At 43.3% G+C, this 140,521-nt stretch overlaps 2 protein-coding genes across 12 annotated transcripts; one reads left to right on the top strand and one right to left on the bottom strand.

Moving 5' to 3' along the window:
* The first annotated feature begins 20,670 nt into the window (after nt 1-20,670).
* On the top strand, nt 20,671-54,095 carry GDI2 (GDP dissociation inhibitor 2). Its single transcript, XM_027073341.2, has 11 exons — nt 20,671-20,975; nt 29,107-29,214; nt 32,146-32,245; nt 35,633-35,767; nt 43,516-43,714; nt 43,950-44,081; nt 49,969-50,068; nt 51,228-51,399; nt 52,653-52,797; nt 52,998-53,052; nt 53,145-54,095. The coding sequence occupies exons 1-11, from the start codon at nt 20,931-20,933 to the stop codon at nt 53,289-53,291; spliced, it is 1,338 nt and encodes a 445-aa protein (XP_026929142.1). The 5' UTR covers nt 20,671-20,930; the 3' UTR covers nt 53,292-54,095.
* An 815-nt stretch (nt 54,096-54,910) lies between these two features.
* Nucleotides 54,911-133,992, bottom strand: TASOR2 (transcription activation suppressor family member 2). Of its 11 annotated transcripts, XM_027073330.2 has the most exons (25): nt 116,697-123,674; nt 115,926-116,655; nt 113,549-113,682; nt 107,432-107,577; nt 107,055-107,150; nt 105,929-106,001; nt 101,710-101,801; nt 99,704-99,841; nt 99,433-99,557; nt 99,334-99,353; nt 99,142-99,241; nt 97,329-97,429; nt 96,544-96,647; nt 89,590-89,662; nt 89,428-89,490; nt 83,364-84,080; nt 79,990-80,232; nt 75,216-76,092; nt 73,142-73,571; nt 66,760-70,608; nt 60,616-60,741; nt 59,708-59,861; nt 58,751-58,856; nt 56,578-56,759; nt 54,911-56,099 (listed from the first exon to the last, which is right to left on the bottom strand). In XM_027073330.2, the coding sequence occupies exons 2-25, from the start codon at nt 116,024-116,026 to the stop codon at nt 55,981-55,983; spliced, it is 8,169 nt and encodes a 2,722-aa protein (XP_026929131.1). In that variant the 5' UTR covers nt 116,027-116,655; nt 116,697-123,674; the 3' UTR covers nt 54,911-55,980. The 11 variants fall into 11 exon arrangements, with proteins under 11 accessions (XP_026929131.1, XP_053081185.1, XP_026929138.1 ...); XM_053225210.1 differs by lacking the exons at nt 115,926-116,655; nt 116,697-123,674 and adding an exon at nt 123,757-126,880; XM_027073337.2 differs by lacking the exons at nt 115,926-116,655; nt 116,697-123,674 and adding an exon at nt 123,882-126,880.
* Nucleotides 133,993-140,521: the final 6,529 nt, after the last annotated feature.

Genomic DNA, 140,521 nt, shown 5'->3' with positions numbered 1-140,521 from the left:
TGTTTTGGGGTTTTTTTTAACGTTTATTTATTTTTGAGACAGAGACAGAGCATGAACGGGGGAGGGTCAGAGAGAGAGGGAGACAGAATCTGAAACAGTCTCCAGGCTCTGAGCAGTCAGCACAGAGCCCGACGCGGGGCTCGAACTCACGGACCGCGAGATCGTGACCTGAGCCGAAGTCGGACGCTTAACCGACTGAGCCCCCCCAGGCGCCCCTGCGTGGGAGGACTTTGAACGAATGGAGCACCACGCAGGTGGGATGGTGTTAGAGAAGCCGGAGTGGTCTGGGTGGGGCATCACAAGAGGGGGTCCCCAAACCCAGGGAGGAAATCCCAGAAATAAAGGGGGGGCGAGGGGCTCTGAGGACAGTGGCTGAATCACGGCTGCGTTATGTCCCACGAAGGCGACCGCAGTGGAGCAAAACCTTCCAGGGAATGCGTGCCAGTAATTCCGGGATCTGCACATTCCATTAGGTTCTGTCGGATCCTCTGTCAGTCACCAGGGATTTCCAGGGAAGCTTGGGACAAGGCCCATGTAGGGGCCTGGACACTCGGTAAACCTAAACGTGAGGCCCGGAGTGACCAGTGGCCCCCGTGCCCGTGTCCCCACTCTGCGGGCGCAGACCTGAGGGGACACTGTTGCCCACAGCCTCTCGGGCCCACAAGGAGGTGTTCTGTGAAATGGAAAGAGAGCTCCCTGCCTTGCAGGCCAGCAATTCACCCCCAAAGGAAAATGTGCTTTGTGACCGCTCCGTCCACACCACAAGGACAGCATTGTTGCTGGCCTCCAGGGACGCTGTGCGGGCCGCCCTGATCAGGCAGGGAACATGCAGTCCTTTGATAATCGCCCTTTGTCCCGGCCTCCGAATGAGAGTAACAAACACTAAGAGCAGCTGTAGCAAACACAGCCGAGACTCCAGGTCTGATCCTGAAATGCAGACCCAACTTTACAGTGAGACGCGCCGGCCTCCTTGTAAAGTAAGAGGAGACGGGAACTTTGGGCCCCTCTGTGCAGCTGTGCTTATGGAGGAAACCGATCCCTGGAGAAAGTCTGTCCCCGGCAAGGCTGTCCTGACTCCTCCATTTCCTTGGTCACCCCTCCTCCTCCGGACAGCCTCGGCACACGTTTTACGGAGTTTACGTACAACTTCACAGGGCTTTTTGTTTTGTTTTTATCCAGGAGACGGTCACATCACAAAATTAACCATTTTAATCCCTGAGCAATTCCAGGGCGCCTGGGTGGCTCAGTCAGTTAAGCATCTGAGTTCAGCTCAGGTCATGATCTCATGGTTCGTGAGTTCGATCTCCGGGTCGGGCTCTGTGCTGACAGCTCAGATTCTGGAGCCTGCTTCAGAAGCTGTGTCTCCCTCTCTCTCTGCCCCTCCCCCACTCATGCTCTGTCTCTCTTTCTCTCTCTCAAAAATAAATAAACATAAAAAATATTTAAAAATTATGGGAATGCAAGCTGGTGCAGCCACTCTGGAAAAAAGTGTGGAGGTTCCTCAAAAAATTAAAAATAGAACTACCCTACGACCCAGCAATTGCACTACTAGGCATTTATCCAAGGGACACGGGTGTGCTGTTTCGAGGGGACACATGCACCCCCATGTTTATAGCAGCGCTATCGACAACAGCCAAAGTATGGAAAGAGCCCAAATGTCTATCGATGGATGAATGGATAAAGAAGATGTGGTATATATATTCAATGGAATATTACTGGGCAACCAAAAAGAATGAAATCTTGCCATTTGCAACTACACAGATGGAAATGGAGGGTATTATGCTAAGTCAGTCAGAGAAAGACAAAAATCATATGACTTCACTCCTATGAGGACTTTAAGAGACAAAACAGATGAACATAAGGGAAGGGAAACAAAAATAATATAAAAACAGAGAGGGGGACAAAACAGAAGAGACTTGTAAATATGGAGAACAAACTGAGGGTTACTGGAGGGGTTGTGGGAGGGGGGCTGGGCTGAATGGGTAGGGGGCACTAAGGAATCTACTCCTGAAATCACTGTTGCACTATATGCTAATTTGGATGTAAATTTTAAAAAATAAAACAAGTTAAAAAAAAGAGAGACTCATGGAGAATAAACAGAGGGTTACTGGAGGGGGTGTGGGAGGGGGGACGGGCTAAATGGGTAAGGGGCATTAAAGAATCTACTCCTGAAATCATTGTTGCAGTATATGCTAACTAATTTGGATGTAAATTAATAATAAGAAGATAAAATAAAATAATATTTAAAAATTAAAAATAATAATAAAGTGAACAATTCCATGGCATTTAGTGCATTCACGTTATTGTACAGCCACCACGTCTCTCTAGTTGCCAAACCCGTTTGTCGTCCCAGAATAAAACCCCCGTGAGCACTTGCTCCCTCTCTCCTCTCCCAGCAGCCCCTGGCGGCCACTCATCTGCTTTCTGTCCCCGTGGATTTACCTGTTCTTGATGTTTCGTATAAGTGAAACCACCACACAATTTATGACCTTTGACGTATGACGTCTTTTGCTTAGTGTAAAGTTCCAGAGCACGTATCGGAACTTCCTTCCTTCCATGGCTGCATATTTCATGGTGTGTACGCACCACACTTTGTCTATCCATTCATCTGCTGATGGACATTTGGGTTGTTTCCAGTTGGCTATGGGGGGTAATGCTGCTCTAAACATCGCTGTACAAATATCTGTTTGAGTCCCTGCCTGCAATGCTGGGTTGTATATCCAGGAGCAGAGTTGCATCTCCGGAGGAGTGTCTGTTCATGTTGTTTGCCCATTTTTTGACTGAGTTTAACTCTTTTTGCTATCGAGCTGTAAGCATTCTTCACACATCCTGGATGAGTTCATCTGTTTTGTTTTGTTTTTAAGATTTTATTTTTAAGCCATCCCTATACCCAACGTGGGGCTCGAACTCACGATCTCAAGAGTTGCACGCTCTGCTGACTAAGCCGGCTAAGTGCCCCGAGTTTCATCTGTTTTTATTATTGCTCTTAACACACTCCTGTCCCTTACGTGTTTGCCCCCTGTACTGAACGGAGGGCTCCTTAAGAGGAGGGCCTGTGCCTCCAAATACAAAAACAAAACACCTCTAGTCCCTGGGCCTAGAACAGGTGCTTGGCCCAGAGTGACTTTATTAGCATGCACTACATGATTTGCGGAATGAACTAGTCATTAGGTGGTCCTATGACACAAACATGACTCATCCTTAGTGTTCAGTTTATCCTCTTCTGTGTGCCCCGGAGACGTGGCACTTGGGCTTTTCCACCATGGTAGAAAGGCAGCTCGATGTAGAGTACAGGGGCTCAAAGCCGTGCTGGGCGCAGGTGTTTGCCTGATCAGCATCCCTTCCCTTTTTTCAGGCAACAGAAACTCTCCTTCCAGTAGGAACTGACTCCATGCGGTCAAGGTAGGGCCACTGCCCACCCAAGGACAGTCACAGGCCAGGCCTGGGTAATCAGAGGACCCCACCCCTTTTTGCCTGATGTGTTTACTGATAGGCAGGCTAGGAATCCAAAGCCCTGTCCAGGTTACCACAGAAGAAGCCCTTTCCTCTGGGGTGACTGGCCTGGTCATGAACTGTGGGGGCCATGAAGCCTGTCCAGTATCTGGAGAAAAGGACAGATTTCTCCCTCCCTTTCCCCGACCCCAGCCAGTGACATTATTTCAGCCTCTGGATCAGCCATGCTGAAAGCCGACACTTTTAAATTATGTGACACAAAACACTCTCTTCTTTGTTTTTTTTTTTAATTTTTAAAAATGCTCTATTTATTTTTGAGAGAGAGACAGAGTGTGGGCAGGAGAGGGACAGAGAGAGAGGAAGACACAGAATCTGAAGCAGGCTCCTGGCTCTGAGCTGTCAGCACAGAGCCCGACACAGGGCTCAAACCCATGAACCATGAGATCATGACCTGAGCCGAAATCGGACATCTAACCACTGAACCACCCAGGCGCCCCTCTCTTCCTTGTTTAAGATAGTTTGAGTTAGGTTTCTATCATTTGCCACAGAAAAGCCAAAGGAGCCTAGATTTGAGTGTCAAATAGAACTTTGTTTGAATCCCAGCTTTGCTGTTTACTGATGAGGTAGGTACTCGGTGGTAAGGCTTTAACCTCTCAAGCCTCCAGTCTCTTTGTTTCTAATGTGGGGGTGATGGTAAAGCCCACCTCGTGGGACTGTCATGGAGAGACCGGGTCCCTGCAGGGTGGGCCTTGCGGAAAGCAGTCTGGCCGCTGTCAGCACGGATGCGCCCAGCAACTCCTGCCATGCTCCCCGGACGCCCTGCCCTCCTCCTGTGTGATGTGCATCTCATTTTCCATTGCTTGCTCAGCGCCCGTCTTTCATGCTAGACTGGACCCCAGGAGGCAGGGGCCTCAGCTGCCGTGTGCACCGCTCTACCGAGTTCCCACTGCAGCCACTCAGTATTTCCAGAACAATCGGCTTTCCCACTAATTGACGAAATGACCTTAGCAAATTGCTCACTTGCACTGAAGGCAAATCTCTAGCGGCCCTGTCTGTCCAGAAGGCGGTCACACTAGATAACAGAGGATCTAAAATCCAGTTAGTCTGTGTGATGTGCATCAACTCGACTGGGCTTAGGGGCCCCCAGATTACTGATCCAACATTATTCCTGGGGGTATGTGCAGGTGGATCTGGAAGAGAAGAACATCTAAATCAATGGCCCTCCCCAGTACATCGTCCCATCCACTGAGGGCCTGAGTAGAAGAAAAAGGCAGAGGGATAAATTTGCTCTCTGCTTGAGCTGGGTATCTGTCTCCTCTGCTCTCAGACATCTGTGCCCCTGCTTCCTGGGCCTCAGACCCAGACCAAATGACACCCCTGCCTTTGCTGGCCTCCAACCTGCAGAAGACAGGTCATGGGGCTTCTCATGGGGCCGCCATAACTGTGTGAGCCACTTCCTGTAATAAATCTTCTCTTCTATGTATCTCTAGATATCCTGTTCATTCTGTTCTGTGGAGAATCCTGACAAATAGAATCTGTTTCCTTCCCATATCTCACATTCTTCTTCTTTTTTTTAATGTTTATTTATTTTTGAAAGAGAGGCAGAGCATGAGCGGGGGAGGGGCAGAGAGAGAAGGAGACACAGAATCCGAAGCAGGGTTCAGGCTCTGAGCTGTCAGTACAGATCCGATGTGGGGCTCGAACCCATGAACCGCGAGATCATGACCTGAGCCGAGGTCAGATGCTCAACCGACTGAGTACCCCAGGCGCCCCCTCACATCATATTCTATGGCAATTTACCAGTTACCTGTCCTGCACATACATGCTTGTCCCAAATCCCTCCTGAGAGAAATGATCAGTCTCCTAGGAGGTGTGAATAATTCCTAAGTTAACTCCCTTTCCTGGGAGTCTCCTGTGGTTGCCCTCACTCACCTACCTGGAGGAGGTCCCCGTCTTCCTGGGGAATCCTTCGTCCTTTGAAGTTCGTTCATCCATTCATCTGCCACCCACACATGATTGCTTAGTGCCCAGGGTGGACCAGGCCCGGGGGGGGCGGGGCAGGTGTGAGGGGTGTCAGGGACCTGAGAGCAGAGCCCAGCCCTCCCCACTTACAGATCCCAAACCCGAAGATTCTTACACTGTTCTGGTCTTCACGGAGAGAGAGCTGCTCCTAGAATGAAGGCAGGTCCCCTCTGGCTTCCAGATGCTGTGGAAAGTGCACACCCAGCTGAAGCCTGTGTAATCTGTTTGTGAGAAGGCCTGATGGCTATCAGAATGTGACTGCTCTGGGAGAGGTTTCCCCTGACCCGCTGCCACCAGTCACATCCATGCTAAATAAAAGGACAAGAAGGACAGCAGACTAGTGGGTGGGGACCGGGTCCATTTGGACTCTTCCTTTTATCTGATGTCTTCTGCACAAAAGCCCAGGAAATGACTTTAGGTCCCTCCTCTCTCTGAAACCTCAACCCGCACCTCCCCCCGCCCCACGCCTCTGCACTTTCATGGTGAAACGTAGCCATTCCTTCCTGGCTCCATACTGCTTCCCCGCTGAGCACCTAAGGGACGCGGCACCTTTGGGTGGAGACTCCAAACTGGCCAGAGGGGGAATCTGACTGCCTTCCTGGGTCAGGTCCGGGCCCATCCAGGTGCAGTCAGTCCTCAGAGGGTACAGGGGCAGTGGGAGGGCAGGGGAGCTGTGCACCGGGGAGGGCAGGGGGCATGCTGAGTCCTGAAGGTGTCTACTCTTTCAGCTGAACTTGTGGGGTTCTGCCCTGGCCTCTGTGGGACACGGGAGTGGCATCAGACAGAGCTGGGCACCTCTATCTACTTTGTTAGGGGTTAGGGTTTTTTTAAGTTGCTTTGATTCTCTTAATGTTATATTTTTCTTATTTAAAAAACTTTTTTTTAATGTTTATTTAGTTTTGAGAGAGAGGGAGAGACAGAGTCCAAGCAGGGGAGGAGTGGAGAGAGAGACCGAAGCAGGGTCCAGGCTCTGAGCTATCAGCACAGAGCCCGACGTGGGGCTCGAACTCACTACTCGTGAGATCATGACCCGAGCCGAGGTCGGACACCTAACCGAGTGAGCCACCAAGCGCCCCTACATTTTTCTTATTAACCTCAAAACTTGCTCTACTGGAGGATTAGCGCTGTCCTGGAGGTCTAGAAAGAGTTGAAAAGTGTATCTAAGTGGGGATTAGCAAAATCCTTGCTGGGCAACTCCACCCCCTTCCTTTCCAATTCAAGCAGGATGAGGGGGGCCGATGTACAGAGGCGGGCCCTGCGAGGAATACAGCTTACACCTCAAGGCACTTTAAACCACATCAAGAAACAAACGGTCAACACTATCAGGCAGCGAGGGGGTTCCTTGGGCCACCGAAGTCACAGCCGGCCATAGCTATGTCAGGCTGCTGGTCTGGCCCCTGGACACAGAGGGGAGGGGTCAGCTGGTAGAAAGTGACAAGAGGCAGGGAGAGGGTACCCCATGGCCAGCGTTCAGCGGGCCACCTGCTCAGCCCTCTCTTGCTTCATATGTTAGCTGTTATCTGGCTGCACGCTTTGCCCACTCTAAAAAAATTTTTTTGACATTTATTTATTTTTTGAGAGACAGAGCATGAGCTGGGGAGGGGACAGAGAGAGAAGGGGAGTCACAGATTCCAAAACAGGCTCCAGGCTGTCAGCACAGGGCCCGACGCGGGGCTCGAACTCACAAACCACGAGATCATGACCTGAGCTGAGGTTGGACGCTTAACCAACTGAGCCACCCAGGCACCCCATGCTTTGCCCACTCTAAACAAATGGTTTAAGTGGGGACTTCCAGCTTTTTCCTTTTTTTAAATGTTAATTATTTATTTGAGAGAAAGAGAGAGAGGGAGAGGCAGAGAAAGAGTGAGAGGACGAATCCCAGGCAGGCTCCACGCTGTCAGGACGCAGCCGGGCGCAGGGCTGGATCCCACAGACTGTGAGATCGTGACCTGAGCCATGATCCAGAGTCGGACGCCTACCCGACTGAGCCACCCAGGGGCCCCACTGCCAGCAGTTTCTAATGTTGGCTCCTCCATGGTCTGGAGCTGGGGGCCTGGCACACACTAGGCCGATCAGAGCCTTTTCCTGCACCTGCCTTCGGAGGGCAGAGACGTGACGAAGTCTGGCTTCTCTCTGGTGTGAGGGTTCCTCTGCCTGGAGCCCCTACGAGGCCAGCGGGGAGCCAGAGCCTCTGGTGGAACCCCAGATCCAGTAGGTTCCTGGGTCTCTGGGCTGCTTCTCCATTACTGGCTTGGTTACATGAACCAGTGAGTCCTCTGCCCCAGACTGGAGCGCAGAGGGGGCTCCGTGGGCTGGTGGCTCCTCCGGGAGTATCTTGGTGCTGGCACCTGTGGAAGGCGGGGTGGGGAAGCAGCACTGGGTGCAAGAGAAGCCGCAGTCCCCTGGAGGTCTGGAAAGCTGGAGCGGTCCTTCTGAGTCACAGTCAGGGCGGGAGAGAGGGCAGGTCGTGGTGCCCCTGGAGGACCGGTCCCTGGATGCAGGCCTGGGAAGGGCACGGCCTTGGGCAAGGTGGCCCTGCAGCTGACACAGCCCTCAAGCTGCAGCCGGTGGGACCCCCAGCATTTTGGGTAGTGGGTCATTCATTCTTGAACGGGAACTAGGCGATGACTCATAACATTCACCTATTTCCCCTTTTCCCTAAGCTACTTTGAATCGCATTTTCTTACAAGAGACCCGACCTTTCAGAGGGAAGATTGTTCCTTGTGGCTAGAAGAGTCATGTTGTTTCACACCAGCATGCATGGAAAAGCATTAGGGGACCACAAGGACAAGAAACACTCCGAAGAGAGAGGAGAAGAAAGCCACGTTGTGGGAGCTGATGTGATCCCAGCCTGGCCTTGAACAAGGGGGCCCTTATGCAGGGAACCTAATGAGGCCAGAAACTGTTTGGACCACGAAGAAACTTTAGATTCTGTGGCCCAACCTTCTCATTTTTAGGGATGAAGAAAACCAAGACCCAGAGTGAGTAGGATTCCTGATACCTAGGTTGGCGCTGTGTGTTAGTTTCCTAGGGCTGGCTCAACGAACGGCCACAAACTACAAATTTATTCCCTCACAGCCCTTTTTTTTTTTTAATGTTTATTTATTTTGAGAGAGAAAGCGCACAGGGGAGGGGCAGAGAGAGAAAGAGAGAGAGAGAGAGAGAGAGAGAATCCCAAGGAGACTCCGTGCTGTCAGCGCAGAGCTCGATGTGGGGCTCAAACCCACGAACTGTGAGATCATGACCTGAGCTGAAACCACGAGTCAGACACTTAACTGATTGAGCGGCCCAGGTGCCGCAAATTTATTCTGGAGGGCAGAGGTCTGAAATCCAGGTGTCCATGGTGCCACACGCCCTGCAAAGGCTTTAGGGGAGGGTCCTCCCCTGCCACTTGCAGCTTCTGGGGGCTCCAGCATTCGTTGGCTTGGGGCCCCGGTGGCTGCCTCCATGGTCACATGGCTCCTCCCCGTGTGTCTGTCTCAGTTGTCCCTCAGTGGTTCTCTTACAAGGATACTGGTCATTGGATATATATCCAAGATGATCCCATCTCAAAATCCTTAACTTGCTTATACCTGCAAAGACCTCTTTGCAAATAAGGTCACATTGACAGGTTCCAGGGGTAAGTAAGGACATGGGGCTTGGGGGGGCACCATTCAACTGACTACATGTTTGTTGGGGGTAAACCCTTGTCCTGCTGTGAATGAAGTGCTTGGCCAAGGGGCGCCTGGGTGGCTTGGTCGGTTGAGCGTCCAAACCTTTGTTTCAGCTCAGGCCACGATCTCACAGTTTGTGGGATCAAGCCCCATGTCGGGCTCTGCACTGACAGCGTGGAGCCTGCTTGGGATTCTCTCCCTCCCCCCATCTCTGCCCCTCCCCCGTTTGTGTGATGCACATGCACTCTCTCTCTCAAAATAAACATTTAAAAAAAGAAAGAGTGAAGTAGATCTATACATGCAGAAAAGAAATAATCTGTAAAATACATTGTTAAGTAAAAAAAGGAGAGGAATAAGTGTGTTGCCATTTGCATTACGTGTGTGTTTTGTGTGTGTTGTGTGTGTGTGTGTGTAATATTTCTGGAAGGATGCACGAGAAAGTGAGATCGGAGGTCTGCATGGAAGGAACATGTGCTGTTTTCCACAGTAAACTCCTAAGTATCATTTGACTTTTTCTTCTCTTACCGGGCGTGTCATGTTGAAATCAAACATCGAGTAATACAGGTACGTGATATTGGCTTTTCTTAAAAATTGTCTGTTTAAGGGTGAGATCTGCAGCGTCCGTCTCCTAACGCTCTAGAATTGTGGGCTCTAGGTCACGAGTCTGCGTCACGGGATTCCTCTCCTGCCCACCAGACCCAGCCACAGACTCTGGGCAGGCCAGCCTCACGCGTCACGTGACGGGAGGGAAGGTCCTTGCACACTCAGGTACCCCCCACGGGAGAGGAAGTGCTGAGTGACCCCCGTGTGCAAATAAAGCTGTTGGACCAAGGTGCTAATTCTTGGGCTGTTTCCTGGAAAGGCTCATAGGTGACAGGTGTGCCCCTCAAACCCACATCCCAGGGCACTGCCACTCTACACCTTGAGGATTTTTTTGGGCATCGGAGTCAGCAAAATCCCCGGCGAGGCAACAGAGCCCTGAGCGGCCCGCCAGCGGATAGCGCTGGGACACCAGGGCGGGCCAGGCGGACAAGTTCACGTGCATGGGGAAGAATAGTAGAAAAGCTCTCTTTATAGAGAGGGGACATACGAAAGTGAATGCCCCTAATCTTATTTATTTATTTTTAATAGAGAGAGAGCACGAGCAGGGGAGGAACAGAGAGAGTGGGAGAGAGAGCATCCCAAGCAGGCTCCGTGCCATCAGCACAGAGCCCGACAAGGGGCTCGATCTCGCGAACCGCAGGATTATGACCTGAGCCCAAGAGTCGGATGCTTAACCGACTGAGCCACCCAGGCGCCCGAGACTGACAACCTTATGACAAAGCTCATGTGAGTGAGGAGATGGCGAGAATCAAGTGGCTACAGCCTAGGTTTGCAGACGGATGCAGACAGGTTGTTTCTGTTTCCACCGAAGACGAGAGGTGCAGTTGTTGCCAGACGTTCACCCAAGCAGCCAGGGACATGCCTGTGGTCTTAGAGAACCAGAGCTGTCAGGTCCAGACCTGTCCCTGCCTGATGCCCACATCGGTCACCGGGAGCAAGGAGCTGGTACTGACGAGGGGAGACTCCCTGCACCTCAGTGTTCTTATCTGCTAGGTGCCCTTTGGATTCCTTTGAGTTTTTCAAAGTGAAAATGCTCTCTTTTCTCTTTTCTTTTTAAAAATTTTTAATGTTTATTTTTGAGAGAGAGAGACAGAGCATAAGTAGGGGAGGGGCAGAGGGAGACACACACACACACACACACACACACACACACACAGAATCTGAAGCAGACTCCAGGCTCTGAGCTGTCAGCACAGAGCCTGATGTGGGGCTCAGACTCACAAACCATGAGATCACGACCTGAACCAAAGTCAAACGTTTAACTGACTGAGCCACCCAGACACCCCGACACTCCTATTTTATTTTCTTAAAATAAGATTCTATCCCAGAGCATTTCTTTAAAACAAAAAAAAAAAATTTAAAGTAATTTCTATAGCCAACACGGGTCTTGAACTCCAAACCTTGAGATCAAAAGTCACACGTTCTGCTCACTGGTCCAGCCAGTTGCCCCCTTTTGGTTGTTTTTTTTTTTAAATATACTTTATTTTGGGGGCACCTGGGTGACTCAGTCGGTTGAGCATCTGACTCTTGATTTGGACTCAGGTCATAATCTCGGTTCGTGAGTTCAAACCCTGCATCGGGCTTTGTGCTGACAGCATGGAGCCTGCTTGGGATCCTCCCTCTCCCTCTCTCTCTCTGTCAGTGCCGTTTGTGGCTTGAACCCATGAACTGCAAGATCATGACCTGAGCTCCAATCCAGAGTCGGACCCTTAACCGACTGAGCCACCCAGGCACCCCAGTAATATACTTTATTTTTTAGAGCAATTGTAGGTCCACAGCACAATTGAGATGAAGGCCCGGAGAGTTCCCATCAGCCCCTGCTTCCCCACCATCAGCACCCCACACCAGAATCCCATTTGTTTGCAGGTGGCGTGATTCTCTTCCTGGCGAGCCAGAGTCAGGGCTTTTCTGACTCAACCTGTCCACAGTCAACCACCTGCCTCTTGGTGGGGGATGGGGGGTTGGCAGTAGAAGGGGATTCAGGAAACCACTACTCCTTGTATGCACTTTCAACCAGTTCTGTGCTTCCCGGCCTGGCCTTGGAGGCACCTGTCCTCCTAACTCCTGGACTTTTCTGGAGTCCCCTGGCTTGAATGAGTTTGCTTCTTAATGCCTTGCCTCTCTATATAGGCCCTGACGTCTCAGCTTTCTTTGGCCTGTCAGGTCATAGATTTGACCATCTGCTTTCTGTCTTTTCTGCCCTCTTTGAACTCAAAGGGTTATACCCTTTTTATTCTGTTAATGCCATTTTAGCAGACCTTGGGGAGGGAACGAAGGTAAAGGCCTGCGCTCAATCTGCACTCAATTATCTCAAGTTTCATCTCTTATTATTGTGCCCCCACCCCACCCCTATCCTCTAACGAATGCCATGGCAACTCAGCTTCCACTCGTGTCGTAAGTCTATCTGCACGGTGTCTGACCTTGTAAAAGTGCATGACAGTGGTATAGATTAGAAATCTCATTCCCCCGTCTCCACTATTTTCAGCCTCCTCCACTTTGCTGCATTGCGATGTAATCCTTCTGATTGCTGCTGGGGGTTACCTCCAACTCACTGCTACCGTGTACTAGAATTTCATGAATACTTCAGCTGCTTCTTACATGCCAGGAAATTTCTTTTTGATGCATACCCAGGAAGAGAGAGCTGGGACATAGGATTTGCACATGTTAGAGACAGTAAATACTGCCAGGTTTCTCTCCACGAGGGCTATGGCAGTGAAACCCTCCCAGAGACCTTACCACCTTAATTGTGACACTCCCAAAGGAGGGCATAATGGTCAGCATTTCTCAAACTTATATGACCCTGGGATTCTTCCCTTGAAAAACACCTCGAGTCTTCAGTGTGGTGCAGAATGTGCTGGGAAATGCTGATATAGATTAAGCAGCACTGGAAAAGCAGCACCCTGTTTTGGGAGACGGGCAGAGATGAAAAGCTATAAATCTACCTTATTTCCTTATTTTTAACCTAACAGAGTCATTCTATATAAACTTCACTGCTTAGTGAATTCTTCTTTGCCAGCTAATGCAAGAACTTGTTTTTCTGCTGTCTGAGAAAAGACAAGATGTTCTTCCCAATACTTTGTTATTTATTTTGGGGGCCATGGATAACTGAGTTTCAGTGGTCAAAACTGTGGCTATTCTAGTAAACCATGGGCATGTGTTCACAAATTGCTGGTAAGAAGTCCAAGACTAACCCTCGATTCTGACAGGCAGATAGCCCCACACTGGCATAAAGAAGAGAATTGAGGGATGCCTGGGTGGCTCAGTTGGTTAAGCATCCAACTTCGGCTCAGGTCATAATCTTGCAGTTCGTGAGTTCAAGCCCCACATCGGGCTCTCTGCTGTCAATGCAGAGCCCGCTTTGGATCCTCTGTCCCCTTCTCTTTGCCCTTTCCCTGCTTGTACTTTCTCTCTCTCTCTCTCTGTCTCAAAAATAAACTTAAAAAAACTCAGATATTAAAAAAATAAAAAATAATGAAGAGAATTGATTTAAAAACTTCAAAATTAGAAACAGTAATTAGATATCAAGGGTAAAATGGCCATGCCAAAGTAGAATTATACTATCACAACTCATAAATCAATCTGGAGTTAAAATGTGCAAACAGGACCCGATCTACTTAGCTCACCAAGGCCTAGCCCAGTGCTTGGCACAGAGGAGACACAATAAATAATTGTTGAAGAGAACCAAAAAAAAAATCAGATGTTTTTATTTCAAAAGCCTTATAATGGAAGATTTGGGGTTAAAATTTTAAAGGGATGGAGATATTACAAATATATCTCAGAAAATTTTCTCCTAAATCACCAATGACTATAGTCCATAAAGTCAGGGTAGAGCACCTCACTTCTAGGGTTAAGGAAACATACGGCACACCTACTAGAGCATGAGTTCATCCCTCTTTTCTGGGAACTGGCCACCGTCCCCATGGTTGTGGACTCCTGGTAGCCATATCTCTGCCATGTGACTCTATGTCTTTAGTTGATTGGATCAAGTTGGACACAACACCTCAACCTGGGCCAGTTGGATTCTGTCTCTGGAAATTTGATATCGTGTTAAGAAAACCTGGATAGTCTAGTCCAACAGTTTCACCCTAGGTGATTTTTGCGCCCCCCGTCCCAGGGACCTTGGGATTGTCTGCAGACGTTTTGATTGTCACAGCGGGGGCCAGGGAGAGGTTGGGTATTATTGGCATCTAGTGTGGAGAGGCCAGGGATGCTGCCGAATGTTCTGTAGTGCACAGAACTGGCCCCACCACAAAGAATGATCTGGCCGACAATGTGAGCATGAGGCTGAGGAGCCCTGCTCTGTTGTGAGCATCTGAATAGACGTGGCGTAACTCAGTTGAATGGGGCTGACAGCCATCATCCACCATCCACGTCCAAGGAAAGCAGACGGTGCCCACCTGCAAAGAGAGAAAATAATGAAGTCGTACAGAGAGGAGCTGAGTGTAGAGACAGTTTTCTGGTTCCTGACTTCCAGTTCCTTCCACACCGACTATACTTTTGCTCTTCATCCTTCTAATAAATCCCCCCTCTATACTTGAGATACCCTGACGTGGTTTTTGTTACTTGAAACCGAAGTTTATTTAAGCTAATACAAAAAACATTCCAGTGAATGATTTTAAAGTGACTTAAGAAACGTTAAGGCTTGGGCAGCTTAGAGAGCATTCTCGTCTAGGAGGGAACAAATAAATCATGATTTCAGTCAGTCGTCATTGTTTTTCCTCGACAGCCAGGCTGTTTTCCCACAACTTCTCTGCAGTTAGAGGCCAGAGTAAGTTGAAGCTTTTTGAAGAGCAAAGGGGATCTAGAACATGCTTGCACTACTCTTAGGAAGTTTTTTGGAAATTGGGACACCTGACTCACCTGCTTGGCCACTACACCTGAAACCCCACCCTGTTCCACCAACCCAACTCCTCTGCATTCCAGAGAGTTGCCACTAATTACACTTGCTAATGATTTCTATTTTGCATATTATGTTGTGTTGTTAGGCTCATCACCAGTCTTGGTACTGATTTCATTTCTCTATACACAGAAATTCAGTAAAAGTTATGATGTAAGGTAAGCCATTGAAAGGGTCTCTGATACTCAGTTTCTTCCTGGAAGTCATATTGTTCTTTATCCAAGTCTTGGGAACATTGTGAATTCATTCCTTTTCCATACACAGAACTTCCTTTTTTTTTTTTTTTAAAGTTTATTATTATTATAATTTTTTTTTTTTTGAGAGAGAGAGAGACAGAGAGAAAGACAGAGAGAGAGAGAGAGCACAAGCAGGGGAGAGGCAGAGGGAGAGAGAGATTCCAAGCAGGCTCTGCAGAGCCCCACACGGGCTCGATCCCCCCAACCATGAAATCATGACCTGAGCTAAAATCAAAAGCCAGACACTCAACCTACTGAGCCACCCAGGCGCCCCTGCAGTGAGAATTCTTACGAGCAGAAGAAAGCAGGCAGGTTCAAGTAGAAGAGTAGGGGAAGAATGTCTCAGACAAAGGGAAAAGCATGTCTCGATGGAAAGGAACTTGATGGGTTCATGAAACAGAAAATGTTTGGAGCAGCTCAGCCAGTCATCTGTCTATTGGCCCTCAGCTCCATTCCTGCTTTTCTCTGTATTGCAGGAGCTGAGTCAGCAAATGACACTTCCCAGAGCCCTCTGCCAACCGGCTTCCGGTGAGTTCTGCCAGTGGAAAATGCTGGTGGAAGACTGGGGGCAGGAGCAGCCATGTTCCCTTGCTGTTGGTAGCACCTCCGGCTGTGGCCCCAGTAGCGGCCCGTGGGTGGGGACTCCTGGGCTCCGGCGGCGGTAGAGGCTCTGGCAGAGGCGGTGATGGTGGTCTGTCAGCCTGAGAGCACAGTGGACTTGAAGGCTGGGTAACACCATTTTCCCTCTTGCTCCAGACTTTCAGGCTGTTTCTAACTTCTGGGTAACTTTCTCCTTTTTGCCTCTCCAGCCATTTCCAGTTTTGAAACCAGTTCCCTATATTGTATTGCCTCTATTTAAAATACCTAGAGTGTGGGTGCCTGGGTGGCTCAGTCGGTCAGGCATCTGACTCTTGGTTTGGGCTCGGGTCACGATCTCAGGGTTTGTGAGTTGGAGCCCCACCTTGGGCTCCGCACTGATGGTGTGGAGGCTGCTTAGGATTCTTTCTCTCTGCCCCTCTCACGCACTTTCTCCCTCAAAATAAATAAACAAACTTAAAAACAAACAAACAAGCAAATAAAATACCTAGAGTGGTTGCTGTTTTTCTGACGGAACGCCGACTAATACAGCAGTGAATTGGAAGCAACCGTTAGGGGCAGAGGAGCGTTGTGGAGAGAGGTTTGGTTGGTTAGGTAATTGAGGGCCAGATCATTTAAGCTCATCTTTGGAAATGACCAGTGTTTGGACTTTTTATTCCAAGAGCAGTGGAGGCCTTGGAAAGATTTTAAAGACATGATCAGCTTGGTCACTTTGGATTTTTTAGAAAAATTTTTCATGTTTATTTTTGAAAGAGAGACAGAGGGTGAGTGGGGGAGGGGCAAAGGAGGGGCAGAGAGAGAGAGAGAGAGAGAGAGACAGAATCCGAAGCAGGCTCCAGGTTCTGGAGCTGTCAGCACAGAGCCCGACACGGGGCTTGAACTCCTGAAGCACGAGATCATGACCTGAGCCGAAGTCAGATGCTCAACCGACGGAGCCACCCAGGCACCACCCCCAGTCACTTTAGATTTTGATGAAGTTCACTTGGATTAGACTATAGAGAACAAGCTTGAGACACCTGTACTGAAGGCCAGGTGTCCAATTAAGAAAGCTTTTGCACTTATCTAAGGAGTTAACTTGACAGTGGGCTCAACATGGGGCTGGATCTCACAGCCATGAGATCATGACCTGAGCCAAAATCAAGAGTCCGACACTTAACTGACTGAGCCACCCAGGCATCCGTATAGCTCCTTCCGTTGAATTTGGGTGTGCTCTGTAACTGCTTTGATGAGTAGAATATGGCAGAAGGGATGCTGCGCCAGTTCCTGGGTCCAGGCCTTAAGAGACCGGCAGCTTCCATTTCTTGTTTCTTGGGATGTATACCCTTGGAAGACAACTACCATACTTTGAGACGTGCAAACCGAGTGGAGGGGACACACATACATAGCTGCTGTCGTTGACAGCCCCAGCTCAGCACCCAGCTGACAGCCATCATCAGCTGTGAGCCACGGGAGTGCGCCATGTTGGATGTCCAGTCTAGTCGAGTTTTCAGATGATGTAAACCCCCTGGTTTACAACTGCATCATAGACCCAAGCAATTCCCACACATCTGAACCTGTTCAACCCCCGGAACCGTTAAGAGATAATAATACCTTAAGTCACTAGTTTTTTGTTTGTTTGTTTTTTAAAGCCACTAAGCTTTGGGGTGGTTCGTTACACAGCAAAACAAAATCGGAATAGATGTGGAAGGAGAGAAAGAAGACAGAAGCAAGGATGAGATCTAGAATTCTGGTTTGGACCCAGGGTGGAGCCAGTCACTACTAAACTGGAGATTGGGAGCAGACTGCAGTTTGTGGGTGTGGGTAAATGAATGCAGCATAAACTAGGAAATACTTATTTGGGGGATCTAATTAAAAATTTCCCCCAGATATCCTATTATGTTTTATCTTTAGCATTAGCTATCCAGATTTTAAACAGATTTATATTGTATAGATCTCTAGCTTTAAGAGCCTGTAAAGTATTAATTTTAGTATCTTCTGCAATAAGAAAAGCTGCCCTTGTCAAAAGTTATCAAAAGGAGCTGGTACTATTTCATCACATTTAGTCCTTGTTGATCTAGGGATTAACTTCCAGGTGTCTTATTCATTCATCAAATATTTACTCATCATCTGTCAGGCACGATGGCATCATTATGGACTTTACATTCTGATTAGCAGGCAGACAAGAAACAAGTAAAGGATATAATTAGCAATTTGATAGAAATCAACGAAAGAAATAAGCAGGGTGCTTTTAGAGAATGAAATTTGAGGAGAAAGCTACTTTAGACAAGGTGGTCAGGGAAGATTTTCATGTAGAAACTTAAGGAAGCGGAAAGAACCAGCTGTGAAGAAGCATATGTTGGAGGGGAAGTGTGGCTTGGTAGTTATGGGACCCACAAGAGCGCAGAGGCCCTTGGGTGGTTAAAGCTTGGCCAGATTCTAGGAACTGAAAGACTAGTGTGTTTGGAGTGTAGTGAACAAGAAGCACACAAGATGAAGTTGGAGAGATATACGGAGGTGAGATTACACAATACCTTTTAGGCCATAGCAAGGGGTTTGCATTTTATTCTAGACGCAAAAGGTAGGCAGAAGCACGAACAGGATCCGATTCACATTTCAGGAAGATAATGGTTACCACAGACAGAAGGGAAACTGGTTGAGAAACTGGTACAGGGGTTCAGGACAGAAAGATGTCCGGGACTGGGGTTCGTTCTGCTATCTTCCTTGGACTCAGTCTCTCCCTCTGTAAAGCGCGGGCGGGGGCTTAGTGCAAACAGATCAGCGACGATTCCCAAGCACCCGGCTCTAAATTACAATCACACTGAACTCTTGCTTTGTACAAAGACTTAAATACCTTTACGAGGGATGGTATTTTCCACTGCTCTCCACAAGTCACCCACTTCCCCCAAACCTAAGTTTCACTCTTTTAGGAATACACTGAACCATTTAGTGGCTTTCAAGCCGCTTCACCGTAAACAGTATTTGTTGTCTACCAAGTTCCTTGGCAACTGGAATAGATGAGGTTGAAGATCCTAGAGCAGGCACAGAATTCGGATTTAATCCAGTTGTTTTTGGTTTTTTGTCTGTTTTGTTGTTTTTTATTTTTTGTTTTTGTTTTTGGGTTTTTGTGTGTGTGTGTGTGTCCTTCCACAAACTAAACTTCAGTGTAAGGGATCGGATTGAAAAGCCTCATTAGCCTTAAATTCAGATCCCTTATCCAACGCTTTGGAGTTTCTCATTAACTTCATCTGAATATTGATAAATTACCCTTTACTTAAAACATGGTAACATAATTCAGCAGATACGCTCAAAAGCCTCTTCAACATTCAGAGGTTGATGGCAATACAGGAATACATGAAAAAGGCTCTTTATTATTTTTGTTTTTTACTTTTTATAATTTTTTTTTTAAGTAGGCTCCACCCCCAGTGTGGGGCCCAAACTCATACCCCAGAGATCAAGAGTTGCATGCTCCAGTGACTGAGCTAGGCAGGTGCCCCAAAGATTTTTTTTTTTTTTAAGTATTCTCTAAGCCCAACATGGGGCTCAAACTCATTACTCCTAGATCAAGAGTCACATGCTTTACTGATTGAACCAGCCTGGACTCGTTACTGCTAGTTTTTAAAAATGGGTCAATATTTCATGTCAGTTAAAAAATGTAGGTAATGTTGTAAAAGTAGCCAGAGAGATCCCTTCCCCCTCCTATCTTCTCCCACCGTGTGAGGACAAAGCGAAAAGACAACTAGAACCAGGAAGCAGGCCCTCAGACACACCTTGATCTTTTACTTGGTAGCCTACACAACTCTGAGAAGTAAATTTCTGTTGTTTATAAGCATGTGCATATACACGTGCACATACTTGGAGAGGAACAGGAGGACCTTCTTAAAACATGCTTAGCTACCAGAAAAGTCAGTTACACCCACTGGCACATAATGGGGTCAGTAATCAACTCTGCACTTGGTTTTTGTCTACTTATAGAAATTCATTCGGTTGCTAATGGATACAAATCCAATTAAGGTACAATTTAAACTGTCCAGCACCCCCCAAAGGTGCACTGTCTGGTAGAACACTTAAAACTTTTTCTGGGGCGAAGAAACATTGTACAATACTGTTACATTATCTCCGGAATCTGAATGATTTAAGTATGAAGGAAGTTCCGTCCACCAAGATTCTCTTTGAATAGCTCTTATCCAGCGGTGCTTGGGAGTAAATCTAGAAGGAAACGCCAACTCTTTCGTCTGAGTATGCAGACTTATCCCAGGCTGAAAACACAGGCTGCCAAAGGCTTTAGGGAAATCGCTTGTCTACACTGCCCCATAGGGTGTACCCTCTTTGGTTGAGAACACAAGCCTCTCCTTACACCTGTCTCCATACCCAAAGCTGGAGATTCCAGTGGGAATCCTAAAACAGTTGGGGGTGAAGGAAGGAGTGCATACACTGGTCAGTTACAATTTCTATAGCCGGCTTGAGCTACAGCTCTCAGGCCTGCTTCCCAAACCTGGACTTCCCCTATATTTACGCTAAGCGTTTTCTTTCTTAAAAAATTGTTGTTGTTGTTTTTTCCCCTTCCCTTAAATTTCCTCAGGCCGCACAGGCAAGACATAGGGCGGGAAGTAAGGAAACACGAGTGATTTCTGAGCTGCTTAAAACACCTCGGGTCCTCTTTCATTGAGAAAAACGAGGCAGGACAAAAAGGAAAACAAAGCAAGTTGCCACTGGCCGAGGTAGGCGCAGCCGCACGAGCACTCGGGGCCGAGGCCTGCACGACGCTCGGCCCGCGGTGCGTAGCCAGCCGGTGGCAGGGCGGGAGAGCGGGGCCCCCGGCCGGCCCCGGCGCACGTGGCCGACTCAGGCTCAAAGTCCAAGGGCGGCGGGAGGTCTCGGGGCCCTGGGCACGCCTCGGCTCCCACACCACTGCGGGAGCAACGAACCGGACCGCCGCTCTCCGACCGCCGGCACGCTCCCAGCCGTACGACCTCAAGGGCCCAGGCGCGGGAACCCCCTCCGCCCCCTCCGTCCCCTCCGTCCCCTCCGTCCCCTCCGCCCCCAACCACGGTGGCAGCGGGCCGGGCGGAAGACCGGAACCGCTAAAGGCACAGCCCGCCCTCTTCTCGCGAGACGTGAGAGAGGAAGAAAGTTGGTCGGGCGACGGAATGCAGCCAATGAGAGGGTGGGAAGGCTGTGATCGACGGCCCTCCGAGCGCCTTCCCTAAGCCCCGCCCCGGCTGCGGAGGCCCCAGTCGCCGCCCGCCTTCCCCTCCCTTCCCCGTCTTCCCTCCCCTCCCTGCCCCGCTCTTCTCTTCCCGTCTGAGGTGGCGGCCGGCGTCCCTCCTCTCCAGCTCCGTTTCGCCTCTAGCCCTGGCTTCCCGTTTTTGTCGGGCCCCGAGACCGGTCTGAGCGCTCCCCCTGTCGCTTCAGGGTGGTCGAGTAGCCCCGGGCCCCTCGAGTCCTTGCGCTTTCTCCCTTCCTGGGCTTCGGTGCTCGTCCTCCCCCGCCATGAATGAGGAGTACGACGTGATCGTGCTGGGCACCGGCCTGACGGTGAGTTCCGGGCGGCGGGCCTCGCGCCCCCTCTCCCCACCCCTCCCTGCCGCCCGCGCCGCCGCACGAGGCCCGGGCCCACCCCGCCCGGCCGCGCCGCCTTCTGCCCGGGCCGGCCTCCCAGCGGGGCCTGCGTCTCGCACGCCGTCCTTGTGCACACGGTCTTTGGTCGTCGTTGGGGGCCTTGCTCTGCAGGGCGTTGGGGCGGGTGGCGACGGGTGCGTCCCCACGAGTCCGGGCCTGCGGCAGTGCCCAGCTGCTCGGGCTCGCGGCCCTAAACGTGAATCGAGAGACCGGAGATGGAAAACCCGGTCCAGCTGGAAAAGGACAGTTTTTCCGCTTTGCTCGGCGGGGGGGAAGCCCGATTGGGGATCGGTACTCGTCCACCTCCTTTATGGCTTGCTGGCCTCTCCCGATTGGAAACGGAAAAGCACCAGGCAGAGTGGGGGAGGGCGGAGGCCACTCTTGCGTTTCCTACTTAGACTTCAGCCGCTACTACTCATCCGTCTTTGCCTGCCAGAGCTAGGCAGAAGATTTTGTGACAGGTCCTTGGACAGTCGCTGTTTTGTGCTGGATACAGTTCGGTTAACTTAGGTTTGGGGAGAAAAATTAGCCTTTTATCTCCGCGCCCATTTCAAACGAGAGGCATTATGCCTTCCTTCTCACCACCCTCCCAGCTCACTTTTTGAGCATCTGTAGAGTTGGAAATGAGTTTGCTCAAAACTTGTCTATCGAATGCTTTCTCAGCTGACCTTTGCCACCTTTTCCTTTTGTTCGGTCTGTTCCCTGCCTCCATTGTCGCTTCTCGGGGCTTTTCCCTAAGAAATGGATTGGTGATGGATTGATGGCTGTAGAGGCCAAGTTCTCTACTACTGGCCGGTCGAGACCCACGTGTGACTGGCTGAGAAGCAGCACCAAATAGCTGAGACCACTGACCTAGGAAACTACCGGGTGGTTTTGAACGTGCGGGATTCGGTTGAATTTCTTTCCAGGTGGTGAGTTGGCCAACTGTAGGATGCCTAAATGAACAGGCCCACCTGCTGTTAATGTTTCTTCAGTTAATATTTTTAAAGTGTCTGATTTTAAAGTGTCCAAGCTGTGCGGCTGTTTTTCTTCAGTGAATGTTTTTAAAGCGTCTGATTGGGATTCCAAGCTGAGCTCTGTGGTCTGTGGAGGATTTTGCCCATGGGGATGGGGACCGTTGCTGCCGGCATGTTGTAAGAGCCCGTTCTGTTTTCCTGCGGTTATTGCTGCTCTTTCAGATTTGCTCTTGATTAGGTCCGTTGGACGTGGACGAACGAGTGCAAATCCACCTTGCAGGTTTCTACATGCCTGGTTTGGAAGCAGCAGTTTGTGTCAGAGATAGCAGAGTCGTACTGGATAACGACCCAGTGGAGATGATGCATTTTAAGTATTCATTTGGGTTGGGGCGCCTGGGTGGCTCAGTCGGTTGAGCGGCCGACTCGGGCTCAGGTCATGATCTCGCAGTTTGTGAGTACGAGCCCCGCATCGGGCTCTGTGCTGACAGTTCGGCCTGCTTCGGATTTTGTGTCTCCCTCTCTCTCTCTCTCTCAAAAATAAATAAACATGAAAAAAACATTAAAAAAATGTAAACATTCATTTGGGTCGATTGTGGTCTTTTTGATGAGTGGTAGATTCATGCCTAACTAGAAATCAGACCAATTTCTGCCCTCACTGTACAGCTGTGATAGCTTTAATCCCTGTGAGCCTTCTTACATTGTTTTCTCGGATGTTCTTTGAGAATTCTCTCCATTCAGAGCATCCACGCTCCTTGATGGGAGCGGCGGTGGCAGGATGATTTGACCATGGTAAATCTTGCATCCTTTTTTCTAGTGACACCAGGACTGCTCAAAGTGAGATGAGACCACCAAAGTTAAAAACCCTGGAATCACGCTTGGCCGAGTATTTGGAGTGAACATACCAGTTAATTTTCTTAATTTTTGGCTTCTACTAAATATTTAGTACCCGAGGCTTAAGAACCTGCAAACAGGCATACGCAATCAACTATGGGTACCACATATCGCAGGAGGGCAGTGTGTCAAGTACTTTTAGTGCTGTGAACTTGTTACTTTTAAAGAAAGTGTCCGGAGTTTGTTGCCTAGTGTTGGCACTGTTTTGTGTCAGTTGTTCCTTCTAAAATGAAGGTCATAGTGATCCACAGATGTTGCTGGTAACTTTAATAAATAAGACACAAAATGTATACCTTAGAACAAAATCATTCTGTGTCTAGGAGAAAGGGAATATTCCATATAATTGAATTTTCTGAGGAATTGAGGATTGATTCTCCCTTTAAAGAAAGAACCACAACTTTCTGATAAAAGCTGCTCCAAATGACATCACAACTTGTTTACCAAACTAAGGAACATGATTTACTTGATAACTAAGATTTCACACCCTGAGGATTAAGCACTGTGTCATGCCGTGACATGATGAAGCTGCTGAGACACCTGGTAAGCTTTGGCCCTCCTTACTAAATAGTCGCTGACTGCTTGCCTTTGTGAGTGAGTGAGTGCTTCAGTCTGCTTTTCATGTGCTTCCTCCTCCCTTACTTTGCTATTAAGGTGACCTTTACTTTTCTTTGATGGCAGCTTGTGTAGACCTCATCTGACCACCTGAGATGCTGCTTCTAATTGACTTTGGGTTTGGCAGTGAATTCTTGAATTTTCTTAAAAATAGTATATAAAAGGGTAACTAGTTCCACAGCTGTTGGTGCCTCGAGGAGGTATTTGTGTTGTTTTGTTCTACATAATAATTCTGGTAGAGGGTCATGAATAGAAACGTACTCTAGTGATACTTAACCAGTATTCTTAGTATTCTATATTTAGAAATTATTTTACATCCCAGATGTAATTTCTCCTTTTTTCTTTATTAAAATTTTGTGATTTAAAAGAGGAGTTTTTATATCTTATTTAAACATCTTAAATTGCTTCTCAGATTTGCTCTTTGAAAATCCTTGCCATTGCTCTGAGTTTTGTTCACAAAGGACTTTCTATTCACTGCAGTAGCAATCATTGGGCCAATATGTACAAATGTCTTATTTTTGGAAGGTATAAATGTTTTGCAGTCTGTATTTTAAATCCGTTTCAAGCATACTGGCCCAATAGAACAGAAATAAAATCAGATGCATTTCAGCATCTAGAGGTAGTAGTGAGATACTTGGTTTGAAAAACCACTAAGTAAATATTTTGGCTCACATAGATGATAATCGACATTTACCTCTATCTTTCTTCTCCTTGTACCTGATTAAAGACCCCTTTTTTTTTTAAAAGATTTTTTTTTTAATGTTTATTTATTTTTGGAAGAGATAGAGACAGAGCATAAGCGGGGGAGGGGCAGAGAGAGAGAGAGACCCAGAATCCAATGCAGGCTCCAGGCTCCGAGCTGTCAGCACAGAGCCCAATGACCCACAAACTGTGAGGTCATGACCTGAGCTGAAGTCGGAGGCTTACCTGACTGAGCCACCCAGGCGCCCCGAAGACTCTTAATGGAGTAATGTTTTCCCCGATTTCAGTTATTTAAACTGTGACTGTTGTGATCAGTTACAGGCAATAAAGAGGTAAACGCACTTTCTGTAAACAAATAGCTTCTCATAGAGGACGGTAACTGTAGGGGTTGCTATGAGAAAGTACTAAGAGCTGTAATAGAGCTACACGTGGGAATTCAGACAGGGGAATCAGGAAAACCTTCATAAAGAAGGAAGTATGTAAGCTGACTTTTTAAAATATTGGTAGGCTTTGAGCAGGAGGAATGATTTTCTAGGCAGAGTGAGCAGAGTGAGCAGGATAGGTTGCTAGTAAGAACAGGATGTATGGAAGGAATAGGAAGTTTATTTTGCCTCAAACAGAAGGTATGAAGAGGCAGATTGGGAAATAAGGTTGGAAAGAAGGCCTGTTGGTAAAAAAGGTTGAATGTACTAGGCTAAGAAATTTGAACTTCATCTTTTTAAGCAGTGGGAGAGGATTTTGAGCAGGAAACATAATTAGAGCCAATTTCAAGAAAAATTATCTTCTGACAGCATTTAATGAGATGCATTTAAGGGACAGACATTTAAAGGAACATTCTGCTGAAAACTTTTTTTTGTTATTGCTGTAAAGCATATATCATTGAGATTAGTGAATTCAGAAATGTTCAAGTTAACATTTTCTTCATATTTCTAGGTAAGTGGGTTTCAAAAGGGACTTTTCTTTAGTATCGGTTTTTAGGTACCTGTTTTCCTAATCATTTTTGTGTGCGTTTACTTTCTGTTTGGTGTTTTTTGCTGTAGTTTTGTTTTTCCTGTAACAACTGTAACAAGCGATGCCTTTAAAGGTAGTCATTATCAGCTCTTTGGACTTTAGTGAATCTTCAAATTATTGAGCCCTTTATTTTAGGCCTCCACCTTTAGTGCTTGCTTTAGAGCCATGGTCCAGTGAGTGGATCATGCTTATTTGCAGGGGAGCATGAGAAGTTATATATAGAAGACATGCAACATGCAGATTTGCTTGCTGTATTTTTGCTTCCAAAAGTTGAACTCTGAAGTCTGCCTTTGTTGGCTGGAAATAGGACTATTTAGTCTTCCTCTATCTGTGCCCTAACCTGTTTTTGAGATAGTAAGTTTTATTTTACTTTCATGTATTATGTTGAGGCGTATATGTTAGTGCTGCTTTGGATTTTGTGTTTTGAACAAGTGAGTTGCTTTTGGTAATATTAGGGTTGGAAAATGTCTTCAGTTCTGTTTATCAAGACATCGTTAAGAAACTGAAAAGGCAAGCCACAGAATGGAAGAAGATGTTTGCAATATATATAACTAATAAAGCACTTTTATCCAGAATATGAAAGGAACTTTTATATAGCAGTAAGAAGAAGCCCGTTTTTAAAAAGGGCAAATAATTTGAGTAGGTACTTATCAAAAGAAGATACTAATTATCAGTTAAACTATAAAAAAGTGCCCAACCTCATTAGTTGTCAGGAAATGCAAATTAAACCACATCCTAAGTAGAAGGGCTAAAATTAAAAAGACACAAGTGTGTTGGGCAAGGATTTGAAACAACAGCAACTTGCACACACTGCTGACAAAAGTGTACGTTAGTACAATCACTTTGGAAAGCTGTTTGGGAGTATCTCCTGAAGTTGAACACAATTGTGCTTTCCTTGATATGTATCCAACAAATTCATAATAAAAACACGTTGAGAATATTTGTAATGGTCAAAAACTGGAACCGTCCAGATGCCCATCAACTGAAGTCTCTACAGCTCTGTTACCCAAACCGTGGTCCTTGGACCAACTGCTTCTGCAACACCTGAGGGCTTGCTAGAAGTGCGGAAGGCTAGGCCTCACGCTGGATATGCCGAAGCAACACCTGTAGGCCAGCATGATCCTCGGTTTTGTTTTGTCGAAGTAGGCTCTAAGCCCGGCGTGGGGCTCGAACTCAGTGACCCCGTGACCTAGAGTTCATGCTCTACCAGCCAGGCACCCCTGCCTAGCGTGATCCCCAGTTGATTCTCACCTTTGTTAGAGTTTGGAGCGGCGGTGCTTTCATAACCGTTCTTGAAACTGGTCCTGGACCAGCCTCATTAGTGGTCTCTCAGCCTGGTGAGAAAGGCACGCTCCCAGCCTGGTGAGAAAGCCCCAACCCAGTTCTGGGGATGGAAGCCCCACAATCTGTTTTAACAAGCCCTCCAAGTGATGTGGACGCAGAGTGAAGTCTGAGAACCTGCTTAGAATTGACGTTTCTCAGCCCTTCGCGGGTGATGCTACATGGGAAGCACACGCTGAGATCCATCCACTGCTTGCAGGGTTAGACCTTCTGTAAAGGTCCAGATAGTGAATCTTTTAGGTTATGCCGGCTATGCAGTCTCTGTCACAACCACGGTTCTACTGTGGGACCATGAAACCTGCCGTGGACACTATGTAAATGAATCGGAATGGGTGTTTCCCAGTAAATCTTTATGAAAACCGCGTGCAAGCCGGACTTGGCTCTTGTACCTTGGGGACTCTGCTCTGTGGCAGTGAGAATAAGTGAATTTCAAGAACACACAAAACATGGGTGAATCTTGTAAACATAATGTTGGATAAAAGGTGTATATACAAAAAAAAGGTATACTGCATGATTCCATTTATTCTGAGTTTAAAAACCAGCAGAACAAATCTTTGCTCTTAGAAATCATGAGAAGGGGTGTGGGGGGTGTGGTTGTGACCGGAACAGGGCATGAAGTGGCCTTCTGGAGGGAGCACTCATAGTGTTTTGGTTCTTGATCTAAATAAGAAATGATACACCCTCGTAAAGTGAAATTTGAACCTGATAAGAACTTAAAACCTTTCAAAAATACTAAAATGAATAGATAATATTATGGAATAAAATTTGAAATACTTAAGAATTTTTAAAATAAGGTATCAGAGTCAGACTTCTAGGGGAGTGAGATTGTTCTCTGCTATGTAGGGTCTTTGGGGTAATTTTGAAAAGCCCTAGGATTTGTGATGATACATGGAATTTCCTTTTTCTTTTTAAAAGATAAAGCCCTGATCACCAAAACCATGCTACAGGTTTTGAGTGAATGTGTATCCCATCTCTGGGTTTCTTCTCATTAATTCATTAATCATATTTTTCTTTAATTTTTTCCTTTTCCCCCTCCATCTTGATATGGTGTATCTTAGTATATTCATGTTTCATTTACCTTTTTCTTGAGAGTAGTCGTTTATAATTCTCTATTTGTTGCCACTTACTAGTGCTTGTTCTGGATGCTTCCTTTAGGGCTCTGGTTCTCAAACTCTTTGACTTTGGGATCTTTTTACACTGAAAAATTAAGGACCCTGAAGAGTTTTGTTTATAGTGGTTATGTTTATCAATATTTATCATTAGAAATCAACACTGAGAAATTTAAAAAATTTGTATTAATTCACTTAAAGATAGTAATGATAAACCCATTATGTGTTAACATGAATAAGTTTTATGAAGTATGACTGTATCTTCCAAAACAAAAACATTGTGAGAAGAGTATTATTGTTTTACATTTTCTGCACATCTCTTTAATGTGGAGAATGTCTAGTTTTAATGTCTGGCTTGAAAGCTGAATTTTCACCTGCTTTGGTGTTCAGACTTTTGTCAGATACCAGTTGAAGTATCTGAAGAAAATCAAGCCTAGTAACAGATGTGCAGTGGGAACAGGGACGAGTATTCTAATAGCCTTCCACATGGTTGTGGATATTCTTTGATTTATACCAAAATATTAGTGGCAGGTTTTTGTTTTTTTTTTAAATATTTGTTGTAGTATGAAATCTGAAACCACATCTGACATATATCTAGGTCTGAGTAATAGTTTATTGGTCAGTTGTTCTTTCAAATAAAAATGATGATCCATGAGGGGTGCCCGTGTGGCTCAGTCTGTTCAGCATCCAGCTCTTGATCTCCACTCAGGTCATGGTTCGTGAGATTGAGCCCTGTGTTGGGCTCTGCACTGATGGTCTGGAGCCTGCTTGGGATTCTCTCTTGTCTCTCTCTGCCTCTCCCCAACTTGTACGGGCACTGTCTCAAAATAAATTAAAAAAAAAGATGACCCATGAACAAAGAAGTGGTTAGTTCAGCATACACATCAGTTGCACAAATGGTTTTCCTTGAGCCAGAGTTACCTTATGTGGACTTCCCATTTTGTCACACAGTATTAAAATAAAATGGTGGGCATTCAAGGGTGTATACTTAACAGGTAATTTTTTTTTTTTCCAACAAAGGTAATTTTAATGCTTCGTCAAGGACATGTTTGAGTAAGCCAGCCTTTTTTAAAAACTGAGTACCTGGTGGTGGCGAATATAATGAGTAGTGCAGAGTGGGGCTACTGTCCTAATTGTTCTGTCTGCCGTTGGTCTTGGACCATTGGTGCTAATGCTAGCACAGTGGACAAATAGTGAATAATGTCTTAGTGTTATGAAAATAGTTCTAACCTTGAGGCCCACGGGGGTCCACAGACCACTCTTGGAACCCTGGTCACTTTGGGCTTTGTCCTTAAGTCATATATTGTACATACTAAGTATTAATTACTGAAAGAATGTTTAATGAGGGGCTTTAAAAAAAAGGTAATGTTCAAAACGTGCTGTAATGCTTTACTTCTTTTGAAGATATTTATGCTTTTCCTGTAGGAATGCATCCTGTCAGGTATAATGTCAGTGAACGGAAAGAAAGTTCTTCACATGGATAGAAACCCATATTATGGAGGAGAGAGTGCATCTATAACACCTCTGGAAGATGTAAGTATTAAGTTACTTGTGCCTTTCATTCTTCGAATCTTTGACTTGTGAATCTCAATTTCACTCCTTATAGATAGGTTTAATTTTGTTTTATTAAATAGATTATCTGTAACCTATTTTTTCAAAAGGGGCTGCTAGTTTAGGGCTTGTAGAAATTTAAGTTGTGACCTTTCCTGCCACCTTGGAGCAGTTACCCGTTATCTCTTGAAGCTAAAGGTATAGACTCCTGATGGATATCTGATATATGCCAAGCACAGTCCAGTGTTTTCCACTTGGTTTTATGTATTCTCCTAGTTACTTGAAGAGGTATTTTTATCCTCCGTTTTCAGGTGACAAAATAGTCTGTGTTGTTACAACTCCAGAGAAGGGCTGGGAACCTAGGTTATATGACTCCAAAGGTGTAGTCCCTTTTGCTCTACTACTGCCCTGCTTCCTATTTTTCTAGAGCATGGGCACAGGAAGCATTTCCAAAGTGTGTTTTACTAAAAAAAAAAAAAAATCGTGAGAGCAGATGCCTCAAGGGTGAGGAAAGGCAGAGTGATGTAGTGTGGAGGTGCCCACAAGGGCCCCTGATCACTGTGTAGTGTTTTATTTCTTAATCTGAGTGTTTTAAAAATGGATATTCATTTCATTATTGTTTTTTAATTTGTACCTATGTGTTTTAATCAACTCTTCTATTTTTGCTTCTTCTCATGACAAATAATATTTAAATATTTAAAGCACACACAAAAAGTGTTTTACTAACTTTTTGTCTGTGAGGTTTGTTCAACATCCACACGCATGGATATGAGCTGTACTGTATTTTATAGGAGATCTATAGACATCACCAATTACTTTAAATAATGACTGATAAAATAGACTTCATATTTTTATCAAAAATTTTTTCTGTATTCAGGCCTACAGAAAAGTTGAAAGAATAATAACAATGGATCAACCTTCCATCTGGATTTAGCGGCTGACATTTTTCAATATTTGCTTTGTCTTTTTTTGTTACTGGGTTGAGTCCTTAGAAGTAATAGACATCATGATACTCGACCTGAATCTTTTAGCATTCACTGGCTAAGAATAACATTCTCCTATGTAATCATGGTATCATTCGTTATCATGTTTAAGAAAATTAACCGTAATATCCAGATCATACTCAAATTGCCCACTGATGCTAAGAATGTCTTATATTGTGTATGGTGGTGGTTTTTGTTTGTTTGTTTGTTTGTTTTAAATGTTTATTTTTGAGAGAGAGCACGTGTGTGCGAATGAGTCAGGGAGAGGCAGAGAGAGGGAGACCGAGAATTTGAAGCAAGCTCTGCACTGTGTGTACAGAGTCCGACTCGGGGCTCAAACTCAAGAACCATGAGACCGTGACCTGAGCCGAAGTCGGACTCTTAACTGACTGAGCCACCCAGGCATCCCCCCGCCCCTCTTTTTTTTTGAACCAGTTTAAACATTGCCTTTGGTGTGGTTTCTCTTTATTCTCTTAATCTACAAAAGTCTCCTCACTTGTTTTTCCCTTTTGAAAAGTTCAAGCTAGTTTATAATAAGAAAGCATTGCTGTGTACCTCATATTGCATCATATCAGAGGCACATAATGTCTAGATTTCCCCACTGTTCATGATGCTAAGTTTGACCCTAGTTAAGGTGATGGCCACCACATCTCTCCATTGAGAATAATCCGTAGAGTGATACGTTGGCACCATTCCTTCTACACTTAGTACGTTTATTAATCTTCAATAAGATGAGCAAGCTGCCTTTTTTCTCCCCCAGTGAATATACTCAAGGACTTGGGGATTTTTATGAGTAAATATATACCAACTTTGTCTATTCACTTCCACATTAACAATAAAATCCATGAGTTCAAATGAATATTCCCAAATTTTAGACTGAAAGCTTCTTTCTTTTCTTTTCTTTTCTTTTCTTTTCTTTTCTTTTCTTTTCTTTTCTTTTCTTTTCTTTTTTCTTTTCTCCTCTTTCTTTCTTTCTTTCTTTCTTATGTTTATTTTTGAGAGAGAGAGAGAGTGCAAACAGGGGAGGGGCAGAGAGAGAGGGAGACACAGAATCCCAAGCAGGCTCCCGGCTCCGAGCTGTTTGCACAGAGCCCAACGCGGGGCTAGAACTCACGAACTGCGAGATCATGACCTAACCGGAAGTCGGATGCTTAATTGACTGAGCCACCCAGGTGCCCTTGAAAGCTGCTTTTTATCTAGATCTCCTACTCAACTCACTTATATACATTATAAATTAACTGGAACTAACTTTGTCTTGTTTGATTTGAAGAATCCAGAATTTAGTTTTAACTCCTTACATCACTACAGAAGCAAAAATAAGCCTTTTCGGGCGCCTGGGTGGCACCAGTTGAGCATCCGACTTCAGCTCAGGTCATGATCTCACGGTTTGTGGGTTTGAGCCCCACGTTAGCCCTCTCTCTGCCCCTCCCCTACTTGTGTGCGCGTATGCGTGCGCTCTCTCAAAAATAAACAGTAAAGAAAAAGTAAGCCTTTTGTTAGCCTTTTATTCAGGAGAGAATGAGTTTAAGTGATTGCTACAGGAGCACCTGGGTGACTCAGTCTCATGGTTTGTGAGTTCGAGCTCAGAGCCTGCTTCAGATCCTCTCTCTCTCTGCCCCTCCCCTGCTCGTGCATGCACTCTCTCAAAAATAAATAAACATTTAAAAAAAGATTTCTACAAATAAGGGGTATATCTACAGAGCTATGTGTCATTGACAAGTTGTTTTGTATTATTACTTTCCTGCTAGTAAGAAATACCCCTGTAATATTTATCGTTCCTTAGTTTAGTAATATATTTATTTTAGATGTGTATTGGAACTTCTCTAAAAATTTTATCTGATAAAAAATGACATGCCCTTGTTACATTGAATAGTTGCATAGCATAATGAAAATTTTATTACATTATGGGTAATTTTTGTTTTGGTTTTAGTTATACAAGAGATTTAAAATACCAGGAGCACCACCAGCGTCAATGGGGAGAGGAAGAGACTGGAATGTTGACTTAATTCCTAAGTTCCTTATGGCCAATGGTAAAGAATTCTAACTGAAATTTATGCCATTGAATCTGGTTTAAAAGTAGAAACTAACTCTTGACAGAGAGTATTATTCCAGGTATGTGAAAATAGATTTCGTTGAATGGCAACAGTTTGGTGAGTATAATATGGTCCATTAGAGGCATCTATCTGGAGTCCATAAAAATGGAGGGGGAGGGTGACTCCTTTGTAGTTGGTTCTGGAGGCGCAAACTTAGGATGTGGCACAGACTCTTCTTAAGGGGCTTTGGTGATGGTCTTAGATAACTGGGCCTTCAGAAACAGGGTTTTTTCTAGTTTGGAGGCTTTTAAAACTTTTTTCTCCACATATTTTCTCATTTTTAATTAGAAGGGCAAAATTGCTATGATATTAGTGCCTTTTTCTGAAATGACATCAAAAAACCAAGTTGTTGGTGTGAAGTCTACGGCCCATGTATAAAAGTCTGAGCCACCCTTTCCCTTTTTTGGTGTTTTATTTATTTTTTTTGGTTTTGAATTTATATTCTACAGTTCTTTGCTTTCATTCTTTTTAAGCCCCCCCCACCCCCAACGCCCAAGTAATCTCTACTCCCAGCATGGGGTTGAACCCACAACCCTAAGATCAAGAGTCACACATTCAGGAACACCTGGGTGGCTGAGTCAGTTAAGCATCCGACTTGGGCTCCAGTCATGATCTGGCAGCTTGTGGGTTCGAGCCCCACATGGGGCTCTGTGCTGACAGCTCAGAGCCTGGAGCCTGCTTCAGATTCTGTCTCCCTCTCTCTGCCCCTCCCCTGCTCACACTCTGTCTCTCAAAAATGAATAAGTGTTTAAAAAAAAAAAAGTCACTCTACCGACTGAGCCAGCCAGGTGCCCCTATAGTTTCTTTTAATGGAAAGATCTTTGAATTTTCTCTGAAATTTAAAGTTACCTTTTTGAAATTCTTTTGAAGTAAATTATAAGCACATTACATAAGTAATGAAATCATTTTATTAAAATTAGAAAACACAGATAAGCAGAAAGGAAGTAAAATTTATATAACCAGAATCTCACCATCTAGAATTATGGTGAATATTTTGGTATATGACTTGCCAGGCTGTGTGTGTGTGTTGAACCTCACTGTACAGCCCTAGAAGTGTGGGGATCAAGGCAGTAACTTCTTAAGGCTTTGATTTTCTATTGCCCACTGTGACTCTCACCAGAAGACTGTGAGGCTGCACCTTTCCTAGTACCTTTATCAGTAGTAAATATTAACTCATTTTAATTTTTGTCACTTTGTCATACCAAAAGGCAAAATAATGGATTTTTAAAAAGTATCTGAGAGTAAAATGATTTCTAGATGTTTATTGGCTTATATATATATTTTTTTAAGTTTATTTTTTTAAAGAGAGAGTGCACACATGCACGCACATCACGGGGCAGGGCAGAGAGAGAGAGGGAGAGAATATCCCAAGCAGGTTCCGTGCTGTCAGTGTGGAGCCCGACATGGGGCTCGATCCCACAAATCAGGAGATCGTGACCTGAGCCAAAATCAGGAGTCTGAAGCTTAACCTTAGGCTGAGCCACCCAGGACCCCTGGCTTTCATAGTCTTTAGTGAATTGGCCAGCCTTATGCTTTGTATATTTTTCTTTTGAGGTTTTAAAATATTTCCTTATTGATATGAAAGAGCTCTTTATAAAGGCTATTGAATAAATACTCTTTTAATGAATGTTGAAGATATCTTTTCTGGTTTGTGATTGGCTTTATATGTAATTGTGTTATAGTTTTCTTTCATACACAAGCTTTTAATTTTCATGTAGTTATATAGGTTGATCTTCTTTTTATTCTTTTTGATTTGGAAGGGTATGTTTAAAATTTTTCTCTTTACCTCAGGGTTAACAAATACTGATATTTGCTATCACTGGTTTTATAGTTTTATTTTTTCACTGTGTAAGTAAATTCACCTATTTTATAAGTTAATTTACCTGTTATCCTGTTTGAGATTAAGCCTCTTTACTTTTTTTATTATTCAGTAATCTCTACACCCAATGTGGGGCTCAAATTTGTGACCCTGAGATCAAAAGTCTCATGCTCTGCTAACTGAGCCAGCCAGGCGCCCTTTCTGGTATCCTGTTTGAGATCTAGAGTTTGAGATTTATTTTTTTATTTTTATTAAAAAAATTTTTTTTAATGTTTGTTTTTGACAGAGATCATGAGCGGGGGAGGGGCAGTGAGAGAGAGAGGGAGACACAGAATCCGAAGCAGGCTCCAGGCTCCGAGCCGTCAGCACAGAGCCCGACGTAGGGCTTGAACTCACAGATGGTGAGATCATGACCTGAGCCGAAGTCGGACGCTCAACCGACTGAGCCACCCAGTTGCCCTGAGATTTATTTTTTTAAATGATTATTCAGGGGGCCCTGGGTCACTCAGTTGGTTAAGCGTCTGACTTCGGCTCAAGTCATGATTTCACAGTCTGTGAGTTCGAGCCCTGCGTCGGGCTCTGTGCTGATGGCTAGGAGCCTGGAGCCTGCTTCGGATTCTGTGTCTCCCTCTCTCTCTGCCCCTCCCCTGCTCATGCTCGCTTGCTTGCTCTCTCTCTCTCTCAAAAACAAATAAACATTTAAAAAAATCTTTAAAATGGTTATTTATTTGTCCCTCAATACCATTTATCTTTTCCACTTTTATTTGAACTTTTATAATATATTACATTTTTATATATGGGTCTCTTTTTTCCCCTCTGATTTGTGGGTTAATTAATATAACTGTACAATTTAATATTTGCTGCATAAAGCTGAAACTTTGTTTTTTGTTTTCAAAAAAAATTCTTTTGATTGTCCTAGTGTTTTTATCCTTTCAAATGAGCTTTAAAATAATTTGGCTTCTCAAAGAAGTTTGCTGTTTTTAGTATACCTAAATTTCTTTTGTTTATAGACAGGTAATATTTCAAATTGTATGCCTGGTTTATTCTTTATCTGAAACTAATGTTCATCTTATACAAATTGAATAATACAAACTGAATGGCACAAATTCTTGAAAAATTTTCCCTATTAGTTGCGTCTCTTTAAAACATAATAAGAATTTAAGGAAACTCAGACCTATTTGCAGTAGTACTCTAATTCTAAACTTCATACCTACCTCTAATAATTATTAATACAGATTTTACAAAAGCAAGTTGATAAAGTTATTAATCTTGAAGTTGTAACATTAAAAAAGATAGTTCTAAATATGCTAAGCAACAGGTATGCGTTCTGATTGTCCCATGTGGAATGTGGCATTGGAGACTTTTTTGGGCAGGAGTTATTGGACAATGTTAAGAAAAAACTAGGAGGCCATCAGTACAAGCCAACAATAAATGTACTTTTATTCCTGCTAGTTTTTGGAGGCAGTAAGATTTAAGTTACGGTTGGAATTGTGGGACTTTTCTAGGTCAGCTGGTGAAGATGCTGCTTTATACAGAGGTCACCCGCTATCTGGATTTCAAAGTGACTGAAGGGAGCTTTGTCTATAAGGGAGGAAAAATCTACAAGGTTCCTTCCACCGAAGCAGAAGCCCTGGCATCTAGTAAGTAATTTTATTTTATTTGCTCAGAATAATGAGATTTTACAATAGAAGGGAATCTTAGAGATCAAATGTAACGTCCCCTGTTCTGACACCCATCCACTCACTCGTCCAGTCAGCAGTGTTTGCTGGATGTGCGTTAAGTGCCACACACTGTTTGGGGCAGTTGCTGGATCATCAGTGAAGAGGACGTTCAAAAACCCTGCCTTTGGAAGCTCAGAGAGAGTTGAAGTGACTGTGCGTCCCATGGAGCTTGTGGCCTGTGTAGGTTCCCAGTGCTTGTTTCGTAGGAGTAGTTCGGAAGAGCTGGTGTTTTTCTGAGTGTTTCCTGTGCGCTGGGCTCTGTGCTAAACACTTCACGTTCCTTTTCTTATTTGGAAGAATCTTCTAGATGAGGGAACTCAGACCTGAGGTCAAGCAGGTAAGCAGCAGGATTAGGAAGGAAACTCTAGAGGAATCTAGAGCCTGTGAACTTAATCACAGTGCTAAGCTGACCACCTTCGCCTTACTGTCCAAACTGCTGAGAAAGAAAAGAACTTTGTTCTGGCGAAACTAATCTTCTAATTGGTGCCGTTGCCGTCCTCTGAAATCTCTTTTTTTTAGGAATTTCTGGCGAGTATGGAGTAGATTTAATTCTTTGCCCAAAATTATTTCGTCTCTTGGCTCAGCGAAAGATAGCTAACCTGTTAACATTTTCTATTCCTGCCTCTCTTAAATAGCAAACACTTTCCTAAGAAAGATCTTCTGTCTTTGAAGTTGGGGCGCCTGGGTAGCTCAGTCGATTAAGCGTCTGACTTCGGCTCAGGTCATGATCTCGCGGTTCTTGAGTTCAACCCCGTGTCAGGCACTGTGCTGACAGCTCAGAGCCTGGAGCCTGCTTCAGATTCTGTGTCTCCCTCTTTCTCTGCCTCTCCCCCACTCAACACACTCTCTCTGTCTCTCTGTCTCTCTCTCTCTCTCTCAAAAATAAACATTAAACACAAATAAAGCTGAATTAGTGGCGTAATCATGGGTTAGAAATTATTCTAAATGACAGTTTTATCTAAATAACATGTTTTCATAGAAGTAAGAGTTCAGCGGTTTGAAGAGTATCTTAAAGTTTGTATTCTAAATTTTTATTCTCTCTTTGAGCTCTTACATATGTTAATTGCTTTAGTTACCTCCTTTATTGAACACAGATTGAAGGACTTACCTTCTGGCAGTTCTGTTTTTCTCTTTCTGATTTGATTTTTTCAAATATGTAAAAATTTATATGCCTCGAAGGTCAAAATTCAGAAGATGTATTTTAGAGTCTTCTTCTGTTCTACTCCAGTCCTTCTACCTTGATGGTCATTTTTGTTTTTGGGTTTTTTTTTTTCTTTCTTTTAAAGTTTATTTATTGTGAGGGGGTAGGTGGATAGAGAGAGTGGCGAGAGTCCCAAGCAGTATCTGTGCTGTCAGTGCAGAGTGCCATGTGAGGCTCGAACTATGACCCCATGACCCGAGCTGAAACCAAGACTCAGATGCTCAACTCACTGAGCCACCCAGATGCCCCATTCTTTTTATTTTTTATTTATTTATTTATTTTTTGAGAGAGAGAAGAGAGAGCGAATGTGAACATGAGTATGAGCGGGGGACGGTCAGAGAGAGAGGGAGAGAGAATCCGTGCTGTCAGTGCCGAGTCCAACGAGGCCCTCGAACTCATGACCCTGAGATCACGACTTGAGCCGAAACCAGGAGTCAGCCGCTTAACTGACTGCGCCCCTCGGGTGCCCCTCTGGTTTATCGTTCTCCTGTTTCTTTTTCCAAAAATAAGCAAATGTGTTTATGTATCTATTTTTGTGGTTGGATTTATTGAGGTATAATTTACGTACAGTAGAATATACCTGTTTTAGTGTACAGTTTTATGAATTTTTACCAGATCTCTACCTTAACAGCAACTGGCTTTCTATTAATGAGTAGGATCTTGCGGTCAAAATGGCAGGCAGGAAAATACTCGGCAGGGGGGCCTGGGTGGCTCAGTCAGTTAAGTGTCCGACTTTCGCTCAGGTCATGATCTCATTGTTCCTGAGTTCGAGCCCTGCATCGGGCTCTCTGTCAGCACAGAACCTGCCTCAGATCCTCCGTCTGCCCCCCGCCCCTCCCCCGCCAGTGCCCGCTTGCTCTCTCTCAAAAATAGACATTTGAGAAGAAAATCCTGGGCACAATGAATGGGATGAGGAAAGTTGTAGAAGTGGGGAAGTTCAGTAGAAAGATGAAAAAGAACAATTTATCATTTTAATAGCTAACGTGTTTGGACATTATGTATAGGCATGCGCGTACCAAGTACCTCAGAGGTGTTGTCTAACTTTCTATAGCCCTTTGCTGTCACTCTGTGAGATGTGGGTGCTGTTGTCTTTATTTTACAGATGGGAAAACTATCTTTTACAGGTACACAGTTGTGAAAGAAAAGCTCGAAGTAGAGCTCATGACTGATAGAACTGGTGTGAGGCCAGATTTGTCTGACTCTATCTAGGACCCTGCACTCTCAACGTATGTTCTATATAGTATAAAAATAGAGATTTTTAAAAGAAATTTTAACAAGTATCATATACTCTGTAGACTTTTTTTTTTTTTAACGCTAAACATTGCTAGTTTCCATCCCAGTTTTTTCTCATATAATATGCCACTCTTTGCCACTTTTCTGTGGAAATTCTGATTTGTCAAGATTAGCCTGTGTGTAATTGTGTGGCAGCCAGAGTAGACAAAGTACTCCAGGTGTCGTCTGCTCGCTCAGTGTCCCTGAGACTGTTTCTTTTCTAGAGTGTGTTACTGTTAATGTCACCTGAGTTTATGTTGGCTTTTTAGGAGCCGTGTACGCTGTTCTTGTGACAGTTGATGATATCAAGTAAAACCTTAAGGTTCTAGTAAATACCTGTTGATTGGTCAAGCATTATGTTAATCAAACAGTGACATGACAGGTGTATCTTTGATTTCTGAAGTAATGTTGAACGTATGTATTCAGAAATGTTTGGAGAAGTTTTCATGAACGGCTTTGAAATGTGTCTGGCAAAGTCTTCTGTCTTCACTTAAATCTTTATTTTCACTCTTAGCTGCAGCGAGCCATCTATTTATGTAGAGTACCTTCTTTTTCTTTTCTTTCTTTTTTTTTTTTTTTTTAAATTTATCTTTAAAAATTTTTTAGAGAGGGACAGGGAGAGAGAGAACCTCACGCGGGCTCTGCCGCAGCGTGGAGCCTGACGCGGGGCTCCATCCCAGGACCCTGGGATCACGCCCTGAGCCGAAATCGAGTTGGACCCTTGATGGGCTGGGCCACCCAGGCGCCCCTCTATAGAGCACCTTTGACAGCAGATCACCTTTACCATTGCAGCGCTGAGGGGCTCTCAGGGCCATGGCTGTCTGCAGGGGATGTGTCTGCTGTGGGACCCAGCTAGGGGTGTGGAGTGAGGGCATGTACGCCCACCGTGAGGATTCTCTGTGGTGTCCTCTACTTTAGGAGTGTTGTTTCGGCGCGATTTCTACTCTCTCTTTGTCAAAAATTCTATTGAAGAATTCAGATTCTTTTTTAATGGAAGTATAGTTGTCACACATCGTCGTAGGCGCGCAGCATAGTGATTCAGCAGGTCTGTGCTGTGCCCACCGCAAGTGCAGCCACCGCCTGTCACCGCACGGTGCTCGTACAGCACCAGTGACTCTTCCCTGGGTCGTGTCTCTCATCGCTGTGACATGTACGTTCCACAGCCGCAAGCCTGTACCTCCCAGTCACCTTCACACACTTGGCCCAGCCTCCCATCCCCTCCACCCCTGACAGCCATCAGTTTTCTATATTTGTGGGTCCGTTTCTGCTTTTTTGCCAGTTTATTTATTTTGTTTTTTATATTCCACATATGAGGGAAATCATCTGGTATTTGTCTTTCTCTGACTTCACGTAGCATCAGACTCTCTAGGTCCATCCATGTTGTTGCAAATGGCAAGATCTCATTGCAGTTTTGATCTGCGTGTCCCTGATGATTACTGACGTTGGGCATCTTTTCTTGTGTTTGTTTGCCATCTGTAGGTCCTTTATGGGAAAAGATCTATTCAGGTCTTGTGCCCATTTTTTATCAGAAGTTTGTTTTTTTTGGTTTTTTTTGGTGTTTTTGGTGTTGAGTTGTGTAAGTTCTTTATGTATTTTGGGTATTAGCCCCTTATCAGGTATATCATTTGCAAATATTTTCTCCCATTCAGTAGGTTGCCTTTTTGTTTCATTGATGGTTTCTTTCGCTGGGCGAAAGCTTTTTTATTTTGGTGAAGTCCAACATGTAGAAAACTGTTGCTATGGCTAATGTCAGTAAGAAATTACTGCCTATGTTTTCTTCTAGGAGTTTTATGGATTCCTGTCTCACGTTTAGATCTTTAATCCATTTTGAGTTTATGTTTGTGGTGGTGTTTGTGCGTGGTCCAGGTTCATTCTTCTGCGTGTTGCCGTCCCGTTTTCCCAACACCATTTGTTGAAGAGACTAGACTGTCTTCCCCCCGCTGGATATTCTTGCATCTGTTGACATAGATTAGTTCTTCATAAAGGTGTGGCTTTATTTCTGTGCTCACTGTCCTGTTCCACTGATCTCTTTTTCTCTTTTTGTGCCAGTACTATACTGTTTGATTATTACAGTTTTGTTGTAAATCTTGAAATCTAGCTTTGTCTGTCTTAAGATTGCTTTGGCTGTTCAGGGTCTTTTGTAGTTTTGTACAGATTTTAGTATTATGCTAGTTCTGTGAAAAATGCTGCTGAATTTTTGATAGGGATTTCATTGAATTTGTAGATTGCTTTGGGTAGTATGGACACTTGAACAATATTCTTCTAATTCTCTGTGATCAAATTTTATACCTGTTAGCTAATTGCAAAGCTTGTATTTATTGTCTTAAAACTGTTCTGGATATTGTAGCTTTTTGTATTTTAAAAGTCTTGATATAAGTGTAATTTTTGGAAACCTCAGTGTGAAAGTGAAAGAAAGTAAAACCGTATTTACAGTCTTTGAAATGATATTCAAACGGTATTCTGGAAACTGAGTATTTTGGAAAAGGATTTTTTTCTAACCCGCTTACGTTATGGTTGAACACTTTTTCTTATATATTGTATATCCAGTACGTGAACAAGTTGACCTCTCTTACATTTGCTCTCATCAGACATTGTGTGGATTGAGTGGGGAGCACTTCTTAACATGCCAGGTGCCCTTCTAGGTTTTGGGCAGGGAAGGTTCAACAGAAGGGGAAAATAAAAAATACTTTGTTATTGAGCTTACATTGGGAGACAGGCTATAAATAAATAAGGCAAGTGTACCCGTTGGTGGTAATGCTGTGCAGAAAGATGAAGGGAGGTGGGGGAGGGCACAGTTTTAGTGTGATCAGGGAACGAAGACATCGTCAGAGAAGCGGCTGCAGATTGGACTGTCTTATATTGGCTATCTTATTTTCACCCCTGACAGCGAAACAGAAGTGTGGTGCTGATGTGGTCACAGGGTGTTTCTTTTCAGCCTTAACTTTTACTGTATGTGCATTGTCCCGTTTTTTAATTTTATGATTTTTAAAAATTTATTCATTCTTTGTAAGTAAGCTCCACACCCAACGTGGGGCTCAAGTGTGCGGCCCTAAGATCAAGGGTTGCATGTTCTACCGACTGAGCCAGCCGGGTGCCCCTGTCCCATTAGTTTATTTTTTTATAAGTTTTATTCATTTTAAGAGGGGGAAAGAGAGCGAGAGAGAGTGCCCAAGAGGGGGAGGGACAGAGAGAATCCTCAGAAGGCTCTGCACTGTCCGCGCAGAGCCTGATGTGGGGCTCAAACTCACGAACTGTGAGATCCTGACCTGAGCCGAAATCAAGAATCGGCTGCTTAATCGACTGAGCCACCCAGGCACCCCATAAGTACAATTGTAAAATGTTAGTGTAGTCAGCTGTCATTAATAACCTCAAGACCATTTTAATTTTTAGTTTTGTTTGTTTTGACGATAGTCTTGGGGAAAATAATACTCAAAATATCAAAATAGTACACTGTTCAATGGGACTTTATCGCCTTTATTATTTATTCAAAAAATTTTTAACGTTTATTTTTGAGAGAGTGCGCATGAGAGAGTGCCAGTGGGGGAGGGGCAGAGAGCGAGGGAGACCCAGAATCCGAAGCAGGCTCCAGGCTCCGAGCTGTCAGCACAGAGCCCGACGCGGGGCTTGAACTCACAAAGTGCGAGATCATGACCTGAGCTGCAGTGAGATGCTTAACCTACTGAGCCATTCAGGTGCCCCTTGTTTTTTATTTTTTTAAAGATTTTATTTTTAAGTAATTTCAGTAAACTGCCTTTGCAAAACATTTTAATTTTTTTTTTTTAATGTTTATTTTTGAGAGAGAGAGACATCACAAGCAGGGGAGGGGCAGAGAGAGAGGGAGACACAGAATCTGAAGCAGACTCCAGGCTCTGAGCTGTCAGCACAGAGCCCGACGTGGGGCTTGAAACCACAAACCGTGAGATCGTGACCTGAGCTGAAGTCAGATGCTTAACCGACTTGAGCCACCCAGGTGCCCTGTGCAGAATGGTTAAATGTTTGATTTTAGCCCCTACCACAGACTCTGAATCTGTGTTTGGAATTTGTAGATCAGAGTCCAGTAGCTAATCCTCAGGACATTTGCCATCATGTGACTTAAGAATCCATTTCTTGGGTGCACCTCGGAGGCTCAGTCGGATGAGTTTGAGCCCCGCATCAGGACTGCTGTCAGCATAGAGCCTGCTTTGGATCCTATGGCCCCCTCTCTCTCTTTGCCCCTACCCCGTTTGTGCGCTGTCAAAACTAAATAAACGTTTAAAAAAAAAAAAAAAATCTATCTCTTACCAGGTTTCTGTGGTTTTCCAGAATATTTACTGATCATAATGTTAAAATGTGCACTCTGAAACTAGTATTTACATTTTCTTGATACTTCCCCATATTTAGTTTGTGGGAAAATACCCTGCTCCTGAGTGGTATTGAACAGGTCTTCTCCAGCCTCTTGATAAAGCATTCCACACCCAGTGTGGGGTTCGATCTCACAACCCCGAGATCAAGAGCCCCACGTTCTACTGACTGAGCCTGCCAGGTGCCCGAGAGTTTATTGTTTTTTAAGGTAGCCATACATACAGTTTAGGAAAGGGGAAGAAGGCCTTGTCTTTCTAGAAGCTGTATACTCTAGAAGGAATACTGACTAGTAAGCTGAGGGTTTAGAAACTAGTAGTTCATACCTGTCTCCTCATCTTTATTTTAGTGTGAAAAGTGACTGATTATCTAGGAGTTTATTGAAGTAAGTGATTGGCAGCATAATCATCTTTTCTGTGAAATTCTAGAGGGAATCGTAGCACACAGGATAAAGGAAGAACATTCAGAGTTTTAGGCCGTTGGCTGAGTAGAGGTCACAGTTGTCCAGAGGGGGACATTCGGGTGGATGCCCTGGTGAAGGATAGTTTTTCGGGGTCCTGTTCACCTTGTGCCTGATGAGAGACACGGTTACGCATATTACCTTTAGTTAAGTACTGGTTATAATTACTTGTAATTGTAAAATTGAAGACTTAATGACTGATCTGTTGTCATTATGTCGGTTTATTTTAAAGGGTAGTGGAGGTAGAAGCCGTGTTGTCTGAGCTCCTGTGTCTTAAGTCTCAACGTTGCATTAGCAGAGCCTCAGATAATAACGTGGCACGTTTCAACTTGCCTCTCACGCTCTCTTTTCCTCAGAGTCCTAGTGTCAGTGTTTGCTTTTTGACAAATTCTTTAGGCTTAATGGGACTGTTTGAAAAACGTCGCTTCAGAAAATTCCTAGTGTATGTTGCCAACTTTGACGAAAAAGATCCCAGGACTTTTGAGGGCATCGATCCTATGAAGACTGCGATGCGAGATGTGTACAAGAAATTTGACTTGGGACAAGATGTCATAGATTTTACGGGCCATGCCCTGGCGCTTTACAGAACCGATGAGTAAGTTTTTTGCATTTTAGATTTGTATTTTTCTTGAAACTGTCGCTGAATTTCTCACTTCTCCAAAATGAAAATTCTAACAAAACAAAGATAACCGTGTTATATTATGAAAGCCTTTAGCTATAAATTAGTGGTATGGAAACTTTTCCGTAAAATAGGAAAGTAGGGAAATGAAATCACTTCAGAAAAAACACGTTGAGTATTTATTTTCTAATATTTATTTCCTTATTTCTAGCTATTTAGATCAACCATGCTGTGAAACCATCAATAGGATTAAACTTTACAGCGAGTCTCTGGCAAGATACGGCAAAAGCCCGTACCTTTACCCTCTCTATGGCCTTGGGGAACTGCCCCAGGGATTTGCAAGGTGAGTGCCCGTCGCTGCCCTGATTGCCGACACCCCGGTGACTCCGGGTCCCCTCTTCAGCGGGGGTGCGTGACACGTGGTTGTGAGCGATGAGGTGAGAGGTCTGGGAGCCAGGAGATGCTTTTTATTTTTATTGTCATAAGATTTACACATAATGAAACCGCCCATCTACAGTTAAAAAATTAGTTTGCCGTCAGACCTGTGTAACCAACGCGACAATCAAGAGAAGAAAACCTTTGGTCCGGGAAGTCCCCCTGCCGCCGCCTCACGACGGCCATCACCCCCACGCCGTGCGCTCTGTCACCGTACCTGACTTGTGCCTGTTCTGGAAGTTCATATAAAGGGGGTAACAGAATATGTACTCGCTTGTGTCTGGCTTTTGCTTCATGATCTGTTTGAGGTTCATCTGTGTCGAGGCATGTATTTTAGTTCGTTTTAAAAATACTGAGTAGTTTTCCATTATATGAAAAACACAGATACGGCACAATTTCCTGTGAGTGGGCGTCTGGGTTGTTTTCACTTTGGGGGGTATTCTGACCGAAACTACGATGGACTTCCGTGTAAAAGTTCCTGTGGACATAGGGTGTCGTTTCTCTTGGGTAAGTGTCCGGGAGCGGCACCGCCGGCTGACCCGGAAGGTGTACGTTTGACTCCAGGAGACGCGGCCAAGCCGCTCGCCGGAGCGCTCGTGCCGTCTGCACGCTCCGCAGCCCGTGCGAGTTCTTGTCGCCCCCGCTTCCTTGTCCGCGCTTCGTGTCGTCAGGCTTCCCGGTTTTACTCACCCACGTACGTGTGAAATGCTGTCTCCTTGGGGCTTTGATTTGCATTTCCTGAGAACTAGTGTTGATCCCCTGGCCATTTGTATACTTTTGTGGTGTTGGCGTCTTTTTGCACGTTTTTAAACGTTCGTTGGGTTGCCTCTCCTCTTGCTGATTTGTGGGAGATCTTGTATTCTGGCAGCGGGTCTCTGTCAGAAGTCCGTATTATACGTGCTTCCTCCCAGTGAATGGCTTCTCTTCTGATAAGTGCAAGTTTTAAATTTTGATAGTATATCCAGATTTTTGGCTGTGTTTACTGCTTACTCGGTGCCATCTAAGAAAGCTTTGCCTGCCTCAGCACAAAGATAGGGTCTGATGTCTTCTTCTGGAAACTTTATGGTTTTAGCTCTATGTTTAAATTTCTCATTCATTGTAAAATAATGTCGGTGTATGAGGCGAGGTATGGCTTGAAGTTCGTATCTTTCCACACTGATGTTTAGCTGTTCTGGCACCATTTGTTGAAAACACTTTCTTTTCCAGCTGTGTTGGTGCCTTTGTGGCAAATCGGTTGGTCATAGATACGTATCGGTTTTGTTCCACAGGTTTATGTTTCTTATGCTGTTGCCACAGCATCCTCATTAGTGTAGTTCATGTGAAGTCTTGAAATCAAGTAATGGAAGTCAGCTCCAATTTTGTTCTTTTCCAACAGTTTTGGCTCTTCGGTAGGTCCTTTGCGTTTCTACATACATTTTTAGAACAGCTTGTCAATTTCTAGAAAAAAAACGCTGAGGTTATCATCGCAGTTGAGTTTAAAGTATCTTAATGTGGAGTTTTGCAGTCTGTGAGCGTGCTCTCTCCGTGTATTAGGTTTTCTTGGAGCAGTGTTTGTAGCTTTCGTTGTAGAGATTGAGCACCTTTCTTGTTCAGTTATTCACAAATAAGTTATTTAGATGCTGCTGTTAATGAAATTATTTCCAGTTTATTTTACACTTGTTTGCTGGTGGAATACCTGGGTGGCTCAGTCGGTTAAGCATATGACTCTCGATTTCTGCTCAGGTCATGGTCTCATGGTTTGTGAGTCTGAACCCCACATCAGACTCTGCGCTGTCAGCACGGAGATGCTTGGGATTCTCTGTCTCCCTCTCTCTCAGCTTCTCCCCCACTGGCGTGCTCGGTCTCTCAAAATAAATAATAAACATAAAAAAAAATAAAGTTCTTTGCTGGTGACAATGGACATCCTTGCTTTATTTATTATTAAATGTTTTCTATAGGGTTTTTATAGGTGGCTTTGTTGAAATTAATTCCTCTTTCTTGGCTTGCTGAGAGTTTTATTATGAATGGATATTGACATTGAGTTAATAATGCATGTTTTCTTTTTATGCTGTTATTATGGTGAACTACAGATTTATTTTTTGGATATTAAACTAACCTTGCATTCCCAGGGGAAACAACACTTCATGATGTATTTTTCTTCTAATTTATTGTTGGATTTAATTTGCAAGTGTGTGTATGTGTGTGTAAACACACATAGGAATTGAAAATGAGGCTACTCAAATGTCCCGTTTCTTATTTCATCAGTTGTGTTACGAGAAATTTGACCATTTCAAATGAATTCTTGAATTTTTTAAAAATTTATTTATTTTTGAGAAAAAGCGAGTGCACACAAGTGGGGGAGGGGCAGAGAGACAGAGAGGGACGGGGGAGGATCCCAAGCAGGCTCTGTGCTGAGAGCGTGGGTCGTGACACGGGGCCAGAACTCACAAACTGTGAGATCGTGACCTGAGCCAAAACCGAGAGTCGGACGCTTAACCGACTGAAGCCATCCAGGTGCCCCTCTTCTAGCTGTTTAACATTGAAGCGGATCATTGATTTTCACTTTCCTTCTCTAACATGAGGATTTAAAAAAGTCTTAAAGTTTCTCTCTAAATATGTATTATTCAGAATGGTACCCTATCTTTCCTGTTTTTCTTCTTTGATCTTTGGGTTACTTGAAAGGGTAGCGTTTAATTGCTAAACATTTTGAGATTTTCTTAAATAGTGTATTGCTACTCCTATCTAATGCAGTTCCGCGATGATCAGAGAATAAACTTGTGAAATTTTAATCTTTGAAATTAAGGCCTAATTTATGGTCAAATAAACGATGTATTTTGGTGAATGAGTGCGCCCTTGGAAAAGGAACGTACATCCGGCGTGTGTTGGGCTCCGTGCTCGGTAAGGGTAGCTGGGAGAGCTGCTCGCACGTGTGTTCTTCTGTGTTGTTTTTCGAGTTCTGTTACTGGGAGGGAGGCTCCCACCAAGAGAGTGGATTTACTTATTTCTCAATTTAGTGCTGTCAGTTCGTACTTCATACATTTAGAGTTCTTTAACAAGGTGAGACTCGTTTCTGATTTGTCTCATGCTAAATACAACCTTTCCTGCTTGCTTCCTGTTTATATTTTTTCCCCATTCTTTTACTTTCATACTTTGTTTTTATACTGAAGTGAGTCTCTTAGAGACAGCATATGGTTGAATATTGCTTTTTTATCCAGTATGACAATCTTGGCCTTTAATGGGATTGGTTCAGTTTATGTATATTTAATTATTATATGGCTGGGATTGGATCTGTTGCTTGTTTTCCTTTTTCCTCCCATCTGCTTCTATCCCGCTTCTGTTCTTTTCTCTTTTTGGATTAATCAAGTCTTTTTTTTACCATTCCAGATTAATCCCTATACTGGTTTTGTAGCCATGCCTCTTTATTTTTACTTTTTTAGTGCTCTGCAAATTATCATATGCATCCTTTATCAGTTTGTTTGGGGTGGATATTGTGCCACTTTGCATAAGATAGAACCGCTTCGCAACACCTTTAGTCCATCGTTCTCCTTAGTGCTCTTGTTGCCTGTAATTTACGTCTACTTACTACTAAACTCCACAGTGCAGTGTTACAAGTTCTGCACTAAACAGTGTAAAGTGGAGAGAAGGAACAGTAATCATTTTACCACGTTACCATCCGTGTTGCTCTTCTTCTTGTAAATCCTTGTTTCCATGTGGTGACCTCTCTGTCCAGCCCTTCTGTGGCATTCTTGTAGTTCGGGTCTGCTGGTGAGGGGTCTCCGCTGGCCTCGGTCTGAAAGTATTCTGTCACCTTCATTTTTGAAGGATGTTTGTCGGCTTGAGATTTTTTCCTTCCGCACGTGACAGCTGCGGCTCCCTCACTCGTGTCTGCTGTTCCTGCTGAGAAGGTGGCCGCCCTGTCCTCGGTTGCTGTGTCGCTGTGTGGAATGGGGTCTTTCCCTCTGGCTGCTTGCAAGATTCTTTCTGGTTTTTGGCGGTCTCGCTAGGATTCGCCTGTGCGTGGTTTTGCGTGGGGATTTGCTGAACTGCTTGGATGTGTGAGTTAATCGTGTATATCAAATTGGGAATTTTATAATTGTCCTCTTCAGATGTTTCGTCCCATTTCCTCTTTCTCTCTTTCTGGGACACCCAGTTCCGTGCATGTTGGATGCTTGGTATTACTTCAACAGGTCACTGAGACTCTTTGCTTTTTTTTTTTTTTTTTTTAACTTTTGTTCTCTCCATGCTTCATATTGGATAATGCCTATTGATTTGTCTTCAAGTTCGCAGGCTCCCTTTTTTGTTATTTCCAAAAGCCTATGAATCCCAGTCAGTGAGTTTTAACTTTGTTTTCTGGTACTGTACTTTCTATATGTAGAATTTCTAGTTATTTTAAGTATAGTTTTTTTTTTTTTTATGAGATTCTGTTTACTCGTTTTGATCCTACTGGATACATTTATACTAATCTTCTTTTAAGTTTATTTTGAGAGAGAGAGAGAACGAGAACAAGTGGAGGAGGGGCAGAGAATGAACCCAAGCAGGCTGCACTGTCAGCACAGAGCCCAGTGAGGGGCTCAGTTTCACAAACCGTGAGATTGTGATCTGAGCTGAAATCCAGAGTTGGACGTGTAACCGACTGAGCCACCCAGGCAGGCGCCCCTGTGCTAATAATGTGTTCTTGAATGTCTGTTTGAATGAGGATGTTTGTCCTTGAATGTATACATAATAGCGGCCTTTTACCCCTGCGTATGTTAACATCGGTAGGTAATCTGGGCATCTGTATCGATTGCTTTTCCCGAAATCTTTACTTTGGGTCACAGTTTGTCTCTTCACATGTCTGGTGATAGTGGATTGCAGACTAGACACATTGATTGGCACGTTTTAGAGATGCTGGATTCTTTCTCTGAAGAGTGTCGATTTTTGCTCAAGTGGGTAAATTATTGGCCAGGCACCTTGAACTTTTGAGGCTTGAGTTGACACTTTGTTGGGTGGGGAGGGCGTGTTGTTTGTGTGTGTGTGTGTGTGTGTGTGTGTGTGTGTGTGTCTCTCTCTCTCTTTGGCTTAATCTTTAGTCCTGCTGTGATGAGGTGTGATCCTCCTGGGGTTTACAGTGGAAAGCTCAAGATGTGCATAGACCAAGCTCTCTAATGTGGCAGTTTCAGACTTCAAACCCATTTGTCCTTAAGGCCCTCAGCTATAATCTCGGCTCCGCTCTTTTCGCCTTCTGGCTGTTGCTTTTGCTGGATTTCTTGGAATCTCTCAGGTACAAGCACTTCCAGAGTTAGTTAACGATTTGAAGAGATTTTATAGATTTGGTGGCTGCCCTTTTGTGGATTTCCTCTCACAATTTTCATCTCCTTTGACAGCCCCAGATTCTGTCCTGTGGCACCTTGAATCAGTAAGACTGCTGGCTTTCTGCTTCGTTCTAGCCGCGCTGTTACAGGGATGGAGAGAAAGGGGTTCTTTCGGGGGAGAGCCATAGGAACCACAAAGGATCTTGCTGGTTCCTTCAAGTCTCTTCTCCAGTGTCCGTCTGCTTTTTTAGTCACTCTCCAGGGCCTCCTGATTGGTTTTGTTTGTTTTTTTTTAGTTCAGTTTTATTTATATGCTGGAGGATTAGCATAAGCACTTCAAAAGGACTTGGCATTCAGGACTGAATGTGAGACTTCATGGTAAATTGTTGCTTTAATGACTTTTAAACTAATACCTTCTAGAAGGAAATTGAGCAGATATACGTTGCCTGTGTAACTCAAAGATCTAAGAAAGGAGACTTTAGTCGTGGACACAATTATAAATTATAATTTCAAACATTTTTTTAGGCTAAGTGCTATTTATGGTGGTACCTACATGCTCAACAAGCCAATTGAGGAAATCATTGTGCAAAATGGAAAAGTGATTGGTGTGAAATCTGAAGGAGAGGTAAGAGCTTTTACAATTTAAAAAATATCATGTTTTTTTGAAAGAGATGTTATTTAACATAATGTAGAATGGACACTGATGCTAGATTCCAGACTACATGTGGTTTCTTTATGGCAGGTTGTCATTTGTAATGACTAAGGACTAGTTAACGATGTTGTGCTTAAAAAGTATTATTTCCTCTTGGGTTGATTAGCGCTTCAGATGGAAATAGACATTATGGATGAAGTCTAAGTGGTAAGTAGTCTGTATTTATGTAGTGTAGGTTGGTGCCTGTCTCCTGAGTGTTCCTTTAGATTTGGCTTTATTTGTACCGCTTATAATTTATTGGTTGAGTTTGGACTTGGTGGATACTGAGGACTTTATTATTTGGGTGTTGGCTAGGTGGAGTTTCGCGCAGTGTTTCTCAAATTTGAACTGCACACAAACCTGTGTTACTCCTCGTAACGTGCACATCCTGATGAGGTAGGCCTGCGGTTTCTTACAAGTTCTCAGGGGATGCTGATGCCATGGGTCTGCCAGCCAGATCATTTGTATTTTGTGAAATGGCAGCCCTCACAAGGAGTGAGAACTGCTCCAAAGCTGGGGATAGAGACCTACTTCGGTGTTCTTGATGGTCTTCCGTGGGTTAGGACCACGTGATCGACACCCGCCGGGTGGCCGTCGGAACGAAGCGTTACTATTGTAGACCTTCGGTAACTGTCTTGTGCTTTCAGCATGGGAGGTTTTGGGAAATAATCTGCTATCTCAGAGTCTTTGTTAGCACGGAGTTTCATCTCCTCGTTTCTCAGGAAATTACGGAACATGTACTTCTTACTGGGGACAGTCCCCTGTGATGACAGCCTTTGGTACAGTATTCCGTTTAACCCAACAACCACCCTTTGAGGTTGGCTACAGCCAGGATCTGAAACCTGTCTGTGCAGTTCTAAAACCTGTACTTCTAAAGGCTGTGCACCAGGTTGCCGAATACTTGAACAGGACTTCGGATTCACGGATCTGTTCAAGGAGACTCTGGTGGGATTGTTGGCAAAACTAGTTTTAAGTTGTCCGTAGTTACGGTTAACCTTATGAGGGCCACAGATTCTACTCCAGGGACAGGGGCGTCAACCTTCTATCAAAAACATTGTGGACACCAAATATTTACTTACACGTTTTGTGACAGGTTGCTCGCTGTAAGCAGCTCATCTGTGATCCCAGCTACGTCCAAGACCGAGTAGAAAAAGTGGGCCAGGTGCTCAGAGTAATCTGCATCCTCAGCCACCCCATCAAGAACACCAACGATGCCAACTCCTGCCAGATCATCATTCCCCAGAACCAAGTCAATCGGAAGTCGGGTGAGCTTTGAGGATCCGGCAGATGTTTGTAGGATTTTGTTAAATATAATTCGCTTCATGTTTTGTCCCAAATTCCTAATTTTATTTGCTCTGTTATAGTGAAGAAACTTTAAGTTAAGTTACATATGAGAAACAAGGTGTGAGGGATCCTCACCCTGGAAGGTGCGCACGAGTCCCAGAGCCCTGCCTTAGACCTGTGCGCTTGTCTAGAATGAGGGATCGAGGCTGGACTAGAGGAATGTGGTGTCCGTGATTATGTGCCTCTGGAGGTTGCTGACATTATTTGTCAGCCTAATACTCTGAGGAAGATCAGGACTCACTTCTGAAATTGTTAATTCCTAAGCTGTTTGTGCTAAGCAGCTGTCTTCATCCCCTACCTTTTTCCATCTTCCTTCCAGGTAGAAGCCCTAAGGCTTATATTTATCGAATCTTCAACTTAAAAGGAGTTAGGAGCTTTTGAACACACTATTAAGACCTGTGTTTGTTTTTCCACGGGAGCAACCAGAATCACAGGTCATGACTGGAACAGAGGGATGTTCACAGGCCCCAAGCAGATCGCAGGGTCTGTGAAAGTCTCAAAAGAGCAAAGGGAGCTCAGTCATGATTTTGTACATTGGAAAATGAGTAGCTACTGAGTGGGACACAGGAAGAATTATAGGAGTTTATTTTTTAATGTTTATTTTTGAGAGCGAGAGACACACACAGAATCCAAAGCAGCCTCCAGGCTCCGAGCGGTGAGCACAGAGCCTGACACGGGGCTGGAACTCAAGAGTTACGCGATCATGACCTGAGCCCGTCGGACACTTAACTGACGGAGCCGCCACGCGCCCCTAATTACAGAGTTTGTTATGCCAACCGAAGAATAGCTTATGCTGATTTGCGGTTTTGTTATCCTAATAAATAAATGAAAAACCGGTACTTAATAAACCTTTCTAAATGCAAGGCGTGGAGAGGAAGATGACCCCAGAGCAGTCAGTTTGCTTTGTCGGGCTCTGTAGGTAGCTGTAGCAGAGCCGGGAAAAGAAACCTCCTGAGCCTGGCGGTTCACGGCTCCGCGTGTCCTTACTGTCCAGTGGGCTAGAAGTCGCTGGATACTTGCACACTTTTGTGTATGACCCGGTTTGCCTAGAAGATCTGGTCAGTCCCAAGCAATTTTAACGCACACCTCGAGGAGATACACGGGGGACGCCGGAGCACGCGCATATTCCCAAGGTTTACAAGCCCCGGCAGTGAGTGCCTTCCCTTGTTTCCAGATATCTACGTCTGCATGATCTCCTCCGCACACAACGTGGCCGCACAAGGCAAGTACATCGCCATAGTCAGTACGACTGTGGAGACCAAGGAACCGGAGAAAGAAATCAGACCGGCTCTGGAGCTTTTGGAACCAATTGAACAGAAGTAAGCGATGTGTTCATTTAGCTGAAATCCGAGACTGATACTTGCACGGAGCGTGGCGAGCCGGGAGAGAGCCGCCAGTGGCTGTGGCGTGGGCCTTGTGCCTGCGGGTCTCGTCCTTTGGGTTTTGAATTTCAGGCAGAGCTGGGAGTGTGGGCTTGGGGTCCGCTCACCTGCTGACTCCGTTCTCTCTTTCCCTCCAGATTTGTTAGCATCAGTGACCTTCTTGTACCAAAAGATTTGGGAACAGAAAGCCAGGTGAGTGTGGCGCTCTGAAGAGAGTATCAACACGCAGGCTTATTAGGAGACACCCCTGTAGCGTCTCAGGTCTTTGTGATTTTCGTTTGTAGATCTTCATTTCCCGCGCATACGATGCTACAACTCACTTTGAGACAACTTGTGACGACATTAAAGACATCTATAAGAGGATGACCGGATCCGAGTTTGACTTCGAGGAAATGAAGCGCAAGAAGAATGACATCTACGGGGAAGACTAACGGCAGTGCAATTATCATCTCATTAGGACAGACTTCCCTTTGGCAAATGACGCGTATCGTATGAAATCAGTATTGTAAGGCCTGCTTTTGTAATCAAAACGGAGATTGCAGAGCACTGTACCAGTAAATATTCCTCCCCTTTCTAATATCATGTATTAACTCGTTTTCCTGGAGTGGCTATTCAGAATTGGCGGGTGACCACATTCTGTTCGGTTTAACCAGTACTGGCTTTTTTTCCCCCCTAGTGCAGCATCAGTTTTAAAAATCCCTCGTGATACCGATACAGAGCACTTGATACAGGATTTGTATCTTTTAATCAGCGCAGCCTTCGCAGGCGCGCTGCTGCCACCCGAGAGCCGGATCGGTGGGTGGCGTGCCGTCTATCCTCTTGACATGGAGGAGATTCGAGATGGAATGTTCCATAATTCGGGACGGCATCCCTGCGTTCTCCCTACACCTTCACATCTCCTGTCAAGTATTACGACAGCGCCCATGGAACACGGCCCCAAGTTGGGGTTCTGTGGGCCTGAAATTCTAACACAACTCCGGACCGTGAGCGTCATCTTGGAGGAGGCCTGTGTGCGGTGTTTTAACAAGATTGAGAAGAGCAGAGGGGAAAGAAAGACCCCTATCGTGAAGCAGGTAAACGTAGAAGCTTCTTTTGTATCCCAGGTGTGGCTTCTTCGACGGACCAAAAGCTGCGACGCAGTATTGATTTGACAGAGCCTCCGCTTCAGTGGTGTCTGTCTCAGAATGGCTCCAGGTGATTTCTGTACTGCAAATAAAGCCAAACTCTGGAAACCAGTTCTTTCTCGATTGGTCTGTGTCCCGACATTAAGAGCTAGTGAGGCTCGCCCCGGGTGCGCCCCAGCTGCTCACTCCCCTCGGCGTGGCTGCAGCAGATGGGGCCACGTGCAGATTTCGATGGCTAAACATATACCCGTCCTCTGGCTTCACTGTGAGTAGACCCCAAGTTGTGTTCTCGCCACATCCTCCTGAGGCACAGAATTGCCCCAGTCGAGAACCCCACCGCTTGGCCTACATGGTAAGATCATCTAAAATCCCAGCGAGCCTTTCCTTGCCCGCCGGGCTAGAAGCACAGAGAAGAACTGTATTTCCACATTCCTCACTCGACAGCCACGGAGCGCCTGTAATACTTAGGTGCCAGGCCAGTGGGTACGAGGATGAAAGAGGCAGTCTGGAAGGTCAGCAGGGCCGAGACTGACCCTGGGACTCGGCTAAGGGGAAAAGCAGTTTTAGGAAAGGGTTGTGGGAAGGCTTTCCGGCAAGAGGGGGAGGGCTGGACGTTTGGACAGCAGGCTCAGCTCACACAGCAGGGGCTCAAGTGGACCAAGGAGGGTTCCAGCCCCCTTCCTGGAGTCTTCCCTGAGTGGGGGTGTTTCTAGGTGAGAAACTGCGTCAGACGCCCACCTTCCGACTCGGCGGGAGGGCGGAGGTCCCGTCCTGGAGTTCTGTGAGCCTTCTCTCGGGTCAGGGCCGTGGGGGCTGCACCGGCAGATGGAGGTCCTGCGGTAGGAGCGGAAGCGAAGTCCTACCTGTTAACTGGGCTACAAACTGCCAGAAGGTTCTCCACGGAAGGAATCGCAGAAACAGCTGAATGATTTTCAGTTGTCTTTATTAAAAAATGAAACAAATGGGTTAGAAAAACCTCTGTTCCAAACAGATACTATGTATCTCTACAAACTTTTTTGCTTGGTTTTGAGTTTAAAGATTACCCTAGAAATTATTTCTAATACCATAAATAAATGATTTTCTTCCTCCGAGGGTTGACTTTGTAATGCGCTGTTTACAAAATCTAAGTGAAAAATGACAGTTCATAAATTTGTACCATTTAACTTCCTGTAGTGTTGCTAGAGTAACAGCAAATAAAACCAAGATTACAGCTTTTACAAGGGTGGCAAAACCTTTCAAACAGGCTGTAACATGCACTACCTACGCCTTTTCGACACTGACATGCAAAAACAAAGCTATTGGTTAAAATAGACTTCTTTTTGCTACACCTAAGTAAACGTGTTTATAAAACTCTTTTTAACGTTGAGCTTAATAGCTTTGAAGGCGCTCCGTAAAAATGAAATAATTTAAAACGATATTTAATAGTATAACCCGAGGCTGGTAGACAGCTGCTGTCCCACTGTGAGTGAAGTCCCAAGATTTTAGAGCAGAGTGTGAAGAAATGAAGAACACTCCTATGTCGCAGAACATTGATTGTTCAGATATGAGAAGGCTGTTCCGTGTATCTAAAAAGTTTCCAAAGTAAACGGAAAATACTAATTTGTTGGTGGCACCACTGGTGTTCTAGGCAAGCTGCAGCGCAGGCCCCTGCATAAACACAAAATTGGTCATTCCGTCTTTATAAACAGAATAACTAAGAAATGTTTTGTAAATAGGATGCTAAGAGGGACGTTATCTTCCGTCCTGGGAACGAGATGAACCGCAAGTGAAAATGTGTTCAGTCATTCAGATGAAACGGGGGACCCTGAAGTAGATGATCCTTCAAAAATTCTGACTTTAATGCCAAACCAACAGCAATCCCACCCCTAACACAGATTTAAAATTTACAGCATGATGTATACTAAAGAGCGGAGTTTTCAAACAACCGGTTTCCTCACAGACAGAATGTCCGTATCAGTCCTGTCCTGCTCACGAGGGAGAGTTCTGGAAAGTGTTCTTACCAATAGCTACTCTTAAACGGAGCTGCTATTTTTTGTATATTTTCAATAAAGTTATTTACATCTGTAACAAGGATGCCACTGTTTTCAAAGACTTCTCTGGAGATGGTAGGCTTTTCTGTAAAAAGAAAAAAAATACCTTTTTGGTGAAAAAGTCATTGATGTATACTTTTCAGGCATCAGAACCCCTTTTATTTAAAAAGCAAAACTTTTATGGAACGACTTGGTCCGTGGGGAATGGGTCCAGGGAGGAAGGGGTATGAAGCTTTGGGAGCGGCCGGGGTGGGGGTGCCGAGCACCGCTGATACAGAAGGACTGTGGCCCTCCCTTCCGTAGTTCTAACGGCTCGGCGAACGTTCACCTAAAACTTGAGGTGCCCGCAGGCCACAGCTAGTAGACAAGCGGACCGGAGGGCCGCCAGACAGAGCCCACGGCGCCCCTCGGCCCGGCCTCCCGTGCCTTTAGGAGCACATACCAGGCAGGAAGGGGGGGTCCCGGCTGCCCCGTACAGTCCGTGTGCGCACAGATCCCGTACGGCATCCGATGACCACACCCGGACCCTTCCGGAGCTGGCCGAACGGACACGGTGAGTTTACCTGTCAGGAAGACCGCGAACCTGGCGTGGACGTGCTGAACTTGCAGGTTGAGCAGACATTTCAAATGTTCTGCTTTTGTTGGCGATCGAGAGTCACAATGGTGGTAATGAAGCAGTTCGATGAGATTCGCACTCTGATAGGATCTCAGTATTAAGTTCTTCTTACGTGCTATCGAATCCACTCTGCAACGTACACAGAAACGTTAACCAAATGTGGATTCCCTGGCAACTTGCAGGAGGCTACTTTTTACCGTATCTGGATTTTCAGCTGTTTCGTTCCTTCACTACTTGCCTTCGCTATACTTTGACCTCTTACGTCAAAACACTGAAACCTCTGGGGATGCTCTTTGCCTTTTCTGTTCTTTTCCACCGGGCCCCTGGCTTCCTGGACGTCACCGTCCTGTCAGGTTCCCTCACGACCTGATAGGCTGGCTCTTTCCTCCCGTTAGCGTTCCGGGTGTCCGGGAAGCACGGGCCTCGCTCTGAGCAGGAGGGACGTCCACGCGCTCAGTTACTGCCACTTCCCAACGACGCTGCTTGGCGGGCCCCTCAGTCATTCCTAGCGGGCCCGGCGGCGCTTTGTCGCAGCAGCGCTTCCAAAGCCGCTCTTCAGGCCCCGCACTGCTTGCCAAACACCGACGTCCTTACACTTAGGTAGCAGCGGGAATTTTCTTAATTTCTCACCTCTCTTAAAATCTTGTAACTACCTATCTTTTCTTCCTCTTTTAGTGGAAGGTGTCTGACTGTGAAACGTCCCTGTGTCTGCTCTCCCGCCCTGTAGCAGGGATGAACCCGATGCCCTGCTGGGCACCACACGGCGCACTTCTGTGACACCAGCTTTTGTGTGTACGCTCCCGTAGAAGTCGGTCACGTTCGCCTAGAGATGGATGGGAGGCTGCTTTTGTAGTTTCTGATAATCACGTGGCTATAAACGTTCTTTGGGGAAACTGCAGTTTTTAACGCCTAGGTTTTTTGGGTTTTAGATTAAGAGGAGTTCCTCTGAAGGCCACAGGACGTGGGGAGTTTTCTGACGAGTTCCCACTGCGCCTGCTCCATGTGAGGCGGGTGCCCTCTGAAGAGGACAGCGCCAGCAGCAAGGGGTCCGTTTACCCCAAAGTCCCATGAACGGGAAATAAGCTTATTCGTGCCAGCTGACCAGGGGTGAGGTGGTAACCTCGGAACTCCTTCTCGCACTTGAATCTTTCCTCTGAAGTGCCCGCTCACCACCTCCTCGGGATCTCCTGGCCACGGCCTCTGCGCTCACCAGGTCCTTGGAGCCCTGCACCCCTTCCATGATATCGTGGGCTCGGGTCCGCTTGCACCCCCTGGCTCATTTGCCCTCCTGCACTTGTTCCTAGGTACGAGCCTCTCCCGGAACCCTGCTCGGGGCCGCCTGCGTCCCTTTCAAGATCTCCGGCGTGTGTGGTTTTGCACCTACGTTTGTCCTCCTCGGGAGGGCGTGGTGCGGGGAGACATGGTCATCTTAGAGATGGACATTCCGGGCTCGAAGCCCAGCTTCACAACTTCTTGTCTGAGCTGGATCAGCTCTGTCTAAGCCCTGTGCTTCCACTATGCCACTGAAGCAGGTCCTCGCCGTCAGCAGCCTCGGAAGCTGGTCCGGGACGCCGCCAAAAATGCCCGTCAGCGCCCCCGCAGGTCCTCGACCGGGGCTTGTGGGGCCTCCTCCCAGCTCCCCGCGCCAGACCCTGTTGGCTCCTGCCTCCCTGAGCGCGGAGGCTCCGCAGGCCCCAGGGCTCAGCAGCTGTACATCTGAAACAAGACCTGTTTCTGGTCTTGTTTGGGGTAAAATTTAACCGAGGATACGTCCTGCTCTCAATTTTTTCCATCCTCGTGACCGTGGAAACAACACACGAATCAACACCGGACAAAGCACCATGGCGGCGAGCCCACGGCTCGCTCTCCGTCCCCTCCGTTCACGGTGGCGGAACCTGAACTTTGCTACCCGCACCTTCCGGACTCGCGCACCTGACCCCCTGCCGGCCGAGCGCACACACACAGCGTGGGCCCCAAACTCTGGGCGGTGGCCCCGACCCCGCTGCCTACCCCAAAAGCCCGGCCCCAGAAACCAAATCTCAACCCCCAGCGGAGCTGAAGATGGCGCCTGGACGTGCAGGTGGCCGCCCCCGCCCCCCACCCCCGCGCGCAGACCTCACCTGATGTCTTCCTTCAGCTGCTTATTCTCCCTGTGGTGAAGCAGCCACTTCCATCTCCCGTTTCCGTTCAGCTTCTCCAGGGTTTTGACCATGTCCTTCAGCTGAACTACACAGCGGAACACAAGAGGCCTTGTCGGCTCCCGGCTCGTGCGGTCGGAGCCCGGCGATGGTTCCCGGTGGGAACCGAGGTCCCGGGCCTCAGTGCACACGCCTCCCCCACACGGCTAGGACGCGGCGACCTGCGGTCCCCTCGGCCGTGGCAGGAGCGCCTGGACCGCCACGCGGACGCGGCACGGACACACGGAACAAGCGGGAGCGCCCGCTGCGCCAGAGGAAGACAGGTGCCCGGGCGGAAGTCACACCTGTGGAGGTAACCCCCTCCCGCCTTGTGGCCCACGAAGGGCACCTACGGCAAGTTCTCTGGGCCGTCAGCTTGGGCAGGTTCAGACGAGACCTCGAAGCCGGCTGCCGCCCTCACCTCCCTCCACGTCCGGCCCGTGCCCAGAGGGAAGGGAATTGTGAGTGTTCGGCACACACTCAAGAAGGCTTTTGGGAGCCATTTGTTGACTTCCAGAACATCAACAACACGGCAGGGGTGATGGCAACGGGAGCGAGGGGGGGGTGCGGACGGGGCCAGTGTCGGGACAGTTACAGCAAGAGTCCACGGTGAACGGCTCCGCGGCAGCACTGACAGGAAGGGACCGAGAAGCGGGGCTGGCGGTCCCATCACCAGTCAGCACCAGGAGGCGGAGAGCACGCGGGCTGGGGAGGAGGATGCCAGCGATCCCCAGGGAGGTGCGAGTGCTCAGCACGCGGCATAAACTCAGGCCTCTGAAGGTGGCGACTGAGACTGAGTTGTTACTTTCTTTTGGATGAAATCATACTCGGGTCACTGGGTGAAGAGAAACCGATCTGACTGTCCTTTAAAGAAACAAGAGAGGAAAATACAAGACCAACCTAATGTCAGAGTTTCCAGGATCTTGTCATCTGAGACCACAAAGCCTCCGGCGTGTAAGAGCTCCTGGTAGGTGCACTCGGGGACGTCTTCAGGGCCGTCCACGCCAGCGAACACGACACCGGGGAAGTGCTTCAGCCTCAGCAAACAGGGAATCTAGCAAACACAGACGCATCCCGGGAAAGAGGTCTGTCAGGTCGCTTTCGGCACTTTTATCCCAGGGTTTCGAGGTTCGGGGACAGCTGGAAAGAACTTCGCCTGGACGACCGACCGGGAATCCTGCAAAGCCCTATCCAACAGTAGGAGCGCCCCTCACAAGCAGTCCTGACTCCGTTCACCATCCACGCCGCACACTCGCTCCGGCCCGTCCCCTTCTAACTCCAAAGGCCGGGGACGGTGACGGAGGGAAGGCGCAGCGGAGGTCTGGACACCCGTCCAGTAGTGAAGCAGGCGACAGGCTCGCACCGTCGCTGCTCTCTCTCCGGCTCCCCGGGCAGGGCTCGATTCCCACCCCCGAGCGCAGTTCTTGGGACAGGCAATTACTCTGATGCAAATAACGGGTAAATAAATATCATAGCAAAGAGGTAAGAACACTTTCACAAGTCCTTCCGAAGGGAGATTTACTGCTGCCAGGCACTGAGAGACACAGGTTTGTATCTCAGCTGAGAAAGTGTCCCGATACCTCCCTTTCCGTGGTTCTGCCCCAGTTACTATGAAAGTCTCAACTCAGACGCGACGTGCCAGAAACGCCTCGGTAAGTATACGGTCCGAGGGTGCACCCTCGACCCCCGTCGGCTTCCCACTTGGATTCAGTGGGAAAGTTCACTTCTGCCCTGAGAAGTGACGATGGGTCTGGTCATTTGGAAATGCCCAGAACACACACTCTGTAAGAAAAGATCACCACACGTACTTGATGCAGATGCGATGCTATGTCTTCGTTTCTGATGACGACCACCAGTGTATCGTTCTCTCTGGGAAAAGCTTGACAGAAATGCTGCGGTTCCATTTCTGTATGGCCTCCTTTCCTCAGAAGGGCCTGAAAGATTTACAAGGAACCGTTACAATAAAAAAGGGTATTTGCACAGAATTACTTCTACAGTTCACTGAACATCAGAGAGCACATCCTATTTACTAACCTGCATCCCAACAAGGCAACAGAAACGGCAGTTTGTCTTCTAAAGGAGCTTCTGCGTCTAAAACATGGCTCGTGGGTGTCACTAACTGGACTCAAAAGTTTCTTGTGTTGTTTAAAATTTTTTTTGGTGATGGCGGGAGAGGGAGGGAGAGAATCTTAAGCAGGTTCTACATTCAGCATGCAGCCCGACGAGGGGCTCGATCCCACAACCTTGGGATCATGACCTGAGCCAGAATCAAGAAAGAGCTGCATGGTCCACCGACTGAGCCACCCAGGCACCCCACAAACCCATTTCAACGGCAAAGCACTTTATAGTAAACCTTTCGTGGTCCACAGTCTGATCAGCATCAGACTGATATACACGCCTAGGACTCTCACCCACCCTGAGGCGATTACCTGGTGGCACGCAGATGCTCACTCTAAAAATGCCACCTCCAGTCAAAACGTTTCCAGAACTTTGGGAAATAATACTCCCGACTTGTAAGCATCACTTGGACTGCCGTTCACGGCTGTGGAGGGAGCCCTGGGTGCGGCAGGTGTTGGTGAGCATGGGGGAGGGAGGTAGGGTAAGTGGGCTGAACCTCAGGTCACCAGGCCGCCGCCTTCCTGTCAGACACTACGGTCACAGGCCTAACGGCAGGGTAAGTCCGTGTCATTAAAGGGAACTCCTTCACCCTGTTCTCCTTGTGATGCTGACACGGCTTCTGTCTGAAGGGTTCTAGAGGCTTCCACCGCACCCCAGGAACCTGGTGTCTGACCATCTCTGGTTCTGTCCTTTGTAAAAAATACAGTATCAACCAGCCCTGGACCATTTTGATTCTTCACTCAAAATGCACAGCGATGTATTTTGAAAGAAACTCCTGCAGATGAGACTTCTTTTCAGACAGCCCACTAAAACATCTAAATATAAATCTTTAGCTCTTATTTTACTAATAAACCACTTGAACGAATACATTTTCTGAGATGTTCAACATTTTCATCGCATCCTGTGGCGTTCTCAGCTACTCTGTCGTGCACTCTGAATTTCAACAACAAAGGGCCTCCCAGATGTTCCTCATCTTACAAATAAACGGGGCCTGACACCCATCACTACTGAGTGCCCCAGGACTCTCCAGGGCAGAAAAATCATCTGGGGTAGTTTTCTCAGTTTTCAGAAACATTTTGCTCTGGATTATCTTTTTAAATTTTTAAAAATGTTTACTGATTTTTGAGAGAGAGAGAGAGAGAGAGCGCGAGCGAGCATGAGTGGGGGAGGGGCAGACAGAGAGGGAGACACGGAATCTGAAGCAGGCTCCAGGCTCCGAGCTGTCAGCACAGAACCCAACGTGGGGCTCGAACTCATGAACCATGAGATCATGACTGGAGTCAAAGTTGGACACTTAACTAACTGAGCCACCCAGGCACCCCTTTCAAAAAATTTTTTTAAGTTTATTTAAAAAAAAAACTTAAAAAAAAATGTTTATTTTTGAGAGAAAGGGGGTGGGGGAGGGGCAGAGAGAGAGGGAGGACAGAATCCGAAGCAGGCTCTAGGCTCCGAGCTGTCAGCACAGAGCCCGAGGCGGGGCTCAAACCCACAAACCATGAGATCATGACCTGAGCTGAAGTCGGTCGCTTAACCGACTGAGCCACCTGGGCACCCCAAGTTTATTTTGAGAGAGAATGAGAACCAGCAGGGGAGGGGCAGAGAGAGGGGGGGAACAGGGGATCTGAAGCAGGCTCCGTGCTGGCAACGGAGAGCCTGCTGCAGGGCTTCAACCCACAAAGTGTGAGATCATGACCTGAGCTGAGTCAGATGCTTAACCTACTGAGCCAGCCAGGCACCCCTAGAGTACCTTGGTAATACTTTATTCTCAAGTTTATTTTATAATGTGTCCACCTTCTCCCTGGAAGGTTAGTTTTGCCTTTGCACAAAATTTGTTATTCTCTGTTGTAAACAGGGGTCACATGAAAAAATATCAGCAAACAAAACATTTACTGTTTAAGCAAGCAGGAAGGTTTCCTTCCTTTTGCTGGAAGGAAACCGACCCTGGCTATGATTTCTCTCCTGTGTGAAAACCTGTGCTCTGTCAAGGGTGTGAATGGCACTGTTGCTCTTGAGATGATGGAAGCAAAAAGAAATCAGGTATTTTGCTCACTGTGGGACACGGTTGTGACACCACTTGAGTCGATCCCTGACTTATTTCAGCACACGTCAAGGTACAGCATATAGAATCTGCCCAAAACAAAATTAACTTCATTCAAGGTATACAACAATTTTTAGGTTACTTTTAGAGGCCAGGCACCTTCAAAGAGTCTGCAAGTCCGTGTAAAGCTTCATTTTTTCAACTACACTGCTTACCAAAGCAGTGGAAATTAGAACAAAGACATTGGCGGAAGGGGCTGGGGAAACCAATCTGGCAACCGCTTAACAAGAAACCTTGGAAAAGGATCCTTGATGGCCAAAAAAAAAAAAAGTTTGCATTTAACTAAACGAAAGTCATGTAAAAGGTCCGAGCTGGAAGGCACCAGCCATCTCAGAGAAGAACTCGTTTCCCTCTAGCCTCCCACTGAGGCCTGCCGTCCAGCTCGCCTCCAGGCCTCCCCGCTGTGGCAGAAATCTCTCTGAAATGCAGACACGGCGTTATTTATCTTAAGAAACAGTGTCACTGCCTCCCAGTGACCTCGGTGCTCAGTGCCCTCGCGGGGCCTCCGTGAGGCCCTTCCTTCCCGACCCGGCTGTGTCCACACCTCCAGACTCGCTCCAGATGGGAAATGCGACAGCCCTGTGCCACCAGCTTCCCGTTGGCCCAGGGAGAACAGGGCAACTGGGGAGCCACCAGCATTTCAGTCCCCGCGGGGCCTCGTCCCTTGGAGGACCGCCAGGACGGCCGCACAGGTTTGATGTTACTTTGTAATTCACCATGCATGGGGCTTACCAGGTGACACCACGTGACAGGCACCCCGGACACCCTGAAGTGCTGACCTGAGCGACCCGAAACAAATCCGGTCAATGAACCAAACACTCATCAGTCCAGCTGCCTGCACCACGTACACGAGGCTGGTGTCGCTTCCTTAAGGAAAAGGTCCTGACCCTCTCGACTAGGCTGACTCCTTGGAACATCGTCAGAGCACCTGTGCCATCCGGGGGCCGTCGTGTTGGCAACATTCCCCCTCCGCTCACACACTGGGATTCTAGAATACACACTGAGGACCGCCGTCCTCCGAACGGGCTCCCGCTCCTGTGTGAGGGCCGAGGGCCAGTGCCGGTCAGTGCCCCAGGCAGTGAGGACGGGGCCGGACGTCCAGGGGCGAGCTGTGGGCCGGGAGTGCGACTGCAGGCGGGGTGATGGGAGCCAGCTCCCTGCCACACGGGGACAGCTGCGACTCCGGCAATGGTGGCGGGGATGAGCCGGGGCTGGGGGGGAGGCTGCAGCTTTTACACACAGACATGCGCGCTTCTTGGCTCCGCTGGGAAGGCCTGGAAGCGGAGATACCCAGTGGCGCCGAGCTCACCCAGTGCCCAGATGCTGATCCCGAATGCTACTCTTCACTCAGAATCCTGCTCCCTGGAGAAATGGCGGACTTCAAGGCTGCGGGGGCGGGGGGTGGGCAAAGAAACTGTGAGATAACCTGCAACATCAAGTTGTGCCACAAAGGAAGAAGGGCTCCAAGGACACCGAAGCCAGCTTAAAAGGACTGGGTCCCACTGGCTGGGTCTGGGACAATCTGAGCACTACTGTAAATAATGAAAGACTGAAATAAATACTGTTCAAATGTCCACACTACCAAAGCCATCTACACGTTTAATGCAATCCGTATCAAAATAGCAACAGCATTTTTCATAGAACTAGAATAAATAATCCTAAAATCTGTATGGAACCACAAAAGGCCTCTGATAGCCAAAGAATCTTGAAAAAGAAAAACAAACCTGGAAGCATCACAATTCTGTATTTCAAGTTATGTTACAAAACAGCAGAAATTAAAACAGTATGGTATTGGCATAAAAAGAGAACAGAACAGAAAACCCAGAAATGAACCCACAATCATATGGTCCATTAATCTTTGACAAAGCAGGAACAAATATTCAATGGAAAAAAGTCTCTTCAACAAATGGTGTTGGGAAAGCTGGACCACTTTCTTACACCATACGCAAAATTTAACCCCAAATGGATTAAAGATGTAAATGTGGGACCTGAAACCATAAAGCTGCAGAGAGCACAGGCAATAATCTGAGAACGGCAACTCCTCTCCAGATAGGCCTCCTCAGGCACGGGAGACAAAAGCAGAAATGAACTATTGAGACCTTATCAAGATAAAAAGCTTCTGGGGGATCTGGGTGGCTCAGTCTGTTGACCCTCTGACTCTTAATTTTGGCTCAGGTCATGATCCCAGAGTTGTGGGATCAGGCCCCACACATCAGGCTCTGTGCTAGGGTAGAGCCTGCCTAAGATTCTCTCTCTCTCATTCTCTCTCTCTCTCTCTCTCTCTCTCCCCCCCTCCACTCATGCTCTTTCTAAAATAAAAAAAAATTAAAACATTAAAAAAAAGATAAACAGCTTCTGCACAGTGAAGGAAACAGAACTAAATGGCAGTTACGGAATGGAAGAAGAGATCTCCAAATGACGTATCTGATAAAGAGTTACTATCCAAAACATATAAAGAACTTCTAAAACTCAATACTCAGAAGCCAAATAAACCAATTAAAAATGGGCAGAAGACGTGAACAGACATTCTGCCAAAGACAACATCCAGATGGCCGAAAGACATATGACAAGATGCTCGGCATCACCCATCACAGGGAAATGCAAACCACAACCACACTGAGGTATCACCTCACACCTGTCAAAATGGCTAGTATCTAAATGACAAGTGCTGACAAGGAAGTGGAGAAAGGGGAACCCTCTTGCACTGTGGGTGGGAGTGCGGACTGGTGCAGCCTCTGGGGAAAACAATGTAGAGGTTCCTCAAAAAATTAAAAATAGATTTCATACCATATGCTCCGGTAATCCACTAGTGGGTTATTTACCCCTCAGATACAAAAGCATTAATCCAAAGGGATACACACACCCTTATGTTTACTGCAGCCTTATGCACAACAGGCAAACTATGGAAGCAGCCTAAGTGTCCATGAATAGATGAACGGATAAAGATGGTGTGCGTGTGTGTGTGCATGTGCGTGTATACACAGGGATATTACTCAGCCATAAAAAAGAATGAAATCTTGCCATTTGCAGTGATGTGGATGGAGCCAGAGAGTAGGATGCTAAGTGAAATAGGTCAGTTAGAGAAAGACAAGTATCATAGGCTCTTACTCATATGTGGAATTTAAGAAACAAACAAGCAAAAGGGCGGCTGGGTGGCTCAGTCAGTTGAGCGTCCGACTTGGGCTCAGGTCATGTTCTCCTGGTTGGTGGGTTCGAGCCCTGTGTCGGGCTCTGTGCTGACAGCTCAGAGCCTGGAGCCTGCTTCGAATTCTGTGTCTCCCTCTCTCTGTCCCTCCCCACTCGTGCTCTAAACAAACATTAAACAAATAATAATAATTAAAAAAAACACCACCAAAAACCTCCCAAACCAAAAGAGATCCCCATCAACTATCCACGCTAATGGAGGAACACAGGTATTATTACTTTCTTGTTAAGTCCGAATCTTCCCTTTGGAATACGTCTGTGCTCCCATCTGAACAGGAATAGTATTTTTGGTGTGAAAATTTGGGTGGTAGCTTTTTGGTGTGAAAATCAGTCACCGCACTAACATGGAACATGATGGAATGTTCAGAAGGAGTATGAGTGGCAGATGCAGTGAAGACTGAGCAGTGAGACTTAAAGCCTCTCCATGTCCTGATTTCTTTCCGAAGGCAAGGACGCTACATTTATCACCTCCAAAATAAAGTTAGGTGGCAAAGAGAAGAATACACACCCCAAGACGGAGCGGGCACCTTACCTTCGTCCTCACAAGGAATGACTGGTCTTCGGTCTCAACGAGGTAGAACAGGAAGGGACTCTTGCAGGCCTCTTTCACCACGTTCTTCAGTTTGACGTGCAAGCTGGTGCACAGGTCTGTGATCATGTCCTCGTAGGAGGCTGCCCGCGGGAGAGAGGAGTACAGCTCTGGAGAGGCGGCTTCTCCAGGAGCCGCACTTGACTCTTTCTCTGGGAAAATGACCGGATTGCTATTCATCATCACCTTGTTGAATTCGGCATATTCGTTGAGAATAAGCGAAATATCACTCCGGGATTCTTTCAAAGTCGTGTTGTATTTCAGTTTGTTGAGGTGGAATGAAACGGTGTGATTTCTTTCAGAGTTTGTAAGATGATTTCTACCGTGACCACACCTCTCCTTCCAGAAGCAGGAACTGTCCGAACCGCCGAGCATCTGGCCTCTCCTATGCAGACTCTGCTGTCTGGGGTCCGAGAGAACCACTGTTACCACGAGGGGACTTCTGCTCCGGGACGCAGGGCGCAGAGCCGGGGCCTCGGATAGTTTTGTCAGAGGGGGAGCTCCTGCAGCGATCTGGAGAGGGGGCTCCTTTGGAAAGACACTGGCAGAAGAGGCAGAATGCCGAGAATCTCCGTTCTTTACAATCTGTTTTAGCTTATGTGCAAAACGCAGATACTCCAGATCCAAAGTGTTCTGGGTGAGGTCATCTGCCACCTGCCAAGTATTTGTCCAGGAGCTGAGCAAACCACGTTTTGCCATGAAACCGGGGCACCTCTTCAGGCTGTGCAAAGTTCTCGTGGTCTCTTTGAGCTCTTTAGTTATGGTGAAATTAGCATAAGTCCTGAGGATGCCACGGAGGTCTCGGATCTGGACGTAAGATGGCACACACCGGTCTTCCTTCTTGAGTCCACAGAGCCAGTGTCTGGGAGGAAGGCCTGTTTCCAACCCTGAGGACTGCTTGCAGTAGCCCCACTCTTCATTATCACTATTATTTAGGCTCAGGAAAGAGTCATAATCATCTTTTGGAGCATCTTCCTTCTTGGTTTGACTACATTGCACAGAGCAGGAACCCTCCACCACTGATTGGGGATTTCTACACCCACCACAAGAGTCTTGATCGGACTCTCCAGAAAGTGGCTCGTAATGGATGTCAGAATTCACACCGAGGTCCATGTCTCTGCTCAGGGTCCCCGAGTCTTCCTTGGCTCTGAGCCCCTCACCAGGACCCTTATTTGCCGTCTGTTCTTCAGAGACTCCACAGATAAGAGGGGTGTGAGACTGGGGAACAAAGGAAGCACAAGGCTCTCTACTGCTATTTTCACTGGTGACTGCTGTACCTTGGTAAGAATCAGCATGTAAATACGTGGGGGAAAGCCCAGCCTTCAACACATCTTTTGTTTCACACACTGACCCGTCTTGCAGCACATGGATTGTTTTTTGCTTGTCTTCTGGAGATGTGATGTGCAACTGAGAATCAACACCTCCTAGATCTATGGCTTTTTCGTGGAACCTGGCCTCAGTGTCACTATTCTTAAGCAAACTGGCCATTCTGACTATGGCTATTTCCTGAGTTTGAAAGCCCGTCTCTGCGTTCGTGGCTGTTGAACAATGGGGGAAGGCAGCAGCGCCATGTGAACGAAAGGCAAGTCTGGGGAGCCCCGAGTGCCTGCGTGTCTGTGTGGCGTCAGCTCCGCCAACGGAGCCGGAGCTCGAGGACTTGGCTTGGACGTAAATGCCTTCATTCGTCTTCAAATCACTGCTAAAGAGATTCTTCTCGATGCTTTTGGGGCCAATCTCCTGTTTCAGTGACACATTTGCTATAGCACTTGGTGCAGCTGTAGCAACAAATGTGTCAGCCAGAGACTTATTTTCAATCATCTTTCTAGGGCTAAATGGAGACTCCCAGGTCTCCAAGACCAGATGATTTAAGTCTGAATTCCTGTTCTGTATGCTAAGTGGCTGCAGTGGAATTCCTGATGTTACCAATTTTTCTAGAGAAAGCTTGAAGTCATCTCCATATTGGGCAGCTGAGGCAGGCTGGCTCAAGCCCGTATCACAGGGCGGCACCTTTTCTGAGAAAGAGGAACCCTCGCCATGCTCCCTCGGGACAACTTCCTCGGTTGCTCTACTAGGAAGGCTCAAACAGCCATCTTTTCTTCCTGGGTGAGGCAGCCCAGCAGAAAGCCACGTCTCGCGTACTCCAGGTACGCTGTCTCGTTCCCCTGGACAGGTGGGACTGACAAAAGAGCCTTCTTTCTCCGTGCTGGCCGAATCTACTGACTCGACCTGGGAGAATCGGTCACTTTTCTCACAGTGTGTATCAGCAAGTTTTAAACTACACAGAGACACAGCCTGACATAGTTGTGTTCCTTCGACTGGCACTTGGGGGTCAGGACTAGAAGCTGGTGACACTTCTTCAATTAAAGAACTGAAGGGAAAGTCTGAGGTGACATTAACCTCCTCTGCAATCTCAAGGGCACAAGTTTCTTTAGAAAGTATTAAGGTGACTGTTTGTAAATTATCACCTTTTCTCTCGTTTTCTAATGATTTCTCGGACACCGCAGGATACGTGGATGTACAGTTAGCAGAATTCGCTTTTCTGTTTTCTATGAGAGTCACCTCTTCTGGCTTGATTATTTCGTCAGTCACGTCAGGAAGTTCTACATTTGATGCCGAGGCCTCCTGCTGCAGCTCCAGTCTGCCAGCCGGCACTTCTCTGGGGCTGGTTGGTGGCGATACCGTGAGCGTGAGGTCTACGTCGGAATCCTCCTCTGAGAACTCCAGGCTGGCCTCCTCTCTATTCAGAGAGAGTCTGGTTGGTTGGGTAAATGCTGAATTCAAAGACTCAAAACTCCTATTTTCACTCTGGAGACCACTCTTGTCATCGGTCAGTCCTGAGGAGCTATCGGCTGTATTACCCATTGATGGCATGTAGTCATGTGAATAACCTTTTTCCAAAGTGGCAGAGGCTGGTGCCAGGACCACCTCTTCAACCTGCGACGGCTCAACGACCTCTTCCGAAGATATGCCAAAGAGACTTGGAGTCTGCAGAAAAAATTCTTGAGAGAGTTTCATTTCTTCTTTGGGTAACGAAAAATTAGAACTTTTAACTAACGATAATGCCTCCGCCACCACTGAATTATCACATGGTGACGATGAACCTGGAACAGGAATCTCTTTCTGTAGCGAACACACTTCTTCGGCAAGTGTCTCTCTACCGACGGAGGAGGCACACAGGTGCTTAGTGCCTTTTTGTCTGGACGTTGCTAGAGAGGGAACGTCCCTAAGGCCTTGTGTTTGTGCTTTTTCAAATGCAGACACGGGATGTCTAAGACTTGTAGCAGGTGGTACCTGTTTAATCGACTCCATAGTAAAGGCCATAGGTTCGTGGGTTCTATTTACAACTTCTGTCTGTACTGGTACATAGTTATTTTTTTCAAAAGTGAACGTAACTGGTTCCAGATTAATCATCACATACTCTGTATCATCCTTCCTCTCCAATGAAGGCTGGCGTTCTTGGTTTACGGGGCTTCTGTGCTGGACATGGCCCTGTAAGGTACCTGTTTTTGCCTGCACTGTTGCATGAAAAATATCAGCTTTGCTTTCCAGGGTGCTGTATGCAGAATTCTGACAAATCACTGACTGACTGCTGATCCCATCGTAAGTCTTGGTGAGTGCGGTTTGCGTGACAGTATCATCAGAAGTCACTCTTGTGCTATCAGGTGGCTCAAAGGCTTTATCTTCCCCAGGAATAGGAGGCCCATTAGTTTGGGTACTTCCAATACCAGAAAGCACAAGATCAGAAGTCTCTAGGTTATCTGATGAATCTTCTTTGGCTTTTTCCCCAATTACCTAAAATGACAAAAACAAACAAAAAAACCCCAAGAATCAAATAGATGGTTTTACATTTGCATGTGGTGAAGAAGGAAATGATAGAGGATCCATTCCAGTTTGTTCTTTTGGATCTTCTACTCGTTCACGATAGCAGAGGGTAGAGACCAAGCAAACCACTCTCTTCTTAGGTAGACTCTTCTTAGGGAGACTTACCACAGCCCCAAACAGGATTTTTTCTTTAAATATACACACCAATATATACACACCAACTGTAAAGCAGGGGCAGAGTAGCCAAGAAGATGTTGGAAAAAAAAATCTCTGAATATATGCTCTAGAAATTGTCAGGCATCATTAATTTTCATGCTCTTTCTACCTCTTAATAGTCTATTTCATGTTTCCAAAAAAAAAAAAAAAAATCCTAGAATTAGTAATGATGATAGCTGATTACAGATTACCACAACAAAAAATACTTTACTAGGTAGTAATCTAAGTCTTCCTAAGTTTATAGTCTCATTCTAAGGTAGAGATTCTATTTTTTTTTTAGAAATTTTTAAAAAGTTTATTATTTCCTTTGAGAGAGAGAGCATGCACGAGTGAGCAGGGGAGGGGCAGAAAGTGAGAGAATCCCAAGCAGTCTCTGTGCTGAAGCATGGAGCCTGAAGCATGGTTTGATCTCATGAGCCAGGAGATCATGACTTGAGCTGAAATCCAGAGTCAGACATTTGCGGATGGAACTAGAGGGTATAATGCTAAGTGAAATTAGTCAGAGAAAGACAAATATCATACGATTTCACTCATATGTGGAATTTAAGATATAAAACAGATGAATAAAGGGAACGGAAGCAAAAATATAAAAACAAGGAGGGGGACAAAACATAAGAGACTCTTATATACAGAGAACAAACAGAATTGCTTGAAGGGTTGGGGGTCGAGGGATGGGCTAAATGGGGAAGGGGCATTAAGGAAGACACTTGTGGGGATGAGCACGGGTGTTATACATAGGGGATGAATCACTGGAATCTACTCCTGAAATAATTATTGCACTGTATGCTAAGTAACTTGGATGTAAATTAAAAAATAAAAATAAATAAAATTTAAAAAGAGCCAGATGCTTCCTCTCTCTCTCTCTCTAAATAAACAAACTTAGAAAGGGGGGTGGGCATCAGGGGGGCTCAGTCGGTTAAGCATTCAACTCTTGACTTGGGCTGAGGTCGTGATCTCATGGTTTTTTGAGTTCGAGCCCCATGTTGGGCTCTGTGCTGACAGTGTGGAGCCTGCTTTGGATTATCTCCTCTCTCTGCCCCTCCCTGCTCTCAAAATAAATAAATATGCTTTAAAAAAAAAAAAAAAAAAGAGACGCTTAACCAACTGAGCCACCCAGGCACACCCTAAGTAGAGATTCTTAACTGGATTTTATCTATCTCCTCGAGAATCAGATGAAATTTATAAAACCCATCCTTAGAAAAAACTCCACACACATGCATATGTATGTATGCATACACACGTAAACACACACATGTACATACACACACGCACACAGAATGTGACAAGTATCTAGATGTCTAGCTTTGAATCAAGGCTTAACAATTTACTGTGTGACTTCAGGCAACTGGCACACTTCTCTGTGCCTTAGTTTCCTCGTCTATAAGATGGGGTGGAGTGGTCTTTATCTCACTGGGCTGCATGAAAACTGAGTTGATGTGAGCAAAAAGGCTTAGACCGCTACGGGGCTCACAGCCATTTTGATGATACCAGCACCTGGAGACACAGGCTGAGTCTCCCTGGAGGCGCAAATCCCAAGTAACCCCAGATACAGACATGCTGTCTACTCAGTGTTAAAACAGGCACTGTAGGTGCCCAAATGCATACAAAATTATTCTGGAATAGACCAAGCTGAAAACTTAAAAGGGCATATATTTTGTTAAGCCGTTTGCTTAGAAGTTTGCTGCAACTTGTTTACGGGCTCCAGTGAACACGTGACCGTCTGGCCTTGTGGAGCGTCAGTGGCGTGCAGCGCAAAGAATCACAGTGTAGTTTCCGTATCTGCCACAATTACCAACAGGCCCACGGGGGCATGGCATCACATTTACCGTGCCAGCATTTGTTTTCCAGAATCATCTTTAACAGACTTCATTTCAGTTCAAGGCTTATCAAAGATCTCTAACTCTTATCATTGCATCTGATCCTTCAAAACTATTCTAAGACAGATCAGATATTATTTACCTCTTTTAAAAGATGGGAGCGTATGCTCAGAGAAAACCAGTAATTTGCCCCAAACTCCGTAACTAATAAGTGCCACAATTATGCCTGGCCCCCGACCCATGTGGCCCCCATGGTCTTCTTCCACTTCTGCTTCTTCAATCAGGATGGAGACGAGCTCCACCTGCAGACAATCTAGAGCGGTACTTACAGAAACTAAGTGCCTGGCTTATTAATCCTTTATGCAGACAATCCACCTTCCTAAAAGAAACCCACGGCACGTCTTGAATGTGATTTTACACATTGAGAGAAAAAAGAAATTTCTTCAAAAATGATGTCAGCACGTACTTACCTCATTATTACAGGAATAGATGAAATTCTGGCTCTCTGGGGTGTCTGGAAGACCCTCTCCTGCAAAAATCTCTTTCTGTTCGTTCTGCACCCAGAGCTCCAAGCCTCTCGTGGGTGGTGGTTTAATGAAGGGAAGCAAGGAGTCGGCGTCTGGGAAGGACACGTCGGCAGCAGGACCTCTGGGAGATTTGTTAGTCTCCAACAGAGGGTCCACAGGACACCTCTGCACGCTGGAGGCCTCCTCAAGTTCGCTGAATTCCAACGATTCTAATGTGCTATTTATAGACACGTATTTTGCGGGGTTGCTGTGCTCCACTACTTTTCGGGATGACCGCATCACCTTGTTGTGACTGCTGTAAAACAGAGCCACCCACATATGAAGTAAAAGCTTCACTTCTTCCACATTATCAGGTAAGTCAGTGTTCCAGGGCCTGAGATTTTAAAGAAAAAACATGTAAAAAGTCATTGAAAATGGTGATTTTAGTGGACTGTCTTATCATAAGTGCCTTCATTTGCATCTTAGTTTTAAATTTGTTCATTTTTATTTTAAAATACATGGATATGAAACAATAATATAAAAATGAAGTTGACTTAACAAGTGGTTATGACGGATCTAATCCACTCATTTTACAGAGGCAGAAAAGGGAACTGAAAATCGGAGATTTGAAAAGTGACTTCTTCAGATCACAAAACCCTTAAGCAGAACCATGATTGGAACAGAAGTCTCCAGACTCCCAGTCTAGGATTTCTCTTTTATACCACTCCAACTCCCTTTGGACACAATGTACCTGTTATGTGAAGAATGGCTCCAGCAACTACCCCAATCCTCGTCTTGCTTTTGCTAAGTCTGGCCAACTCATTTCTATTTTTGTATTTCTCTTCTAATAGTTGGGAAAGTCTGGAGGTTAAAATATCTCTGTGGGCGAGTCAGCAGAACAACACTATTTTCAGATTATAGTTCCAGAAAATCTCCTGAAACTGAATGGGGAGAAAACACTTCTGGCCACTTGCCCGGCAGGGTGATAGCAGAGAGTGTCGGAGGGGCTACGGAGCTGGGCCTCTGTTACACAGGATTAGAGCTAAGAAACACCCCTCATGAGTAGATGGGAACGTTAAGTATATGCTCCTAGGAATGTGAGCATGTAACCGGAGCAAGGAAAGAAGTCTGATACAGGTTAGTTGCTTCCATGTGAAATATCCCATTCACAGGAAGCTGAATGTCATTTCATATAACTAATGGTCCCTGCTACTAGCAACGAGTACCACTTATTAGTACGGGTCAGTCACTGTGCAAAACCTTAATATATGTAACAACCTGCTGGTAGCCATTGCTGACATTAAATACTTAAAAGCACTGCCCACGGACTGCCACCGACGCTCCCCTGGCACCACCTGGAAATTCGCCAGAAATGCAGACTCTCGGGCCCCATCCCAAACAGACCAGAGTCAGAATCTGCACTCCTGTGAGACCCCTAGAAGCACTGTCCCAAAGAACAGGAACCCCCGGGTCCCAGAAGCTAGTTAGTAAGTTGGTAACTCGGAAGATTAAAACCGGGGTTCGTCTACGCTCCCAAGCCCATGCTTTCAGCTGCTCTGCTGTTACTGCCTTGATGCTCTGACCCCTTAGATTTACAGAACAACCCCATGTAAGACTGCTCGCTCAGACCACCGGACCAACCTAAGAAGTTAGAAGTAATTCTTGAAACATTTCTTCTGGAATTCAGTCTGTAAGGCATTATTTCTGTATTTCACGATTTTACATTAAGATCTCATTGACATATTGTAAATTCAAAGGCCACAAAGGCTTATGTGGGAGCATCTCAAAATGGAAAGCTTTCACAGGGCTAAAGTTAGCTTGCTAAAGGGCTCCATGTGACCACCGACGGTGGCAAAACCAGCCTCATTTTCTTAATTGGCAGTAAACACAACTGCCTGATATTATTCCTAAGTTACTGGAGTTACACACAGTACCCTTCTTTCCCTCTCCCCAGATTCTGGCACAGGTATCCCTTCCCTTGACGTTGATCTCCACACCAGAGTTACGACCATTTTCATCAAGTGTCACTCCCACTTACCCATGCAGCGCTCTTACTACAGTTTTCTCCAGCGGGTGGTTGGTGTACTTGCTGTCTAAGCCGAATACGTACTCTGTCTCACATTGGAACGTGACCTTGACGGAGCCGTCACAGCTGAGCACAGTGTGAGAGCACTGGAAGTCTCTCGGGTCGGAGGACATCACTTGGCTCCTGCACTTGGGTAGCGGGTCCTCAGACAGCTTCCGCAGCGGGGAGGTGCTCTGCTGATGTCGGAAGGGCATGACTTTCCCCACAGGGGTCCCTGCCTCGGGGCCTTTGGTGCCATTCTTGGCGAAGGCCGGGCCTGGGATTCCTCTCTGTTGCAGATGTTTCTTTGAATGTTCTGCAAGCAGCAGGGCATAGGAATGTTCCACGGCAACGAAAGTGCTTTGGCTTGCCTCAGAAGTTTCTAGTGTTTCCTCGGGAAGTGCTGGCGAGGCTTCCACAGGGGCCTTGCTGCCAGGAACCGGGCTCTCTTCCTCCTGGCTGACAGCGGAGTCTGACGTTGGAGGGTTCTTCCTCCCAGTGGAGGGTTTCGGGAACAGTCCACCTTTCTGATTTTTAACTCCTCTGTGATATTCATGGTCAGACGTACCGTGCAGAGAATGTTCTTTAGAAAGCAAAACATCATCTTGTGGCAGTTCAGAGGGGCAGGGAAAGTTTCTGGGCTCAGATGGCGGCGTGGCGGAAGTAGCAGCACTTAACGCTAGGTCAGCTAACATATTTAGGGCCTGGGAGTCACAGTTGACAATGGAGTTTTCAGGTAGATCTTTCTGAGCCACTGAGATGCTTTCCGCCCGAGCTGCATTTATGTCAACATCCTCTTGACCAACTGATGAGATTTCTGATTGAAGCTGTGAACCAGTTTCTCCTTTTGCTTCAGTATAAAAGAAAAAGACATATAACATTTGATTTCTATGTATTTTAATTCTCTGCTCTATTATTACCACTTAGTGAAAATCAATGATTAAGTCAACATATTCAAGAAAAACCTCTGGATAGGTTACACAGATTATATATTAAAATTTCACTATCAGGTTCCTTCCAACTATCAGTTCTATTATAACATATTTACCACAAGAACAAGTCTTAAGGAATGTGCATACTGATTTAAAAAGAAATCACCTTTCAGAAATGTATGTGCCAATCTACACACAAGGCATACTACTTAGCTGAGAAAACATGCAAAGAGGAAAAAGAACAAGAATAAACAAGAGAACAAGAGTCCTGCCCTCAGAGAGCTTACAATCTAGCGACTTTCTAAATTTGAAGTGTATATTATAGCATTTTAACATACTTTTAGGAATCATTTCCCTTAACAAGTGCTTTATTAGAGAAATCACTTAAATTCAAACTAGAGATGACTTTGTTTTTTTTAAATTTTTTAAATGTTTGTTTATTTTTGAGAGACAGAGAGAGACAGAGCATGAGCAGGGGAGGGGCAAAGAGAGAGGGAGACACAGAATCCGAAGCAGGCTCCAGGCTCCGAGATGTCAGCACAGAGCCCGATACAGGGCTCGAACACATGGACCGCGAGATCATGACCTGAGCCGAAGTCAGATGCTTAACCGACTAAGTCACACAGGCGCCCCTAGAGATGACTTTTTTTTTTTTTAAAAAGTGCTTATTTATTGATTTTGAGAGAGAGAGAAAGAGGGAGCGGGGGAGACAGAGCGTGCGAGTGGGGTAGAGGCAGAGAGAGAGAATCCCAAGGAAGCCCGGTGCTATCAGGGCAGAGCCTGACACAGGGCTCAGTCAAATGAACTGTGAGATCATGACCTGAGCCAAAACCAAGAGTCGGACACTTAACCGACTGAGCCACCAGATGCCCCAAACTAGAGATGACTTTTAATCATATTGATGTTTAATTATAGTAAGTAATGATATAAATAAAAAATCAGAAAAGTCATGAGTATTCACTCAAAATCACCAATTTTATCACCTTTTAAAACTTTAATTTCTACACTGAAAACATTCCCTCTGTCTGCATGTTTGCCCGATAATTCTTTCTGTAGATAATCACATCTAGCCATTCGCCTTTAACCAGAAAACTGACCTTCTCCAGTGGTTTCATGTGTATTCACAGGGTATTAATTCAGCTTCCTTAAATGCGGTTGTCATGAAGGACAAAGTTCACGACAACACTAGGGAACGATTCCCTGTGGCAGGTGCATGGATAGGAAAACCATGCGTTTTTCTTTATAATAGCAGCAGGTCTGAAACGGATTACTGACCTGCCTGCAAAGGCCAATGGCTAATCCATTTTTTTAGTATATGTGCTGCCGAAGCAAGCACACTAATCCATTTTTTAAAAATGTTTTATTTATTTTTGAGAAAGTGGAAGGAGGGGACAGGCAGAGAGAGGGGAACAGAGGATATGAAGTGAGCTAACCCTAACCCTAACCCTAACCCTGATGTGGGGCTTGAACTCACGAACTGTAAGATTATGACCGGAGCCAAAGTTGGATGCTCGACCGACTGAGCCACCCAGGTGCCCCATGACTAATCCATTTAAAAAAAAGAAAACTCTGGCCTGTGAGGTCATCAAACAGAATGAGAAGGGTTTGTGCATATGGTGGGAAGGATAAAAGTAACAACCACTGTCCATTTTTTAGGTAAAATAGCAAAACCCAAGGGATTCAGTAGAAGAAAATGACCCAAGGTGAAGAATCATCTCATTCGCCCCATGGATATACTAGAAACATGAAATCCATTTTGTGACCTGATATGTTTATTCATACTAATTTCATCCTATCTTTGCTGGTATTATAGGACATCACTTATGAGTAAGGCCTAATATAAAAAACACTGCACCGAAAGAAAAAGGATCCAGTTTAACAAATATGTGTAGTCTCTGGTAAATCACTTAATTACTGACTTGTTAGAGGTTCTCTATCAATTAAAAATAGAATACTGATCATCTCTTTTAAGAAATACAAATAAGACAACACCAAATAAAGTATATAAAAAATAAAGAGCTCAATAAATAAAAACTGTATTAAAAACTTATAAAAGGACACAAAGGCATTAGTTTCAGTAACAAAAATGAGCCTTCTTAAATTCTGATGCTTTAAGCAAAAGAAATGAAACTGATTAGTATAGGTGGTTAAGAAATACAAGAAAAACTAAGAGATTATTTAAAAGGTGGGAATCTTAAAATTTTACCTTGGAATGTGGCTGTACAATATATACAGACATTTGAATGCAAATCAGCCTTTTTCTGAATACATGTTTTAAAAACTTTTCATTTCCTGGGCTCCCTTTTGTGCTAATACCCAGCTGCATTCCTCCCATTAGTCAACTAGTCTACAAATACCTGAGAGCCAGTTCGGTACAAATGATCTGAATGACACAGCTAAGCATACAAGGCATTTATACACGTGTCTATGCTCATAATGTTTACAAATTCATTGGAAAGACAAGACCAAGACACATCAGATGATTAGAAAAAAAGGATGAATTTGATTCCGCAGTGTTCCCAAAAACTCAAAAGGAAAGGAAAGGAAAGAAAACAGAGCTCGCTTAAGATCAGAGCGGCAGGAAAGGTCTCACAGTGGAGGCAGGACCTGGCTGAGGTCTGGACTGGTACAAGGGAATGGCACACGAGCAGACGTCGGTGTGACGTGGAGGGGAGCCTGGGGTACCTGGTGGGGCAGGGACACGACAAGAAACAGCAGGAGGGAAGCATAGAAGGGTGGGACACGGCCTTGCTGTGAATGCCCAGGAGACGAGAAGAGCTTGTATGTGGCATGTATGGGTGTCACCATGGCAAGACTGGTGTTAGAATGATACGAAGAGCTTTTAAAGATCCTTCCCTCATTTAAAAGAAACCCCAAACCAAAACAACTCTTCAGTCATAAAATAACAGTATTACAGAAGTTCAGGAAAAAACAAACTTATTCATAATCGATTCACCTCAAGAAAACCGTATTTTCTGAAGTCCCACTGACTCTGAGGTTTTTTAAAAATCTGAAACTAGATGAGGGAGAATGCAGAATCAGGAAGGGTAGACAGAGACAAGAGCACGACACACATGCTCCGGAACAGGACTCCGGAACAGGACTCCGTACGGAGCATGAAGGAACATCAGACTTTGCAGGGGGAAGCCGCACGCCACACGCAGAGATGGGAAAGCGGAGCAGGGGCGCGGGCGTGACGGGTGTTCGGTTCCAGAGGGGAGGCCTCTGAGACCGATGGGGCCTTCTGGTAAGGAGGCCGCTTCCAGCAGCTGCAGATGTGGAACCAGCGCAGCTGGCCATGGGTTCACGGAACTAAACTTCATTGTTCACTTCAACAAAACTAGAAAAGTAAAACTGCTTTTAAAATGAACTTAATGCCTTTTAACACCACAACCAGGTTTCTGGATTCCCGAGTATCTTGAATGATCTCTTTAGAATTCCCTTTGGACAAATAAACTTACAGGCTTCTACTTTTTGTAAGTGATTGCGGCCCAGAAAAATACAGCCAGAGACTACGTGCCTGTGCATTTAGTTATAAAAAAGCTCCTTTCCACGTACACTCTTGCAGACGGTCACGCTGAGGCTTTGTGCAAACTAACAGGGAGGCTCTATTGTGTGAAGGCAAGAATCTGCACCTCACGGATGTGTTTACGACAGGAACCCGACCTACTTAGTCCTGTCGGTGTGGGAGCAAAGGGGGACAGCAGGAACGGTTGGTAAACCTCAACCGTTCTTAGATTATTCCAATACACTCTCTTGCAATCTCAGTTAGTCTGTATTGCGGTGTTTAAATTCACAGGAAGAGTATTTCTTACCAGGTTGTGGCTGCTTTTTGAGTCTGGGATTCTGATTGCCTCTTACTATATTTACCCTCTGTTTTTGTGGCGATTTCTTCACGGGTGGCTTAGCCCTTGGAACAGTTTTGACTGGAGAGTTCTCTTGTTTCCTTGCCCTTTTAGCACTCGTTGCCACTGGAACATCTTTAGAAATGGGAGCTTCTTGGTTTTTCCTATCCAATTTGGTTGTCTGTACAAACTGTGCAGTCAGCACTTCAGCACCTTATGTAGAAAACACACCGTGTTTTAAGGGGTAGGGGGCTCAGATACTTATCAGCAATAGCTTTTTCTTTGCTTTGGTTTTCGGAGAGGTAACTTTAGCAATAGGGAAGAAAACACAAACTTCAGGGTATTCTAATAAAGATTTTCTTTTAAACAAAGCAGAAGTCCAAAGCTCTCATATACAATGTAAAAACACGAACTTTCTAAGTGTCAGACGATAGCCCTGTCAGGTGAAGAAGAAAACTGCCAGAGTCCTAACTTTATAAAAACACGGCATGACTTTAAAAGAAAAAAAAATCTCCATAATCTTTCCTGACTGCTGTGGCAGGTAAGGCTGAAGACGGTGGTTCACAGCACTGGGGAATGGAGAATTTGTGGGAAAGCAACACAGCCACCACGAGGCGAGGTAGGTGAAACCGTAACCAGACTGCAGAGAGGAGACTAGACACACAGAGCCACCTTACAGATTTCACCGGACTGCTCCCAAATATCCACGTCTTAACATCACCGGAAAAATCGTCTTTTCAGAAAAGACAGAGGAAGGTCCACTGAAGAAGCCTTCGCCTGATTTAATCTCCTACAAGTCTCTGACACTTGCTCCTCTCTCTTACAAAATGCTCAGCTTTGCTTCGCACACCGAAGGGAACAGCTACCAGTGGAGGCAAGTAAGGAGAAAACCTGAGGACCACTTGCTAACACAACAGAAAGCGTTTCAACCTTTGAAGAGTTAAACAAAGAAAAAAGTTAATAAATGTTCCCTTTGAAAACGTCCCTTCCCACTGACTTTTCATACTTTCAGTTGTCAAACCAAAAAACTAGTCCCAAAGATACCAATAAAAATATCACGCGTTGTGTTCGCAGGTATTTTAAAACTACATTATACAGAAAACACTACAGTTGGTCCTTGAATGTTGGTTTGAATGGATTTTTTTCCAATAAATGTAAGTACACTACCGTGAGTGTATTCTCTTCCTTATGACTTTAATAACTTCTTTCTAGCTTACATGATTGTAAAAATATAGGGTATGATACATACAACGTACAAAGTACATGTCAATCAATGATTTGTGTTATCAGTAAGGCTTCTGGTCAATGGGAGGCTATCAGTAGTTAAGTCTGGGGAATCAAAAGTTAGAGATTTTCTATTGCAGGGGGTGGGAGGTCAGTGCCCCTGATGCCTACATCGTTCGAAGGTCAACTGTATTTCTAATTGAGAACAGGAAACACGACACTGGTTTAAGAAATCATGATCGCTGTTAGTAAAATGTAGAAAAGAGACCAGTTTCACTTCATTCTCTTGGAGGTTAGAGAAAGGAGTGGCTTTTAAAAAAAACTTTCACATCTCTTGGTGTACGACGTCTCCCTGGGTCTAATGCTGTTCCTCCCTCCTAAACTATTGCAAGTAACAGAGCAACATACGGTTTTGTTTTTCTTTGAAGAATACTTCTCATTCTACTCTAGTTATTTTCTAAAATTTTTAGCACAAAGAAAGGCAAAATATAACTGAAACAGGAAAACAGTTCAGACTCAATTCAGACAAGAATAAGAGAGGATCAAGACCTGGGGGAGGTTCCGAGGACCTGCACAGGCAGGGAGACCCCGCACAACCCGGGTCCTGGGAGGGAAACAAACACGAAGCAAGGTGACCCTACAGGGGACTGCCCTGCTTCTCTGCCTCACTCAGTGCCATGTTTCTCAAACCTGTATGCACCACCCACTGGTGGACTGTAAAATAAATTTAATGGGCTGCAATCAGGATCCTTTCTTAAAGGAAACAGAACAGAAAGAACCAGACTGCATTACGCAGAGGCAGGGTAAATGTTTTTTGAAATTTGTTTCAGTCATGCATGAATTTGTGCACACCAGACTGTAATATAAAACATATTTCTTACAGTGGAGGAAAGTAAAAACATTTGAGAAACAGTGAATGTTGAATTGTAGATAATTTATTTAATACCTTGAAGCAAACTGGTTCATATATAGTAGAAACTCAACACGGCTGGCCTGGAATGTACTTGTGAGGAGCGGTGCAGTTGAATTTCGCTGCTTCCTACTGCCCTACTTCCCATCAGCCTCTGAATGTACATATGAGCACACGCACCCCATCTCCCAAACTATACTAAGCCACAAATAACTATCTAGAATCCTGATGATCTGCAGATCCTTGATGTTTTCCTCTTTAAGCACCACAATTTCTAAATTCAAAACACTACAGATGGGCTTAGCAAACGTTTTCTGAGACAGGCTGGCAGGACGTATTTCCAGCTTTGAAGGCCATATGGTCTAAGGCACAGCTGCCCACCTCTGCCGGCACCGTGTGAAGTAGCCAGAGACGACAGGTAAACCCAAGGGGTCCTCAGGTTCCCTAATGGGGCCCAGGGCATATGGTTGCCTACTTCTAAGCAAAATCCACTACATGTAATCTAGGATGACCCCGAGCCAAAATCACGTTGTCTGCTGTACTAGGCTTGGTAAAGTGCATTTGACTATACACTAACTGGCCTGAGACTCCGGTTCGATTTTCGGGGTCAACAAAGCCATTTGTAGAACTGTTCCAATATATGTGTCTCCAGGCCACTGGCCATTGTTTCAACAGGTTTACGTAGGATCCAGGTGACTATTTTTCAAACTCTGATACACACAAAGGAAGGGAAATTCTGGGCCAGACTGTTTCAGGTTCGGAAAATCCAGGTATTTCATTCTCTCTTTCTACATGTTCAGACTCTCAGCTACCACTTTTTGCTGCTACTGGTGAGCCTGATTTTAGAAGATCCTCTTCTTCCACCCTTAATTGTCCGAGGACAGCTCAGAAACTAAATAATCATTGCCCAGAATGGTGTGTGTTTAAGCGACTGAGTGACGGTTGAGCCATTTTACAAATGAAATGTAGTCTTTGGTGGGTGGGCTTTTGAAATGCCTTAGTTTTCCCCATTTCTTGATTTTCACCTGTTATCTAGATCAGTGCTTCTCAAACTTCAGCCCGTAGACAATCACCCAGAGGGAAATGCTGGCATCTCTAACACACTTCTGCAACCGCCCAGCTCAGTGCACAACGATCAGACAGGAACAGTGTCAGAGAACCACAGTTACTTTTAACTGCGCAGTTAGTAATCCACAGAAATCGTGCTTACCTCTTTTTCTTTTCTGAGGAAACGGTCCTTTAACTAATTTGAGTGTCGTGGGACAGTCGGAACCCTTGCCCGCACTGGCAGCCCTCTTGGGGAAGGGACGGCACAAGTTCACCCGTTTACTCTGCACGGCGGGCGGCACGCTTGCCTTCCTCTTGGGCTGGACTCTCCGACCTAAGGCTGGGTTTAGCGAGATCACAGCTCCCTGCCTTGCTTTCGACATGTCTTCGGGATTCTTTTCAGTTTCAGTTTCTTTTCTTACTTCTGCCTCTGACTCCAAAAATTCAGGATCTGGAGTCATAACTAAAGAAAATCCAGCATCGCAAATCCCATCTGAGATACAAGGGGACTGAGGACGCTCTGCTAATAAATCTAATGCGGTAGACACTTCCAAAATGTACCCAGTAGGATCTGAAAAATAAGACTTCAACTGAGTGAATGACTGTAAAGGGCACTTTTCTGCTGGAGGAGCCAAGTCAAAGCCATTGGACAGTTGGCTGAAGAACGCAGTCTCTTTAATTCCATCCTGAGAAGCAGCAGTCAATGAGGGGCTTTTGTCCACCTTGTACAGTTCTTGGAAACTACGCTTTACTAACGTGTTTGGACAGATTCCCTCTTCAGTAAACGATTTTTTTGCTTCCAGAAGGGCACAATTAAGGGCAGGTAAAACAGGTGTTACCTTTGATGAGATGTCATCTTCAACTTTCAATTCTTTCAGCCCTAAAACATATATACATACATTAAAACCTGAAGTTCTTTTTTTTTTTTTTACAAAAACCTGCAGGAAGAAAATGCTTTAGATTATAAAATTATGGGATGGTTAAATATGAAAGTGTTTCAAATAGTAATCTAACTCACAATTAATAGAGGACCTCTGGGTACATTTAATGAATAGCTCTCTCTCCATATATATGGAAACACACACACACACACACACACACACACACACACACACCAAAAAAAAATCATTCAAATGCAATCACTAGGTTAGAAGAAGGCAGACCCGCCTCCAGCTCCACTCCATCTGACTAGGACCCCAGCGTGTGCTCAAGTGCCATCATGGATTTGCTTTCCACACTTTTTAAAAAAAATGTTTATTTTGAAAGAGAGAGACACATAGCATGAGCACAGGGGGGTGGGGGGGGGGAAGAGAGGGAGAGAAAGAGAGAGAGAGAGAGAGAGAGAGAATGAATCCCAAGCAAGCTCTATGCTGTCAGAGCAAGAGCCCAATGTGGGGCTTGATCCCATGAACTATGAGATCATGACCTGAGATGAAATCAAGAGTCGGAAGCTTAACCCACTGAGACACCCAGGCACCCCTGCGTTTACTTTTTAATGCTCATTTCCTGCTTTCAAAATAGGTCTTCTTTTATGTGCATCTTATTTAATTCATTCAAATTCTTTTAAGGTACAATGCAAACCAACTGACCTGCAGAAAGGCCCCCAAATCTCATGGTTAACTACTGGTGTTGATTTCTCCCCCTTCTTAGTCAAATGACATAAACTTTTTAAAAAAAATTAAATAACTAAACCAACTACTCTTGTGTTCCACTCCCTCTTTGACTGAAATGCTAATTTTTCAGCAAGTCAACCATCTATAGGAAAACAGTACTAGGGAAAAAAAGGGAAAAGGTCAGGTTACTAAGATGTGGGAAATAAAGTCCTAGAAAAGTTAGAGTTACATCATTAAGAGTAACTCTTAAATAAAACCCCACAGATAATAAAAGCCTCTAGTGCTACTAAACTGAAGTACAAATCATACCACTCTTTTTAAAGAAAAAGTAACTGCAGAATTAAGAAATGCCACGTTAGTCCTAGATGAATACAATTGCCCTTGAGCAAGTGTTAGGAAATGGAAAAAGAATAGCAAATATGGATAAATAGGAAAATGTGGGTAGACATTAAAATAAAAATTCCCTTCAAGTGGTTCATCATATAAAAAGTAACAAGTGAAGGAAAAATATTAAAAAGTTGTGATATAGCACTAATATAGTTCACAACCATGTAGTATTTTTCTAGACAACTTCATTATCTCAAGAATGTAGAAAGGCAGAAACAGAAGGATTTGTAATAAACTATCATAAAATCTATGACGAGGAACTTTTAAAGTCTGCTAAGCAAAGTACCAATTTAAAACAATCAGAGTTCTGAGCTTCCAGATGTGCCTAAGTAGAAAATGTCTCAATGACCCAGCGGAGGATCTGAACGTGGTCACGTATCCTGTTTCCTCACATATGGGCCCTGTGCTGCTCAACTGTGAATGGCACACGCACCAGTGTTTCTCCGTTAAAGCTGAAGTACGTTTAAAAATAAGGCTGGAAAACAGACAGAGACAGACACACACACACACACACACACACACACACACACACACACACACACACACAAATAAAAATAAGGCTGAAGCCCGAGTTATCACAGAAGAGTGAGGCAGTCTGGGGTAGGGGCTGGAAGGCAGCTCAGGAATCAGCTATTTGACCCTGGGCGAATTCAGGTCTCAGTCCGTCACCTCTGAGCTGTCACCATAAGCAGTAAGGTAAGGGCTGCTGTCAGTCACACAGCATGATGCCTGACAGAGCAAAGGCCTGAAAAGTGCCAACACTTATTGCCATTATGTTCTCATAACCAGTATGTCTTGCTTTGGCCATAGCGATGCCCAACATAGTGCAGTTCTCTGCTTTCAGTGACTGAACACAATTTTTTTAAAACATTTTGGGGCGCCCGGGTGGTTCAGTCGGTTGAGCATCCGACTTCGGCTCAGGTCATGATCTCACGGTCCGTGAGTTCGAGCCCCGTGTCGGGCTCTGTGCTGACAGCTCAGAGCCTGGAGACTGCTTCGGATTCTGTGTCTCCCTCTCTCTCTTCCCCTCCCCTGCTTATGCTCTGTCTCTGTCTCAAAAATAAAAAAACATTAAAAAAAAAAAAAAAGAATAAAACATATTAATTTTTTTTAAAGTTTATTTATTTTGAGAAGGAGGGGTGGGGGGAGGGAGGGAAGGAGAAAGAGAATCCCAAGCAGGCTCCATGCGGTTAGCACAGAGCCTGATTCAGGGCTTAAACTCACAAAATGGGAGATCATGACATGAGCCAAAATCAAGAGTCAGATGCTTAACTGACTGAGCCACCCAGGCACCCCAGTAACTGAATACAGTTTTTAAAAATCAACTTTAAAAACATGTTTATATTGGTTGTAGTTTTATAAATGCTACATATAATTTTATGTTTAAAGATACACAGTGCGATTATAAGTTATGAGGGAAATATCCTCATATGACAAAAAGAAAGGACTCATTTACTTTCATTATTTGTTCAGCAAATTGCCCAGTGCGGAGCCTGATGTGGCTTGGTCCCATGACCCTAAGATCGTGACCTAAGTTGAAATCAAGAGTCAGATGCTTAGCTGACTGAGCCACCCAGGTGCCCCTATTTATTTTTAAGTTTTTTGGGTTTTTTTTGAGAGAGACAGAGCAAGTGGGGAGAGGTAGACAGAGAATCCCGAGCAGGCTCCATGCTGCCAGCACAGAGCCTGATGTGGGGCTTAAACCCACGAAACCATGAGATCATGACCTGAGCCAAAACCAAGAGTCAGACACTTCACCGACTGGGCCACCCAGGTGCCCCTACTTTTAAGTAACTTCTACCCAACGTGGGGCTCGAACTCACAACCCTGAGATCGAGAGTCACACACTAATCCAACTGAGCCAGCCAGGTCCCCCAACATTTGTTACTTTTCAGATGCCTGGCACTAGTAGATGATAGGAATACAATAAAATAAAGAAAAGGCAGGCAATCCCTATCAAAATACCATCAGCATTCTGCACAGAGCTAGAACAAACAATCCTGACATTTGTATGGAACCAGAAAAGACCCCGAATAGCCAAAGCAATCTTGAAAAAGAAAACCAAAGGTAGAGGCATCACAATCCTGGACTTCAAGCGGTATTACAAAGCTGTAATCATTAAGACAATATGGTACTGGCACAAAAACAGACATTCAGATCAATGGAAAAGAATAGAGAGCCCAGAAATGGACCCATAAACGTATGGCCAACTAATCTTTGACAAAGCAGGAAAGAGTATCCAATGGAATAAAGACAGTCTCTTCAGCAAATGGTGCTGGAAAAACTGGACAGCGACATGCATAAAAATGAATCTGGACCACTTTCTTACACCATACACAAAAATAAACTCAAAATGGATGAAAGACCTAAACGTAAGACAGAAAGCCATTAAAATCCTAGAGGAGAAAGCAGGCAAAAACCTCTTTGACCTCGGCTGCAGCAAATTCTTACTCAACACATCTCTGGAGGCAAGGGAAACAAAAGCAAAAATGAACTACTGGGACCTCATCAAATAAAAAGCTGCACAGCAAAGGAAACAATCAGCAAAACTAAAAGGCAACCGACAGAATGGGAGAAGATATTTGCAAATGACATATCAGATAAAGGGTTAGTATCTAAAATCTAAAAAGAACTTACCAAACTCAACCCCCAAAAAACAAATAATCCAGTGAAGAAATGGGCAAAAGACATGAATAGACACTTCTCCAAAGCAGACATCCAGATGGCTAACAGGCACATGAAAAAATGCTCAACATCACTCATCGTCAGGGAAATTAAAATCAAAACCACAATGAGATATCACCTTACACCTGTCAGAATGGTTAACATTAACAACTCAGGCAATGACAGAGGTTGGCAGGGATGTGGAGAAAGAGGATCTCTTTGGCACTGCTGGTGGGAATGCAAACGGGTGCAGACACTCTGGAGAACAGTATGGAGGTTCCTCAAAAAATTAAAAATAGAACCACTCTACGACGCAGAAACTGCACTATTAGGTATTTATCCAAGGGATACAAGTGTGCTGTTTCAAAGGGGCACAATATTTATAGAGTGCTATCAACAACAGTCTAAGTATGGAAAGAGCCCAAATGTCCATCGATGGATGAATGAATAAAGATGATGTGGTACATACATACAATGGAGTATTACTTGGCAATCAAAAAGAATGAAATCTTGCCATTTACAACTACGTGGAAGGAACTAGAGGGTATTATGCTAAGTGAAATTAGAGAAAGACAAATATCATATGACTTCACTCATATGAGGAATTGAAGATATAAAACAGGTGAACATAAGGGAAGGGAAGCAAAAATAATACGAAAGCAGGGAGGGGGACAAAACAGAAGAGACTCTTAAAATATAGATAGAGAACAAACAGGGTTGCTGGAGGGGGTATGCGAGGGGGGATGGGCTACATGGGTAAGAGGCATTAAGGAATCTACTCCTGAAATCACTGTTGCACTACATGCCAACTAACTTGGATGTAAATTAAAAAATAAATAAAAAAAAATAAAGAAAGGCAGGCATTAAACAATTATGTGAAGAAATACTGAAATGGTACCTCTCCTAAGCCAGAAGTCCTCACTGAGGGGACAGTGGTGACAAGAATCAGTAACGGGCCATTAAGCGGACACCTGACAGACCTGAGTGACAGGCTCAGGCGGGGCTTCTCCTTATTTTATTCCTCCTCTCTCCCACCCAAGAGCCTCTTTAGATTTTGTTTCCTAATCGTCCTCTGAAATTTTAATATTGCGAATACACTGTACATCTATTTACATACCGTAAATATTAATTTTTTTGCCCCCACAAGCCAACTCTTGGTCCTTATAGGGGCCAACTTCACCTGACAAAGGGGAAGGAAATAAGCAGTCCTCACAGAGACAGCCACGTCTGTGAAGGCCCTGAGTCCTGTTTTCCAGGCAGACGACGGGGACGGTGTCTCCTAGCTAGTGCTGTGTGCTGACACAGGAGTGCGTCTGGGGCATGCTGAATTTGAGGGACACCTGAGACATGTCAGTGAAACTGTCAATAGGCAGGTGACTATGTGCACGTGAAGCTCAGAGGAAAGAAGTGTGCTAAGCGGACAGCGGGGATCACCCGGGGAGCTGGAAGAAGTGTTATTTAAGAGGAGCAAACAGTTACCAGGGTCTAGTGCAGCTGAAGGGTTAACGTGAGGACAGACCAACGCCACACAGACGCTGTGAACGGAAGTCACTGTGCCCTTACCTGCTGGAGGGGACGAATGGAATAAGTGTAACCCGTGGAGGCATGCCCGCTCATCTGCAAAATCTACACAGGATGAAAACCGTAAGAAAAGTTAAGGCTGCTGATCTTATAAAACAAAAGTAAACACGCTGAAAAGTAGTTTTTTAAAAAAGCTGTCCTTACTTGTTTCTGACATTAAGGCTGATGAGGTAAGTAAAATGAAAATCCCCCGATCTTCTAAGCATTTGACGATCGCCTTAAACATTTAAAAAAAAAAAAGAAAAGAAAGGTGAAAAAAGATTCAGTTCCTTTCTCCTTCTCCCTCTACCACACTCTGCAGTGAATTTTGAGTTCATGAAAAGTATATATTAAAAACAATTCTTGAAACGTTAACATTTGTGAGAATCAGGAGAATTTTGTCCCAGGTACTAGAAACCACGAGTTCCTTAGTGCCCAAATAATCTTGGCCCTGTTAGGGCCATATATAGTAACCAGAACATCGAGGTTAGTTTCAGGACAGTGTTCACCTATTATAAAAAATCAATTAGAAAAAACATTTCAGTTTTTCACTGAGATGCTTCACAGTTCATCCTGCTGCCTCGGTAGCCAGGTGTAAAGTATTCAGCCACTATGAATTCGAGGTGACTCCGACCTGTGATTAACATCCTAAGCTCATGTTTACCCCCAAAATATCACATGATCCTGGAACTTGAAAGACCAGAAGATACCATCCAATAAAATAATTCTTTCTACAGCATCCTAAGGGACAGAAAATAAGAGAAAAGAACATAATCTGGTCCTGTGACGAGAGACGCAGATGAAAATAAATCCTTCCTCTCGTTTCTCTTTACCACCATCTTTAGTGGCATCTTGAGCTCGAGGGAGGGAAAAAAACTTGAAATTTCAATGTTGACAGTAACTCTGGGAATTCTGCCCCTAGACAGTGAGGGAAGTTACCTAAAAGCCATCATTCTGAATCATAAAGATAACACCTTTTCTCTTCCATTAGTCACCATTTCAAAAGCTTATATGCCTATAACAAAGGTAAAATCCAATGTTCATACAGTAAATTTTTTTTCACTAAACCTAAACAGAAAATACCATTTTACAGAAGTGATAAAACATCCTACTTCAAAGATTGACAGCTCATGAGCCTACAAATATGGTAAACTTATAAACTGATAACAATTCAAATATGAAAACAAGACTACTAATTATTACAAAAGAAATAAGTTCTGACAGTGAGTTCATCACAGGAACAATCACGGCACACGCTTCCATGACAGCCCTTGTGCATTTGATAGTTTCTGTTTTTGTTGCCTCCAGTCTTGCAAATTCTTTGATGGCAGGGACTACTTTGTATTTGTGCTTCTGGCACACAGTAGGGACTCGAGAAAGAATTATGGGACAAATATACCAGTAGTTATATAAACCTACAGCTTTCGTATCTAGTAAGTTGCAAACATGTATAAATCTTGTTTCATTTTCTACTGCTATAAAAAGTGAAACAACAGCCTTTACATCATTCTGCATTTTAGTTTTGCAACACAGATGAGAAGTAAAACCTCTCCATCTACTGAAAACCAGAAATTTCTATCTTCCAAGAAATGGGCAAATGAAACAGAAATATATATCTTATTATTTTCTCAAATTATGTACTGAAAGGGCTGAAGTTCCTTATTTTAACCTTTGTGGGAAGAAATCACAGAATTTTTTCCATATCTACTAGACTCTTCCATTTACATACAGAAAAATACAGCCATACAAGTCCTTAACACCCTTTTATTTTTTTTTAAATGTTTATTTTGAGAGAAAGAGAAAGAGAGAGAGAGAGAGAGAGAGAGAGAGAGAGAGAGAGAGAGAGAGCGCGCGCGCGCATGTGCATGAGCCGGGGAGGGGCGGAGAGACAGGGAGGGACAGAGATTCCCAAGCAGGCTCCGTGATGTCAGCACATGGGGCTCGATCTCACAAACCATGAGATCATGACCTGAGTTGAAATCAAGAGCTGGACATTTAACTGACTGAGTACCCCCCCAACACCCTTTTAAAAGGAGACCCTGGTCTGTACTGTTCTTGAAATTCAGTGTTGTAGGTAGAAGCCCACATACGCTTTATTCAAGGGACACTCATTGCTTGTCCTCTATACGCCAGGCATGGGCACTAAGGCGTCAAAGATACTTAAGATATGATAACTACCCTCAAGGAACTCAATGTCTAGGTGGGGAGACTGACACGTAAAAAATATTCATGATACAATAAGGCAAGAAAAAAAAGCATGGGAGCTAGATGCTAAATGAAATAAGTCAGTCAGAGAAAGACACAGACCATATGATTTCACTCATGTGGAATTTAAGAAACAAAACAAGCAAAGGGAAAGAGAGACAAACCAAGAGACACTCTTAAGTACAGAGAACGCGCTGCTGGTTACCCGAGGGGAGGGTGGGGAGACGGGGGGACGAGGTGATGGGGGATGAAGGAGGCGCTTGTGACGAGCACTGGGTGATGTACGCAAGTGTTGAATCCCTATATTGTACACCTGCAACCAACATTACGCTGTATGCTAACTACTGGCATTAAAATAAAAACTTAAGAAGAGAAAAGACACGGACACGGAGGAGGAAGGACCTCATGTGACGTGTGGCTCGGGCACCGAGTCTCCGGTACTTCTGACACCACTCACACTCACAAGCAGTTGCTTCGCTAATGCACTCTCTCAAAAGCTCTGTGGCCTCTCTTCCTCTCAATTTCCAAATGTAAAATGGGTCACGCTACTTCGAAACAACACAGCCCCCGCGCCACAGCGGACAGTCTGCGTCCACCCAATCGGCATCCGGTGCCACAGCCGGTCCTGCCGGGCTCAGGAGCACTGCCGGACCCTGGGCAGGACTGACCCGGACCTGGTTCTGGAAGGCGGGCTCGGGACGGCCTGAGCTAGCCAGGGCACTCCGTGCCCTTTCAGTCTGCGCGGGGTGTGCAGACGACCAACTGGGCTGCGGAAACTGAAGTGAAGGTTAGGAGGAGGCTTCCCTCCCTGGACGCGCAAAGGAAGCAGGGAGCGCCGCGTGGCAGCCTCGGGACAAAACTACTGTGCAGGGGAGGGCGAGGTGAAACAGAGTCCTGGGCAAACGGTACTTGAACCCGCCCCTCGGCTGGAACTGAAGAGTAAGCCTGTTAAACCCTTTTACTGCATAAGCCAGTTTGGGTTTCTGTTACAGGTAACTCAAAGTATCTTAACTGGCTGGCCCTAAGACCCCCTACCTTCACAGCTCCTATACGTGTCCTATTTTAACTTCTCGATCCCTTGCTATCTACTACGGGGATAGTCCAGCAGGCTGCTAACGGGCTCAGTGTTTGCTGTCTTACCTTTAACACCAGCGCCTTTGGGATGTTTAGGACTTACTATACTAACACAGTCAGCATCCTCCTTCCTCACACTGAGGAACCCTGGTTAACAAAAAGGGAGAGAAGTCTTTTTTTTTTTTTTTTTTTTAATTCTCAAGTCACTTAACATACAGTATAGTCTTGGCTTCAGGAATAGAATCCTGTGATTCATCACTTCCGCAGGACACCCAGTGCTCATCCCAACAAGGGCCCTCCTGAATGCCCGTCACCAATGGGCACCCCCACAACCCATCAACCCTCAGTTTGTTTTCTGTATTTGAGTCTCTTATGGTTTGCCTCCCCCTCTGTTTTCATCTTATTTCTCCTATCCTTCCCCTATGACCATCTGTTAAGTTTCTCAAATTCCACATATGAGTGAAATCATGTGGTATCTGTCTCTCTGGTTGACTTATTTTGCTCAGCATAATACCCTCCAGTTCCACCCATGTTGTTGTAAATGGCAAGATTTCATTCTTTTTCATCACTACTATTCCATTATATACATATATACCACATCTTCGTAACCCATTCATCAATGGATGGACATCTGGGCTCTTTCCATAATTTGACTATTATTGACAGCACTGCTTTAAACATCAGGGGGCATGTGACCCTTCGAATCATTACTCGTACCCTTTGGATAAGTTCCTAGGAGTGCAACTGCAGAGTCATAGGGTAATTTCGTATTTCGTTTTTTGAGGAACCTCCATACTTTCTTCCAGAGTGGCTGCACCAGTTTGCATTCCCACCAGCAGTGCAAGAGGGTGCCCCTTTCTCCACATCCTCGCCAACATCAGAGTTTCCAGAGTTGTTAATTTTAGCCATTCTGACTGATAAGGTGGTATCTCAGTGTGGTTTTGATTTGTGTTTCCCTGATGATGAGTGATGTTGAGCATCTTTTCACGTGTCAGTTTGCCATCTGGAGGTCTTCTTTGGAAAAGTGGCTTTTCATGTCTTCTGCCCATTTCTTCACTGGATTATTGGTTTTTCGGATGTTGAGTTTGATAAGTTCTTTTTTTTTTTTTCTAATGTATGATAAGTTCTTTATAGATTTTGGATACTAACCCTTTATCTGATATGTCATTTGCAAATATCTTCTCCCATTCTATCAGTTGCCTTTTAGTTTTGCTGACTGTTTCCTTTGCTGTGCGGAAGCTTCTTTTTTCATCTTGATGAAATCCCAATAATTCATTTTTGCTTTTACTTCCCTTGCCTTCAGAGACATGTCAAGTAAGAAGTTGCCGTAGCCAAGCTCAAAGTGGTTGTTGCCTGTTTTCTCCTTAGGATTTTGATGGTTTCTTGTCTTATATTTAGGTCTTTCATCCATTTTGAATTTATTTTTGTGTACAGTGTACGAAAGTGGTCCAGTTTCATTCTTCTGCATGTTGCTGTTCAGTTCTCCCAGCACCATTTGCTAAAGAGACATGTTTCCATTGGATACTCTTTCCTGCTTTGTTGAACATTAGCTGGCCATATGTTTGTGGGTCCATTTCTGGGTTCTCTATTCTAGTCCATTGATCTATATATCTGTTTTTGTGCCAATACCATGCTGTCTTGATTATGGCTTTGTAATACAGCTTGAAGTCAGGACTGTGATGCTTCCAGCTTTGGCTTTTTTTTTTCCCCCAATATTACTTTGGCTATTCATGGTCTCTGTGGTTCCATACAAATTAGAGGTTTGTTTGTTCTGTTCTGTGAAGAATGCTGGTGCTATTTTGATTGGGATTGCACTGAATGTGTAGACTGCTTTGGGTAGTATCGACATTTTAACAATATTTGTTCTTCCATCCATGAGCACGGAATGTTTTTCCATTTCTTTGTGTCATCTTCAATTTCCTTCAAAAGCTTCCTAAAGTTTTCAGCGTATAGATCTTTTACCTCTTTGGTTAGGTTTATTCCGAGGTATTTTATGGTTTTTGATGCAACTATAGATGGGATCAATTCCCTGATATCTTTCTGTTGCCTCATTATTGGTGTATAGAAATGCGACTGATTTCTGTACATTGATTTTATATCCTGTGACTTTGTTGAATTCCTGTATCAGCTCTAGCATTTTTTTGGTGGAATCTTTTGGGTTTTCCATGTAGAGTATAATGTCATCTGCAAAGAGTGAAAGTTTGACTTCTTCTTTGCCAATTTGGATGTATTTTATTTCATTTTGTTGTCTGATTGCTGAGGCTAGGACTTCCAACACTGTTAAACAACAGTGGTGGGAGTGGACATCCCTGTTGTGTTCCTGATCTCAGGAGGAAAGCTCTCATTTTTTCCCCATTGAGGATGATATTAGCTGTGGGCCTTTCATATATGGCCTTTATGATGTTCAGGTATGTTCCTTCTATCCCAACTTTTCTTGAGAAAAACTCTTGAGAGTTTTTATTAAGAAAGGATGCTGTATTTTGTCAAATGCTTTTTCTGCATCTCGTGACAGCAGCATATGGTTTTTTTCCTTTCTTCTATTAATGTGATGTATCACGTTAATTGACTGATTTGTGAATAATGAACCAGCCCTGCAGCCCAGGAATAAATCCCACTTGATCATGGTGAATAATTCTTTTAATATACTGTTGAATTCAATTTGCTAGTATCTTGTTGAGAATTTCTGCATCCATGTTCATTAGTGATATTGGCCTGTAATTCTCCTCTTTAGTGGGGTCTTTGTCTGGTTTGGGAATCAAGGTAATGCTGAATTCATAGAATGAGTCTGGAAGCTTTCCTTCCATTTCTATTTTTTGGAATAGTTTCAGAAGAATAGGAATTAACTCTGCTTTAAATGTCTGGTGGAATTCCCCTGGGATGCTATCTGGCCTAGGACTCTTACTTGTTGGGAGATTTTTGATAACTGATTCAATTTCTTCGCCGGTTATAGATCTGTTCAAATTTTCTATTTCTTCCTGTTTGAGTTTTGGTAGTGTGGGAGTGTCTAGGTATTTGTCCATTTCTTCCAGATTGTCCAGTTTGTTGGCATATAGTTTTTCATAGTACTCTCTAATAAGTGTTCATATTTCTGTGGTGTTTGTTGGTTGTGATCTCTAAAACAGAGAGAAGCCTTTAGGGCGCCTGGGTGGCTCAGTTGGTTAAGCGTCCAACTTCAGCTCAGGTCATGATCTCGTGGTTTATAAGTTCAGGCCCCATGTAGGGCTCTGTGGTGACAGCTGAAAGCCTGGAGCCTGCTTCGGATTTTGTGTCTCCCCCTCTCTCTACCTCTCCCATGCTCATGTTCTGTTTCTCGCTGCGCTGTCTTTCAATAATAAATAAATGTTTACAAAAATTTTTTTAATAAAATAAAATAAAATGGAGAGAAGTCTTCAGATTGTTATATGCTTCTCATTAATGTCTTACTTTCTACAATATGGAAACAGTAGGGGCACTAGCTTTTGATTTTTTTTCCCCTCATATAGCTATAGATCAACACACATCACTCGTAAAGAAGTATCTCACAAGTGGTACTTTGATTAATTCAGACACCCTAGGGATCTACTCAATTCCTCTGTCATAAAACAAAAACAACAACAAAAAAGGATTTGGGAAAAACTGTCCTATTATTTTTAAAATCAGGAGTATAAACAGACTAACGAGACACGAGAGTTCACCGAGGCACAAAAAGGGATGAAGATGTTAGTCGATAAATATTAAGTGATGAAAATCCTTTCAGCAAACTAAAACGATTCACTCTAGGCACAGCCAACTAATAATTAGCTATCGATTTCTTAATGCAAGGCAAAAATAGGAATTACATTTTAAACTGATGAGCCTTACCAGTTGCTTATTTTTAATGTATTCTATTAGCTTATCTATTTTTTCCCCTTGTTTGTTTGACAGTTCCACCTCATACATCCTGAAGCACATATCTTGGCAATAGACTGTGGAGAAAATCAGAAAAACAGGACAATTTTTTAAAATGCCATTATGCCTTTTAGTAACCAATTTATCCATTTTAGATGTTGAAAAGATGAAAGAAGAGCTAGGAATACTCTTAAAAAAACATTCATCATTCAATGGTCTTTGTTACAAAACTCCTTAATAAGAAGTTACTGTATAAAGCATTTGGAAACAACGCTTTCATTAACATTGACTCTACTACAGTATTTGACAAGACCAAAAAAAATACTATACAAATAATATAAACATCAATGTTCCATGAATCAATCTAAATGACCAGGAAATTTCCTTCTTGTGTTTTCTGCTGTTTTTCTTCAGTTAGAAGTACATAAATAAGTAAAACCCACCACCGCAAAACCTCTGTTCTCCTTGAAAGGCATTGTCATGTGGTTCCAACTATTTGTAAGCATCTTTCTGCTTAACGCCCTCAGTGTTCTATAGTAAATCTACTCTTTGCCACCTTAGATAAACTACCTTTCACAGTTTCTAGTTGGCTTCCAAGGAACTCAATCACATAGCAACCCTACAACTTTCATGAAAGGCCCTTTTGCGAATCGCTTAGGGCCAAAACTCAACAGTGTGTGTATGCGTGTATGCATGATAGATAAAAATCAGTGGAATAAAGCCCAGGACGTGCAATGTATCATTACATGTGAACAGACCTTTTTGCTCCAAGTAATTCTGTTTTCGAAAGGCAGCTTCTGGTAGTCTTTTTTTCAAAGATGAGATTGTCATTACATACTTAAAATCTAGTTCATGTGGTCTAAAAAACAAAACAACAATATCATGCAATCTAATAAACACTTAAACTACATCTTCATAATTTTTGATTTTCTAATATAAATGCAAGCAAAAATATCAAAACAAGAAAGTCCTTAAATTGATAAACTCCCAGTCAGGTAATATGCACATATATAAATACTGCAGATTTTTAAATACAGAACCCCACAGACCACGTTGGCAAATACATTCACATTTTCTGAATGCGTGTGTTTCTGAGATGAAGCCAAACATCCACATGAATGGAAGAATTACGCATCCTGGGATGAGAATTTTCTAAACGTTATACTATGTGAGAATTGGCGACTTCGGACAATAGTGGACTGGTTCACCACACTGTGCCACAGAATGAACCTCATCCAGACTTTTGCACCATTTTCCCCGACTGTTTCCTTCTTTAAAACTCATTTTCAAATACTTCTGGACTTATAAATGCCCCCCTTGCCCCTAAATACTTCTGAGTGTGTGTGTCCTTAAAAAAGGACATTTCCTTATGCAACCACAAAACAATTAATAAAATCAAGAAATTAACAATGACATAGTACCATTATTTAGCCCACACACCTTATTCAAAGTTTGCCAAATGTCTCACTGTGGGGCTTTGTAACAAAACATTTCCCCCCCCCGGTCCAGGATCCAATCCAGAATGACACAATCCATTTAGTTATGTCTCTTTAATCACCTTCAATCTGGCGAGTCTCTTGGTCTTTCTTTATCTTTAATGGGTTTGGTATTTTTTCAAGAACACAGACCATGTATCTTGCAGAATGCCCCTCAATCTGGGTATGTCTGATGTTTCCTGCTGATTAGGACAGCAGGAAAACCACACAAGTGGCACTATGTCATTCTCCTTGCATCCCATCAGGAAGCACGTGATACTTATTCCACTGTTGGTGACGTTAACTTGGACCATTTAGGTCATTGTTCTGACCACTTCTCTCTGCATAGGTTAACTGCATTCCATAGTGACAAAGAACCTTCCCGTCTCTCCCATTTATTTCCAGAATTCTTACTGTACTCTCTGGGTTCTAATACCCCCCTCACTCCTCCCTCTTCTTAAAACAGGTCAATAGAAAGAAAATTAATTCTGACAGCACACCTGTTTTCACTTCATATTTCAATAAAATATGTCTATCTTTCAATAGTTTGGGGGGTTAACTAAGAACAGATTAAATAAAAAGATTTCATAGGATGCCCTTCACAGTGCCCCAGACGAAAATAATTCATTGTAATGTAACTACATGTAATAGCTACTCCACTTAATAGGAGTCTAGGAAAATCATGGGATAATCAGAAAATCAGATACTGTAATTCTTAATAAAGACTCAACAATAGCATAAGTGCCTATAATCTGCTGCACCTGCTATCTAGACAAATCCAATCTCTTTCTTGGGGAAAGTCAAACATCTAGTATCAATTCAGTTTAGCCTGTGAAGTCATATTCCTATGAATGGATAAAGATATTAAAATTTCAAAAGTGGCCTGTCAAAGATTATAAAACTATTTCAAAGCCAAGGTTGGAATTTAGATCTGAATTTAGGTTGCCTGTGCTCCGTACATCTACCCAAACGTACTCTAATCTGACACCAAGTACAACTGCTTCATTTCACACCAATACCAACAAACAAGACCTCAAAATGAGAATTAAAAAAAAAAGAGACAAACATTAGTAAAGGACACAAACTCAATACTTACAGTTGGGCTGGAACAGCTGTACCGTAAGAGGACCAAAGACTGACATCACACAGCAGACAGCCTTGAATAATTAATTTGCCTTGCCACAAAGGGGTAAGAGCTTTAAGAAATGAGTAAAAAAAGAAACTGATTACTTATGAACAAAACATTTACTGAAGAAAAACCAAAAGAACTAATTAAATAATTTCTTACCATTTTCACTGAGTTCAAATCTAGGGAAAAAGAAAAGGTATTTTTATAAGAGCAAACGAAACAGATCCAGTAAAACAAAGTATGTGCACAATTACTTACATGCTTTCATGAGCTGATGCTGCCATCTTTTTAGGTTCCCTGTACTGAAAAGCTACAATAACATAAGGACAGATCTGCCTGGGCCGCTCAATAACAGTGCTGCCTGAAAGTTCATAGAGGTAATACTGAAAGAAGAGAAATAAGGATTATCAGGGTAGCACTATGGAACTCCATAGGCACCAAGTTCATCTCAACTCCACCCAGTCCTGCCATTTAACACATTAGATTCAGAAATGTATCCTGGGAACGATTTATTCCCCGGTGACTATACCTGACTCAGTTCAAATGCGCGAAAATGACTCGTCTTGTGAGAAACCTTGTTAGTATTTGCAGCCACGTGGCAATCATAGCCAGAAGATGGGCTAGTATAGTTAGTTGTATAATTCTCAGACACAAACTTGACTTTTCCCTAGAATGAAAATATTAAGACTAATCAGATGTCTCTAAATGGCAATAATCTTATTCTAGGATTCATTTAAAAGTAGCCTAATGAGGATGTGGACGTGTTTCAAACAGATTGTTAAGAACTATGGCTCTGAGAAAATTACGTTAAGGCCAACAATTGTTTTAGTTATCCATAAGCCTCTTAACACTGTATTTAAAAATCTGGTATACCTGGGCATATTTCTGAGGTAAATGACCATAGTTTTTATCTCAACACGAAAGAAGGACATGAATCACCCCAAATTTAAGTGAACCATTTCTCTAAAAGAAAAATTATATAGCCTACCAGCCGAATAGATTAGCTCAATGACTGTAACATAAAAGATGACAAAAAAAATCCAAACTTTCACAGGATGAGTTTTCAAACTGAAGTATTAAGTTATCAATTGTAATTTAATACACATCAAGATATTTCTACTATGCTGGGACTCAGTAAATTAGCAAGGAGCAGATATGCAGTAAAGTGCTTAGCAGGTCATTGGCCCCAATTACTGAACAGTTGATAGTATTTCCTATAATAGATTTCTTATAGGACTTTCAGAAAAAGTAAAAAAAAAAAAAAAAAAAAAAAAGGAAGGCAATCAAAGTTACCATATGAAATATCATACAGTAATTTTAAAAGCTTTTGTAAATAATATAATGACATACGCGAAAAAATACACAAAGTATATACCAAATGAAGTAAAGTTATAGGCAACTTTTATTTTTATCTTTACAGAAAGAATTTACTTTTTTTTTTTTTTTTTTTATGTTAAGGTCCTGCTTCTTCATTTACAGAACAGTCAGGGGCCATAATAATAAGCCAAAGCATATAGACAGCACTTCTCAGTGAGCAATCACAGCCTGTACTGTCTCCCCCTCAAACATTTTATGGCGTCGGACATGGCTGACTTCTCAGCAGTAAAGGAAGAACTGAGAGCACATACAGGTAAACACTGAACAGCATGTCCAGCAGCAGGGGGGCACAGGGCCAAGAAGCCCAGGGCAAAGCCCAGCGGACATAAACACACCCCCGACGGCAGCCGGCACCCTCTGCCGCGGAGCGGGTGGACGAGGGAGGGCAAGCGGGGACTGTGCCCCAGGGGATGCTACCTGCTCACCAGTTTTTGGGGACACACTTTGGAATAAGAAGGATTCACACTTAAAAAGACACGTCAGTAGTGTTTATAATCCAAGAACTCAAGATAGTAAGACAGCTACAATGAAAGCAAAAACAACAAAACGAGACCACACAATGTGTCCTCACAAAGCCCACCAAGCACTAAAATCAAGTTTGCCTTGGATCTACCCAAGTGAACTTTCTAATCATGCTATTCACTTGTACTGAACTATGTAAGGGTGTTGAAGAACTTCTGAGATCAGCAGTTATAGATGCCACATAAAGCTGTGAACAGGGTCTGGATGTTTTAGGGATCGAGGAAACAGCCTCTCTTATTTCGACAATTTAAACCAAAAAACGAAAGTTCCCTTCTAAATTCATCTCTTGTAACTGGAATCACAATGTTTTATAAGCTGCTACTGGTGTCCTGTTATTTAATATTTAAAAAGAGGCACTGTGGGCCAGGGTGAGAGAAGGCTTTTCACTGAATACCTTTTGTATTATTTTGAATTTTTTTTTATTTTTTAAAAACATATTCATAGATGATCTATCAAAGGAACAAAAAAAGCTTTGTCTTTAAAGGAAAGCAAAAATAGCAGTAATCTTTTCTGAATTTGGATAGCTGTCTTCAATGACCACTATGTTTAGCAAATGATCTGCAAAGAACATTATCACAGACTGATAACCTTTAGTTTTTGAAAGAAAAATTATATAGAAGTGCATTTGGGCTTTACCTTAATTAGGTTAAAAATTACAACATAACCAGACTTCCCATGATACCATGGTCTTGCATGAAGATAGTCTGAATATTTGGAAATATACACACCTATAAAAGTATAAGATATAGATTAATTCACACTTTAAAAGGACTGTTTACTCATATACATTTCACATGTAAGGACTACCTGTAACTAAAAAGACAAATAAAAGTCAACATTAAACTGTTCCAAAACTGCTTACCTTTTAAAAACTATTGGAGATATTCTAAAAGTATGGAAACATGAGAGCTACGACAAGACAGAATTTATCTGACGGACAACGAATTTTCTAGTTGGGTACAATAATTAAAGAGGGATGAACGAATCACATTCTTGGTAAATTCTAAGTTTATTTTTTTCCCCAGGCAATCATTCTGTGGAAAGGCCTACAGTAATCTGATTCTCAAGTTATTTTTTTACAAAACATCTCGGTAAGTACTCATATAATAATAAGTGCTGAGGTTTACTAGATAGCAGGTATGTGCTGGGCAGCAGTGACACCAAAGGAAATAAAACAAGTTCCTGCCTTCAAGCAGCTTATTCTGCTAGTGTGTGAAACTTCCAGAAAGGCAGGAGGTACGTTTGTGTTCTTCACCATTGAAGCCACATCACAGCCCAACATACAGGAAGTACTTAACTGTCAGACACATGCTGTATTTGAGGACACAAAGAAATGGAAATAAGCAATGTATTTGTTTAGAAAAGGAGTTCTTTCAACAGACGAGTGAAATTCTCAGAGAACAGAGTGAACAAAAGTATGGAAGCATAAAAGATTATAAATTGTTTAGGACAGTGGGGCCACGGTGTGGGGAGCAGGGGAGAAAGCCCGAGAAGCTTGAGGCTGAAAAGGAAGCTTGGAACTGAACAGTAGAGATCTTTGTAGGGCTTGCTGTAGGCAACAGAGACCCATCAAAGGTGTTCAGCAACAGACTGCCACTTACATTTTTTTTTAAGTTTGTTTATTCTGAGAGAGAGAGAGAGAGAGAGAGAGAGAGAGAGAGAGAGAGAGAGAAAGCATGAGTCGAGGAGGGGCACAGAGAAAGGAAGAGAGAGAATCCCTAGCAGGCTCTGCACTGTCAGCGTGGAGCCTGATGCGGGGCTTGAACCCACAAACAGTGACATCATGACCCGAGCCGAAGTCGGATGCTTAACGGACGGAGCCACCCGGGTGCCCCCAGACTGCCACTTAAAAGAGGGCGGAGTCTCAAGAGGGGAGAGATGAGAATCAGGATCAACCAGAAAGCTGCCATAAGAGATGAGACAGGAGAGGAAAGTCTCCATGTGGCAGCGGTAGGGGAATAGGGAGGAAAGAGCAGGTCCCACAGAGACTCCTGAACCGCATCTCTCGAAACGCAAAGACAATGCAAGGCGAGAGCACTGTGATATGCTGGAGGGAGCAATGAGCTTGTGGTCGGCGCTGGGTTCCAGGGCCAAGTCCTTTCTTCCTACTAATAACCACATGACTGAGGAGTAAGTCACTTAAGCGGGGACAGTGGGCTTGGGTCATGGATGCAGCAGCCACAGGAAGCAGTCCTCAGGAAGATTTACTATAAAATACTACATTAATATAAAATATTATATAAAATATTACTGTTATACACAGGACTATCCATTTCTACGTGAGCCAAAAACTTAATTTTTTTTAATGTTTATTTATTATTGAGTGAGACAGAGTGTGAGCTGGGGAGGGGCAGAGAGAGAGGGAGACACAGAATCCGAAACAGGTTCCAGGCTCTGAGCTGTCAGCACAGAGCCCGACGTGGGGCTCCAACTCATGAACCGTGAGATCATGACCTGAGCTGAAGTCGGAAGCCTAACTGAGTCACCCAGGGGCCCCAAGGCAAAAACTTTAAAATGCACATAGCCAGGAGTGTTATTTTATTACCCAGACAAGTACGTGTTCAAGAAGAAACTGTACTTGTTGGAATCATCCAGTTTCTACTCTACCACCCTACTGAAGCCAGCCTGTATCTTAAACAATATAATCATGGGATGATAGTAATGTAGAAAACCGGCCTTATTGTTTTAGGGATGTAAGCTGAAGTATTTACTTTCAAATTCTCCAACAACAACAAAATTGTATAACCAAATTAAGGGAGGAATGCAAAACATTTTCTGTTAAACTTAGGGCATGGGTGTATTATATGGTCCTCTCTACTTTTCTTATGTTATTATGTTTTATAACGAAAAGAGGGTGGTGAAAAAGAGTAAGAAGAAAAAAAGGTTTTATGTAAAATGTTTCGGGGGTTAAGAATATACATTCCCTTTCGTGGTCTTTGGAAGATGTGAATGCAAGTTTTCAAACACGTTGCTTTACACAGAATGACCACATAACCCAGCAATTCCACCGCCGGGTCTATGCCTAAGAGAAGTGGAAACAAATGTCTACACAAAAACACGGATGTAAGTGTGCACAGCAGCATTTTTCGTAACAGCCAAGAAGTGGAAACAACCCAATGTCCCTCAAGTGCTCAAAGAATAAAGAAAACAGGTAGAACCCTACAACGGGATATTATGCAGCCAAAAGGCAAACAAAGGGCCGGTACAAGCTACACCACGGAGGAGCCCGGAAGACACTAAACTGAGGCAAGAAGTCGTACAACGTAACATGGGGTCCCATTTAGGTGGAATGTCTGCGCTAGGCAAATCCACAGAGGGAAAAGCAGATGAGTGGGTGCCTGGGCGGGTGGTGGCGGGGGATGCGGTGTCACTGCTAACAGGCCTGGGACTTCTTTCCTGGGTGATGCAAACGGTCTACAACGGACTGTGCTGTGGGTAGCACGACTCTATGAACACATTAAAAATTGCTGAACTGGACACTCTGGGTGAGTTGCAGGGTATATGAACTTCATCTCGGTGAAGCTCTGTGAAAGAAAAGGTCAGCAGGAATCTGGCCACTCCCCCAATCATCTCAGTCTTGATCCCCACACTGCTAGCATCTGAGAGAGCTGAATAGCTCTCCTTAGGTCCTTCTGCTTTCCGTCAAACTCCACTCCCCAGCTGTTCCTCCGCTACGCTGCTCCCGGCTGCCCTCCTCTCCCCTCCCCACCTGATGGTCCCACAACGATCCAACAGTCCTGACTGGTCTTTGCCACCTTCTCCTCCTGATACTGTCCCACGTAACAGTATCTTTGACTTCAACTAACACCCAGCCCCGCCACCATGAACCCCAATCTAAATCCTTTTCCAGCAACTTTTTTACCATCAACAGGATATCTCCCAGAAACACTGAGGAAAATCTCATTATTTCTCAAATCCAACTCCAGAAAGTAGTGTCCATTTACTGAGAGCTTACCAGGTATGTGCTCCCAGCTAAGCACGTCACATAGCCTCCCACTATCCTCACAACAGATCTAAAAGACAGTTTTATCTATTTCACAGATGAGGAAACTGAAGCTCAAAGAAATGTAGTGCTAATCCATATTCTTGACTATAAGATTACCTTTCTCTTTTAACTCCTCAGCTTCCCTAACAATGTCTTCTCCTTCTGTGCCTCTTTTCTATTAACGATATTGCTGTAGTGTAAGTTTACAACTTTGTATCTGAATATTTCTTTCTCTTACTCCTCACATTCCACAGTTGCCAAGTTTGGTCAGGTCTATCTATTCTCTATTCCTTACTGCCATTATAATAGTTTAGAGGACATCCTCATTAGTCCTGGATGACTGTACTAATCTCTTGGTGCTGGAAGATACCTTCAGTATCTTTTCTAGTCCAATCAACCTTTTAAAAAAAAGTTCTGGAGCTCCTGGGTGGCTCAGTCGGTTAAGCGTCCAACTTCAGCTCAGGTCACGATCTCGTGGTTCGTGGGTTCAAGCCCCGTGTTGGGTTCTGTGCTGGCAGCTCAGTCCCTGGACCCTCCTTCGGATTCTGTCTCCCCCCCCTTCTCTCTCTGCCCCCTCCCATTCATGCTCTCTCAAAAATAAATAAAAACATGAAGAAAGAAAGGAAGGAAGGAAGGAAGGAAGGAAGGAAGGAAGGAAGGAAGGAAAGAAAAAAATATAAAAAGTTCTGATATGTAACCTCTATTGGAAACTCTTAATTCTTAGACTCAAAGCTCATTTATTTGTTTAAAGCTCTGATTTTAAAGATTTTTATATCATTAATGAAACTGACTTTTAATAGAAGTATCTCATGAAATTAATTAAACCCCACTTCATCCTGTAAAAGAGATTCTTTTTTCTCACAGACTTACCTTTGGCTGGGTCACCAAGAGTAGTAAGAGCACCGCTGCCCACACAGAGTCCACGCTGACATACTAACTTTGCCTTGAAATAAATAAAAGAACTTTGCTTATCGTATCAGTCTTAGGAGAGACAATGAAATAACACTACAACAGAACCTTGCAAATAGATATGGAATGTGTACACAGTATGTATTTATGGCACAAAGCAAGCTTATGCAAGGTAACTGTGTTTGGTTAATAGTTTATGAAATGTTATCATTTCTGTTAACAAACATGTCATCAGCAAAACTAAATTGAACAAGCTCACAGATTAAGTCCTCTCTTGAAGATTTCAATTATAGCTATGGAATCACTAAACTGGAAGATGTGTTAACCCCAAATGCCTCTTTTAGTATGAATTCACAGTGTCTCTTATTTATAAGTGGATGATTAAGCAAATAAATGAATTCTTCTGGTATTACTATATAATCCTTATGTATATGCTAACGTTAAGTATTTTTTAAGCATCTACCTTTATTCTTCAATCACAATCACAATCAAAATACTGAATTATCTTAAGTTGAATTATAAATCTCTAGTGTTGTTAAATCTGTATCCAGGAAGCCGTACACATCTTTGGAGGCACACCCTCCACATAGCAGTTTCCTTCTCCCAAAGTTTTGGTACAAACAATACAGAAGTTCAATCTTCAAAGACAGTCATGAAACAATTTCAAGTAACTTGACTGCTGAAAGTGTTCACCTTATCCCACCATGTCATTGAAACTTGAAAAGGCCTCCATAAGAAACAGAAAGTATCTATGTGAACCATGATCCAGAACGGTGAAATATCCATTCACCCCGTCAAAAGGCATTACTGATACTTAAGAAACCTGCATTCATGCAAATCTGACCTCGAGCTGACAGTGTATTGCAGATGAAACTAAAGCGGGCCTGTGAAAAGGTGTAGAAATCAAATCCCTTTCATAATCAGCCTTCACAATCATTTATACTGCCACCAAAAGTACGTAACAAAAAACGCTGGTGAACTGGGAATTTTACAAATCTTAGAGAACTGAAATACCGATATTTAACGATATCATTAATTTTGTACACTAAGATCACAAAATTAGTGTTCTATGACCTAACCCCCTTACCTGACTTTCAGTTTCAAACAGAAGAAATCCGTAAGTCTCTTTAAGTTCTTCCTGAGTATAATTACTTGCTTTTTTTTCTTGGTAAAAAGCTTTGTACTGTATAAAGAGAGAATAATTGAATGCTATAAACATTTATTTTGCCTTGCAAATTAATTTTTAAAAATGCATCATCTGAATTCCTCCTGTTAAAAAACTAATGAAATTTATTATTTTTTCTATTCCCTAGAATACATTCTTATTACCTTCCAAGGATTTCTTATCTCATCTGAAAGTGACAGCTGAGAAGAACAAGGCTTATATACCAAAAATGATGGGTCTATTTCTTTAAAACTAAAATAAAACTAACACACAGACACAGTGTGTACCAAGCACCTCACCTCATTTAAGAAAATGTCATTTTTCACCAAAGTCACTTGACTGTACTGAAAACCATGCTCAGATGCAGAGTCCAAGTAAGAAGTATGAAGAATTGAAATTGCCCTCTGGAAGAGAGAGTCTGAACTCAAGGACACTGTCTCAAAAACTGTAAAACACAAACAAAAATAATGCAACTGTTTAAGATAACCAAAGGATGGGGTTTAAAGCGGCACACTAAATATCACTGAACACGTCATCTAGTCCCTGCCTGGAGAATGCAGACATTGACAATGTGTTCTTGGCGACTGTACCTGTACTGTCTTAAAAGACCTCTCACGGGAAGAACATAATCTAAACGGAGGTGAGCGGGGCAGCTGGGTGGCTCAGTCGGTTGGGCGTCCAACTTCAGCCCACAGTTCGTGGGTTCAAGCCCCGCACTGGGCTCTGTGCTGACCCTGGAGCCTGCTTCAGATTCTGCATCTCTTTCTCTCTGTCCCTCCCCAGCTGGAACTCTATCTCTCTCAAAAATAAATAAACGCTGAAACAAGTTTTTAAAACAGAGGTGAGTTACTGAGGGTGAGTTACTTTCAATACAAGAGTAAAATAAACCCTGCCAGATCCCTCGGGCCTTCTGGTTTAAAGCTGTGCGCTGTAACCACCGCCGGGACAAGCACACCAAACGTGATAGTGCCAAGGTGGTGGTCAGCAATCACTTAGACCAAGGTTTCTCATCCTGAAGTTCTTTAAAACGTACGCCACATTTTGAGACACTTACCCTTCCCGTCTTCTCATCAAATCCCCAAGTGAGCCTGCTGGGTTCCTTTCAAGGGGCCTAATAGTGCACACTCCACAAACACATTAGAAAGCATTGTATCTTTGGGGGTTCCTCAGAGCCTAGACAAGTCTATTGAACTTGACTTCTTACGGGTTATATTATGAAATTACTTTTCTCCATGTCCCCAAAATGAAACTTTGTTACTTTTTAGAAAACCTATGCAGACACATGCTATCCCAGAGATTCTGCACCGCCCCTCCTGTGACAGGCAGGGCTCCTAATCCAGAGTTACTGACTTGGCCCAATAATCCTCTGGATTGAGCCTTCGTACTTTTGATTTCACAAGTCCTTACTTTAGCCAGAAACTGGGCCTAGTGAGTTCTCATAACATTTAACTATTTGTTTACTCCCTTCTATTTCTATTCTCTTTAACAAGGTCGAGGTGGGGAGGTACAAACTAAGGACTAGAAGTTTTGGTCATATAGGATAAATAAACCATTACTACGGCTTCCTACTTCTGCCAGAACCTGCCGATTACATTAAAGTCCAAAACCTAAAGGAAAAACAGGAATTTTAGTTAAAAGTAACTAATAAGCAACGGTAAAAAACTGAACTATTATAGAAATGGAAACAAACATTTCAGTCAAGTTAATTTGGACTCAACTGTCCTACCACTTCAACTACCTAAGTAACGCTTCAATAAACAAAATGTCCTAGTATCCAAGGTGAAAGACTAGACGTAGCACGGAAGGAAAAGAGGATGAAACATTTAAGACTATTCTGAAATTCGTACATCTCATCCATGATCCAGATCAACTGTTTTACTTTTTCTCAGTTTCACTCTTTCCTTCGATAGCAGGGTACAAATGTTATAGCACATGGATATTCTTAAGAGGCTTGAATAGCAAAACACCAGGGGTAAGAATTAAAATGATGGCTTTAGCCATGTTACTCAAAGTGAGAAGCCTATGTCTTTGTAACTCTGTCTTACAAATAAAGTGCCCTGCTAGCTCAAATGCAAATCAGGATTCCTCTAAAACTTCAACTTGGGAAACTTTGTATTTCATATTTTTAAAAAGGCAAAATAATATTTAAAAATCTAAGTAAACTCTGAGGCTCACTGTTTGAGAAATAGGTTGCTTACAGTGAAAGAAATAAAACAGCTTTGGAAATGAACATCCTATGATTATCAACTCTTCAATTCCACGAGATGTTAATACGAAGACACAGGTTTTAAATTGCAGAAGTAACGAATATTACATATATCCACATTTTTGAGGGTCAATGCACAATAAACTAAAAACTGTGAAAAATAGTGCAATTTGAAAAATAAAAAAAGCCCATCCAACACAGTATTTCCAAAATACATGTGTCAGAGAACACTATTTGTCAGTGTGAGGAATACTGTTCTCAACAAAGCTATGAATAGAGACGATGGCTTAAAATAAACACTAGGAGGGGATGGACGCCTGGGTAGCACAGTCGGCTAAGTGTCTGACTCGATCTTGGCTCAGGTCACGATCTCACGGTTCATGAGCTTGAGCCCCTCATCGGGCTCTGTGCTGACAGTACAGAGCCTGCTTGGGGTTCTCTCTTTCCTTCTCTCTGTGCACCCCCTCCTCCCTTGTACTCTCTCTGTCTCTCTCAAAATAAATAAACTTAAAAAAATGCTTAAAAAAATAAAATAAACAATAGGAAGTGACTGTGTGCTAATATATTTTTATACCTAAAACTATTTATGGTTAAAAATGTTTCCCCTTTAAGTCAGCATTTTCCAAACAGCAATATATTTACAAAATAATTTTACAGTTAGCAGAAGGAAAAGCACGTCCACACTATAACTGTTAGAAATCTACAGTAAATCTTGACTCTTTCATAATAAATTATCTCAATTATACTCAAGAAAGCACAAGTTTCATGCTCCATAGCTAAGGAGATAGATGAGCATTTCATCAAGAAATTATTTGACATTACCTCTTCTTGAACAATGTACTCCCACTTAAGAGTCTCGCTAGTGTACAAAATAGTATGAGCACTAAATGGATGGCCGCATTTTTGCTGAGCAATACACACGCTTCATTTAAACATTCAAGGTTATCAGAATATTAAGAGACTGAAGAGGGGCGATCCTACAAAGAAACACTAAAACAACTTGAAAAATACCTGTCAGTAAAGTGGAAAGAGTGTCTCTTGGGACTTAAGTCACCAACAGAGAGCATGTGGGGAAAATTCAAGTTCAATCACAATGGCTCTAGACATTGAGTTAATATTCCTTCCTGTAGCACCTAGATCTGGGCACATTTCTACTAGGCGTGGATTCAGTCTCAAAAGTTATGTCAAGCTTGGCACAAAAACAGACACTCAGACCCATGGAACAGAATAGAGAACCCAGAAATGGACCCACAAACATATGGCCAACTAATCTTTGACAAAGCAGGAAAGAGTATCCAATGGAATAAAGACGGTCGCTTCAGCAAGTGGTGCTGGGAAAACTGGACAGCAACATGCAGAAAAATGAACCTGGACCACTTTCTTACACCATACACAAACATAAACTCAAAATGGAGGAAAGACCTGAATGTAAGACAGGAAGCCATCGAAATCCTCAAGGAGCAAGCATGCAAAAACCTCTTTGACCTCGGCCGCAGCAACTTCTTACTCAACACGTCTCCAGAGGCAAGGGAAACAAAAGCAAAAATGAACTACTGGGATCTCATCAAAATAAAAAGCTGCTGCATGGTGAAGGAAACAATCGGCAGAACTGAAAGACAACCAATGGGATGGGAGACGATATCTGCAGATGACTTATCAGATGATAAAGGGTTAGTATCTAAAATCTATAAAGAACTTACCAAACTCAACCCCCCAAAAACAATCCAGTGAAGAAATGGGCAAAAGACATGAACAGACACTTCTCCAAAGCAGACATCCAGATGGCTGACACATGAAAAAAAATGCTCAACATCACTCATCATCAGGGAAATACAAATTAAAACCACAATGAAATACCACCTTACTCCAGTCAGAATGGCTCAGATTAACAACTCGGGCAATGACAGATGTTGGCTAGGATGTGGAGAAAGGGGAACCCTGTTGTACTGTTGGTGGGAATGCAAACTGGTGCAGCCACTCTGGAAAAAAGTGTGGAGGTTCCTCAAAAAATTAAAGAGAGATCTACCCTACAACCCAGCAATAGCACTACTAGGTATTTACCCAAGGGATACAGGTGTGCTGTTTCAAAGGGGCACATGCACCCCAATGTTTATAGCATCCATTGACAACAGCCAAAGTACGGAAAGAGCCCAAATGTCCAGTGATGAATGAATGAACAAAGAAGATGTGGTATATCAGGACACCTGGGTGGCTCAGTCAGTTAAGCGTCCAACTTTGGCTCAGGTCATGATCTCATAGCTCATGGGGTCAAGGCTCGCATCAGGCTCTGTGCTGACAGCTCAGAGCCTGGAGCCTGCTTCGGACTCTGTGTCTCCCTCTCTCTGTTCCTCTCCTGCTCCTGTTCTGTCTCTCAAAATAATTAAAAACATTTAAAAAAAGAGATATGGTGTGTGTGTGTGTGTGTGTGTCTGTGTGTGTATACACATATATACATACAATGGAGTATTACTTGGCAATCAAAAAGAATGAAATCTTGCCATCTGCAACTATGTGGATGGAACTAGAGGGTATTATGGTAAGCGAAATTAGTCAGAGAAAGACAAGTATCATATGACTTCACTCATATGAGGACTTTAAAATACAAGACAGATGAACATAAGGGAAGGGAAGCAAAAATAATGTAAAAACAAGGAGGGTGACAAAACCTAAGAGACACCCTAAGAGACTTGTAAATACAGAGAACCTAGAGTTGCTGGAAGGGTTGGGGGTGGGGTGGGGATGAGGGGGGGATGAGCTAAATAGGGAAGGGGCATTAAGGAAGACACTTGTGGGGATGAGCACTGGGTATTATACACAGGGGATGAATCACTGGAATCTACTCCTAAAATCATTATTGCACTATATGCTAACTTGGAAGTAAATTAAAAAAAAAAAAAAAAAGTTAAGTCAAGCTTGACACAAGCTGGATTCTGCTCAAAGTACCCTGTATTTATCTCCCTCTTTCTCAAAAGCCATCAGAGATACTGAGTGTCTGCTTTTGGACACCTGTTTCTCTTTTTAACTTCTAATGAGAGGAATTAGAAAATTATAAACCAACCTCTGATGCTATGGCACAAGTATCTGTTTTCTATTCTAGAAGCATCTATCTGGTCTGAAAGCAAATAATGAGATGAACTAATGCCAACAACTTCAGTGTCACAACAACTGTTAACACAAATCAGCCACCTCTACATTGCCCCCAAACTCTCATGACCACATGCCCTGTTTATAGGCAGGAGCACTCATCAAAGACAGAAACACTCAGAACCCAACACCACCTGCCACTAAAGGTCCTTATTAGTATTCCCTTTAGACGGACTGCAACCTACCTCTGGTAACACTATCGATGCATCCATCCTCCATCAATCTAAGCTGGCCCTTTGATAGGTGCTGAAGAAGAGCCCATTCCTTAACTATCGGATCCTAAAATGTATTACCTTTACTTTTCAGACATTAAGGGATTGCCAGTTTAAGGTAAGTACAACTTTTTTAGAGCACAATTTGGCAGGACCTAACAAAAACTTAAATGTGTATACCAGAGAAGCATTCCACTTCCAGGAATGTACTCCTTAGACATACTAGCCTGAGTGCACAGGCTATATGTACAAGGGGTATTCCACGCACTTGTATCTATAATAACAAAAACACAAGATAACCAACTAAATTGCCGTCAGTAAGGAAACACCGTACAACTACTGAATAAAAATCAAAATAAATACATATATACTGACATATAAAAATATCTATTACATACTGAGTAAATAACATGTATTATATAATGTCATTTTGGTAAAAAAAAATACATTACAAATATGTGTTTGAAAATTTACAGAAAAACATCTAGAAAGATGGGAAACCAAATTAACAGTGTTTAAACCAATGGTTACTGAAGGAGAAGAGGATAAAGGGGAACTTTTACTTGTTACCTTATACATATTACAACTGAGGTTTTCTTACATAAGCATGTATTACTTCTACCAAAATGAATCATAACTTCAAAGAAATACAAAGAGAAATGTGACAATTTCCCTTGAACATATACCTTTTCCAATGCCATTTGAAAATTTAATCACATTAATTTTGGATTAATGACTTATAATTTTTTTAAAAAATCCTTTCATTTTACATGATTGAAATTAAAATTTTTTAATTCTACCGTGTTCCTTTGGGTTTGTTAGTAATAACTTATAGCATTTAGTTTAATACCCACTCTTTTCTGATATGAACCCTGGCTCGGTCTCCTCTAAGACAGAATGTAGCTGGGAGGGTGGTCTTAATTCACTGTCACCAAGTACACCCCCAGAATTCTTGACATAGTCCTGTTCTCTGTTAGTGTCATAATTGCTAAAATGAGAAAAGAAAAAATGAAATCATAAAGCGAATAGTTCTATTCACAGCATATTTACCATATAAACAAATGTTTACTGAGCATCTAATTTATGTTAGGTACAATTCTGTAATGTTTACCATCTTTGACAGGTCTCCAGAGCGAAGGGCGAAATTTGGTCTATAAGCAGTAACACACATAAGATGAAATGCCTTTCTTTTAATATTCTTTAAGTTCTGAAGAAAATTCTGTTCACAGAAATAAGTTATGCTTATAGTAATCACATTGGCCTCACTTAAAAAAAAATCTTTTGAAATGAAGAGTAGAGATTATAGAACTGCATGCATGTTCTACTGGTTGAAAGGAACAAAATCAAATAGAATACAGTTAAAGAAAATCTCTCCCCACCACTAAATATGATTCATCCATTCTTTAGATACAACTATTAGGGTGCCTATTACATATATATGAGAAACTGTCTCTACAATGAAAGCTTAGACTAGAAAAGGAAGATGAACCTGTACAGAAACCAGTACTGTAAATACGTGGGAGAATCTAGAACACAATGTAGTGGATGCATCATAGGGATTCCATTAAGATGGGATATATCAAGACGTTTCAGAGGGATCAATAACTTGAAGTCTGAGTAGGTGCTCAAATAATAAAGCCAAAAGAAGGGCTAGCCCATATATTTTCTGGCAACAGAAACAGTATGAGCAAAGAGAGAGAGAAACATATGTAAAAGGAACTGTGGGTAGTTTATTTGAAGAATTCAATGTACTTTAAAAAAAATTAGTATATTTTTAGTTTTACAATAGTACACCCTTTTTCAAAAAGGATCTGAGGCAGAATTGTGTGGATGTTATCAAGATTTTTCAGAAGAAGTTGTAATACTGACGATATTCATTCATTAAGCAAATAGGTTATTTATGTCAAGAGGGGAGAACTAAATTGGGAATCAGGAGACCAGGAGGGTAGGCCTACCACTAACTTGTTTTAAGACGTTAGTATTGTAACACTGTTGACACTTGCCTTCCCAAATATCATGCCCTGTTTTCTTTCCTTCCCCCAAACCACAATTTTGTTTAGGTATTAGGTGATTCCATGCTTTAGGCGGGAGCGGGAGGGAGGGAGAGAGAGACAGAGAGAGAATGAGTGTGTGTGTATGATATAGAGAGAGAGGGAATTTACGCTCATTATGGTATCTGGCCAATGAGATGTGAATGGACATCAGTAGAGAGAATTCTGAAGGAAAAAACACATTCTCCCCATCTCCATCTTCTAGCCTTAGGGCCTCGTTTTAAGATGTGTTTGCTGCCCGGAATTCCTTGCAACCAAGATGAGATTGATCAGCCGGCACATTAAGAGTGAAACAAAACAGAATCTCAATCACTGAAGAAGTCCTTGAAATGCTGAACAAATTCACCTGGAGCTGCCCTGCCTCTCAATCTTTTGAGATGTGAAATAATAAATGTTCCTTTATTGTTTAAACCACTCTCGTTGGCAACTGAAAACACGCTATGAACTTGGTTAAATCATTTATTTTAATGTCTCATTTACTTGGAATTATCTTTTAAAAAAGTTTTTTTTAATGTTTATTTATTTTTGAGAGAGAGAGAGAGAGAGTGCCAGGTGGAAGAGGGGCAGAGAGAGAGGGAGACACAGAATCGGAAGCAGGCTCCAGGCTCCGAGCTGTCAGCACAGAGCCTGACATGGGGCTCGAACTCACGAACTGTGAGATCAGGACCTGAGCCTAAGTTGGACGCTTAACTGACTGAGCCACCCAGACTCCCTGAAATTATGTTTCTAAAGCTCCTTTCCATTCTAACACTGTGACTTTACCAACTGCCTTCCTGAAACCCTGTTATGTATGAGGCATTGTGCACTGCACTAGATAATTTATCAAATTCCTCTTTTATTTGTCACCATGCATGGAGACATTTATCCTAGTATTTATTAGCAAGAAATCACAAAACCTAATATAACTTGAAACCTAAAATATAAGGGTATTTAAAGCCTTTGATTCCCACCTACTCAGTAAGTCTTACCTCCCTCCCACACACAAGGGAAAAAGACCCTTGATTCAGATCACTCCTAATGTAATTTCCCTTATTAGTTATATACAAAGTCTGATTTTCACACTCCTCCACCACTTCAAGTTTTCCTCACATTGAAAGCCCCCAAATGTAGCTTCTCTGATGACTTAAAAATTTCCCACCTGGCTAGAATCATTCTTCACAAGCGTTCCACGGATATTTACCATAGTCCTGCTCTATGTACAGGTCTGGGCTGGAGCTCGGGAACACGGGAACAAACGGGAGACTGTATGTCTTGTCTACCTGCGAGAGTGGTCTCTAACATTTAGGTCATAATTTCAGAACTGTCTGTCAAAGTTCTGTTCAGAACAAGCTCCTCTTCCATGGAACAAGTAATGAAGGGCACACATTTTGTAATCAGAAGGACTTGGCAAGACAAGATTTTGCAGCTAGGTCTTTCTACCTTTGTGACTCTGAGAAAGCTGCTTAATCTTTCTTCCCCTTCTTTTTAAAAATAAATGTCATCAAGGCACATACACTAAATAAAAAGCCGCATACCAGTAGTCTTATCAATCACTGCCCCTACCCTCCCAGGGAGCCCTGATTTCCATTCTTCTTAGGCAATCACTTTCAACTTTAGCTCTATCTTCTGGTAGAACTCCATGTTTGTAAATACAATAGCTGTATAAACTCATATCACTAATTTTGCTACGTCATTATTCAATGTTTCAATAAGTTGTATGCATTAATCATAGCTGGGCCACACTGGGTAGTCAATTTCCCTTTTTACATGATGTTTCATTTTTCTGAATTTAAGATGGTCTCTGCTTAAAATTCTCCCAGAGAACCCAAATCTCCTCCGAACAGATAGATACATCAAGTGTTTGGAGACGCCGTTTGTGCAGCATTGTGTCCTCCGGCTTCAGTCTGGACCTGTGCTCCCCAGTGAAGGACCTGTGCTCCAGGTGAAGGACTTGTGCTTCCTGGTGAAAGACCTGTGCTTCCCGGTGAAGGACCTGTGCTCTCCAGTGAACCAAAGAGCTTTGCGCCCTTGGTGGGGGATGCTGAGATACAGCACTAATGTATAAATGTTCATTCAGCACGATCCCAGTTGGCAGAAACCGATGACCTGACTCTAAAACTTACATTCAAAGGATACAGAACAGCCAAAACAATTTTAGAAAAAATGGCAAATTTGAAGGATTCACCACCTGATTTCAAGAATCACCACAAAGCTAACGCAGTCACAACTGTGGTGTTTTAACGATAATACAGATCAGTGGGACAGCATGAGAGCTCAGAAACTGTCAGAAGGCTGCCAATATAACCCAAGAGGAAAAGAACAACTTGAAAAAAGATGATGCTATAACCACCAAATCAGAAAAAACAAACAAACATGAACCTCAACCCCTACCTCAAACCATAAAATTCAAACGGAAATGAATGACAGACATAAACGTAACCGCTACTGCTATGAAGTTCCTAGAAAAAGATCAAAAGAGAAAATTCTGACCAGGGGGCAGGTTAAGATGGCTTAGGGCATAAAAATCAGTTCTCATAAAAGAAAAACTGATACACCGGACTTCATGAAAATTATAAAACCTTCTGAGCTTCAAAAGACATCATTAAGAAATTAAAGTATTTATGAAGGACGTGTATCCAGAATATACAAAGAAGTCTTTTTTTTTTTTAATATTTATTTATTTTTGAGAGAGAGAGAGACAGAGCATGAGGGAGAGAAGGACAGAGAGAGGGGGAAACACAGATTCCGAAGCAGACTCCAGGCTCTGAGCACAGAGCCCAATGTGGGGCTTGAACTCATGAACCGTGAGATCATGATCTGAGCCAAAGTCGGATGCCTAACTGACTGAGCCACCTAGGCGGCCCCAGAGTATACAAAGGACTCTTAAACACACTTCACAAACAACATACTAACAGCAAGTACGTACGTGGGAAAATGGTCAACATTATTAGTTATCAGGGAGGTGCCACTTGCTCACCAGAATGACTAAAATTAGAAAGACCGAGAATACTAAGTGTTGGCAAGGATGAGGAACCTCTGGAACTCTCATACATTCCTGGTAGGCATAGAAACCTATATTGCCAATTGGAAAAATGTTTTGCCAGTTTCTTACAAAGTTAAATATGTACTTACTTTATGGCCCAGCAATTTTATTCCTACATATTTACCCAAGAAAAATGAAACATTATGTCCATAAAAAAAAAATGTGTACACGAACTTTCGGGGCACATAAGCTAAAACTGGAAACAATCTAAATGTTCATGATAGGTGTTTGGATAAACTATGGTCTTTTCATACAATATACTATTCTACTCAGGGATTTAAAAAAAAACCTGCTGACACATGCATGAATCTCAAAAACATTAAACTGGACAAAAGAAATCAGACATAAAAAGTACACACTGTAGGATCCATACATACATGAAGTTCTAGAATTGGTAAAACTAATCTGTAGTGATAATCGTATCAGTGGTTGTTGCGGGTGGAGGGCAGGAATAGAAAAACTGATTGCAAGTGAAGCAGGCATGAAGGAACTTTCTGGGGTGATACAAATATCCTATATTTTTATGGGTGTGTTGCTCACAGGGTTCACACATTTACCAAAATTCACTGAACTATATACTTAAAATGTGTTTAGCACCAAATATGGATATGAGATAGCATATAACATCTGACCCAAATCCAGTAAAATTACTGGATTTTATGTGACCATAAAAAAATTAATCTCAAGAGCCCCATGCTTAAAAAAAAAAACAAAAACAACCAAGAACTACTTATAAATGACATAAGTTAAATTATAATGAAATTTAAAATGTTTGAACTGAATGACAATGAAAACACCTATCTGAACTTACGCACATGCAAAATATCTACAAGAAAAAACTACAAGAAAACCATTAATTTTAAACGTACATGTTAAAGCAAAACATTTGAAAATCAGTGAACTGAAGAGTCAATTCAAGAACTTAGAAAACAGAGAAGTGGTAAATTCAAAGAAAATAAGCAAAGGAAGTGAGCAATAAAGATTAGAAGCTAATTGAATAGAAGAACAAAGAACCACAGAGCAGGAACATATGTGGTACATATCCCCCCACCTGAGCCTTTTCTCACATATTTATATCAGTTAACTACTGCTTAGTAACAAGCCATCTCAAAATTCAGTAGCTTACAACCACAATCATTTACTACTGCTCACATTTCTACAATGTGGGCTGAATTAGGCTTAGTCCAGCTGGCATAGCTCCGATCCATATCTCTCTCATCTTCCTTCAGCCAGTGAACTAGCAGAGGCATGTTTTTCTCATGGAAATGGCAGAGGTGCAGAGAACAAATGTAGAACACCAAGTCCTCTTAAGGTTTATCAGGCCTGAAACTAACATACTGTCATTTCTACCTGATATTATTGCCCACACCAAGTCATACAGCCAAACTCAAAGTCAGCGGGGAGGAAGAGATATCCTGTCCCTTTAGTGGGAAGAAATGCAGAGTCAGGGCAGGAACGCAAAGAGGAGGAGAGCCCTGGGCTTCATAATACAATTGATAGTGATGATGGTTGTACATCCTTGTGAATATACTAAAAACTCATTAATTAAAAACCAATGTAATAAAATACTACATTAAAAAAATAAGAAAGAAACGCAATCTACCACAGTATCACTGTAAGGATGTTGTGCATGTTCTTGTTTTTCATATTTAAACAAGATGAATTATCCTGAACCAGCAGAATGCTCAGGATGTAGGCAGGGGTGAGAGCAGTTTTCCGTTTTCTTAATTTAGGAGTTCCCCCTTCTTCGTTCCTGCATCCAAGGATTTTTGAAAAAATAATACGGTTCCTTTGTTGTCAATCTGCAAGTGTACTGTGGATCAGGAGGGTGTGTGTACTTCCAGCTCTGTTTTCCTCTTCAAGATCACTAAGAAGACACATCCCTTGCTTTCCAAGGTTATATACTCACTTCTAGGGAGTATTTTGCTAGCTCATTTTAAGATCTCTGGGCCACTCAGGTACTTTCCAATTCCTCTCTGCATTCCTTAATGGACCCTATACGGCTGTTCAGTCTCAGCCTGGTAGGCAACGATTCTTTTAGGATGGGACTGCTGCCAGGACTGGATGGCTGCTGGAAATTTCTGAGCTATGCCCCCTCTGCACAACTCTGCCTTTTCTCATAGAACTGCTGGGGCTTCCGAACAGTACTTATGTATATATTCAAGTTTACCGGGTTTCTTTTTCTCCTTCACTTGTTCAAAATGTAGTCTGAGAACTGCCCCCTGCCTCCCATTCTTTATGGAAGTAGAATGATTAAAAACTAATCTGGCCTTGTTCCTTTTGGAACTATACGTTCAGTCTGATGATTTGGTTTCATTCTGTTTTGTTCTTCAGGGCATCAGACAGAAGACCCATTCAACCCACAAACTCACATCTTCCAGTTCTGGGACTAGATGGTGGTTTCCTCCCACTGTGTAAGACAAAAGACCTCCTTGACTGGTGCTCTATCTTTCTTATCTTCGCACCCTTATTTTCTAATGCTTGTGGCCATTTCATTTTGGGGGGAGAGTTCTTGAGCTTTATTATCCAATCCTTACATATTTTTTTTCTGCTCTTACAGAGCCCTTTTCTGTTTTCTAAATAATTAAAAAAAATAGAACCTCCTCTTCTTTCATGGATGTCGTATCATTTCTAAAGATGCTATAGTTTTATTTGGTTGAAGTTTCTTCTGTTAACTGCAGTAAATTTATTTCTACCAAGCTCCTTTTATATCCTACGTGTTTATCCCTGTTTGATTTCTTTCATGTTAGACACTTGCACCCAGTGGCTGGGGATCCTCTGCTGTCCATTTATGTTTACACGTGAGGCACTTAAAGCTGCCTGAAAGTCTGGTGCATCAACAGTGCTTCTTGACCAGCAGCCCTTACTCTTTCACATGATCTGATGGTGATGCAGCTGTTGAATCGGGCAAACTCCCAAAGTCCGTGTCTGTTAAATATTTTGCCATGGTTTGGTAAGTTTCCCCAGAAAAGATTCCTTTAATATCTTGTTTAGAGGGAGCATAAGCTTGACTATTAGTTCTGAGAATCACACAGGAAGACAGTTCTGGTTTCACGCTTCAGTACGCTTTCACTTAATCTTCATTTTCATTGAGGTGCTCTGCCCCTACCTCTGCTGTCTGGCATGCCCAGTGAACGTCTCCTGAGTGTCAACCTTCAGTCCTCTGTCTGGGTAGAGGGGAGGCAGACAGTTGTCTGGGTGCAGACAGCAGGGAAGGGAATCCAGAGCGTGAAAACTACAAAAATCATCACTCAGACCTTCTATTTCCACTCCACCCTTTATTCCCACCTTGACAAGTACCCGGTACTTCTAAATCCTGAGCTGCTGCCAGACTGCCTGGTGGGACTACGCCTGCCCCTTGATGCTTCCGGGTCTTCAGCCTTCAGCATCCTCTAATCCACAAAGTCACTTATCACCTGACCATCTTCTTTCTAGTTTCCCAAAGCTGACTGCACCTGGCATCTACTTTCCCATTCTCTTTTTGTGGATTTACAATTTTATTGTTTTACTGTAACCTCAGTGGGATTTCCAGAGGGTGTATACAATTGGACATGTTACACTACAAGTGTCTACTTAATATGTCTTAATTTCTTCAATTAAAACATGTGGACTATATCCTCTAACTCTGGTAGTTACTATTGCCAGTGGTTGTTACTTTAACTTTTATCATTAGGAAGACTTCACTTACTTAATGTATTGGCCGCAGACCTAAGTATATATCAAACAGCCAATAAATATTTCACTTAAAAAGAATTACCTTTTAGTGCATATATACTCAAAAAGCAGGTCTTCATATCACAAAAAGTACAATCTCAAGTAGATCTTCAATGATATTTCTCGCACGGCACTCTCTTCCTTCCTTTCAGAGTACTTGTTATGATTCACAATTACATATTTATAGTTACTTCAGTAATGTCTATTTCCCCAATGAATCAAGCCCTATGAGGGCAGAAACCATTTCTGTTTTGCTTACTCAGCATCCAACCCAATGCCTGGCATACAGTAAATATGTAACTGGTAACTAAATAAAAGAGTACATAATATTTAGACTATTTAATCTGTCCCAAAACTCAATAAAAGGAATCAAGTTTCCCATCTTGAAAGCAGTCAAATGCTAGTATCAAAGTCTGACAAATAAAGCATAAAAAAAGAAATTAAAGATTTACCTCTCTTATGAATACAGATAACTAAAATCTTAAAACATATGCACTGGCAAAAAGAATCCATCAGGATGTGAAAATGATAACAGGTATCAATCCAGATTCATTATAGGATTGTTAAAAATTGGTTCAATAAATAGGAAATCCAAACATTTAACTAACAACATCGATAGGTGGAAGTAAGACAACCACAGAGAGGCTGCTGGGTGGTGGGGTGACGCAGAAGAGAAACCAAATGGCAGACCGTCAAAACGAAGTTACCTTCTACCTGTTTATATTACGATGCCTTATAATGTGCAAATTTTTGTTGAAGAGGGTTTTTTTAATTTATGGATTATCTGTCACACTTAATCTAAAAAAACAAGCTAAGATGCTCCCAAATAAAAGATTCATTTAATAACACAGAAAAATGTCCTACCATAAACTGTTTAGGGGAAAGAAAAGCAAATTACAAAAGAGAAGCATATGTACCCATACATCTTTAAGAACACACACCACAGTTTAAACAACGGTCATCTTCTGCATAACACTTAACAACATCCACTATCTTTCTTGTTTATTTGGTTATCCTCTCAGCACTAGTTTATTCATTTCATGAGTACAGGGAATCTGTCCTTTTCCAAGCTGTATCCCCAGTGCCTAGATCAGTGCCTGGTACACAATAAGGTTTCAATAAACACTTATGTAATGAATCAATTCATTTTCCAGATCATTTTTCTACTCACCTTGACCCACCTTCCCCTGACTTACCACTGAGTTCCAGCTATACTGATCTTTCTGATTCAGGCTCTTTCCTCTTTTCAAACCTTTGCATATGCCGTTATTTCTGACTAAAACGTTCTTTCTCCTGTTCCGTCCATGGCTTAGTTCCTGTTCTTCCTTTAGTGAAATCTACAAGTTTTTCCCTCAGAGAAACCTTGTTTTCTTTAAAGCACTAGTGTTTTCTTTAAAGCACTCATTACAACATGCAATTATTTTATCAATTTCCTTTTTGGGGGCTCATCTCCCCCACCAGACTGTAAGATCTATGCAGGCAGATACTCTCTCTTGTTCACCAGAGTCCCCCAGTGTCCAGCAGAGCTCACAGCACCACGAGAGGTACTCAATATCAAGTTATCTTTAGGTGGGTCAAGTATAGGTAATTTTTGTTTTTGTTTTTTTGTAACTTTTTGTATTATCTAAAAGTTGACATAAGCATAAATACAATCTGGGGGAAATAAAGCAATTTTCACTTTGTAAAAAAAAAAAAAAAGAGAGATCTCCTACAGCCCTAAGTGAAAGCAAGCTAGTTTTTTTAAATATGAAGACAAAGTAAAGAAAACAAGTGGAAATAACAGTTGCCATAAGGCAAAACAATGGAGCCCCATAAACAAAGTGTTCTGTTAAAAAAAAGAACATACTATGGAATGAGAAAGGTGGGATTTTCACAAAATTTTTAAAAGATATAAAAAAGTTTGCCAGACACAAAAGTTTAAATGTTTTCTCATGCCCAGATAATCATACACAGAAGGAATAAAAAAGCAAATGTGAACGAAGCACAAAACACCCGTATCACTGTTTTACATTTCAGAAGATGACCTAAAACACGGACCGTCTGCACACACGGGAGAGTTGTAAGAAGCAATCCTGCTCTCTAGAAGTTTCCGCAAGGGCTTCCTCACCACCATACTTACAGAATCCAGGGAGGACTGAGGAGCAAGGACCTCGGGAAGCCTTTAAGGACCTTCCAACCTGTTCCTGAAGCCCCTCCCCCTTCCAACCTGTTCCTGAAGCCCCTCCCCCACCCCCCCCAAAGCTTCATTCCCTAAAGTCCCCTAAAGGTTAGACACCTAGTCTGTCCCTTCTTCCAGTCTCGCTGGTGCCCGGCGCTGGGGAAGGCAGCTGGCCGGCCAGCTGGGGCGCCCTGGCAGCAGTGGGGGGCCGGGCCCGCGCTGGGGGCCGGCCCCTTCCTCACCTCATGGTACATGGGGCAGGGGACTGCGCCCCTGCCCCGCCGGCCCGGTCGGCCCCCTCCCGCCAGCAGAGGCCAGTGCGGCAGCCAGGGCGGCGCGGGGCTGCTCCTTTTAAAAGTCAACGAGGACCGCCGACCGCGAGCCGGCGCACGGCGTAGGCGCAGGGCCCAGACCCCCAGGTGCAGACCCCGGCAAGGCGGTCGTGGGAGCTGCAATCGGGTTCCAGGGCTGGCGGATTGAGCGGAGCGCCCTTGGTCCTTCCTCCTTCTCTGAGGTCTCCCAATACCCCTAGGTGTTCATTGGTATTTTACAGTGACTGCTCTAAGCTTCCATTTTTTCAAGGGTCTTGCCCACGGGCTCTCAGCCGTGATGACGGATGGCAAACCTCAGATCTAAGCTGAAATCCAGGCCTTTTCACTACAGTGATCCCCAATTAATTATTCCAAATCAGTGCCCCTATAAAGCTTTCCCAGTATCGTCTATATAAATCCACCAGTTACAGTTTCATGGGGCTTTCTTGTAGAATTTACAAAAATAGGTCTATAGAACATGATTTTCAGTACTCCACATACTCCAGGAGATGCTGATATCAAGCACCTGTGGTCAGGATGGGGGGTCCCCCCCCCCCCACACACACAGCCCCGCAGCCCTAACAAAATCTACCAAAATTAAAACTGAGGGAGGGGGCATGAAGTATTTGGCCTGACCTAAGGACATCTTTGCTTTTGACTCATGTTTTAACAAAGTTAGAGAAGACATCCACATGCATTTCCCAAACCATATCTGCATTTGCTAGAGGAAAATCTAATCAGGAGATCCTAGAGAATCATTACCACTATTGTGTTGTACATATAGAAAACATTCAGGAAAATCTGAACTCACAAAGCAAATTGCTTAAATCATAATGAATCACGTTGATTAATTATGTAGTATTTAAAATAACAAACTCACTTTGGGTATTTAGTATATCCAGTGGAAGAGAAATTTAAAAAAAAAAAAACATTTTTGGAGGATTATATCCATTGTGTGAAATGAGATCTACCCACGCATTATGACATTTTCATTTAACTTTTTACTTTTGTATTTAACATTCAATTTTTAAAGACAGGTTTAACATCCTCAGAATCCACTCTGACAGTAAAAAGTATTTTTGTATATCAAGCAGGTCCTTATAATCTTGTATCTACCAAATTTTGTTTTCTCTCTTGCCATGCTGTATAGATTCTTTGGACACTATACTTTCCACATTCAAGATTATGCACCTTTTACTGGAACCATTTCGAAGTTTATATGGTGTCATTTTTAGACATCTGTAGAAAGTAACTGACCTTTGTTCTGGCTCCTTATCAAACCGGATTAACTAATTTGTGCCTTAAACTATCAGCCTGCAATGAAATGGCTGCATGACACTTACTCCTGTATTTATTACAAGGACATGGTTAGGTAGTTTTGTACCTCTTACAAGAAAATCCTAAGAATAAATTTTTCTCAGGGACAATTACATTTTCAAACCTGCTTTGGATTCGTTTGTCACATATGATGAAAGAGAGAGTGACCTAATTTGTGCCATAACAAAAATGATTTTTTTTTTTGCTCACACCCCTAGAAATATCCCATTCCAAATGCGCTGGGCAAAGAAGAGGCCTCTTTGCTGACAGTGGCTCCCAGAGAAAGGATAACCACAGGTAAAGCAGGTACTTCAACTGGTCAAACTGGATCTCAGGAGTTGGGGTCTTGAATATTCTAATGAGGGAGGGAGCAGGTGTACTCAAAAAGTTCTAAACAGGGTCCATTTCACCATGCCAAGGAAAGTAGTGAGTCTTTACACAGAATATAGCAAGGGATTTAATTATCCAATTAAGTATTATTAAAATCTTATTAAGGGAAAACAAAGTATGCCCCAAACATTTCTTATGATAAAAGCAGTAATTTTAAAAAGAGAAGCCAAATTTAAAACAAAAACAAAAGGCCAACTGAGTTAATCAATAAAAACTGTTACTTTTAGCATAAATGAAATAACCTTGTAGCAAATATAATCAAGAAAGAAAAATTAAATACCAGAAAAAGGAGGCTATAACCACAAATACAGGGAAGATATTTCTAAAATTATAAGTTATACACAACTTATACCAATTAATTTGAAAACTATAAAAATATACTTTACCAACATTGGTCTAAAAAGAAGAAACGTCTAAAAAAACCATTTACGATGAAAGCACAGAAACGGTAGTCATAGTCCTACCCCTTCTCCCAAAAGACTAGTTCCAGAGTTTCATTGTCAAGTTTCACTTCTCACTTATCAGATTATCATAAATCCATGCGTTTGGCAATGCATTCTGTTGGGGAAGGCTGTAAGAGACAAAGTGAAGAGAAAAGCAAAAGAACAGGAGAAAATATTTACTATATATACAGATTATAAAAGACTGATTTATACATTAAGATGGACAGATCAACAGAAGATAGAATTGGAAATTCACAGTTCAGGAATTATGAATAGCCAACAAACACATTTCAAAACATCTCTAATTTATGGATTTAAGAAGCCAAACAATTCCAAGCAAGATAAAGATACATTACTCTGAAATAGCAAGAGCTAAAGACAAAAAGAAAAATACCAAAGCAGCCAGAGAAAAAGGAATTGAGAGACTGACAGCTGACTTCTCAATAGCAATAATGGAAAAAAACGAAGGAATGAGGAAGGAGATCTTCAGTGTACTAAACAACTGCCAACAGAAACCACTCTGTTTAGCAAAAACATCTTCCGTAAATGACAGTGAAACAAAGACAATTTCAGGCAAACAAAAGCAGGGACAGTTCATCATCAAATGACCCTTCAGTAAAAGCCATCCCAAGGGATATTCTTTGAACAGAAGGAAAAGGGCCCTAGAGGATGTTCTAAAAGATAAAAGCAGTTGGAGCACCTGGGTGGCTCAGTCGTTCAAGCGTCAGACTTCGGCTCAGGTCCTGATCTCACAGTTCCTGAATTCAACCCCCACGTCAGGCTCTGTGCTGACAGCTCAGAGCCTGGAGCCTGCTTCCAATTTTGTATCTCCTTCTCCCCTGCTCACACACTCTCTCTCTCAAAAATAATAAAGATTAAAAAAAATTTTTTTTAAATAAAAGATAAAAGCAGCAATAGAGAAAAGTAGTACAAATGTGGGGAAATGTAAATAAGCACCAACTGTAAAACACAACATTAATTCTAAACAGGCCCCCTTCTGTCTGGTAAGAATATTATTTAAAAAATTAAAATATATGATAACATATAAGTCATACAGGGGCTGAGTGAAGTTAAATTTTTGAGGTTCTTGTATTGTCTAAGAGGAAGGTAAAAGTATTGTTGTTCTCCTTTGTTTTAGGTTAAAAAAATTTTTTTTAATGTTTATTTTTGACAAAGAGAAAGAGAGAGAGAGAGGGAGAGAGAATGAGTGGGGGAGGGGCAGAGAGAGAGACACAGAATCCGAAGCAGGCTCCAGGCTCTGAGCTGTCAGCACTGAGCCTGACGACGCAGGGCACGAACTCACGGACCGTGAGATCATGTCCTGAGCCGAAGCAGGATGCTCAACCGCCTGAGCCACCCAGGTGCCCCTGTTTTAGGTTTTTAAATGTCAAGGATGCATATTTATGGGAGAATTATAAAAAGAAAAAAAAAGTTTATTTTCCAAACTAGGACATGGGGAAAATGGAATGATAAAGATATTAAATGAATATTTAATAAATAACAAAAGGGAGAGAAGAGAAACATAGAACAGCCAGGACAAACAGCACAAAATAAGAGCAATTACAGTGAATGTAAATAGGTTATATGTCCCATGCCTTAAAACTGCATTTAAAAAAAAATTTTCTATTTATTTTGTAAGAGAGTGGATAGAGGAGGGGCAGGGACAGAGAAAGAGAGAGGGAGGGAGAGAATCCCCAGCAGGGTCTACGCTGTCAGCACAGAGCCTGACATGGGGCTCAATCTCACAAACCGTGAGATTGTGACCTGAGCGGACATCAAGAGATGGGCTTAACTGACTGAGCCACCCTGGCGCCCCTAAAACTGCATTTAAAAATTCCAACAGATGCTCTTTAAAAGAGACATCAAAAACATACAAGTGCCTGAGTCTATAACTTTTTCCAAGGACTTTAACAAATGAATAAAAAACACAAAAAGAAATGTATGATAGAGAAAATCATGAAGCATAACAGATATGAGCAAGATGAATTAACAGTATGGAGGGAAGGGAAAAATATTCAACATCAAAACTGATAAAAGGAGACATAATTACATACACTTCACTCATTAAAAATAGCAAGAGGGTACTTTTAACAACTCTGTGCCTACAAATATTAAAAATTCAGACAAAATAGAGACCTACAAAAATCTAATCAATATTGACAATTTTTTTTAATGTTCAGTAATCCTGTAACCACTAAAAAAAATTAAATCACTAGTCAAAAATTTGCCACCAATAAAATTTCAGACGCAAGTGGATTCGATGGTAAATTCTACCACAACTGGTTATCTACTGACAATAAAATTAAATTATATCTATATTCCACACTACTCACAATTAAGAATCCCAAGTATACAGACACAAAATGAAAATCTTTAAAATTACATCACAGAAAGAAAAGGTATTTGCAACCCATTTAACTGTAAAACATTAGTACCCAGAATGTGTAAAGAAGCCCTACAGTCCAACAACCCAATAAAAAACAGAAATGGGTAGGTGATATGAACAGTACAAAGGAAAAAAAAAAGGCTTTTAAACTTATGAAAAGATGCTCAGTCATAATGATCTGTAAATGGATTTATCAAACTGTCAAAACATACGAGTTTAGCAATGCATCCTGGGGGCGGGGGGAGGTAAGGGGGAGGGTGCTTTAGGAAAACAGTTACTTCAGTATACCACAGGTAAGTGCAAAATCCCAGGAAATGGAGTTTGGCAATACTTCTCAAAATTTCAAAAGCATTTAACCTTCAACCCAGTAATCACAGTTCTGGAAATTAATATAACAGAAAAACCTGCTCACATACAAAAGGACAATTCTACAGAATTACTCCATGCACCATTGTTTTTAACCACAAAAGACCAGAAACAAATGATCTATGACTGACTATTGTTCTTATTCTGTAGAATGAGCATGCCTTCTATATACTGATTTGCATATAAGACTTCTAGGATATACTGGTAAGTGGGAGAAAAAATGTAGCATAGCACAAATCAGATTAAGAAAGTGGAATATAGGGTGGCTCAGTTGGTTAAGTGTCTGACTTCGGCTCAGGTCATGATCTTACGATTCATGGGTTCAAGCCCCACATCAGGGGTCTGTGCTGACAGCTCAGAGCCTAGAGCTGCTTTGGATTCTGTGTCTCTGACCCTCCCTTCCTCCCGCTCTTTCAAAAACAAAAACAAAAACAAAACAAAAACTATAAAACACAAACAAAAATAATGCAACTGTTTAAGACAACCAAACGATGGGGTTCAAAGCAGCACACTAAATATCACTTGAATACTTCATCTGTTTCCTGCCTGTAGAACGCAGACATTTATGATGTGTTCTGGGCGACTGTTTCTGTACTATCTTAAAAGACCTCTCACAGGAAGAACATAATTTAAATGGAGATGAGCGGGGCACCTAGGTGGCTCAGTCAGTTAAGCATCCGACTTCACTTCACTTCGGCTCAGGTCATGATCTGGCTTCACTGTTCGTGAGTTTGAGCCCAGTGTCCAGCTCTGTGCTGACAGCTGGGAGCCTGTAGGCTGCTTCGGATTCTGTGTCTCCCTCTCTCTCTGCCCCTCTCCCACTTGTGCTCTCTTTCAAAAATAAATAAATGTCTAAAAAAATGCATTAAAGAAAGAGGAATATAAAAACAAACACTGGAAAAAAAACAAACACTGGGAATGAGTTGGATAGTACAGGAAAGATTTTTTTCTGTGTATGTCTTTATATATTTTTAATTGTTTAATTATTCTAATTTTTAAACAATAGAAAGAGTTCATCAACTTGTACATACATGTAAGAAAAATTCATTCATATGAATAAGAGAAAACAAGTACCCAATAGAAAAAGTGACAAAAAACATTACACACAAAAAACCATTTAACTTCTTTTATATAATCACAGAAATGCAGTTTAAAGCCACAATAACATTTCATTTCCACTAGACCAGCAAAAATTAAAAACCTGAGCAATGCCAAACGTGGAGAGATTTCATTCAAAATTAGTGGAGAATAAATCAAAACTACAATTTGGAAAAAGTTACACATTACCTAATGAAACTGAACCCGCGCATGTCCTCCTAGTGGGTCTAGCAATTCCATTACTAGTATGCCCAAGGAAGAGTATTCTATACACTCACTTGAAGATGAACAAGAATATATACGGCAGCAGTAATTATAACAGCCCCATGTTGGAAATAACCAATATGTTCATAAAGAATAAAACGGATAAGCATATAATCCATTTCTAACACATTCGTACGGTAGATTACTATACACTATTCTTCAATGAAAATGAATGTATTACAGCGCTGGTTCCCAAAGTGGTGATGACGCGTAAGTGGGTTCTTTGATACATACCGCAATGTGTCATAATTTGAGAGGTCTACATAACTCAGTAGACTAGTATCTACTGCATGACCAATGTGTAGATGAAATATCCCTTCCAAATTCAAGATAGACCAATGGGTTTTCATGTCACAGAGTTTGAGCAGTTCACTGACATGACTTCAAATTTTACACTACAGCTAACCTTTAAAGAAACTGTTGGGCTTTGAGGAATATCAGAGAAAAATATAACTATCTTCAAAGGTTATTAAAACATTTCTCCCTTTCCTAAATACACAGCTGAGTGAGTCTGGATTTTCTTCACATACTTTTGTTCTTTTTTTTTTTTTTTTCATTTTTTAAAATGTTTATTTACTTTTGAGACAGAAAGAGAGAGAGCAAGTGAGCGAGCAAGCTAGCAGGGGAGAGGCAGAGAGAGAGGGAGACACAGAATCCGAAGCAGGCTCCAGGCTCTGAGTTGTCAGCACAAAGCCTGACGCAAGGCTCAAACCCTTGAACTGTGATATCATGGCCTGAGGCAAAGTTTGATGTTCAACTGTCTAAGACACCCAGGTGCCCGTTCCTCATATACTTTCAACCAGAACAATATATTGCAACAGACTGAATGCAGAAGCAGACATGATACTGAGACATTAAAGGTATTTGCAAAAATGTAAAAACAATGCCACTCTTGTCACTAATTTTTGAATAGTTTTTTTTCATTAAAATGTTATTTATATTAAGATGGAAGAGACTTATTATCATTATTTAGAGGTGCCAATACATATACCAATAGATACTGTATCTACTATACTTAAGATCAATCAGTTTTTAATAACTAACATGATATGATCCATATAAACAAAAACGCTTTAGGGCCCTCGACAGTTTTGAGGATCATAAAGGAGTCATGAGACCAAAGTGTTTCTGAATTACTGAACTACAGGCACATGCTTCAATACTGATGAATTTCAGAAACATAATGTTTAAGTGATTCACATAATTCAAAAACAGGTGAAAGTAAACAGCGTGTTGATTAAGAATATATACCTAAGTGATAAAACTGCACAGAAAGGCAAGGGAATAAGTAACACAAAATTCAGGATGACCATGGTGATGGGGCAGCAATACACGCTTCTGGGGAGAGGCACACACAAAAGCTTGTAAGGTGCTTGTGATGTCCTGTTAAGCTGGGCACACAGATATACTTTTTTTTTTTTAACAGTACATACAAATGGTATACTTCACGACAAAAATTTTAATAGAAGAAACAAAGGGACATACCTACTCTCCTAGAAGGAAAAACTCAAAAGAATGTCTCTTCTCAAATTAATCTATAAATTCAATGCAATCACAAACAATATGCCAATATCCCAAGATTTTCTATAGAACTTGGAAAGATGGTTCTAAATTTCACCTGGAAGAAAAATGCAAAAAAAGCCCAAAGCTTTTTTCAAAAGAAAGTACCAAAATGTATTACAAAGCTACAATAATTAAAACAGTGCGGTAGTAGCTAAATGGGTCAAAGAATTTTGAACCCAATTAAGGGGGGGGGGGGGGGAAGGCAAGGATTATGACCCAGCCAAAATGTCCTTCCACCCAAGGAAGATAAAAATTAAAATAAGATGTTATTTTCAAGTTAGAAAATTAGTAAGATATGAAAGAAATACTGTTAACATCCACTGCTGGCTAGCTAGCAGGGAAATAAAGCATACCCTTAGATAGTAGATATTTAAGGATACACTATTTGAGGACAACTTAACAGCATTAATAGCCAGCATTCTCATAGGGAATCAACTCTTCAGAAATACTATCACTGGCACACGATGCATTGCTTGTCACAAGAAAAAAAATAACTAGAACATCGTAAAACTTGAAAATAAATGTCCACCGGTAATAAAAGACCCGTTTGGTAATGGTAAAGACGCCATTACCTATTTAACTACACTAAGTAGACAATATACTACGTGTATTTAACAAACACTACGTCTCGAGTGTTTTTAGGCACTTCGGGAATTTTAATTCATTTGAGCAACTCTGTCTGGAGTTCAGCAGATGCTTGCAATACAGCTCTTTTTAAAGAGACCCGGTTACACTGGGGCAAATGTCCCGAAAACCCCACATTTCAAACACTGTTCTCTGTCTTCCCTACAGTCATCATGTACACTTGGTCCCTTTTTACTTTCCTCTAGTCTGGGTTAGTCATTTACGGATGGGCTGAACACGCTGCCTGGCCCTGTCCAGTTCGAGAAGGCAGGTCTTCCAACCGAAGAGTATCGTCACAGCTGCTTTGTTAGGAAACTCCGGAGTCGGCTTCCTCCCAATCTCACACCCCTTTCCCCCTTCCGACACTTAAAGCACCAGCGGGCCCTTGGATCGCTCACGTTACCCCAGTAACACCGTATACTCTCTCGACACTTAAGTTCATGGTGTATTTTTTTGCTCATGAACCCCACCGGCCTAACTTGACCTTACAGGGAAAGTAAAAGAAGGGTAAGGCGGCCCTATTTCAGCTTTTGACTTCAAACAGACCAGTATGGATTCCGTGAAACCTGAGGATGTGCAAAGCGTCCTCCTCAAGCCCCGAGGTTAACGTGCCGCGTTCCCCGACGCAACGCGGCTGGGTGGCTGAACGCGCGGGGTGGGCGTGCACAGACACAACTACCACCCGGCTTAGGCGCCCCTGGAGTCTTCTGCCCAACGACCCGCCCCGTGCACGGACCCCCTCCCTCCAGCCCTGCGCGAAGGAAGAAAAGGTCCCGCAACGCCGTGGATTCACCCAGAAGGAAGGAAACCCGAGAGGCAGACTTCACACACAAGCCTTAAAAAAAAAAAAAACAACAAAACAACCGAATAGCCAGTCCGAGCCCGGGGAGCTCGGGGAGCCCGGGGAGCCCGGGGAGCCCAGCTCGCCCGAGTACGGATCGTTCCACCGCCCGCCGGGGACGCGCAGCTCGGGGGACGCGCCTCAAAAGCCCTGGACGTTGTGCCTCCCAGGGGGAAAGAGCACTCCGGAAGCCCCCCCACGGACGTGTCACATGCTGACGTCGCGGCCACGAGCTGGGGTCCCTCGGCCAGCAGCACCGCGAACGGCAGCGGGCGACCAAGGGTGGACTCTCCGAAGGAGCAGCGCCGCCCAAGCCAGCCTGAAATCCACCCCGCCCCCCGCCCCGAGCAAACCCGCAAGGAAGCGTCTGGCACCCGGCAAGCGAGAAAAGCAGGCGACGGCAAACGTCAATTAGAACCGGTTTTGAGTGACAATAGCGAAGCCCCGACGAGCCTCCGCGAAAGCGCCCGCCGGGAGGACGGCGGCTCCTCCGGCCAGCCTGCCAGGTGCACCGAGGGGCGCCCAGCCCGGGGGAGGCTCACCTGTCTTCGGAGCTGCCGCCGCCGCCCCCCGGAATTTCAGGTTCTGGTTCAGTTTCTTTCCCATGCTCGCAGCCGCCCGCTTCTCCACGCAGGCGCTTCCTCCCTCGCGGTCCCCGCGACCGAATGTGACAGGGACTTCCGGGCTGATTCACCACCCGCCGGGCCCGTCCTTCTCCCCGGCCGCCGACTCGCCGGCTCCGGGACCTCCTGAGGGAGCCGTCGGCGCGGTCTGCACAGGCTCTCCAGAGGCGCGCCGCGCGTCCTTCCCCTCCGCACCGACGCCGGCAGCGCCCGGCGGCCCCGGCGCCCAGCCCGCAGGCACCGCCACGCTCGTCAGCCAAATGTCGCTCTTGCCACAGAAACTCATAGGAAAGAACGGACCCCGAGACGCGCCCCGGCCTGAGAGAACATGTCGATTACCTCAGACACACAGGCACGAAACCGGAAGTAAAACCCCTGGCCTCAGGAACCGGAGAGTTTGGGAGGAGGAGAAAAAAAAAAAAAAAAAAAAGAGAAAGTGAAAACTGAACCGTGGTGAAAGGCAGGAGCCAATCACTGAGTGGGAATCTATGCGCAGGCGCGGGCTGCGGCCGGCGTCCACGCGGCGTTCGCCTCTCCCCATTGCGCAGGCGCGACACTGCAGCGAGCCCTGGGATTGGAGTACGGAGTCTGGCGTGCGCAGCTGCGGGTCGGGCGAAGTCGAGCGGGGTGTCTCCAGGGCTTGGTGCGTGGCCGGATGCGGAAGACGTTCCCGGGAACATGTCCGGCCGCCATGATGGCTCTGCGTATATTCCAGCCTCTGGCTTGCGTTGGGCTGGGATGTTTGTCTCCCATCGTGTCTCGTGAGGGTGCGGTGGAGACACTTGTTTTGTCTTGCCCCAAAGCGACATTTATAAAACCTTGTAGCTTAATAAATGTTACAGCCCTAAAAATAACCTTAAAAGTTGAAGTGTTAACCTGAAAAATAGAACTGTAATTTTACCAGGCTTATTTATAAACAGACGAAATTGTAAGGGTTAAATTGTAGTGTAGGGGTAACGTGTAGCTTGAGAGAGAACAGCTTTGTGTTGACACTGTAGTTTGAAAAATAACAGCCTTGCTTTACTCTTGTAAATTACGCTTCATACTCTTGTAAATCAGGCTTCACCAATTAAGGAAACAAAACTTCAAAGAAAAGAACATCAGAGCCAGGGTCAAGGAGATCCACTGGTTGCAACTTAACCACAGAAAGTCTGAAATAATCACCTCATCCGGCAACTGTTTCTAACTCATCTGGGAACTGTTTCTCTGTTCTATTCCCAGGTGATGATAAAATGATGTGATCGGATATAAAAACTCTACCCCCGACTGTTAGAGGCCGCACTCTGATCAAGAGTGTTGGTCCCGATCTGTCTGCCTTGCCTCTCATTACAATAAACTTTGTTTTGACTGTCACTGGTGCCGGTAGCATTCTGTTTCAGGAGTGGTGTGGATGCAACAAAATGTCATTCAAGACAGGCACATGGTGGTGAACTACAGGCAAATCCAAAGGACAAAGGAGGAACGTGTACTTTTATAAAGGAGGAAGTTGGGAGGGGGAGTTGTGACATTTCATTGGAGGAGACGTTGTGGTCAGTTCTCATTGGCTGAGTTGTTGTCTGGAAGGAGAAAAATCTTCCTGCTGGGGTAAGCTTCCACCAGGGCCACCTGGGTGGCTCAGTTGGTTGAGCATCTGACTCCGGCTCAGGCCATGATCTCACAGTTTGTGAGTTTGAGCCCTGCGTTGGGCTCTGTGCTGACAGCTTGGAGCCTGAAGCCTGCTTTGGATTCTGTGTCTCCTTCCCTCTCTGCCCATGCCCCGCTTGTGCTCTGTCTCTGTCTCTCAAAAATAAATAAATAAATTTTAGAAAAAAATTTAAAAATAAAAATAAACTAAGCTTCCAGGAGTGGTGCTCATGGAGAACCCTTCATTGCTTCCTGACTTCGTTTTGAATTAGGTTTTTTTTTTCTATTTTCACATGTAATATTTAATTAAGTGCATGTAATTAAGTGCATATTTAAATACATGTAATATTTAAGTGCATGTAATATTTAAGTATTTTCCCATGGAAAACACTTCTACATGGTTACAAGGGACCACATACAGCATTAATTCTACAAATGAGAGATATTAAGTACTACAGATATGAGAAACCAGGCACTATTCCACATGCTGGGAATAGATTTATTAACTCAATAGCTTTCACCTCCCATTCTTTCAGCTCAGGTCATGATCAGGGTCGTGAGATTGAGCCCCACATTGGTCTCTGTGATGACAGTGCAGAGCATGCTTGGGATTCTCTCACTTCCTCTCTTTTCTCTCTGCCCTTCCCCCATGCATTCTTTGTCTGAATAAATAAACTCCGAAAAAAAAGAAAAACCTTAAAAAAATAACAGCTTTTATTGTTTACTCTTGCCAGCTGCTGAAGCACTAGGATTATAGTTGGGAACAGCTAGACGAGCACCCTGCATATAATGGAACTTTTTCTAGAAGTGGATTTCAAACATTAACAAGTAAACCACCACCACAACAAAACTAGAATTTCATTTAACAGTACTGCTTTGAAAAGCAAGCTGGAAATGCTGGGGAATGGGGTTGGAGGCTGGCGGCCAGGGGCAGGAGAGGCAGACTGCAAGATCTCACTGAATAAGGGACATTTGATGTGAAAGCTCAATAGTAAAAACAGACCAAACTAGTCCTTAGAACATGCGGAGGAAGAGCTTTCCAGGCAGAAGGCAAAGCAAGTGCAAAGTCCCTAGAAATGAAACTAAGCGTGTTCAAGAACTAAAGAGGGTTGGCTGTAGAAACGGAATAAAATAGAATATTTTTAAAATACGTAAAACCAAAATGTACAACTCCCTGATTTATCACAAACCAAATATTCATGAAACAACACTGTGGTCAAGAAATAGAACACTGCCTAAACCTGAGAAGCTCCATCTTGTGTTCACTCCCAATCAATACCTACCCACCTTCCCTACCATCAAACCTAACCACTAATCTAACTCCCATGATCATCTCTGCCTTATTAGCTTTAGTGCCCAAACATACATCCCTAAACTTCAACATTCATTAGTTTTGCCTGTGGTCTGAACTTCACATAAGTTGAATGATTTTGTACCAAGTTTCTTTGGAGTAACATGGTTAGTGAGACATATTTTTGTGGATACTTATTCTTTCATTTTCATTGCTATACAGATGTGGCTATAGCACATTTTCTTTATCCATTGTATTATTTTTTAATGTACGTTCAATGCCCAATGTGGGGCTTGAACTCACAACCTTGAGATCAAGAGTCTCGTGCTCTACTGACTGATCCAGCCAGGCACTCCTCCATTGTACTGTTGACAGACATTTTGATTGTTGCCAGTTCTTGGCTGTTATGAATAATTCTGCTTGAACATTCTTATTATCCATGTCTCTTGGTGCACATGTACACCATTTATGTTGGGTGTATACCATACTGACATAATTTGGAATTGTTTCAGCAAATATTTATTCCCTCCCTCCTTATGGTGCTGGCCAAGTTTATTTCTTTACTCCACTATTACTGCTCTTAGTCATGTGAATATTTTTGGTTGATAGACTATTAGCAGACATGTTATGAACAGGAATCTTGAATATCCATATATAGTTCATTTGACTCTTGAGCTCAGATAATGCACAGAAGGAGACCATGTCTCAAATAACTGTGCCCTTTCAGCCTGGACCTTCAGAACAAATGTGTGGAGCAGATGTGAATCCAACCTGCAGCATAAACCCACCTTAGATTTGCAGAATGTTAGACCTCCCGAGGACTGATGAGAATGAGAATGCTGTTGTCCTAAGCCACTGAGTTTGGGGTGGTTTCTTATGCAACATTACTGTGGCAATGAAAAAGATGTATATTCAACTTCAAAATATAATGCCAAATGTTTTGCAAATCAGTTTTACCAAGTACATTCCTACAAGCAATGTATGAGAATTCTAGTTGCCTTACATTTTTGCTAACACTTTAAAACTTTTTTTAAAGTTTATTTATTTTGAGAGAGAGAGAGAGAAGCAGGGAGGGAGAGAGAGAGAGAAAAAGAGAGAGAGACAGAGAGAGAGAGAGAGAGAGAGAGAGAGAAACCCAAGCAGGCCCCACACTGTCAGAGCACAGCCTGACACAGAGCTAGAATTCATGAATTGCAAGACCAAGAGTTGAAATCAAGAGTTGGAAGCTTAACCAACTGAGCCACCCAGGTGCCCCAACTGCCAATGCTTTTTTAGTTACTCTGGAGGGTGTGTTATGGTTTGAATTTGCATAATTTCCAACTTTGTTCTTTTTTCATATATGTTTAGGCTAGTCTAACTTTCATATATGTTAGGCTAGTCTAATTTTCACATAAATTTTAGAATTAACTTTTCTATCTAAAAAAAACTGCTAGTGTTTTGTTTGGGCTTCTGTTCAATATATAGATCAGTTTGGGGAGAATTACCATCTTAATATTCCATCTTCATGAACATGATATCTCTACTTAGGTCTTTTAAAATTTCCCAGCAATATTAAATCTTTAAGTGTACAGGTATTATTCACATTGTTATATTTACCTCTATATTTTTATGATGATTAAAAATTTAATTTACAATGGTTTGTTGCTGATATATGAAAATACAATTGATTTTTTCCACATTAGCCTTATACCTGCAACTTACTGAATTCAATTATTAGATCTGATGGCTATTAGTATATTTATGTATATTCTTTAAGATTTTCTGAGGTAAACATAATGACTGCACATAAAAATACTTTTCTTTGTTTATAATCTCTATTTTTCCTTATTACCTTATGGCCTCTAACGCAATGATGAATAGAAAAGGTGAGAACAAACATCTTTGTGTATCACTGATCTTAGAGGAAAAGCATTCAGTTGTTTACCATTAAGTAAGTATAATGTTGGCTTTAGTATTTTACATCTTTGTAGGTTGAGGATTTTCCCTTCTATTCCTAGTTTTTGAGAACTTTTATCACAAATAAGCGAATTTTGGTGTGGTTGGGTGGCTTAGTCGGTTAAGTGTCCGACTTCGGCTCAGGTCATGATCTCATGGTTTGTGGGGTCCAGTCCCGCATCGGGCTCTGTGCTGACAGCTCAGAGCCTGGAGCCTGCTTTGGACTCTGTGTCTCCCTCTCTCTCTGCTCCTCCCCACTCACACTCTGTTTCTCTGTCTCTCAAAAATAAACATTTAAAAATTAAAAATAAAAATAAATAAATAAATAAATAAATAAATAAATAAGTGAATTTCGTCTGCATCTATTGAGATTATATAGTTTTCTTTTTTAGCCTATTAGTTTGGTGAATTACATTAATTGATTTTCAGATGTTAAGCCAACCTTGAATTCCTGGGATAAATCCAATTTAATTACGATGTATTATCCTTTTTATATATTACTGGGCACAAATTGCAGATATTTTGTTACGAATTTTGGCATTTACATTCATGAGGGATATTGGTCTATACATTTTACTTTTCTTGTAATATCTTACTTTGTTATCAGGTAACTCCAACCTCACAGAATTAGCTGATAAGTATTCCTTCTTTTAATTTCCAAAATACTTTCATTAAAATTGGTAATATCTCTTGCAAAAGTGTTTAATAGACTTAATCAGCAAAGTCATCAGTGTCTGTTTTTTTCTTTATGGAAAGATTTTTTAGTACTTTTTTTTTTTTACTAATAATATAGAGTTATTACGAATATTTCAAAGAAAGATAGCTCTACTAATGTTACAGTCATACCAGGATGACTGTTGACATACAGGTGTGCCTCCATGAGAAGGAATAGCAGAAGACTAGTTACCTATGAGGAAATAGAGATCACTAAAATAATCCAGCCAGTCACTAAACAAATAAGCAAATAACAGTAGCAAGACCCAAAGGGAGGAGGGAAGACCAATACACAGAATTGGATAAACTTATTATCTAAATTGTAGCAGTTTTTAGCCAAAATTTATTATGTGTGAAAAGAAACAAGGAAGTATGACTTAGACACTGAGGAAAAAAAAGCAACAGAAACTCCTGTGAGAGTGACTAATCTTGGATTTAACAGAGACTTCAAGTAGCCCTAATAGATATGTTCAACAAACTAAAGGAAAGTGTGATAAAGGAAAGATATGACAATGCCACGTCAAATAGAGAATATCAACAAAGAGAAATTATTTAAAAAGAGCCAAATGGAAAAGGTGGAGTTGACAAGCATAAAAACTGAAATAAAAAACACTAGAGGGACTCAACAATAGATTTGAATTGGAAGAATTACCAAATTTGAAAGTAGATCAATAGAGATTATGTAAACTGAAAAAAAGATAAAGAATGAAGAAAATGTTAAACCTCACAGAAATGTGAGACAACATTGTGTACCTCAATATACGTGTAATGGGAGGACCAAGAGAGGAGAAAAAAGAAAAAAATATTTGAAGGAACAATGGCTGAAAACTCCCCAAATTTATATAAAAAATGATAACAATACACACATCCAGGAAGCTCAATGAACTCCACATGGGATAAATTCAAAGAGATTCACAAACATGCACATCATGGTAGCAATGCTGAAAGTCAAAGCCAAGGATGAAACTTTGAAAGCAGCAATAGAAAACTAACTTGTCACTTACAAGTGACACATGATAAGATTAAACGTTGACTTAGCAGAACTAATGGAATCAAGAAGGCACTGGGATGACATATTCAAAGTGATCTAAGG

This window comes from Acinonyx jubatus, chromosome B4 (assembly GCF_027475565.1).
Source record: "Acinonyx jubatus isolate Ajub_Pintada_27869175 chromosome B4, VMU_Ajub_asm_v1.0, whole genome shotgun sequence".
Taxonomy (NCBI): domain Eukaryota; kingdom Metazoa; phylum Chordata; class Mammalia; order Carnivora; family Felidae; genus Acinonyx; species Acinonyx jubatus.
The sequence above is the reverse complement of the archived record's forward strand: the minus strand, read 5'-3'. Positions and strand labels throughout refer to the sequence as shown.

What these genes read in the sequence shown, in the direction of transcription:
- GDI2 (XM_027073341.2), top strand. Translation starts at nt 20,931, where the DNA reads ATGAATGAGGAGTACGACGTGATCGTGCTGGGCACCGGCCTGACG. An exon ending in GCGCTTTACAGAACCGATGA is followed by an intron (nt 43,715 to 43,949) that starts GTAAGTTTTTTG and finishes CCTTATTTCTAG; the next exon opens with CTATTTAGATCAACCATGCT. An exon ending in CCAAGTCAATCGGAAGTCGG is followed by an intron (nt 51,400 to 52,652) that starts GTGAGCTTTGAG and finishes CCTTGTTTCCAG; the next exon opens with ATATCTACGTCTGCATGATC.
- TASOR2 (XM_053225210.1), bottom strand. Translation starts at nt 123,893, where the DNA reads ATGTACCATGAGGTGAGGAAGGGGCCGGCCCCCAGCGCGGGCCCGGCC. An exon ending in AGCCTTAATGTCAGAAACAA is followed by an intron (nt 89,491 to 89,589) that starts GTAAGGACAGCT and finishes CATCCTGTGTAG; the next exon opens with ATTTTGCAGATGAGCGGGCA. An exon ending in TCTATTCCTGTAATAATGAG is followed by an intron (nt 70,609 to 73,141) that starts GTAAGTACGTGC and finishes TTGTCATTTTAG; the next exon opens with GTAATTGGGGAAAAAGCCAA.